The 108,469-nt window shown below is 41.3% G+C and overlaps 1 protein-coding gene and 1 long non-coding RNA gene across 5 annotated transcripts; one reads left to right on the top strand and one right to left on the bottom strand.

Annotated features, from left to right (window-relative positions):
* The first annotated feature begins 5,415 nt into the window (after window positions 1–5,415).
* On the top strand, window positions 5,416–107,670 carry grid2ipb (glutamate receptor, ionotropic, delta 2 (Grid2) interacting protein, b). 3 transcript variants are annotated; one of them, XR_006314797.1, is made up of 24 exons: window positions 5,416–5,681; window positions 9,560–10,146; window positions 14,690–14,844; window positions 51,775–52,032; window positions 60,443–60,528; window positions 61,077–61,146; window positions 61,747–61,841; window positions 64,205–64,388; window positions 65,538–65,692; window positions 66,535–66,645; window positions 75,651–75,751; window positions 76,841–76,955; window positions 79,718–80,040; window positions 81,002–81,433; window positions 83,846–83,933; window positions 84,632–84,709; window positions 89,426–89,622; window positions 91,797–91,952; window positions 95,717–95,803; window positions 96,237–96,366; window positions 98,077–98,195; window positions 100,035–100,199; window positions 104,345–104,480; window positions 105,561–107,670. XR_006314797.1 is itself a non-coding variant. In XM_043711733.1 (23 exons), exons 1-23 carry the CDS (start codon window positions 5,567–5,569, stop codon window positions 104,414–104,416), a joined length of 3,879 nt encoding a protein of 1,292 aa, XP_043567668.1. In that variant the 5' UTR covers window positions 5,416–5,566; the 3' UTR covers window positions 104,417–104,982. The 3 variants fall into 3 exon arrangements, 2 of the variants coding, with proteins under 2 accessions (XP_043567668.1, XP_043567669.1); XM_043711733.1 differs by lacking the exon at window positions 105,561–107,670 and having other exon boundaries at window positions 104,345–104,982; XM_043711734.1 differs by lacking the exons at window positions 5,416–5,681; window positions 9,560–10,146; window positions 14,690–14,844; window positions 105,561–107,670 and adding an exon at window positions 16,988–17,219 and having other exon boundaries at window positions 104,345–104,982.
* Window positions 38,496–51,762, bottom strand: LOC122560740. Of its 2 annotated transcripts, XR_006314798.1 has the most exons (4): window positions 51,614–51,762; window positions 45,167–45,225; window positions 39,723–39,859; window positions 38,496–39,492 (listed from the first exon to the last, which is right to left on the bottom strand). It is a non-coding gene; the product is annotated as an uncharacterized LOC122560740 (long non-coding RNA). The 2 variants fall into 2 exon arrangements; XR_006314799.1 differs by lacking the exon at window positions 39,723–39,859.
* Window positions 107,671–108,469: the final 799 nt, after the last annotated feature.

The following is a 108,469-nucleotide window of genomic DNA, read 5'->3' as shown; positions in this document are numbered from 1 at the left end:
CAAAATTATGAGGGGCATGGATAGGATAAATAGACATAGTCTTTTCCCTGAGGTCGGGGAGTCTAGAACTAGAGGGCATAGGTTTAGGGTGAGAGGGGAAAGATATAAAAGAGACCTAAGGGGCAACCTTTTCATGCAGAGGGTGGTACGTGTATGGAATGAGCTGCCAGAGGATGTGGTGAAGGCTGGTACAATTGCAACATTTAAGAGACATTTAGATGGGTATATGAATAGGAAGGGTTTGGGGGGAAAAGGGCTGGGTGCTGGCAGGTGGGACTAGATTTGTTTGGATATCTGGTCGGCATGGACAGGTTAGACCGAAGGGTCTGTTTCCATACTGTACATCTCTATGACAATGTATAATATTCAATGGACTCCCAGTTACAACAGTGAAAGCAAAAACCCTGGAATTCTTTAGATTACTTACAGTGTGGAAACAGGCCCTTCGGCCCAACAAGTCACACTGACCCTCCGAACAACAACCCACCCAGACCCATTCCCCTACATTTACCCCTTCACCTAACACTATGGGCAATTTGGCCTGGCCTATTCACCTAACCTGCACATTTTTGGACAGTGGGAGGAAACCCACGCAGACACGGGGAGAATGTGCAAACTCCACACAGACAGTTGCCTGAGGCGGGAAATGAACACGGGTCTCTGGCGCTGTGAGGCAGCAGTGCTAACCACTGAGCCACCGTGCCGCCCACTAACAAAAAGAATTCAAATATTCTTGCTCAAACAGATGCAGTAGTAGGGGGCCTTATACACTTAATGGTAAGGTCCTAGTGTGGGGCCTTGCTGGATCTTGACTCCCCCATCATAATTAACTTGTAATACCCACTGTAAATTTTACACTCTACGTCTCTATCTTTCACAGTCTGTATCTGTGTTGCTTTACATTTCTTTCTGCATATGTCTTTCTCTCATAGTGTAACTCTCAATTTTCCTGTGTGCATGTTATTTCAGTTCTATTCTCATATCTCTTTCTGTCTCTTTCTTCATATTTTTGTCTTCTTGTTCTCTCTCTGTCTGTATTTCAGTCCGTTTTATTTCATGTGGATAAGTATAATGTGACATGGAAGGATGAACAACAAGGATTATACACCAATCAGCAGAATAAAACAAATATAGAAATTGTTAAATATGGGAATATAGTTGATAAAGAAAAAGGCATATGGTATTCTAGGTTTCTAAACAGCTGTGACAATTGTTCCAGTATTCTCAGGAAATGAAATCTGCTGGAGGAGAGAAATTACAGAGGAAATTTAACAAAGGTATCTCATAACCTGAGAGGTTTGGTGAAAAGGGCAATCTATTTCCCTGGCTGAGGAGGCAGTGCTGATAAGGAATACATTTTAAAATTGTCACAAAGGGACTGTCATTAGAAATGGGAAAAATGTCTGTAGGAAGAGAGTATTAGATTGAATGGCTTTGCTGTAAACAGTGTTTTACTGGATAATTGGATAAAATTGGATAAATAACTGAAGCCATTGACTGAGACAGTGCTGTAGAGAAGCGAATACATCAATGGAATTTATTTTAGATCACTCTAGTTCAGTTCTGACAAGGATGTGATGTCCTCCTTTTGTGTTATAAATACCCATATTTCTTGGATACAGGTAGATACATTGTTTGAGAGGTACCCACTTGGAAATGGCAGGGAAAGTGGCGGGTAGGTCAAATAATCAGAGGAGTTGCTCCCTTCTCTCCACCTGGAGGATTAAGTTCTGGGTGGGATGGCTCCTCGTCAGTTTTCCTGACCTGCAGCTAATTAAGATACTTAAGTGGTCAATTAATGATCAGTTAAGGGTTTCATTCTGTACTAGTGCAATTAACTGTGGTCCATATAGATAAACAAAGTAACCACCTTCTCAACTGCTACAATGGGGTGGCCCGTCTTCTGGGTTGAGGAAAACCTAATATGCCTCAGTCTGTGATTGTGGTGGCGGGGAGGGGGCGGGGTGGAGATCGGATGGCTGCTGAATGCCATTCCCTGCCCTTACCTTCAAATCTAAATACCCCTCCGCGCACTTTCCTCCCACAAAGTGAGTTACCTTCTGCTGCATCTGGTCTTCACTGTTCAGTGATACAAAGTGGTGCTGGTCCTCACAGGGCCTGCCACCTCCCAAAGCATTAATTTAAAGAAAGAGAAGATCTCAGGTATTGTATCATATTCAAAAGCATCTCAGTGTATGCATTGTTCCTGAGAAGTATTTCCTGAACCCTTTCTGCTTAAGTATTGTTCTGCTCACTTTAGAGAATTTGACTCTTTGATCAGAAATGGAAGATGTCCCAGGTACACCCTGGCTACAAACATCAGGACAATTCCAAACCAGTTGATCATCAATTTATTGTCAATCAAAGTGATGAAATCTTGTTGACAGTTCTATCAAGTGACACCTTCTGAACAATAACCTGCTCACCAATACAGTCTGGGTTCTGTCAGTATCATTCAGCTCCAGACCGCATTATGTTCTTCGTCCAAACACAGACAAAATAAGTAAATTTCAGAGCAATGAGAGTGTGACTGCCTTTGACATCAGACAGCATTTGACTTGAGTCAGACATCAATTAACTCAGCTTCAGGATGCAACTTCAGAAGTTCTTCAGGTCAATGTCTTTGACTCAAACAACTTTAGCTGCCTCAATGATCCGATTATAAAGCTGGAATTAATGATGTTCATTGATTTAACTTGTTTGGATTGAAATAAAATGTTTAAGTTCGTGAAGGTACATGCAACAAGACCTGGACAACAATCATGCTTATTCTGACAAGTGCCAAGCCATGACCATCTCCATCCAAGAGAGAGTCTAATCACCACTGCTTGAGTTTCAACAACATGACAATTGCTGAACTTACTACTATCTGTTTCCTAGATGTGACCATTGACCAGAAAATTAACTGGACCAGCTACATGCAAAAAGTGAATACAAGAGGTTAGAGGCTGAGTGTTCTACAACAAGTAACTTGTCTCCTAACCCTCCAATGACATCCCATCACTGATAAGACATAAGTCCAGAATGACCTGGAATACCACCCAGCTGCTTGGAAGACTGCAGCTCCAACGCAGAAAAAGCTTGACTCCATCCACAAAAAAGAAGCAATCTGCTGGATTGGCAATCCATCTACCACATTACAGATTCATAGCCTCCACCACTGGCATTCATGGGCTGTACTGATTGTACAAGATGCACTGCATCACCTTCTCAAGGATTCTTTGACAGTACCTCTCAAAGTTCTGTGTCTGCCTGGAAGAACAAAGATGCATGGAAACACCACCTGTTACATGTTTCCCTTCAAGTTATGCACCATCCTGACTTGTAAATATATGCTGGTTTTGCAAGTGAAATGTATGTCCCAGAAAGAGACCTTGGAGTGCAGGTTCATAGTTCCTTGAAAGTAGAGTCGCAGGTAGATAGGATAGTGAAGAAGGCGTTTGGTATGCTTTCCTTAATTGGTCAGAGCATTGAGTATAGGAATTGGAAGGTCATATTGTGACTGTACAGGACATTGGTTAGGCCACTTGGAATATTATGTGCAATTCTGGTCTCCTTCCGGTTAAAAGGATGTTGTGAAACTTGAAAGCGTTCAGAAAAGATTTACAAGGGTATTGCCAGGGTTGGAGGATTTGAGCCACAGGGAGAGGCTGAACAGGCTGGGACTGTTTTCCCTGGAGCATCAGAGGCTGAGGGGTGACATTATAAAAGTTTATAAAATCATGAGGGGCATGGATAGGATAAATATACAAGGTCTTTTGCCTGGGTGGGGGAGTCCAGAACTAGAGGGCATAGGTTTAAGGTGAGGGGGGAAGATATAAAAGAGACCTTAAGGGGCAACTTTTCCACACAGAGGGTGGTGCATGTATAGAATGAGCTGGCAGAGGAAGTAGTGGAGGCTGGTACAATTACAGCATTTAAAAGGCATCCAGATGGGTATATAAATAGGAAGGGTTTAGAGGGATATGGACCAAAAGCTGGAAAATGGGACGATATTTATTTAGGATATCTGATTGGCATGGACGGGTTGGACTGAAGTGTCTGTCTCTGTGCTGTACATTAGATTAGATTACTTACAGTGTGGAAACAGGTCCTTCGGCCCAACAAGTCCACACCAACCTGCCGAAGCGCATCCCACCCATTCCCCTACATTTACCCAACACTACGGGCAATTTAGCATGGCCATTTCACCTGACCTGCACATCTTTGGACTGTGGGAGGAAACCGGAGCACCCGGAGGAAACCCACACGGGGAGAATGTGCAAACTCTACACAGTCAGTCGCCTGAGTCGGGAATTGAACCCTGGTCTCTGGCGCTATGAGGCAGCAGTGCTAACCACTGTGCCACCGTGCCGCCCACTCATCTCTATGACTCTAAATTAATAGAACCTCTTATTAGACTAAGATATGTTTTGGAAAAGATGTGCAGACATTCTTATATAATTTTTGAATGGCTGCTGACTTAATGTAGTAGTGAGAAAAGCAATTTTAATGTGTTTTTTTTCAGTACATCTTCAAATAAAAAGATTTAAATGGTATATCTGAGACAGAGATTACCCTAGTCACTCAGCTCAGCCGACTGTGCTTGTGAGATAAATTACAGATTTCAAGGATTACGTTTATGAAAGTTGATGGAGTAAAATTCTCTTTGATATTTAGACCATTTGAGAATAATGATGTTTGTGAACGATTGTAATGTTGACAGTTTAATGACATAACATATGTAAATATGCAGTTTTGTACAGAGTAGTATTTATTTACTAGTTCACTGTTTAGTAAATTTGACCATTGGTTGATAGCCTTCCCTTAACCTCTGTACTATGGTTGTAACACACTTTCACATCATTTTATCAACTCAAGGGTTTTATATATTTGATATTTGCACTTTAATATCTGAGAGAAAAATCAAGGAGGTCCCCTCAGTTGAAACAAAAAATTGAAGGCTCTGTTAGGAAATGTTGGATAATGACGTGTTTCCAAAGCTTACTTAGGATTTGGGGAGTATTGACAGCCTATTCTTGAGTTAGATCAATGTACAGAAAATGTCAACATTATTTTCATGTCAGTCACATTGTGATGATCCACTTCCCTAATTTTTCTGAGTCCATAATGTTCTTTTCCTATATAATCCATGTTAGAAGTCTCCTGACTCTAATTCCATTTACAGCTGAATATCCCCAGCTGCTCCTTTTAAAGCAGCAATTAAGAGCAGAATGATTGGTGATCCTGCACTTCACGTGTGTGTCTGTTTTCTGGACACTGTGCAGCTCCTCCTGCATCAGCTGCTGTTGGGATGAATTCAAAGGGAAACGTGTTCTCATTCTGCAAGAGGCAGGACTTCCTCTTGTATATCAGAGATACTGTAAAAGACAACGTATGCATCTGGTGCATAGGAGTCGACCGTACGGGAAGGACAGTGGTGACAGTAAGTCATGGCCGACAGGATTCTCTGCTTTGAAAAATGATGGTGTAAAGTTTTTGTTTTAAAAGCACTCAAGGAGAAGTTGAATCCAGGACTTCTGTTTGATCCTATGTCCAGTACAGCCATAGTTATAAATCTACAACTATGGCTAAACGAGAAAGTATTGTGAGCCGAATGAAGAGGTTGCTGAGAAGCCGAAAGTCCAGACATGGCTTGAGTCAGGGCCCAGGTGACTTACCTTCTTCGCCCAAAGATTTCTGTAAGTGTCTCGCTGCTGTGAGCTCTTTCACAAATGGCTTTTAATCTGTTGATTTACATCTCCATAGCAACCATGCCTAATGACAGTGGATCCTTCTGTGGTGCAAACCTTGTGGTTTCAACAAGTAATGTGAAGAATCAGCTGATTAAGGATTTGGGGGAGGTGTGTTTTGTGGGTTATGAAGCTAGGACGTAATATGTAATCTACAACAAATACGAGCAGCAGGCTTAAATTTTAAAAGTAGAGGAAATTCTCCAGTGTGTTAGGCTTCAGGGGATAGGATTTGGGTCTGTGACTTGCTAGATTAGAGTTCTTCATCTCTTCCAGGCTATTAAGAACATTTGCCAGTGGGTTACCTTTGCAGGATGTGGATCACAGATAGTGATAAATCAATGTTAAATCTGAAACTTTGTTTAGTATGATGAAAAGTGTTAGGTGTTGTCAAGGAAACCTGCCCACCAACTGTTAGATATTAAAGCTCAGACTTGTTTAGCTATTACACTGCTTGCCACCTATCTTTTGTAATGAACTTTCCAAGGCAGTTTATTAAGCTGAAACAGTACTGCATTGGTTTATTCAGAGACTAAACATGACTTCAAGTTACAACATTTCTGTCTTTTATTTTAAATTTACTGCCATGTTTGGGAATGAATTTAAATGCTTTTTATTGAAAACATGTGGGTTTTAAGCAACAACATTTTAAATTATCCATGGGGCTTTTCACATTGGTGGAAGATGAGAATAAGAATTATGAGCAAGTGTAAGATGGATTCCAGTTCACATCTATCTTTAAGAGAATGACAAATGAAAATAGGTCACATTTTGAATCCAAATGAGTAAGTGTAGGCAGCTTTTTTTTTTTGCTTTCATAAATATTGTGTAAAATTATGATACAAAATAAATTCTGAGCATGTAGTATCATTCTGAAGATGGTTTTGGTCCAGTTTTTCTCTTTTTGTACCATTCAATGACTTTAAATGTTTCTTAGGTCCTGTCCGTTTAACTGTGCTTATACTGTCTTTAGGTTATCTTATCTGCCAGAACTGGAACCCCAGAATTTCATCTAATGATTTCTTATTAAATGGCTTACACTCAGATTATGTAACATGGAAGAGTGAAATTTCAGGTACAAAAAGGAAAGGCACATTAATCAAAATATTGCCAAATAAACCTCTGGGAGGATTCTTCTTGCTCTTGATATATTTGGCTTTCCTTTTTTGGCAGTTAAAGCACAAAGGATAAAAATGCGAAGCATTATACCATCTTAAAATTCTAGATGTTATATATATTAACCCAGATATTGAGTGTGTGCCTTTACCATGAATGGACCTGACCCAATATTTATCAGAAAGGGCCCAAATTGAATTTTTGCAAAATAAGACTCACCCATTATTTTGAATAAGCTACAACCACAGGTCACTGGAAAGGTTCTACTGTAGCATACATTACTAAACACCAGAAAGTCCAGTGAGAATTAAGCTCTCAAAGGACCTTTGCTTGCTATAAAAATGAATTATGTATTGGACTGAAGGATATCTAATTGTCCACACAGCATACCAAATAAAAGTAGACACTGTACACATCATCTTTCATCTGCCATAAAGTTAAACTCATCCAGAATCCTGTATGTTTCCAAACTCACAGCAAATCCCTTTCACTTATCACCACTTAGTTGACTCGCCTACACTGAGGTGTTACTTAAAATGGGATTAGTTTTAAACTTTTCATTCTTGTTTTCAAATCCTTTGATGACCTTGGTCTGCCCTATTCCTGTAACCTTCTCCAACTCCATCATCCCCTAAAATACACATAGGCCACATTCCTCCAATATTGGTTCCTTTAATATTCATCCCCATCCCTTTAATATTCATCCCATTGTTCCATTGGCAACCATGCCTTCAGCAGTTTGCTCCTCTGAAAACCTCTCCAGCTCTACCCTTCTTTGAGACTTTATCTGTCCTTCTCCGTTAAAGCCTATGTCGTTGATCAAACTTTTGATCATCTGTTTTATCTCCCCTAATGAGACATGGTGTCAGGTTTTGCTTGATAATAAAGGCCCTTCACACGATTGGGATGTTTTACTGTGCACATGTTCCTATGTAAATATAAGTTGCAGTCATTGGAGGTGCCACACAGGAGAATGGCGCTATATGAAACTAAAAGTACAGGTGTCTACTTGCATGTAGAGAAAATCAACGATGTTGCCCAATTCCCTAGTACCTAGCTACAAACAAGTTTTTAAAAAGTACCACAATAAGGAACTACATGTAACCATCTGCAGCCTTGTGCTCATATTCCTGTAGGACTCATGAAGAATGGAAAGACATCTTTGGGGAGATTGATTCCAACTGAGAATGCCTATTTCAAGTACAGTATTGTGAACAATCATCATCTTTTTGAACATTCCCTTGCATTGTACCCAAGTTGCATTACATCTTTTTTGTTGAAGGTTAAAGAAAGTGATGGACCATATGATTGACTGCTGATGTAGCTACATAAGGTGTCCTTTTACTATTCGATACAGTCAATGGTGGTGGATACAAAATATAGCTCTGGTCTTGTTTATTCTCCTTATGTAAATTGGACACCATGGATTACTGAGCAATTAATTTATCATGGCAGCTTCCTGGATAATTGCTTCTGATTTGCATAACAGCATTTCTGTGGTCAGACACCATTCATGGTCTGTAAACCATCCTCTTTCATTTCTTCTCATCCTGACTTTGTTGATCCTGCAAAATTGGTGTAGGAAGTCAAGGGTTCAATCTTGCAACCTTGACCTCCTGAAAACAAAGTTCCAAAGGTGCCATGAAATTTACCTTTACTTTTCAAGATGAAGAAGGAAAATAGTCCCTTACTTGATTAAGTGAACATGCATATTGCATTTATCAGCAGAAGGTATTACCTCTTCCCAGCATGACTGATCCCACTATTCTCTTCCACCTCATATGTGCATCAAGGTTTCTCTTAAATGTGGTCATGCTATCTCCTTTAACCACTCTGTGTCCATAGATGCCAAGTTGTTGGGCTGTGGTCTGGTTTGTGCTATATGCAAATCAAATATGGGACTCTTGAGCTATAAATTCAATGAAATATAATTATTTGATTATAAACCAATTGGAAATGAAGTGTAAAAAAAGTTTAAAGTGGGGTTGTTAGGTTTTAGGTTGCATAAGGAAATGTGTGATTGGATTGTTTGTAATGGGATTGTTGAATTAAACCTTCAGAACCTGAAATGGAATTGTTCACCTAATATTGGATTAGAATTAAGCTGTTGGACTACAAACTAATCTGAAGTGGGATTGAATATTTTATCATTGAAATCCAATTATTTATGGAACAGTAGATCGATACAGCAGAGATGGAGGCCATTTGGCTTATTGCGTCTGTGTTAGGTCTTTGAGAGAGCTAACCAATTATTCCACTCCCCTGTTCTTTCTCTTTAATTCAGCAATGTATTTTCCAGTTCCTTTTTGAAAGTTATTATTGTCTTTGCTTCAACTATCCTCTCAAACATTGCAATTATGATTATTGTAACTCACCACATGTTGCCTCTGGTTCTTCTGCCAATCACCTTAAACCTTTGTCTTCTAATTACTGATACCTCACCCCTTGGGAAAAAGTGCCTCTTTTAGAAAAAGACTATTATTATTCATGAGATGTGGCTGTTGTTGGCTAAGAAAGTATTTATTGCCTTAGCATCCTTTGAGTTCCAAAAACACCTTCCTAGTTTGATATTATACCTCTCACGACATTTTCTATTTCCTGTTTCTTAAACAGTTTTTCATAACATTGCTTTCTATATTCTGGATTCCAGAATTTTTGCAATAGGCTTAATTCTTTTGGAATCTAAAATGCCCCCTTTTGTTTCACTCTAGTTCCTACGATGGCAAGCAACAATCAAGGATGGCCAGAAGAGTTTGGATTTCATATCAGCGGGAATGGTCCATGCTACATCCTTTCTGTGCAAGAGGGCAGTAGTGCCCATGTTGCAGGTCTGCAGCCAGGAGATCAGATTCTGGAAATTGAGGGACAGGATGTGTCATCCCTGAGCAGTGACACTATAATCAATTTAGCCAGACATTGTAAAACTGTTCCTCCAAGTGTTGGTGTGGTGTCTCGTATTGAGCAGATAGACCTCCTGCCTGCAGCAGATGGAAGATTTGGTTTTAACCTGAGTGGTGACAGTCCTCTGCAGATTGAGGATTGTCTCCCAGATTCGCCTGCAGCCGAACTTGGACTCAAGAGTGGTGACTATATTATGGAGGTTAACGGGATCCCAGTAAAAAACTATGAAGTTGCAGCTGCAATGATAAAGGCCAATCATGGGAAACCATTGAAACTGGGAGTCCTATGCTTGGGGAAGAGACAAAAACGGATCAGCAGCAGTATCCGCGAATATGTTCAAAATGCTGATGCGATACATCAGGAGAGGAAGTCTCAAGCTTTGGAATTTAATAAAAAGGTAGGAGACTACCAGCCAAGCAGAAAAGACATGTTTGTGGGAACAGGTGATTGCAAAGTTTCTGGAGCTTTGGGATCTGTGGATAATTAGGGCTCACCTACCCAGTGAAATAAAATGCTTTAGTTCAGTCTTGACAACATCAAAGAGGCTTTCCTTTCCTGCTTGTCCATGTTTAAATTGTAAACACCTTATGTAGACTTACATTTAAGCTTTTTGCTGCAGTTACAAACTTTGAAACAAACAGTTTTCCCTGGGTTCTGTTTTCCATGTGTGTAAAATAGCACTGGGGAAGGGTACAAAAGCTGTTCATGAGAGTAGGCTCTTAAATGTGTGGTATTTACAATATGATATTTAACAGAAAACAGTTCCTTTCATTGACAGCACTGTAATGAATCAACTACCTCTGAGTCATCTGAAGTCAGTTTGAGTCATTGAGATTTATTGATTTTGTGTCTGGCCCTTAAAACAGAAACTAGCTCCACACGTTTAATGGGATTTGGAGTTGTTCATCCTCCCAAGAAATAACTTGTCAGGCTCATTATTACTGTCTCATTGGCCAATTAAAATAAATACTTTTCCTCAAACAGTCCTTTCAAATATCGTTGACAAGGTAAAATGTGAGAAAAAGTTTCAGCAAGTGATGTTATAGAAATTCTTGAAGTCACCTATATAAATACCATGATTTGGAGATGCCAGTGTTGGACTGGGGTGTACAAAGTTAAAAATCACAAAACACCAGGTTATAGTCCAACAGGTTTAATTGGAAGCATTAGCTTTCAGAACGCTGCTCCTTCATCAGGTGGTTGATGAAGAAACAGCGCTCCAAAAGCCATTGCTTCCAATTAAACCTGTTGGACTATAACCTGGTGCTGTGTGATTTTTAACTGTATAAATACCAGATTTCTTAACTTTATTCGACTGATACTTACTCTTGAGGGACATAAACTCAAACAAAACAATACTGTTAGATTCAGAAATAAACTGGATTTTAAAGCTGGGCAGGTGGGTAGAAAGGTGAAATGGAGACTTGCCAACTCCTCCATAACTTACTTCCCAAGCACTGTTTTGAAGTAGTCATACCAGCCTCAAAACATTAACTTTGTTTCCCACTCCACTGATGCTGCCAGACTTACTGAGCTTGTCTGACATCCTCTGTTATTCCAAGTACAACTTTGGGTCAAAAACTTATGTATTCCAGAGGCTAAAAGCTGAATCTGATAGGTGACAGATTTGGTCCCCAGACCCTTTTCGCTTCTCCTGTCTCCACAAGAACTTTTTCCAGCACTGGTTCCTCTTCCTGAATGTCTTCCCACACAATGACACATTGCAGTTGAATCCCAATGACAGCATATAAAGGTGGTTTTTGTAGGTTTTGTATGAGTACATTGCTCCTCGCTCAATAGAACAAGTTAAATTCAAGGATAATCACTTCCTCACAGCTCCAATGTGGTCAAATCACCTGGGTGATTGAAAACAAAAGTGGAAACTGAAATCGAAACCCTTTGATTAAATTTGGAGACGTTTGAGCACTGGAGACACTTGTTTCATTATTCTGGGCGTTACAACTGCAGCAGAGTTGCTATTGTGTTGAATTTGTGGGGAATGAGCATCACTTGTTGCAGATTTGTTAGTCACAGCGCCAGAGACCAGTTCACACAAACCTGACAATATATGCTCCCAACAGTATTTTATTTCCACTTTTATTTGTACTCCTGCATCCCCTGCAATCTCTCATTTGTTTGTTGGCCAATATGACTTGTTCAGAAATGATAACCAGACATTAACCAGGACTGGGGAAATGACCACTTCCTCTGTATGCTAGGTCAGATGTTTGGAACTGACTAAAGTTTGCTGGGGCCTGGGGTCAATTCCGATATAATCCAGTATACTCTATATCTCTACATCCAGTGTAGCACTCTCTGATATTGCTACACCTCTCACTTTCAAACTCTGATATACTCTGTACCATCACCTCCCAAACTATTTTCAAATTCAATCCCATTTTAACACTTGAAAATTAATTCCACCCAGACTTAAAGAAACAAAAATGTGGCTCATTGGTTCGCACTGCTGCCTCATAGTGCCAGGGACCGAGGTTCGATTCCAGCCTTTGGGCGACTGTGTGGAGTTTGCATATTCTCCCCTTGACTCCATGGGTTTCCTCTGGGTACTTCAGTTTCCTCCTACAGTCCAACTGGCCATGCCAAATTGCCCAGGGATGTGTAGATTAGTTGCATTAGTCAGGCGTAAATATAGAGGATAATAGGGTAGGGGAATGGGTCTGGGGTGGGTTACTCTTTGGAGGGACAGTGGACTTGTTGGGCCGAAAGTCCTGTTTCCACACTGTAGAGACTCTATGATTCTTCGGAAACAGCAACAAATCACAGTAACATTCTGTATATAAAGTTTGAATATATAATGTATCATATAAATACACAAATCTGTGTATTTGAAGTGTTCTGTAATAACTATTGTACTTACCAGGTCTAATGAGACACAATCACAACCTGCAAGTCTTTTTTACACCAGTTATGTCGCTGTAGCTTTTGAAAGGCATTCATCTGACTGCAGACATAATCAGGAAAAATCTGCATTCTCCAGAAATCAGTAAATTGACCAGATGGGTATGTCATATCAGTAAAAGACATCAAATGGAAGTCTGATTGGAGCTTGATTTCAACTTTAAATGCAAAATGTCATCCTGTTTTGCACTTTGCCTTGCAATTAATTATTTCATTTTGAAGATTAATCAGCATACACTCAAAGAAGCCCTTGATATCTGCCTTATGTTAATATATCATAGGAATCTAAATGTGCCATTTGTTTCTACATCTGTTTTCATCCAACTCTGAACTTAACAACGTGTGCAGTTGAATTCAGTTTCAGTGATGACGATATATCCAAATAGATGGTGTTGTCATGAGATCCCCTCAATGCCCAGCCCTGGCTAACATCAATCTTGGTTTCCATGAGGTACACATGTTCAATGGAATGACCACTAACCTCCAACTCTTTGCACATTTCTGATATATAGATGAGATGTTTGTGATATTTGAATCAAGAGCCACATCAGTGCATTTCTTGCTCCATCTTATGCTAAAATTTACCATTGAAATGAAGCAATCTTCCCAGCTCCCTTTCTTTGATGAATTAGTTGATAAGTAGAACAATTAGTTCTTAACTACTATCTATTGAAAGGCTCTGTTCACTGGGCAATATGGGTGCGTCATATCAGTAAAACACATCACTGGGCAGTTTACATGTCAATATACTTACTACGGTCTCACATGGACAGGATCAATCTTATTTGAAAGCTAATGAATAGGATTCTAGCCACCTATTTTCTATGTAAGCTTGATGGGGGGGATAGGTCTTATATACCCCATCACACATGCTAATGGATACCTTGATCAAATCAGCATTCGCTGTAGAATTGTAACCCACGTATTGGAAACTGCTGACCCATACTCTTCACTGTAACAAACTAATGTGTCATAGATAATTAGAGGGTTACATAGGGTGGACAGTGAGACCCTTTTTCCTCTGGTGATGGCTAGCACAAGGGGACATAGCTTTAAATTGAGGAGTGATAGATATAAGACAGATGTCAGAGGTAATTTCTGAGTAGTAGTAGGGGCATGGAACGCCCTGCCTGCAACAGTAGTAGACTCGCCAAATTTAAGGGTATTTAAATGGTCTTTGGATAAACATATGGATAAAAATGGAATAGTGTAGGATAGATTGGCTTCCGATTGGTTTCATAGATCGATGCAACATTGAGGGCCGAAGGGCTGTAATGTATTGCGCTGTTATGTTCTATGTCTAACTGGAACATTCCATAATAAACCCCACTGTAATGCTCTGTGATCCATTCCATATTGCAACACTATGATGTATCTCACACCAACAAATTGCTTCAGACTCTAATATCCTTTACTTTTTATAACTTATTTTTGCATTAGAGTCATAGAGTCATAGAGATGTACAGCACGGAAACACACCCTTCGGCCCAACTCGTCCATGCTGACTAGATATCCCAAAGTACTTAATCAATTTTAAAAAACAAGATTGGTTAGGCATGGTTTTGGGTGGTTTTTTAATAGAGATAGTGCAGGTCTTGCCCACTGCTGCAGGTCAGCTAGAATCCTACTTTCTTTCATGAAGACCTGCTGAAGAAACAATCAGCACTTAACTGGGCAGTGCCAGGTTTCAAATCAAGGTCCTGAGATCAAACCCACAGCAAATAGCTTCCCTTTCAAGTAGGCATAGAAAAACTCCTTTGTTGCAATTGAAAATCAGAAGTGGGTCTTCCTGCCCACTTATTGTCACAACTTGCCCTAGGAGTGCTCGGAAAAGGTACACTTCTCTTTCTTTTTCACGTCTGGCAAAGAAGGAGAGTGTCAGTTTGGTGACAGGATGAATGTGAAATAAGATAGAATCTGATATCTTTGAAGCCACTTCCTTGCATCTAGATGTTTCTCACTCTCCTATGTTGCTCTTAGCTCTGCCAGCTTGCTAACTAAAATTTCTGTTTTGAATGCAGATTGAAGCTATGCTTGGGGAGCAGCCTGAAGTGAAAGAGAAGCTATACACCCTCCTAAAGCAGTATGCAGCTGAACGCAAGGTTGATTACTTGGCCTATGGACTCCCTATGATATTGTGTAGCGAAGAGCAGCAGCAGCTCATTGATGACATCAGGTAGGACCTACAGAGGGAACATCACAAAACAGAAGTCTACTCAAATCAAACTCGTTTCTTACTACATTATTATACTGCAACAGAGGTACACAAAACTCAAAGTTAACTCAGACCTCAAAACAAAAGCATCCTCTGTGCCTGCCCATCCATTGGTGTTTCCACTGAATCTCACAATGAGAGATGGAAAGCCAAATTGATCAATTCCCATAGCCAAGGTTACACTATACTTCTGCGCTGGACTAAACTTGCCCCACCAGGCCCACTTATCACATATCAACCCACTGGCTGACAAGCAGAGCGGAGAATAAAGATCAGTGAAAAGGAGGAGAAAATTGCAAAGAATTTTAAAAAGGCACAAGTTTCTGGCTAAGAACCATTGGAGGCTGGTCACTTCTTAGGTTGGTGAACTCCCACTCCACCCACCATCCTCAAACTGAAATTAACATGTGAACCCTCACACTTTATAATTACTTTGTCATCCCCTGTACTCCAATCAATGCAACACAATTGCCCTCTGGAATTCATGTACTCCTCCATTTCTTTCACTTCCCTCTACCTTTTTATTCCTCTATTTTTTTTCATTCTTTGTTCTCCTATCTCTGTGTATGTCTAGTTTGTTTTTCTGAAGCTCAATATTTTCATTATGTTTATTCATTTCTGAATTTATTCTTTCAGACTGTTTCTGACTGTTCTGTCTCTTTACATTGCTTCTGCTGTCCCTCTCTTTCCTCTGATTATTTTAGTTCTCAGTTGTCAATTTGTCTTTCCATATTTTCTTGCCTTCTGTCTATCTTTGTTTCTCTCTCTCTCTCTATTCTACAGTAAGTGACAAAAAACAAATCTTAGTTCTGACCTCATTGGATCTCAGGCTATTTGTCTTTCTCCACACTGTCCAACTTCATTTTCTGGGACACTGCAGATTTATATCCAACTTGTGAACTAGATTTTCTTTTCTATTTTTCATTGTGCTATCTTTGGAAAAAATCCTCAGGCTCATACTGTGGATCAGTGTCCGCTCCTCCCACTTGCTTGGCCAATATTCAGCTTTCTTCATCTCTCTATTTTATGAATCTTATTTAATTTCTTTTGGATTTCCTAACATTTCCTTACCTAATTTACGCAGAAATAGGTCATTGGAAGATTAGGAAGAGAAGGGTGTTAGTCAGTCAGTCATACTGAACAGAGTGAGCTACTTACATATTTAGAATATTACTAATGGTTGCAGATGTGTGCAGAGCATGAAACACTGTTATCTTGTGTGATGTGCTTCCTCAGGTAAGTGAAATTATTGAGTTCTAACCTTCCTCCTTCTCCCCACGTCAGATGCCGATATGCAACCTTTAGCTTTTGTTGCCAATCTGCGGTCCCCTACCAACTGAAGTTAATGCTTTGCTCAGCTGATTTCCATTCTGGTGAGCTCAAGGCTGCAACTGATTCAATACTTCTTAGTGAAGCTTGATGTTTACAACAGTTGAGCTTAATACATCCTCTGTAATATTCTTATACTGCTCCACAGACTATTCACTATTGGTTGATTAAACACTTGCTCTGTCGTTTGGTCAAGTTTCCAATGGCTGTTAATTGATCACTCCACTGCCATTACTGGCCAGTCCTGTACTATAATTAATACAGCCCTAATCCTGAGAGCAGAGCCACCATCTTCAGCAAATGTCCCGTTGATATTAGTTCCACAATGGCTTCCTTTAGAGAGGTCTGTTTGGGTTGGAAAGGAAGGAAAAGTTAATCAGTTAAGGAGTACCCTTTCAGAGAGTGAGTTTGATTAGTACATTAGTATTGCTATCTACCTTGGAGGTGGATGCACCTGGGAGTTTTCTCCCTCAATACAGGAAACCCTTGAACCATTCCATTTAATCTGAGCGGTCTCTCAGTTGAACTAATTATCAAAAGTTGTACACTTTGCCAGACAAATTGATAGAGGAATATGATATTCAGCGGGGACCTTCTGCTTTCTCAGTTTGATCTCTCAGATATACTGCCTGTACTTATAAGATCGAGCTAATTCAACTGCTAGACACATTCCAACACAGCTCGTTCTCTAACCAGCACTCTGTGAGCCAACGTGCTACTTACTGTTCCTGTGAAAACTGGGTCTGCGAGAGAGAGAGAGAGAGAGAAAATCACCAAGTGTGGCAGCAGAGCTAGTTTGTGTTCTGATGCTCAGTGAGAGGGAACTGGGCACTCTATCCAGCAGACCGGTGAGACGCAACTGACCTGTACTTTGAAGCTTCCTCCCCTCTGGCCGTGTGGTGGTGCATTGGGATGAAATGTTTGCCCGACTGCTGTGCAAGGTGTGTGCTGCATACTGAAGACTTTTGAGAAATGGGGAAAGACAGAAATTTGTCACGGCACTTTCGGTATGAATCTTAAGTTCTTATAGTATTAGAGCCTCAGCTGGGTTCTCCTTTAAAATATGGATGGATGTAGAAATAGATTGTCAAAAATTATAATGAAGCATAGATTAATTTTAATTAATTTTAATGTCTCTTGTGCAGTGAAAATAGATTTTATAAATGCTTAAAGATTATATTAGACGCTGCTTATAGGAAGGCCTAGAGAGGCTGCATTCCTTCATTTTAAAGATTTATATTAACAGAGCAGTCTGATGAAAAGTTATGGTTGAATAACTCCCTATTTTTGCTTTTCTAAATTCGGAGGCTTTTGTTGATTTTCAACATGCGGCTGTGGTTTTGAGCTGTACATTAGCAGCAAGACCTATGAGCATTGATTTATGTTAAAGAATGCATCATTGGAATATTATTTCTGATGCCTCTTTCTTGGAAATCCACAAACTTATCGCAAATATTAGTTTGTTAATTTAGTCACTGGTTATTCAAGCCCCTCTTATTCAGTTAGACAAATGGGAAGAGAGACTTGTTCATCATCTGGTGTGTATTTTAACTCTTATTTTACTGGGCTGCTGTACAGGAGCCCAATATATCACAATTAAACTTTGCCTGGCCTAACCAGTGTCCAATAGGATTTGGCCAGACGAGTACAGATGAGGTCACTATTCTTGCCACACATTGCAAAATATAGCAAAGGATAGGACGAAACCTGAGTCAAATCTTCCAAGGGAGAATTGCTGATATTTTAAATTATTTTGTTTGATGTGGGCATCGCTGGCTGGGCCAGCATTTATTGCTCATCCATAGTTGCCCTTGAGAAGGTGGTGGTGAGCTGCCTTCTTGAACTACTGCAATCTACCTGCTGTAGATTGACCCACAACGCCATTAGGGAGGGAATTCCAGGGTATTGACCCAGTGACAGTGAGGAACGGTGATATATTTCCAAGTCAGGATTTGGAAGGGTACTTGCAGATGGTATTCCCAAATATCTGCTGCCCTTGTCCTTCGAGATGGAAATGTTTGCCGCATTTGGAAAGTACTGTCTGAGGATCTTTGGTGATTTTCTGCAGTGCATCTTGTAGATAGTACACACTGCTGCTACTGAATGTTGGTGGTGGATGGAGTGGATGCTTGTGGATGTAATGCCAATCAAGCAGCAGGTTTATCCTGGATAGCTTCAAGGTTCCAGTGTTATTGGCAAATGGGGAGTATTCCACCACACTCCTGACTTGTGCCTTGAAGATGATGGACTGGCTTTGGGGGATCAGGAGGTAAGTTAATTGCTGCAGTAATCCTAGCCTCTGACCTGCTCTTGTAGCCACTATGTTTATGTGGCAAGTCCAGTTGAGTTTCTGGTCAATGGTAACCCCAAGATGTTGGTAGTGGGGGATTCAGTGAAGGTAACACCATTGAATGTTAATGGACCGTGGTTAAATTATCTCTTATTGGGGATGGTCATTGCCTGGCATTTGTGTGACATGAATGTTACTTGCCACTTGTCAGTCTAAGCCTGAATATTGTTCAGATCTTGTTGAACTTGAACATGAACTGCTTCAGTATCTGAAATGTTGTGACTGGTGCTGAGCATTGTGCAATCATTGGCAAATATCCCCACTTTTGACTTTATGATGGAGGGAAGGTCATTAATGGAACAAGTTGAAGATGGTTGGGCCTAGGATACTACCCTGAGGAACTCCTGGAGCTGAGATGACTGACCTCCAACAACCACGACTGTCTTCTTATGTGCCAGGTAAGACTCTAACCAGCAGTGGGTTTGTCCCCTGATACCCATTGATTCCAGTTTTGCTAGGGCTCCATGATGTCACACTTGGTCAAATGCAGCCTTGATGTCAAGGGCTGTCACTTTCACCTCATCTCTGGAATTCAGTTCTTTTGTCCATGTTTGGACCAAGCCTGCAATGAGGTCCAGAGCTGAGTTCCCCTGGCGGAACCCAAAAATGGGCATCACTGAGCAGATTAAAGCAGAGCAGGTGCTGCTTGACAGCACTGTTGATGACACCTTCCATCACTTTACTGATGATCGAGAGGAGACTGATGGGGCAGTAATTTGCCAGATACAATTTGTCCTGTCTTTTATTTACAGGACATACCTGGTTAATTAACCACATTGTCGGGTAGATGCCAGTGTTGTAACTGTACTGGAACACCTTGGCTTGGGGAGCAGAATGTTCTGGAGCACAAGTCTCCAGTAAAATTGCCAGAATGTTGTCAGGGCCTGTAGCCTTTGTATTCTCCAGTGCCTCCAATCATTTCTTGATGTTACATGGAGTGAATTGAACTGGCTGAAAACTGGTATCTGTAATACTGGGCACCACTGGAGGAGGCTGAGATGGATCATCCACTTGGCACTTCTGCCTGAAGATTGCTGTGAAAGCTTCAGCTTTATCTTTTGCAATGATATGCTGGGCTCATCCATCATTGAAGATGGAGATATTTGTGGAGCCTGTTCCTCCAGTCAGTTGTTTCCACCACCATTCAAGATCGGATGTGGCAGGACTATAGAGCTTAGGTCTGATCCATTGGTTGTGGGATTGCTTAACTCAGTCCATCACTTGCTGCTTGTGCTGTTTGGTATGCAAGTAGTCCTGTTTGGTAGCTTCACTAGGTTGACACCTCATTTTTAGATATGCCTGGTACTATTCCTGGCATTCCCCTCTTGCACTCTTCATTGAACCCAGGTTGATCTCTTAGCTTGATGGTAATGATTGAGTGGGGGATCATGAGGTTGCAGATTATGCTGATATACTATTCTGCTGCTGTTGATGGCCCACAGTGCCTCATGCATGTCCAATTGCTAAATTGAGGGACAGTAGTTTTCCCTGTGACAGTAGCTTTCACCTAGGAATATTTTTAGGTGCAGTACATAGCACTCAGTTGTAGTCTAGCAACTAAATTATTTCAACTGCCTTTTCAGTTCCTTCAATGGAGGCCTTATTTACCACATACCTTAAATGTAGCTTCGATTCATTAATGTTAACGATTTCTTGTTCTGTTGGATTTTCTGCTTCTGATGTGGCAATGGATTGTGCCAGTCAATCAATCATTTGTGCCCTACAAGGCGCACACAGTTTGTCATAATTATAATAAAATTATAGGCAAATGTCCCGGGGAAACTTCCTATTCTACCATATAATTTTGGTAAAAATTCTATATGCATGAGAACAGAGTTACCCACTGAAATCAATGGTAATGATCTCAGTAAATTTACCTCTCACCTTTTAGTGCTTTAAGGGTTAATCACATAACATGTTAATGACACAAGCAATGTGGATCATTATCAAGTGTGGAATGAGGGGCTTTATTTGGGTTAGTTCCAGTGGTGTAATTTATAGCTTTAGTTCTTATCCTTCTGGTTGATTGAAATGTTGGAAGTGATCAGCTAATTAAGGGCAGGTTATAATGTTAATGAACAGGGGATTTAAATGAAATTAACAGAGAAGCTTGTTGAAATGTGTCCAATTTAGTAATATTAGATTGCTCGTTTCTGTGAATTTAAGAAGATATGCCATTACAATGGGCAAAAATTTGGGAGCTTGGTGTGTTATGCTCACAATTCTCCACTTTTCCTTCCAGCTTAAAGAGTTTTTTGATTTAAATTCATGTTTGGTGTCCTAGCAGTGGAAGAGGATGCTTTACCTATGCTGTTGATTTTTGAAAAACATAAAGAAGGTCACATTTCAAGGAAAATAAGAATCTAAATGAATTGAAGGAACAAAAGGATCTGAAAATACAAATGTGCAAATCACAAAGTTGCAATGCATCTACTTTACCTCTGCTGTACTTGCCTGGAATGGTTCGTGACTATAATGCAATAGTCTTACTGTGCATCTAATCTTTGCCATCCTGTCATGCCCTTATTTGATAGGAAGAGTAGAGGAAGCTTTACTGAGCTTTTCACAGAATTATATGAATTTAAATAAAGTACACAGCATAGAAACAGGCTATTTAGCCAAATCATTCCTTCTTCTCAATGCTTGTACTCCATTCAGGTGTCCTCTCATCCTTCCTCAGCTGATTCTATGACGCTGACCCTTTATCATCATCTTCCTTAGATACTTACCTATTCTCCTGTTAAATACTTTCACAATCCCAGCTGATGTTCTTACTGGGTAAGTCAGATACCAAGTTGAACCTGACTTGATTGGTCAGGCTTTGGTTTTAACAAAGTAGTCTTTCACTAAAACATAAGCATGCAATGCTGCAGATTTTGTTTTAAAAATAAAATAAGTTTATTAAGCAAAGTAAATTAAGATAAGCTAGAATAAACCAAACTATTTATTTATAACACAAGTTCAAAGTTTTTTTTTAACAGACAGTGCAAGTATAATTCCATTAATTCAAAAATGCTCCTTTACAAGTTCCAAAAAATCCCCAACATTTCTTTGTATGAATCCAAAAGTGTTTGTTGTACAAAACTCTTACTGGAGGTAGAAAATGTTTTCCTTGTATCAGAAGATTTAAGCTGCGGAAAGCAATGATTTTAAATCCTAGAGTGGAAATGCTGTTAGGTTATGAAAACTCCAGAAAGAAGCGAAGTTTAAATTACTCAGCTTCAAGTAACACCTTCAGGGGTTTATCTCAGAGCTCTCAAGGATAGTGGAATTGAGGGTTATGGAGATAAGGCAGGAACAGGATACCGATTGAGGATGAATCAGCCATGATCATAATGAATGGTGGTGCAGGCTCGAAGGGCAGAATGGCCTACTCCTGCACCTATTGTCTATTGTCTATTATCCCAACATTTCTGGTTTGGGACTATCACTACCTCATTGCTCTCTTTCCCCCTTTATATTCGCCCCTTATCAAGAACACTGGTCCATATAGCCATCTTCATCCAAGGGTGTCGGGTAAACTGACATAGAAACCTCTTCCTCTGAGATATGGACTTTTTCCTCTAAGCTTAAAGAAAACTCACTTTAGACATTTCTAATAGAAATTAGAGCACAATAGTCTACCTTGCTAGGTTGTTAAAAATCCTAAAGTAAACATGAACCAATTGGGCTGATAAAGTAGCTCTCTTAAACCATTTTTTAAAAAAAATCACCATAACTACAGAAATACACGTTAATTATTAACTTTAGATACACAGAAAAAGAAACAAATGCTACTAACGCAAAAGCCAAAAGCCAATTTTAGTAAATAAATTGCATAGCTTGTGACATTTGCATGTGTATATTTAATATCACAATACATCTAACACTTCTTTGGCACTGAGTTAAATCTTCTCAGCACTCCTTAAATAAGTTTCTCCCAAATTTGATCTAATATAAATACTGTCTAGTTTTTACACCTTTCCTAGAATCAATACATCTCTGTTTTCAAGTTTGATGAAAATCAAGATTTTGACTTCAGCAAAACATCTGCTGTTGTGTCCTATCCCTTGAGAAATAAATACCAGTCCATTTTTTCTTTTATTGATGATTTTATTAATCTGCATTGCAACTTAGTGATTTGTATGTTAGTATTTTTATATCCCTTTGTTCCATTTAGATTTTTATTTTGTTGTGGTTCTGTTCGCCAAGCTGGGAATTTGTATTGCAGTCGTTTCGTCCCCTGTCTAGGTAACATCCTCAGTGCTTGGGAGCCTCCTGTGAAGCGCTTCTGTGATCTTTTCTCCGGCATTTATAGTGGTTTGAATCTGCCGCTTCCGGTTGTCAGTTCCAGCTGTCCGTTGCAATGGCCGGTATATTGGGTCCAGGTCGATGTGCTTATTGATTGGATGAGTGCCACGCCTCTAGGAATTCCCTGGCTGTCCTCTGTTTGGCTTGTCCTATAATAGTAGTGTTGTTCCAGTTAAACTCATGTTGCTTGTCATCTGCATGTGTGGCTGCTAAGGATAGCTGGTCATGTCGTTTCGTGGCTAGTTGGTGTTCATGGATGCAGATCGTTAGCTGTCTTCCTGTTTGTCCTATGTAGTGTTTTGTGCAGTCCTTGCATGGGATTTTGTATACTATGTTGGTTTTGCTCATGCTGGGTATCGGGTCCTTGGTCCTGGTGAGTTGTTGTCTGAGCGTGGCTGTTGGTTTGTGTGCTGTTATGAGTCCTAGTGGTCGTAGTAGTCTGGCTGTCAGTTCAGAAATGTTCTTGGGAAAGACAACGGAATGAGGACATGCCACAACCCAAAGGACTAGCCACTTTACCATGCATCAAGAACATTTCTGAACTGACAGCCAGACTACTATGACCACTAGGACTCATAACAGCACACAAACCAACAGCCACGGACAGACAACAACTCACCAGGACAAAGCATGGCACTCATCCACAGATTCAATCAATAAGCACATCGACCTGGACCCAATATACCGGCCATTGCAACGGACAGCTGGAACTGACAATCGGAAGCGGCAGATTCAAACCACTATAAATGCCGGAGAAAAGATCACAGAAGCGCTTCACAGGAGGCTCCCAAGTACTGAGGATGTCACCTAGACAGGGGATGAAACGTCTGCAACACAAATTCCCAGCTCGGCGAACAGAACTACAACGAGCATCCGAGCTACAAATCTTCTCACAAACTTTGAAGATTCTTATTTTCCTTGATATGTGACCTCTATGTTTATCAAAAATTTACCTACTGAAATATGTTTGCTAATTATCTGCCAATTCAGCCAGTTTATTAATGTCTTCTAATTAATTGCAGCTCCGTCAATGTTGATTATTCAACAATATTCACAAACCTAGATAAAAGTGAGTTGCATTTAATCAGCTACCCATGGGTTTGTGAAAGGTAAGTGGGCCTGTAAATCAAGACACACTGCTATTGACAATGTGTGTGCTGCCCACTCACCTGTCCGTGCCTCAATTCTAATAGGTATCCACTCACTGAAGACCTTAATTAGGAAATTAATTTCTATTCCTTAGTTTTTCTCTCTGTCCTTTCACCGCTTTCCCTAACCAGCATATTCTCTACAATTCTTGCCAGTGCCTACCAGCTTGACCTTCGCAAGATCTTGAACTTACCTGGATTTGGGGAACTTGTAGTTCCCCTTTTTCCTGGGTTTCCTGAAATCCTGTATTACTGGCCACCAATTCTGGAGTAGCATGGAGCTACTAGCCTCTGACTGGCCAGCAGTTTTGAGGCACTTTTTCTTCTGGAAATGGATGGAAGTCCCACTTCATTCTAATAAAAAAAACCCATTGCCCATAAGATTAATTCAGGATGAATTGGCCAAACATAGAGTGGGTGTTCACCCTGACATTTACTGAGGTTTGGTCAGCCGACCCCAATATATACTTCAGTCCTAATCCCAAAGACTACATTATTAATAAAAATTCAGAACACAATGATACTGGTACTGATCCTTGTGTGTCCCCACCTTTCACCCTTTTAAGACTCTGAATAGCTATCTTTATTCTTGCTTAATCTTATAGCCAACCAACTATTCATTCTGCTGCTTCCCTCTTGACTCCATATGTTCTGACATGATTCTTTAGTACATTGTGTAGTACCTTTAAAGAAAGTCTTTTGAAAACTGGATTAATTGTATCTTGTGCCTTCATTTGCCTACATTTTTCTGTTAGCTTTTCAATGAATTCAGTGAGGTTGGTCAAACAAGACTTATCAATTTGAAATCCATCCTGACTATTGATTAGTATCTTTGCGGTTTCTAAAGTTGCTCTATTATTTTCTCATTTATTGGGTATTCCATTATTTTTTCAATCTCTGATGTCTAGGGAGTTATCAACCAATTAGCTTTATATTGTACTTATATAATGATAAACTACCCTCTCGTACTCAGGAACGATGCCCTTTTCTGACAAACTCGTAAATCTGTGTAATAATATCTCAGCAATCTCTCCTTTAGATTTCTAAGATGCACCATTATCTGAGCCAAGAGTTTTATCATCTCTTGAGATTGATTATTTAAAATGTATCCTCTTCTGATTAAACATAATATAACTGCATTTAAAGTTATATTTAGGATGGCATATCCACCTGAACTGTCTTTCTGGCAAAACAGTAAAGCAAAATAATTACTGTGTCTAAAATTTCTACCATTTCACTACTGCTGCCTGTGATTTTATCCTAGTGCCCTTTTTAAATTTATGCACATATAGAATTTTTTCCTGTTTTATATTCCTTCTTAATATTAATTTCATCATTCTTCTGTCATTCTAATTTGTTTTGATTTCTACTCTTTCTGCATTCTCCCTGGTCATGCTCACTTCAGCGGTCCATATATTTAGTCTACGCTTGGGTTACTGTCGCCTAGATGCTCTGCTGCTTTTACTTCTTTTACCTGCTCTGGTTTATTCCTCTTAGTAGATTGAGTGAGTAGTAAATCCCCTCTTGTTGAGCTTTTCACATTTTGAGTTAGAAATTAATTCTACACACATGGCAAAAGCTCCATTCCCTTAATACCTATACATAGTTCTTCTGGCCAATTAATTTTGGGGTAATTGAAATCCTCCATGATTTTTTAAACTCATTTTTCTAATTAGTTTTCCTGGTTCTTTCTTCACCTTCCTTTTGTCATGAGGTATCTTTAGAATATCCCTTCATTATCTTTTGTAACTATACGCATAGATTCTTTTTCTGTCTTTCTGATGGGTGTGTCACTTTTATCTCCAATAAATATAGTTTGTTCACTTTCCCATTTTTAACTTTTTTTTTACTTTTCTAATTGTTATACCCTATGATGTTTAATTTGCAGATGGACATCTCTTCAGCCAGAGCTCAGGTGTCCCTATGGTATTTGGTTCCTTGCAATGTACTTATTCAACCCTTATGTATCTGTTTCATTCTGGACACTGTACGTTGCTGTATAGGCAGTTTAATTTATTTTAATAGCTTTTAATAATCACTTTATTTTTAACTATTGACATACTAGCCTGTTTGATAACCTTATATATTCCTTGACCATTTATTCCTCCCCCAGTTTAATCTATCCTATGTCTTTCTTTCCATTTTTATTTACATTTTGGCTTATTTCAGCTCTTGCATCTGTGTTACCAGTTTAAGGTCTTTGCTACTTCCCTATTTAAGAACTTGGAACAAGAGTGAGCTATTTGGCCCATCAAGCCTGCTCTGCCATTTAATCTATTCATAGTGATCAGTCACTTCAATGCCTTTTACCCACACTATATGTATAACCCTTTAGGCCACCAATAAACAAAAAATTGTCAATCTCTCCTTTAATGTTACTCAAATACTTCTACAGCCTCTGGGCTAGAGAATTCCAAAGATTCACCATCCTCTGAGTAAAAGCATTCCTTATCTTGGTCCTGAATGACATCACATTATTTTTATATTGTGCCTTCTGGTTCTAGATTCAGCAACCAGGGAGACATTTTACCTGCATCCACTATGGCTATCCATTTGAGTATATTATTGGTTTCATTGTGATCACCTCTTTTTCTTCAAATTTGTTTGCTCAGTCTTGCTTCTTCGAAAGGTACCACAATCCTGGGATCACATCTGGTAAACCTCCATTGCTCATTGTCTACAGCAATAATAGCTTTCCTGATATAAGGAAACCAGTACTCTAGTGCTCTAGGTGTAGTCTAACCAAACTCCTATGTAATTGAAGCAAGATTTCACTACTCATGTCCTCAAATTCTCTTGCAACAAAGGCTAACAGTCCATTAACCTTCCTAATTGCACTTACACCTGCATTTTAGTTTAATTGACCTATTGACAAGGACTCCCAATACCATTTGCATTTCTACACTTTCCTCTCTCCATTTAAGAAATATTATGCACAACCATTTCTCCTTCCAAAGTGGATAACTTCATATCTTTCTACATTATATTCCAGTTACCATGTTCTTGCCCCCTCATCAAATGTGTCCAAATCCTCGTGAAAAACTTTCATATCTTCTTCACAATACATAGTCCTACTTAGCTCTGTATCTTCTCTAAATTGGAAGAATTACATTCGGGCCCACTGATTAATATTGTGAATAGCTTGGGCCCAAGTACTGATCCTTGTGGAACCCCACTAGTCATGTCTGCCAATGTGAGAATGATCTATTTATTCACACTTTGTTTTCTGTCAGTTACTCAATCGTTAATCATGCCAGTATATTATCTCTATTCTTTAATTTTGTTAGTCAACCTCTTGTGCCAAAGTTTATCAAAAGCCTTCTAAAAATCTAAATATGCTACATATATTCCATATCAATTTTATTAGTAACATCCTCAAAAAACTCCATGTTTGTGAAACATAATTTTCCATCTCCAAATCTATTATGATTATGCCTAATCAGTTTGTTTTCGTCCAAGTGTCCTTTTATCAGATCCTTGATGTTAAATTCTAGCATTTTCCTTACTTCTGATGTAAGGCTGATTGTGTCTGTAGTTCCTTGTTTTTTTTTTCTCTCTTGCTCTTTTCTTAAATCATGGGAAAAATTCCAATCTGCAGAAATCATTCCAGATTCTGTGGAAGTTTGGAAGATGACTACCAATGATTGAGTATAGCCATTTCCTTCAATATTCTAGGATGTAGAATATCATGCCCCAGGGACTAAACAACTTTCAACTCCATAACTTTATCCAAACAAAGCTTCTTATCATTACTCAAATCGTTCAACTCCCTATTCTCCCTAGTTATTTAGATCACTAGTTCTGGGAATTTTTTGTATTTCCTTCGGTGAAAACTGACGCAAAGTAATAATTGAGCTTCTTTGTCATTTCTCCATTCATCATCACAAATTCTTCTGACTCTAATTTTAATGTGCCAACATTTATCTTTTCTATATATTTCCTTTTTATGCAGCTGTAGAAACTTTTACTGCCCATTTTTATGTAATTTTATGGGTTGTATTTGTATTCAATTTTTTCATCATCAGTTTCTTGGTCCTCCTTTGCTACATTCTCAAATACTCCCAATCCTGAGATTTGTTACTATTTCTGACCACTTTAAAAGCCTTCCTTTTAATCTTATACAATCCTCAACTTACTTTGTCATCCATTGTTGACTGGTTCTTTTTGAGTTATTGCAGCTTGAAGGAACCTATTTACTGTAAACTAAGTAATAGTTCTTTTAAAGGCTGTACATTGCCTATGTGCATTTTTGTTGTTTCATATCTGTTCCCAATCCAACTCAGCCAATCTGTGTGTTAGGCTTTCATAATTTTGCTTATTCAGATTTAATGCCATTGCTTCAGATTGAACGACTTTACTTGCAGACATAATGTGGCATTCGATTATGTTGTGGTCATTCATCCTTAAAGGGTCTTTGACAACAAATGATTAAAAAAGCCCTTTTTCATTACATAAAATTGAATCGTTAGTTGGCGCCTCAATGTGCCACTTTAGTAAACCATTCCTGAGACACTCAGAAGCATATCGTCAATAGGTTTGGAGTCAGCAATTTGGTTCATTGAGCCTTCTCTGCCATTCAGTATGATCATGGCTAATCATACACCTCGGTAACCTGTTCCCACTTTCTCCCCATACCCTTTGACCCCTTTCGTCCTAAGGGGTATATCATAGAATCCGTACAGTGTGGGAGCAGGCCATTTGGTCCCTTGAGCCCACACCAACCCTCCAAAGAGTACCCCAACCAGGCCCACCCCCCCACCGCACTAATACCCTGCTTTCCTCATGGCTAATCCACCTAACCTGTTCATCTTTGGATTATGGGAGGAAACCAAAACACTTGGAGCAAACCCATGTGGAAATGTGGAGAATGTGCAAACTCCACACAGACAGTCACCTGAGGCTGGAATCGAAGCCAGGTCTCTGGTGCTGTGAGGCAGCAGTGCTAACCACTGAGCCACTGTGCCACCATGTATCCATTACTTTTGCGAAAATATTCAATGTTTTGGCCTCAAGCACTTTCTGTGGCTGAGAATTCCATGGGTTCACCGTTCTCCAGGTGAAGACATTTCTCTTTACCTCAATCCTAAAAGTGCCACACTGTATCCTTAGACTGTAACCCTGGGTCTGCACTCTCCAATCATCAGGAATGCCCTCCTGCATTATCCCTGTATAGCAGTGTTAGAATTTTGTAGCTATTGCTGAGATACCTCACATTCTTCTAAACTCCAGTGAATATAGTTCTAACTAATCCAGTCTCTATTTGTATGTCAATCTCTGGAATCAGTCTGGTAAACCTTTGTTGCACTCTCTCCATAAACAGAATATCCTTCTTCATGTAAAGAGACCAAAACTGCACACTGGTGTGGTCTCACTAAGGCCATTGGCTTCCACAGCTATAGTGCTCAATTTGTTTACCCAGATTGAAGCCGCTCATGATCACTGCGTTGCACATGCTTCAAGCTTTTCTCATCTCCTGATGTATACACGACTGGACCACCATTGCTATTTGGTGACCCATAAATAACTTCTCCCAATGTTTGCTGCCTCTTGCTGTTTCTTAGTTCCATTCAAATAAATTCCACACATTGTTCTTCTAAATTGAGGTTCCGTCTTTACTAATAAACTGATCCCATCTTGTTTTAGTAGTGCAACTCCACATCCTTTATCTTCTTGTCTGTCCTTCCTAATTGGTGAATATTCAGTTCCCAGTCCTGGTCACCATGCAGCCATGTTTCTGTAACGTCAGTTCAATCATAACCATTTACCTCTATTTATGCTTTTACATCACCTGTCTTGTTAGGAATGCTGCGGGTACTTGTGTAGCGTGGTCTTAACTTTATCTTGTTGATATTATTCTGCATGTGAGGTATACTCTGCTTAGCTTTATTTCTCTTCTAGTCTCTCTCTTAGTTTTTCTACTTTCAGTTACCAGCTTAGCTCCCTTCCATGATATCCTTCACCCTGGTACAAGGAGGCAGCACACCAACCTGTGGAAATTCCTGTCTTACCCCCTAACTATGGAATCTCTGATTACTAGTGACCTTGCATTCTTCTCTTTCCCATCACTGAGACATCCTTTGCACATGGACCTGTCTGTGGCTGCATTTTGCTGAGAAACCATCACCTTCAATAGTCTCTAAAATTGACAAGCATGAAAGACTCAGGGGTCCTGCACTTATCTGCCTTGTCTTTTTTAGACTGGTTGGTGATTATCCATTCCCTTTCTGTCTCTACACTTTTAACCTGCACTTCTAACCACCTGCCTGTATGTATTATCCACATAGTCCTCTGCCTCATGGATAGATGATAGCGATTCTAGCCACAGTTCAAGTTCCTAAACTCAGATCTCAAACTGGTGCAGCTGGTGATATTTCTGGCAGATGGGACACAAGGTATGTCCATGACTGTACATGTACCGCAAGCCCATCCGTAACTCTGAAAGGTGTTTTCAGCTTCTGCTATACTTGTTAGAAAAACTTATGTGCAATTTCTTTGCTGAAAGAACGTTTGACGAGGACTCATCTACTGAGGTGGTATGGGCTGAGGTTAGAAACAGGAGAGGAGAGGTCACACTGCTGGGAGTTGTTTATAGGCCTCCACAATGTTTCAGGGATGTGGAGGAGAGGATTGGCAAATTGATTCTGGGCAGGAGTAAAAGAAACAGGGTGGTCAAAATGGGGGACTTTAACTTTCCCAACATTGACTGGAAATGCTATAACTCGAGTATGTTGGATGGATCAGTTTTTGTCCAATGTGTGCAGGAGGGTTTCCTGACACAGTATGTCCAGGGGCCAACAAGAGGGGAGGCCACACTGGATCTGGTACTTGGTAATGAACCAGGCCTGGTGTTTGATTTAGTGATAGGCGAGTACATTGGAGAGAGTGACCATAATTCAGCTACGTTTAGTTGAGCGATGGAAAGGAATAGGTACATGCTACAGGGTAAGAGTTATAGATGGGGGAAGGGCAATTATAATGCGATTCGGTAAGACTTAGGAGGCATAGAATGGGGCAGCAAAATGCAGGGGATGGGGACAATCGAAATGTGGAGCTGGTTTAAGGAACAGATATTGAGTATCCTTGACAGGTACGTCGCTGTCGGGCAGGGAGGAAGTGATAAGGTAAGGGAACCGTGGTTTACTAAAGAAATTGTATCTCTTGTTAAGTGGAAGAGGGAAGCTTATGTGACGTTGAGGCGAGATGGTTCAGATAAGGTGATGGAGAGTTAGAGTAGCTCGGAAGGATTTAAAGAGAAAGTTAAGAAGAGCAAGAGGGGACACGAGCAGTCTTTATCAGGTAGAATAAAGGAGAACCCTAAAGGATTGTGAGGAGTAAAAGGATGATTAGGGTAGGAAAAGGGCCTGTCAAAGACATACATGGAAAGTTGTGTGTAGACCCTGTGGAGATTGGAGAGGTGTTAAATGAATATTTCTCATCTGTTTTTACTCAGGAAAAGGAGAATATTTTAGGGGAGAAGACTGAGATACGGGCTATTAGACTTGAAAGGATTGAGGTTAATAAGGAGGAGGTGTTATCAATTCTAGAAGGTGTGAAAATAGATAAGTCCCCTGGGCCAGATGGGATTTTTCCGAGAATTCTCTGGGAAGCTAGGGAGGAGATGGCCGAGCCTAAGGCTTTGATCTTTGAGTCGTCATTGTCTACAGGGTTAGTACCAGAGGACTAGAGGATTGCAAATGTTGTACCCTTGTTCAAGAAGGGCAGTAAAGATGACCCAGGTAATTATAGACCAGTGAGCCTTACATCTGTTGCAGGAAAAGTTTTGGAAAGGATTATAAGGATAGTATTTATAATCATCTAGCAAGCAACAATTTGATTGGAAATAGTCAACATGGATTCATCAAGGGCAGGTCGTGTCTCACAAACCTCAGAGTTTTTTGAGAAGGTGACCAAGCATATGGGTGAGAGTAGGGCAGTTGACGTGGTGTACATGGACTTCAGTAAAATCTTTGATAAGATTCTACATGGTAGGCTATTGGAGAAAATGAAGAGGCATGGGATTGAAGGTGATTTAACAGTTTGGATTAGAAACTGGCTTTCTGTAAAAAGCCAACAAGTCGTGGTTGATGAAAAGTATTCAGCCTGGATTCCAGTTACCACAAGGGTCGGTTTTGGGACCATTGCTGTTTGTCATTTTTGTAAACCACTTGGATGCAGGCATAGGTGGATGGGTTAGTAAGTTTGCAGATGATAGTAAAGTCAGTGGAGTGGTGGACAATGTGGAAGACTGTTGCAGGTTGCAGGGAGACTTGGATAAACTGCAGAATTGGGCTGAGAGGTGGCAAATGGAGTTTCAATGTAAAGATTCTTTGTCATGTGGATGTGCAGAGGGATCCATGTACATAGATCCCTGAAAGTTGCCACCCAGGTTGATAGTGCTGTTAAGAAGGCATACAGTGTGTTAGGTTTTCTTGGTAGAGGGATTGAGTTCCGGGGCTGTGATGTCATGCTGCAACTGTACAAAACTCTAGTGTGGATTCACTTAGAGTAGAGTGTGCAGTTCTGGCCACCCCATTACAGGACGGATGTGGAAGCATTGGAAAAGGTACAGAGGAGATTTACCAAGAGACTGCCTGGTTTGGAGCAAGCTCTTAGGACAAAAGACTGATGGACTTTGGTATATTCTCATTGGAGAGAAGAAGGCTAAGAGGGGATTTAATAGAGACATACAAGATGATCAGAGGATTAGATAGGGTGGACAGTGAGAGTCTTTTTCCTAGGATGATGACATCTGCTTGTATGAGGGGGCATAGCTGCAAATTGAGGGGTGATAGATTTAAGACAGATGTCAGAAGCAGGTTCTTTACTCAGAGTGGTAAGGGCATGGAATGCCCTGTCTGCCAATGTAGTTAACTCAGCCACATTAGGGGCATTTAAACAGTCCTTGAATAAGCATATGGATGATGATGGGATAGTGTAGGGTGCTGGGCTTAGATAAGTTCACAGGTCGGCGCAACATCGAGGGCCGAAGGGCCTGTTCTGTGCTGTATTGTTCTATGTTCTATATTCTATTTAACTTGGCTTGCATTAACTTTATTTTACCTTTTAGTTTTATTTAATTATTTTCATTTTGGCTTGATTTGATTTTATCTACCTTTGCAAGTGTTCCTTCCTGAAATCCAAGTAACTGATGCTTCTTGTGCTCTGATATTTCATTGTTCTGAAGAAAGGTCACTGGGACCCGAAACATTAACTCTGATTTCTCTCCACTGATGCTGTGAGACCTGCTGAGCTTTTCCAGTAATTGTTTTTGTTCCTTCATTGTTATATTTACTGACTAATGTGGAAGCAGAGTGTTGCTGGGTCTGGTCCTTCAGAATTAAATAGATAAAGTGGAGTGTGTCACAAGTGGGGAGCATTTGGCAATTTGTAATTAAAGTTCAGATTAGTTATGGAGAAGCAAAAGGGGCAACCATGAATAAAATTACTTAAAACTAGAGGAGAGCTAATTTTAATAAGTTTCAGAGGCATCTGACTGGATAAGTTAGAGTCAAGGACTGACAGGCAGAAATATAGAAGAGAAATGGGTGGCCTTTAAAAAGGAAGTGGTCTGGTTGCAGTCTATTTATGTTAAAGTTCCGTGAATACCTGAGGACCTGGAGGTTAAGATGATACCGATTAAGGTAGCCTCTGATAATGCCACCTTAATAATACAAAGTGAATCAGGGTGGAAATCATAAGTTAGAGGAGAAATGGACAAGAAGCTAACAAGACAATGCAACCATACAAGAATACATTAGCAGCTAATGTAAATGAGAACCCAAAATAGAGGAGAAGAATTATCAGAGTTTTGATGGAGCTGATAAGGAGCTAACATGGAGAAATATGTGGAGGCAGAAGATGTAACTGAGATGCTATATTTTGTTATCAATGTACATCAGGGAATGTATAAAAACTACAGGAACTGGGTTTGCTAGGAGATTAAAAACAGGAAAAGCAATTGGGAACTTTGCTGCATTCTAGGTTGCTAAAGGAAGCAAGGATAGAAATCACAGAGATACTGTAACCACAATTTCCAAACCCTGTTTGGTTATAGGATGGTGCCATAAAACTTTGGATGTGAACACAGAAAGCATGGTTAGATGACACCAAAATAGCTGGTGTCCCAGATAGTGAAGAAGATAATCACAGAGTACAACGGGACCTTGATCAGATGGGCCCATAGACAGAGGAGTGGCAGATGGAGTTTAATTTAGTGTTGCATGTTTGTAAGGTAAATCAGGGCAGGACTTATACAGTTAATGGTAGAGCCCTAGGGAATGTTCCCAAACAAAAAGCCCTAGGTATGTAGGTGTATATTTGTTTGAAAGTGGAACTGCAAGTAGACAGGATGGTGAAGAAGATATTTGGCACACTTGCCTTAATTGCTCATAACATTGAGTATCGGAGTTGGGATATATGTTGTGGCTGTACGGGACATTGGTGAAGCCACTTTTAGAATACTTCACACAATTCTGGTCACCCTTCTATAGGAAGGATGTTGTTAGACTTGAAAGGGTGCAGAAATGATTTACAAGGATGTTGCCAGGAATGGAAGGTTTGAACTATAGGGAGAGGCTGAATAGGCTGAGGCTGTTTTCACTAGAGGGTTGCAGACTGATGGGTGACCTTATAGAGATTTATAAAATCATGAGGGGTTTGGATAGGGTGAACAGCCAAGGTCTTTTGCCTTGGGTTGGTGGGGAGGGGGATTCCAAAACTAGAGGGCATAGGTTTAAGGTAAGGGGGGAAGATTTAAAAGGGACGTAGTGGTGACTTTTTCACACAGGCTGGTACATTTATGGAATGAGCTACCAGAGGAAGTGGTGGATGCTAGTACAATTACAACATTTAAAAGGCACCCTGAATATGAATAGAAAGGGTTTAGAGGGATATGGACCAAATGCTGGAAAATGGGACTACATCAGATTGGGATGTCTGGTCGGCATGGATGAGTTGGACTAAAGGTTCTGTTACCATGCTGTTTGACTCTACGACTTTAAAAGGAATTCTGAAAGCCCTTTCCTTTCCTCCTTCTTTTCTATCTTCCTTTGTGTGTATGTGAAGTGACAATTATCCCCCGATCTGATTGCTTGAAAACAATATTTCTATTTTAACCGTAAGGAGTTTGCTGGGAGTCATTTTAAAATGGATTTCACAAATATACAGTTTTAGGGGAAACACATTCCTGCAATTTCAAAAGAAACATAGAAATTTTTTTAAAAACTCAGCTTATGAATGGACAGGAAGAGCAATAAAATAATTAAATTTCCCTCTCATCCTGTTCGTGACACTCCTACAAATATATTTAGGATAAAGAAAGCCGGGTGAGATCGTGCAACCTTTGAAGATGCCAATGAGAAGCTGGTGTTGAACAATTTGAAAATGATGCAGTTCAATAGTGTGATTTGTATATTTTAAAACCCCTAATGGGCCTAATGCTTTTCCTGGGTATCATTTTGCCCTTAATATAATTACAAAATGCCTTTTCATTTTTCTTTTATTTTACCCACCACTGATTTTTTATGCCTCTCTTCACTTTCCTAACTTCTGTTTCTCAGCAACCCTTTGTACTTTCTTTATACTTCTAGGGCTTTCAGTATTTTAGCCCTCAATGTCTACCTTAAGCTTTTGTGAAGAAGAGTTACACTCGAAACATTGACTTCTCCATCTCCGGATTCCACCTGGCTTGCTGTGTTCTTCCAACCTCCTGCCTGTCTACCTTGGATTCCAGCATCTGTAGTTTTTTTTGTTTCTTTCCTTTTTTCCTGCCATCCAACTGTCTCTGTTCATCAACACCCAGCTTTCTCTGAATTTGTTGTCCCATCCTTTACTGGAACATGTTGGCCCTGCACTTCCACTATTTTGTTTTTGAAAGACTCCCACTGTTCTTGAGATTTTCCTACAAGTAGCTACTTCCAGTCCAGTCAAGTTACATCCTGCATTGTCATGCTAAAACTCACCTTCAAATTCAAAATCTGTGCTCTGGCCCATCTTTGTCCTTTTTATGACTACTACAAATTTGTAATGAATTATGATCACTATCACTGAAATGGCCTTCGATACAAAACTTCTATCATTTGACTGGTTCATTTCCTAAAATTAGGTCTAGTACCATTCTCCCTCTTGTAATATTTTCTATGTGCTGGCTTAAAAACTCTCCTGCATATACTTTTAAAATTCCACCCTGTCTAAGCCTTTTACACTTTGTCTCTCCCAGTTAAATTGAAATCCTCGACCATTAGTACTCTATTAATTTTACACTTCTGTGATTTGCCTAAATATCTGACCTTCTATCTCTATCTGACTGTTTGGGGTCTAATATACATTCACAACAATGTGATTTCCCTTTTTGATTTTAAGTTCTACGCATGAGGCCTCAATTGAGGAGCCATTCCTTCTTATTGTAATAGTTGATTCCTTGATGATTATTGCAATACCACCTCCTGTTTAACACCCCTCCTTTGGCTTGCTAGAAGATCCTACACCCTGGAATACTAAGCTGCCAGTCCTGTCCCTCCCTCAGCCATGTCTTCATGATAACATCACGATAACATAACATTATAATCCCCATGTGCTAATCAGCATTCTCAATTCATTTACTTTACTCTCAAGACTCCTTGATTGACATACATGCCATCAAGCCTTGCTATGCATTCTCATGCCTTGACTTTGTCTTCCAGACTGACTTACGTTTTCTTCTATATCTCTTTGTGCATCACCCTCTATTGTATCTCCACTCTGTCTCCCATCCCCCTGTCGTTACTTTAAACACCCATCAACAATGCTAGCAAACAGATACATGCACATGTCCAGGAATTTAAAGAGCTCCCTCTGGCATCAATTTTCCAGCCCTGCACTCAGCTGCTACTTACTGCCTATTTTGTTTTCACTCACTAGCATATGGCACTGAGTATTCCAGAAATAAGAACCCTCAAGTCCTACTTTTCATTCTGCTACTTAGCTCCCTAAATTCCTATTGCCCAACCTCCTTTCTATCGTTCATCCCTCTTTGTCATCGATACCAGTGTGAACCACGATCTCTGACTGCTTGCACTTCCTCTGCTGAATGCCCTCCAGAAGTTTACTTACATCCTTGGCTCTGGCCCCAGGGAGACAATAGACTATCCTAGAGTTACACGAAATGCAGTACCCCTCACTAGTGAGTCTCTTACCGCTATTGCTCTTCCTCACTTTCTGCCTCCCTCTTATGTAGTTGGGTTCTGGCTGCACTCCCCAGTGCAACCATCATTCTTACCATTTTCCAACACAAAACTGTTCATGAGTGAGATGCAATCTGGAGCTTTTCTGGCTATCTGCTTTCTTCCCTTTTTCTGACTGGTCATCACTCATTCTGTTCCTCAATGCATTTCTTGAAGCTAAAATAATACTACTATCCATGTAACTCCTAGCTTTACGTTACCCGGATGTTGTTTTAGCTTCTACTCAAGCTCGCCAAACTAGTAGCACTTCCTGTGTTTATTGCCACCCAGGTAACCAGGAGCATTTAAAACTTTCTGTACCCTCAGGGTGTGCAACACACACAGGACCTTATTGAGAAGCTGTGAATAATCTTGAGGAATCATTGGTTCCAGCTGAGAAACAGGAAGTTGAATAGCCAGATTAAATATAATTACACTGAAATTGATGAATCTTTTGGAAAGGTCTCACGCTGAGACTGATAACATCACTAATCTTAAAAGAGCATTGAACAGATATTTGAAGACAGTTTCAATATGTAGTGAATACAGGTCACTTTCTGAACTCTGGTATTGGCCATTTTATATTTCTATCCTGAGTATAGAGGGATGGCTTCCTGCCAGTAGCTGCTATTTCAATTAATGTGGGTGTTCCCTTAATCTACTGTTATCTGTGCTCTAGGAATAATACAGACAGCCACCCTCCAGAGTCCCTGTTACAGTCATTAAATATGAAAAAGCAATATTGAAAAGCATCCTCCCTTTAATAGTAGCACAGTTTGCTCTTGCATGAACCTTATCTTACTTGCTCAATTTAATAAGGAAATAATGCACTCAGGTACTCAACTCCCTTTTTCAAGGGCAGTGCATTTCCTGGCCCAAGCAGGAGAGGAAAGGCTTGTGGTGTAGTGTGTTTGATCCTCCATGCTTTTCTATATAACCTTCAATTTGTTCCATAAAGGATAATTATGCAGCTCTTTATAATTGGCACAGTATCAACTGCCTTGCTTTGTGTTTGTTCCACATTTTCAGGTCTCTTTGGGAAAATAAATTCTAAATTCTGTTTTCACCTTGTCAATTTGAGTTGCTGATTTCTAAATTAATGATTCTTCATAGCATCATAAAGATCTTTATTTCAATGCAAACAAGTAGAGTTCTGTGAATCCTCTTGCTTTATAATCACACAAGGAAATACTTTACTCACTGAACCTTTCTGACAGAGACTAGTTTCTCTTTCCTGATGCCTTCTTGAACATATATTCCAGATATTGCTCCCAATATTTGATGGGAATTATTTTGGGCAAAGAGTGAAAACAGGGCATAAATGTCTTGGCCAATCAGGATTGACTTCTGAAAGCACCCTTTTTCCCTGCGCTATGAATTGTTTGAAATTTGGCATTCTTGTTTTTGTCCTGATGAGTGCAAAATGAAAAGTTGTGTTAATCTGTCTGTCCTTTTTAGTAACTATTGGTGAAGTCTTCACTAAATGTTTAAGTGAGTCTCTGACATTTTCCTGAAGTTTGCTTCCGACCTCCAGCAGCAATGAGCATGACTAATGACTATCACTTTGACTTTGATTTAAATCACTATGTCTAAGTTCAAACAAATGGTTGCTGTTAGGCAAGGGTGTTAATTGCAACAGTGTGCAGCCGGTTTAATAAGCATGAGAAGTGACAGCTTTTTAATAAGCCTCTGAGCAATCATTTCTAGTATAAACTTCAACTCTTTCAACAAAATGGCATCTTGCTAAGCCAGTTTTTCAGCTTGAGACCCCACCTCGGTCACCTCAGGGTCCTTAGTGTCTGTGTTGTAAAGTTCTCTATGGTTTTGATTAATCTGAGATAGGACCGAGGATGTAGTTGTATCTGAATACGTCATTAGCCTAATTTATATTAGTATCTCACAGGTTTTTTGTCATTGAGTAAATCACTCTATAATTCATAATCATGTCCAGTTTTGTTCACCAAGTCTGGCCTATCAATGTACCAAGCATCTTGCTGTGCATGTCCATCACCATTGTCTTGAGCATTTTGGCTTGAAACTCTGATCTGAGCCTCTGCAGTAGATGTCATCTGTGGCCTTGCCCATTGATATGTCAGCATGCAAAGTATCCTTTCCTCTTGGTCCAGCTGCCCCTACTCACAACTGTTGACTTGTCACATGCTGCTCCTTTAAGACAGGGTCAGTATGTCACCTGGTGGCTACAATTATCATGGCAAGTGATAGTGTTTTTCACCAAAGGTGTAGCTGCCATCCTTTATGATGAGACTGCAGCAATCAGCAAGGAGGTATGTTTCTGGAAGCATAAAAGCAGAGGAGTAGGGTTAGAGGAAGGAAAGGAGGAGGGGAGCACATGAAAACAAGAGATTCACTGCCATAACTATCTGTAGCTGTCTTTTCATGGGTGAGGATACATTTCAGTTTGGGAAGGGGCATATGACAGGCTGTGCATGCCATCATGTTCAACTGATTGGACCGAAGGGTCTGTTTCCATGCTGTTTGACTTTGACTCTATCTAGAACATACTTGATGTCAGGTGTAGCTATCTGTCACAGCTGGCCTTATGATGCAGAGCACTGTCTCCTCCAGGGGGCGAAGGCGATCAGATATGCCTGCAGCTACCACTTCTGTTTGGTGCCTTGTGTTTATGTTACCATCCTGCCCTGTAAAAGAGATAAAAATGTCGGCAAGTATTGCAGAATGTTTAGAAGATGAGCTTGCCATGGCTGAATAGTTGAAAGAATGTGGAGATACATAAGAGTTAGGCATGAGGCTGGTAGTATTAATGCGTAATAAGATGAATGAGGTATCTCAAAGTTAAACATATGTCCTGATTGCGAGAAATTTTGAATGGGGATTTAATGCATTTAATAAATGAAAGGATGGGGTAGGAGAAATCATGTGAAGATGGATTCACTACTCTTGACCAGCTATGTGAGGTCACTGAACTTCTTGTAGTACCCCAGGCAGGAACTCTGGGCCAGACAACAGGAATTGATCACTTGCAGAAACATGGTGTCTTCCCTGTCCAGTATTGAACTAATGTCAGCCACACCACATCAGAAAACTCAGAATTCCTTTCTTTTGCTCTGTTTTTGCACTCTTCCTTCTCTCTGTCCCTTTTGAGAAAATAGACAGCTTCTGTGTAATGAGTATCGCTCACTTAGAAAGGATGCAAAGTACCTTTTAATGGGTGCAGGGTAGCCTCGTGTCATGCTGGATCATGTTGAGTATGTAGCATGCCCCACAGTGTTGCACAGGATATATGTGCACTGTGTTAATTATCCAGTTGTCAGTATTATAGTGGTTAGTATCCCCGCCTGTCAGGTGGGAAACCCTGGTTTAAAAAATGATTTCCTAGTGGTCTAGTGCTTAGGATTTGGCGCTTTCACCACCGCGGCCTGCGTTCGATTCCAAGTCAGGGAACAGTCACTTTCTCAACAATTGGCATGGTGGCTCAGTGGTTAGCACTGCTGCCTCAAAGCACCAGGGTCCCAGGTTTGATTCCAGCCTTGGGCAACTGTCTGTGTGGAGTTTGCACATTCTCCCCATGTCTTTACGTGGGTTTCCTCTGGGTGCTCCGGTTTCCTCCCACAGTCCAAAGATGTGCAGGCCAGGTGAATTGGCCATGCTAAATTGCCCATAGCGTTAGGTGCGTTGGTCAGAGGGGCGTGGGTTGCTCTTCGGAGGGTCAGTGTGGACTTGTTGGGCCAAAGGGCCTGTTTCAACACTGTAGGGAATCTAATCTTAATACTGCAGCCCTCAAAAGGGCTGGGTGCAGCACAATCACACATTATGATCCCTGTGCCTGGAAAAGAGCCTAAATGAATTTCCGTCCCCTTGTGTTTAATCTCTTTGCATGTAGCTTTAAATTTGTGAAGGATCTTTTTACAGGGCTTCTCACAGTTTAGCATCAGAGTGTTGGCTGCACTCTTTGAGTAGAAGTGACTCCATGGTGTCAGACAATAACTCTCTGCACTGGGAGCCTTTGATAACTGGCAGTTACTAGGATTATGAATGGAAATGAGGCCTTATTTACATGCACCCACCAATTATCTACAAGTTCCAAGAAGAAATGGAATTGGATTTTAATAGAATAGGCAATTGTGAAAGCAGCAAATAATGGAAATAAGTGAATATAAACTTCAAATAAAACAAAGAACTGTAAATGTTGAAGATCTGAAACAAAAACAGAAATTGCTGGAGAAACCCAGCAGGTCAGGCCGTACCGTGGACAGAAAGCAGAGTTAACGCTTCAAGTCCAGTGAGGCTCCTTCTGAACTGGTACAATCTTACCTGTTCTTCTGTATCTTCATTTGATTTTAAAAAGGTTTAGTATTGACTCATCTCAGCAAGTATTTGCTTTCTTTCTCTCTGATACAATTAACAATCATGAGGGGCATGGATAGTTTGAATAGCCAAGGTTTTTTCCTGGGGTGGGAAATGTAAAACTAGATGGCATAGGTTTAAGTGGGAAGGGAAAGATTTACAAAAGGACTGAAGAGTAACTTTTTCGCACAGAGGGTGGTGCGTGTAAGGAATGAGCTGCCAGAAGTGGGAGAGCTGGGTACAATTACATTTAAAAGGCCTCTAGATGGGTATATGAATAGGAATGGCTTAGAGAGATATGGGCCAAATGCTGACAAATGGGACTAGGTCAGATTGGAATGTCTGGTCAGCACAGATGAGATGGACTAAAGTATCTGTTTCCTTGCTGTATAACTCTATGACTCTGAATAAATAAGTGTGTTAAAGACCTGGATCTAATTAAGTCAAAGAAGTTCATACTGAAGAAAAAAAGATTCTGCAGGATGGGTGCAAGCACTGTGGAGGATAGTGACAAGTCTTTATAGAATATTGGCCTCTATCCTTTTAAGTTGAAACTTTATTGCTGGAACAGCACAGCAGGTCACTGCCTGACCTGCTGTGCTGTTCCAGCAATAAAGTTTCAACTTTGATCTCCAGCATCTGCAGACCTCACTTTCTCCTCTATCCTTTTAAGTCAGACATGAGTGATGCATTGGTCATCTTATCGTGGACAGGATCTAGTTAAGCTCAATTTGTCACCCTGATATATATTTAGGAGGAGAGAGTATATCCTTTTGACAGTTTTCCCAACTCCCTTTCTCCTACATAGTTACAACTGAGTGACATATTTCACATGGACAGAAAAACTGTTAATTCCAATAGATTGGAGATTCTTTCAATTCCACATCAATGTTAAAAAGAAATCATGTACTTTGAGGGATGTGTGAAAAATGAAACATTTTCATTAATATAGTACCTTTTATGACCGTGAGATGTCACAGATGCTTTACAGTAATTTTGAAACCCTGTTGCTGTTGTAACGTAGGAAACGCCAATCTGTGCACAGCTTGGTCACACGAAGAGGTGATTAGCTTTTTAGTGAAATTGGTTGAGGGATAAATATTGGCTATGACACAGGGAGAACTCCACTGCTCTTTCAAATAGTGCTATTGGATTTTACATCCAGCTGAGAGAGCAGATGGGACCTTGGGTCTATCATATCCAAAGGATGGAATTAAGTAAATATTTAATATTGGTGTTTATGAACGATGGTGAATGTAGGTGTCCCACTGAAATCAATCACACAAATGTTACAGATAACTGTGGGAGTGTAATGACCCAGATTTTCCAATGGCTTGACAGTCTTTATTCCAGTCTAGGTGGGAGTTGTGCTTGGGGGCTCTGTAGAATCCCAATCTTACATATCAAAGGAATTGCCTGTGAGTTTAGTGATACCTCTGGGCAATTCCTTTATGCCTGGAACTCTCCGAAAGTCTCCAATGAAGTGAGAGAATTTGAAGAATTTTGATGAAATTAAGTGAAACAGTTAACTATTGATGGAATTTAGAAGGTTAAAGATAATATAATTGAAGTTTTTAAGGTATTAAAGGGATCTAATAGAGATAAACTATTTCTGTTGGTTAAGGAAACTGAAGCTAGAGGAAAATGCTTTAAAATTACAGAAATATTTTTCAGTACTGAAGTTAATTCTACAAATAAAAAGTGACAGAAACATAGAAAATAGGAACAGGAGTAGGCCATTTGGCTTTTTGATCCTGCTCTGCCATACACTATGGTCATGACTAACTGTCCAATTCAGTTCTCAATTCCTGCTTTCTCCCCATACCCTTTCATCGCTTTAGCCCTAAGAACTATAAGCCCTAATATCTAACTCCTCCTTGAACCATCTCAATGTTTTGACCTCCATAGCAGAGAATTCCACAGGCTCACTACTCCTTGTGAAAATATTTCTCCACACCTCAGTCCTAAATGCACTACCTTGTATCCTTAATCATTGACTCCTGGTTCTGGACTTCTTGGTCATTGGGAATATTTTTCCTATGTTTACCCTGTCAAGAGGTTTGGAACTCTCCAAAAAGTAGCATTCATGCTAGGTTAATGTTTTGAATTTTATATCTGAAATTCATAGATTTATTAATTAAAGACATTGGGGGATTTTGGAACAGAAACAAATATATTGAATTAAGTTGTAGACCATCCATAAGTTTGTTGAATGGCAGAATGGGCTCATGGGAAAAATGTTCTGCTGCTGTTCTATGTTCCTGAAAGTGCGTGTTTCCTAGGTACTTTCAGACTGAAAGCATTTTTTGAGCTGCTTTTGAAAGACTAATGATTTCTCAAAGCATTCAAGAGAGGACCCTACCTGGTAGCTGACAACCGAACCTCAGTCACCTCAATTGGTGATAAACATTCCAGCTAACTGGTTGGAATGCCACTGAAGAAGAGGGTGAATTAGAACTTAGTGGCTTTATGTCAACTAAGTACTCTTGAACGTTGTTGTCTTGCTAAGCTCTTCACACTTAGTCGAGGATTAATAAGTAACCACATCTGCTACATGTCTGCAAAGTATCATGTTGGCCTTGTAATAGTATTTTAATGCTTGTTCCTTTGTTTTCTTGTCACCCAAGATGAAGCTAATACCAAGGTGAAGCTGGAAGTAGCCCCACCACAAACACTTGACAAATATGCCTTGTTTGCAAAGGTTTTCTAACAAATAAATTTTGAGGCAGAATGTAAAGGCTGTCTTTACCTCCGTCACAGGTCTAGTGATTTGTAGACTGCACCCATATGACAATCAACACACCATCGATACAGCCAAGCATTTTATCACTCTTTGGAATGTGCTGCTGGTATGTGATCACTGTAAGAGGATACAAAATGGTGTCCTAAGTATTTGGGAAGCTAGTATGAAGCATTCATCCTTCAGCAATCTCAGGAGCTGCAGCTCTTCCCTCCATCCATAGTCTCATTGGATGGCTCTTGGAGAGGTCGGGGAGGGGCACCGGAAGGTACCTTTTAGAGCAAAAGGTAAATAGCTAAATCTCTCTCTCTCTCCCCATTTCCTACTCAAGACTTCCAAGGCTCATCATTATCATAAGGGTGTCTACTCAAGGTTGAGGACAGAGGCACTGCAGAAGTATAACTGATGACATCTCACCACAAAGGTCACAGTACAGCGAACCTTTGACTTGCTTAAAGTGGAAGTCAGTTGCCTTGAGCAAATGAGGTAGTGAGGTTAGGGGACCCTTTAATATTGCCTGGCGAACGTGCTTGGTGTTTTGCTGCACCCTGTACAATGCAGCCGTGCAGAGAACACTGAAAATGGTATCAGAGAGTGTTGGGGAATGCCTGCCTGGTATTCTCAGAAGGAAAGAATCATCCTGAATAGTTCTTACTATCTGCAGCCAATGATGTACATGCTCAGGATTCTCGCAATGACCTCATCCAGCTTCAGCTGTAAACTATGCTTGCAGTATTGCAATTGTCCCCGTGCCAATTCCTATCGAACCGTGCCAACAGCCAATAGCCTCCCTGTCCTGCCCCACACAGTGAAATAGCTTCATAATAGATGGATGTAGACTTGTTACATTCAGAGCTTTAAATTCACAACAATACTTCTCAGGCCAGTTAACAGCATTTACCTGCCCACGGTCAATGTGGTGTGATACAAAACAGAAATTGCTGGAGGAAGTTGGCAGATCTGTGAAGAGAAAGCAGAGTTAACACTCAAGTACAGTGATCCTTCTTCAGAACATTTTCAATGTGGCGTGATGTTTTCCCTGGCTGGATCTAGAACTAGGGCACATGAGGAGCAGGCTATTCAGGACTGAGCGGAGGAAAATTTTCTTCTCAGAAATGAGAATGAACAGTTCAGTCACATTAATGCATACCTTCATTACAGTAAACATTGTTCATGTGACTGTAACAGCATAATAATCACTCAGGTTTCTCTCTCTGTGTAACTAAAACTGTTTTAATGTCTGTTTTTTCTTGCTCCTAGGTGCCTCTATTCCTGTGCTTTCAGTAAATGCAATTTGCTCATTCTCCTGCTCTGACAAATGGGATGCATATGCCAATACCCTTTCAGTACTGGAGCCTGTGAAGTTCCCTTCCATGATTGTCCTATCTGCATCCATAGAGGAGCAGACTTGGTCTTGGGCAGAACACATCATGTGCCACTCTGCCAGGGTTCAGTGGAGAGGGGCTGTTGCTGGTGCTGAGGGCAGGGGCTGTGAAGTGGAGCTTGTTCGTTGCACAGCCATCGTCCCTTTCTCCCTCTTCCCACTTCGGGCTAACCAAGAGTGGCAAAGCATTAAAGTATCTTTGATCAAGGCTTTGAAAAGTGGCAGCCAAAATGTGCAAGCCATTATTGTGGCTTCAGCATCTGTGCCCAGCTGCCTTTAAATGCAGACCCTTCACAGTTGTCCCTTTCTCCAGTACTGCTTCCTGCTCATGTGTAATATGGTCGACACTGTGTTCAACCATGTCTAGCTGTGAATCTGAATCAAATGATTTGTGTCCTTCGATGCTGTGGAATGTGAGCATGCGACCCTTGATGATGCTTCTCCTCCTCTAGGGACTTCTCCCTCCCTGGCAGAATACCACATTCTGCTCTAAGACAAAGTATGGCCCTCTGTGGGTGCAGGTAGGACAACCATTGGAGGGAACTCCACAGCACTAGTACTGAAAGGATATTGCCATCTCCATCCTATACATGACTCCAGCACTCGCAGGAGATGAAAATTGCAATTTATTTTTAGTTTATTCATGAGATGTGGGTGTTGCTGGCCAGGCCAGCATTTATTGCCTATCCCTAATTGCCCAAAGGGTTGTTAAGAGTCACTCACATTGCTGTGGGTCTAAAGTCACATGTAGGCCAGACCAGGTAAAGATGGCAGATTTCCTTTCCTAAAAGACATTAGTAAACCAGTTAAGTTTTTTGAAGAATTAACAATAGTTTCACGGTCATCATTAAGCTCTTAATTCCAGATTTTTGTTGAATTCAAATTCTATTTCATGGAACTCGAACCTGGGTACTCAGACCATTATTTCAGATTAATAGTCCAGTGATAATACCATGAGGCTATTGCCCCCTCCAATCTTGCCTACATCTCGGGAATAGGGCTCCAAGTCACCAAGATCATAACCATTAATATTGATGACATTGGACTGCATTCAATGAGTGTACACAATGCTTCCTCTCCGAGACTGGCAGCTCCAGCAGTTCAGGCAGTGCCAGAGCTCAGTCCTGGGTGCTGCTGTGGCTTCAAGAGTGAGCATGAAGGAGAGTGGTTGCTGTCTCAGAAAGAAAAGCCCATAGACTTTTGGCCAGGAGCACTTGGAGACTTGCAGGGGTGGAGGACTGGGTTTTGCAGGGAATGTGGCAAAGAAAAAAGGGGAGGTAATGTTTTTGTGGTGGCAGTGGGGTGTGCCCTCACTGTACACAGGGCAAGCTCCAAATGTTGTCCCCTGCTTTCCTTCCCACATTTCTCATCTAAGTAACCAAACAATGGCCTCCAACTCAGCATCACAGTCAATGGGCTAGCTATCAAATCTAATCGAGTTTTAATTATTTATTTAAATATCCCAAATAGGTTGCTGTTTCAGTACCCACCCATTTGGCAAATTATAGAGGACCACTTGGAGTGGTCCAGAGGATGGCTTGTCATCTGATGTATTTTACATGGCCTGGCTGCTGAGGGTACATGCACTAGGAGCTGTAAAACCCAATCCATTGATTCATGATAAGTGGCAGTGTCATATCTAATGTAAGGCTTCAGGGCTTACTCTAACCCTCCATCAGCAATGACCTGAACTGTCAACCCACTGGTATCCACAACCTGCTCTCCCATTCTAGTCTAGTTGACAATATTTTCAGAACCATTTCCAAGCTCTCTTCCTCTCCCAATAGCTGTATGCTCTCACCCTGCAATGAGGGAAGGCATTCAGGGATTACGTGATGACACTGCACAGCAGGAAGAAATTTAGACAGTTGTTTGTGAGGAGAAAAAAAATGAGAGGGCACCAGGTTATGGGTAATTGTAAACTAATGTCTGTTGAGATGGAGATTTCAGAAGAGTTCATTAGAGAATGTTATATCAATTGGAAGATTGTTGAGGAAGTGTGAGAATGATACTGGCTAACTCTTATTGGACATCAGGAAATTATTAGACCATTCGGGCACTGGATGCAGTCCTCTGCATCATAGTCCAACTGTTTACAACCTAAACAGCCTCACAACAAGCCTGTTTACTGAGTCTGGTTGTCTAGCTGACCAACTCTTGGAACTGTCCAAAAAGGCAACTTTGACCTTTTCCCTGCATCAACTCAAGGACTGTGGTGTTATCTTTTGAATCCTTTTCCATGGGGAAACTGAACCAAAATAGCTAAATTTAATAAACAACCCCCAAATGAAGTAATCATCACTTTTTTTCTAACTTTACTACTAGTTGAATTAGAATCAATGCAAATTAAACCTGAATTAACAAATTATAATCAGTAGTAACTATAAATCATACATGGACTAGCAGATGTAAACAAGATTTTCTCATAAGATTACAAGCAATTGTATCACTCCCTGTACGTATGTGGCACTACATGTTATTTCTTAGTCTTTCCAACTAAATCTTAACATGTCAGATCTTTCACTTTTCCCACTCAATGAATTTGGTGCTCAAGTCTCCTGCCAACAGTTGTTGCACTCCAGAGTTCCCCAAAGATGGTCAGCATCACACAAATGGCATACACCTATAGAACCTCCTTAGCTAGGTTCATGATGGTCTTGATGGAAATAGATTCTCCAATGACTCCTTTATCTGACCCCTTTAATAAATCTCATCAATCATCTGGTCAGTTCTTACTAAACTGAAGCATGTTAGTTGAATTGCCTAATTCACAATCCCTGCTGAAACCCTGCCTTCAACTTCCTGTATCTTTTAATGGTACGACACACAGCTCCCTGTAAATAAGCCTCCTCCATTCTCCTTCTCCTGTAGCTTCATTGTCTCTGGTCACACAGTGTCCATACCTTAAGTTTATTTTGGTTGATTCTGCTTCTAGGTCAATGGTTGTCACATCATAAGGATCAGCAATTCTTGTTATCTTAATTACAATTGATCCTTTTGCAATTGACGCACACTGTTAAGTCCCTTTCAAACATTCTTAAAAACTACTGATTTTCTAGATATTTTAATGAAATTAAAAGATTTCTTTATTTATTGGTTTTGGGTCAATGTTTATCCATTTTTCCTGACATTGTCTTCCTTTTTCCTGCTTTTCGCTGATTAAATCACATCATACACTGCTACCAATTCCTTTTAAGTAGCAGACCTTTGTTGCTTCATTAAATGCACTAGCTTCTCTTCCCTCACAATTTTTTCATCCAGAGGTGGGTTGTTAATTAATTTGTTCTGGAAAAGAGTAATCACAAGTCCTGTTCCAAATAAAATTGCGCCTGTTATTCCTCCAGGGACTAAGGTGGTCAGATTTTGCCTGTTGTTCACGTAAACAAGGCTCAGTGACCTGCTTTATGAATTGATGGGTCAACATTAAAATGATTGTTACAATGGTGGCATAAATGACATAAATTGTCACTATTGTGGTTACTTTCATTGTAATTGGAGTGACTGTACATTTTGGATCTAGTGTAACCAGCTTCCAGAAAGTTACAAATCTCACTGATGGCTACTCTGCTGATGTGTAGACTAGTGGAGGTAGCGACTGCAGCCCTGAAATAGCTTTGATGACGTGGGATGAAACAGTTCCTGGATTCCCTCCAGTCACATGAGCTGCAAGTTCTACCGCCTTCCTTCTCTTTGGCAGAAATGCTGTTCCCAACTTCTGTCAGGACCCAGAACAATCATGGGCAGAGCCCAGTGGTAAGATCATGGTGAAGCAGCAGAAGTGCTGCAATTATGAGGAAAAGCTGAGGGATTTGAGGCTATTGTCACTAGAGAGAAAAAAGTTCAGAGGTGACTTAATAGAGGCATACTAGATGATCAGATAATTAGATGGGGTGGACAGTGAGAGCCTTTTCTCTCGAATGGCGATGGCTAGCACGAGGGGACATAGCTTTAAATTGAGGGGTGATAGATATAGGACAGATGTCAGAGGTAGGTTTTTTACTCAGAGTAGTAAGGGCGTGGAACGCCCTGCCTGCGACTGTAGTGGACTTGCCAACATTAAGGGCATTTAAATGGTCATTGGATAAACATATGGATGATAATGGAATAGTGTAGGTTAGCTGGGCTTTAGATTGGTTTCACAGGACAGCGCAGCATTGAGTGCCAAAGGCCCTGTACTGCTCTGTTATGTTCTATGTTCTATTGTCTAATTGGCTGAATAGCATGAAACAGCAACGTAGAAGTTCGTTAATCACCTTTCAAAGACAATTAGATGGCCAACAAGGGCTAATCTTGCCAGCCATTCTCACAGGATTTAAGAAAAAACACAGCTTTAGTTACTTGATTCAAGTTCAGCATTATTAAGTTAGAAACAGTAACATGCAATAATCACAGATCAGACACTTGCATTGCAATCAGCATGGAAGCTCTTTGATGATCACTTCATGCAGGTGCTCAGAGAATATGCTGCAAACAGCCACTGGGGCATTTGTCAGAAGGCTAATTTCAATAATTTGCCATGCAGTCACTGGGCTTGAACGAGGACATTTAAAAATCGTAGAATTTCCACTCCCACAAAATCAATTTAACAAGTGCAACTGAGTTTTCTCGTCCAGTTTCACTGCATGTCCTTCCTTTTTGTGGGGTCTTAATCACTAAGGGTCACATCAGGACCAGACCATCTGTTGCATTTAGCTTTGGGCTTCTCAGCTGGTGAAATGCTGTGTAAAAACGTCTATTCATCTCTATCAGCAGAAGCTAAGTGCATCATTATGTTGTGTGCGTAGATTGCCCTGCAGTCAGTTTTGCTTAGAAGCTGCTCTCTTATTCCTTAAAACCATCACGGGGTGAAATCATCTTCAGGTGGTGGCAGACTTTAGGCAGGAAGGGTCTTTGATTAGGGGTTGTCATGCATTCAAACTAATCTCTTTTTACCTCCACCAGAATGAAGCTCTGTGTTGGAAGGTCCATTGTTCATCTTCCTACCCACCAAGAGAAGACCTTAAATGGTCAATTAAAGACCACTTGAGAGCATCAGACCACTTGAGAGGTCTCAGGATTATCCCACCTTTAGGTGTTCCTGTTGTCATAAGATATCACCAATAGCTGCTCTCCTGCAGGTTTGTCACCTTGTGGATGGGTGCCCTGGATCAAAGATGCTCAGTGCCTGTCTGAGGGACTGGACACTGGAAGACAGGTGACTCAAGGTATCGCCTGGGACCCACTCTTGCCTTTTCTTCTGAAGCACTTGGCCCCTGTTCCCTGTCAATCGGAATCTGAGAACCCCACTCTTCCATTTCATTTATCTTCGATCAGGGCCTTGTATGATCTGGGGTTGCTGGAGGTATCAATCTACCTACAGTCCCAGTCTCCTCTGCAGTGTTGGCAGAGCACAAGAGCTGTTGACCTCTGTCTTCATTCTCGGGAAAGGCTGACTGCTGGTCTGACCACAACTTGATTGGCATATGAATTTGTGGGCTTTCTCTCAAAGAGGCCAAATGTGTCTCTCACTGACCGACCAGCTGGCTCATAAGACCACTGGTGCCTCAACAAAGTTCCACCTATCCTTTCAGACAATGCTTGGAACAGCTTAAAGAGGCAGGCTGGCTTGAGAGCTGTGATTCCAGTAAATTTGTACAATGTGTAGATGCTCACACGAAAACATATTTGACTAGCACAGAGAGCATTTGTGCCCTTGGCATTGTAAGTTTCAAACCTCAGCTGCCTCTACTGTAGAAAATACTCAGCCAGGGCAGCTAAAGCAATCTCAATCTAGCCTTTTTACTCTGAATCTATTAAACTGCCAATCTGAGTGCTAAACCAGTATTAATACACCGCCAGTGCAGGTGCCTTGTGTGTTAGAATAGCTGCCTGTGTAAGTGAGTAAATAAAATGTCAACTTTGCAAGATTGTCAGCTTAAACTGAAAGCCTGGCACTACCCACGGTTTCAGAAAATAGATACTCACGTGGGCAAGGTAAATGACTGCAGATGAAGCAATGTTAACCGGAGGAGGTGATTAGCTCAATCCTCCCTGACTGTTTGTTCACACCTGCTCAGAGTCAGTCAGCTGTGCCTTGTGTTGAAGGCTTGATGTGTCCTTTCTCTCTTCTCTATCATGTTTGTCAGGATTTTTATTCCAAAGAAGCACCGGCAGCGGTTCGATGAGGTGGTCTCACAGAGTCTTATCAGCAAGATTCGCAGCAGCAAGAACAGGATTGACAGCAGCAGCCGGCTACGTAGAAGCAGGAGCGAAGACCACCAAGAACGCCTGCTTGTCTCCACCCGTGCCAGCTCAACTCCTCGGAATCCGGAGGAACCAGGGCAGAGCATCCGAAAGACAGGCTCTATCTTAGGAGGAAGCGTGAGGGCAGGAACCTCCCGCAGGTAAGGAGACAGATTGCCTCTTTCAAACTTGCAGTCAGTCACATATTGTAATATGGACGCTCAGAGCTCTGTACTGACACTACAACTATGACTGTCATGAAAAACAACCCTTGTAATCACACATTAGTTAGATTTCATTAACTTGTTAAGGTAGTAACAGCTGTATCCTTACTTTGCTTTATCTGAACTTAAAAGTCTTTATAGGATGAGGCTCTATTATGCCCCTTGAAGACTGCTAGTGTCTTTACGTCTCTCAGATGTACGAATAACATATTTTGTTTGAGTTGGTACATGTTTGTGCAGTATGTTTTGAGCTATTATCCAATGTTTCCATTGATGGGCTCTCAACTTCAATTTTCTATCTTGACTTATCCTTGTTTTGAATTGTTTTTGTATCATGTTTACATTTGTACATCATCATGTCATTAACATAGCCTTATCATGCATTGACGTGCCATGCTTGCATCTGTGAACTTTAGAGTCTTTTTTTTCTTTTTTTGTTGTGCTTTATCTATATTGGTTCCCTGTTGTTGTATTATGCTTATGATGGGAAACTGTGGTAGTGACTGGATTGGTGCTCTCTCACGTTGCGAGTGTGTCTTGAGCTCCCTTGTGAATGGGTTGGTGCTCTTTCTATGAATTACTTCCAATGTATTTACATCCTTCTTTAAACAAATGAACAACACCTGCAAAATATTCCAGATGTGATCTCATCAGTGCCCTGTATAAGTGAAGCATAACATCCTTATGTTTGTATTCAATTCTCCTTATGATAAATAATAACATTTTATTAGCTTTCCAAATTACTTACTTTATCTACATGTTAATATTTGTGATTCATGCAGTAGGAGCACTAGGATTTCTCTTCATTTAGATAATATGCTTCACTTTTATTCCTCCTGCCAAAATGGACATTTTAACATTTCCACACGTTACATTGCAATTGCCAGATCTTTACCCAGTCTACCTATATCTTTTTGGAACCTCCCTATGTCCTTTTCACAACTTGCTTTCCGGCATGTCCTGCAACAAAGTTAGTGACCATACCTTCCACCCTTTCATCCAAGTCATTGATACAACTTGTAAACATTTAAGGGCCCTGCACCAATTCCTTTGGTACACCACTCATTGCATCTTGCAAACCTGAACAAAGACTCATTTACACCTCCTGTCTCCTTCCTGTGTGCCAGCAGCAAATGCATGGGAACACTCAGCGGCAAGTTTTCCTTCAAATCATACACCAACTTGACTTAGAGGTAGGTTGCTGTTTCTTCAGTGTTCCCAGGTAAAAATCCTGGAGCTCCCTACTTAATAGTAATATATGTGGTATAGGGTCGTAGGTTCGGAAGGTGCTGTCAAAGGATCCTTGGTGAATTGCAGCAGTGCATCTTGTAGATAGTGGATCTTAAGTCCGTAGATCTTTGAAGGTAACAGAAAAGATAGTTATGTTGATTAAGAAAGTATATGGGATACTTAGCCTTATTATTCAAGGCATTGAATACAAGAACAGGGAGGTTATAATGAGCTGTATGTAATGCTAGTGAGGCCACAGCTATTGTGTGTAGTTTTGGTTGCCACACTAAAGGAAGGATATGATTGTAGCAGTGAGAGTACAGAGGAAATTCAGCAGGATGTTGTCTGGGTTGAGCATTTTAGGTATAAAGAGAGATTAGGAAGGTTGTGCTTGTTTTCCTTAGAACAGAGAAGGCTGAAGCGGGTACCTGATTGAGGTGTACAGAGAACGTGTGAAGAAATTGAAACTTTTTCCCTTTATAGAGGGGACAGTAACTGGGGGCACAGATTTAAGGCAAGGAGCAGGAGGTTTAGAGAAATAAAAATCACCCAGAAAGTTGTAGGTTTTTTGACTGACTACCTAAGAGTGTGCTAGAGGTGGAAACCCTTAAGACATTTAAGAACTATTTAGATGAGTATTTGAAACTCCATAGCATTAAATGCTACCGGCAAATTGCTGTAAAATGGGATTTTTGATGACTGACACCAATATGATGGGCTGAAGAGCCTTTTTCTGTGTTGCAATAACTCTCGTACTCCATGACTCTCACCCTGCTGCCACTGTGAATTAATAATGAAGGGTGCCCATGGTGAATATGGTAGTTGAGGGTCCTATGTACTAGATAATGTTGAACCTCTTGATGATCATCATAACTGTCATCATTCAGGCAAATGCAGAGTATTCCATCACACCCCTGCCTTGTCATGGTGGACAGGCATCGGGGTGACAGCAGATGAGTTACTTCCCACAGAATACTTTGTGTCTGACTTGTTTTTGTGGCCACAATGTTCATGCAGTGAGTCCAGTTCAGTTTCTGGTCAACTGTGCACTCAGGGTGAAGGATTCTTCTTGAAAATGGTCATTGCTTGGTACTAATCTGGCATGAATGTTACTTGTAACTTATTAACCCAAACCTGGACATTGTCCAAGACTTGCTGCATATGAACATAGACTACTTCAGGGTTTGAGGAGTTGTGAATGGAGCTGAATTTTGAACAATCATCAGAACATCCCCATTTTGGACCTTATGACCCAAAGATAATTGATGAAGAACCTGAATATAGCTGGGTTGAGGACAGCAGTCTGTGGAACTTGAAGCAATTTGCTGGACCTCGAGATGGTTGATCTCCTTTGTGTTAGTATGACTGCAAACGAGAACCTTTACCTCCCAACACCCAGAGATTTCAAGTTCACTAAGGCCCTTTGATGCCATACTCTGCCAAATGCTACCTTGGTGTCAAAAACAGTCACTCTCATCTCATCTCTGGAGTTCATCTCTTTTAGCCATGGTTGAACCAAAGATGCAATGGGGTCAGGAGCTGAGTTGCTCTAGTGGAACCCAAACTGAATATCAACGAAGAGGTTATTACTGACCAAGTGCTGCTTGGTAGTATTAGTAATGATACTTTCCAACAATTTGCTGATGATTGAAAGTAGAATGACAAAACAGTAAATGGCTGGAATAGACTGAACCCTGTTTTCCTATGTGCAGGTCATACCTAGACCAGTTGTCCACATTACTAGGAAGATTCTAGTATTGTTTCTTTAATGGAACACCTTGTCTAGGGTTACTGTTTATTCTGGAACGTGAATCTTTAGTACTGCTGCTGAAAAATGTCAGGGTTCCTAATGGTATCCAGTTCCTAATGGTATCTTACTTCATATCAGCCGGAATAGATGGAATTGGCTGAAGATTGGTATCTGTGGTAGTGGGGACCTCAGGAGGAGGGGGAGATCAATCTTCCAATCGGTACTTCCGGCTGATGCTAGACGAAAATGCTTCAGCCTTGTCTTTTGCACTGATGTGCCAGGCCCTCCCATCACTGAGGGTGAGGATATTTGCGAATCCTTCTCTTCCTGTTACTAGTTTAGTTGTCCACCACCATTTACAGCTGGATGTGGCAAGTCTGCAGGGCTTAGGTCTGATCCCTTGATTATGGAATTGCTTAGCCCTGTCTGTCACATGATGCATTCGCTATTTGATATGCAAGTATTCCTGCTTGGAGCTTCACCAGGTTGACACCTCACTTTCACCTAAACCTGGTGCTGCTCCTGGCATACCCTTTATACTCTTCATTGAGCCTGGTTCATCCCCTGGCTTTATAAGAATGAGTAAAGTGGAAAATATACTTGGCCAAGAGGTTACAGAGTATTTTTGAATAACCTGCTGCTGTTGGCCCAGAGCGCCTCTTGGCTGCTAAGCTTTGAATTGCTAGGTCTGTTTGAAATTTACCCATTTAGCACAGTAATAGTGCCACACAATGTTTTGTCCCCAAAATGCCTGTGTGGTCGTCACTCCTACTGATAATATCATGGGCAGATACTTCTCTAATTGGTACGTCGGTGAGGACAATGCAGTCAAGTCGTTTTCTCCCCCTCCTGTTTGTTCCAACACCACGTGCAGCAGCTCCAGTTTAGCAGCTATGTCCCCTAGGTCTCCACAGCTTCGTCCATGGTTGTGCTACCAAACCACTTGTAGTGATGGACTTTGAAGTCCCCCACACACAACACCTTCTGTGCTCAGAGCTTCTGCTAATTAGTGTTTCACATGGTGGAAGCTGAGGGAAGCACTGGGGGTAGGGGAGTGATTCTAGCAGAGCAGCACCCATATTAGTCCTGATGTTCTAATATTTCACGGAGTCCAGAATCGATGTTAAGCATTTGTAGGACAACTTCTTCCATCTGCATACCACTGTCAACACCTCTGGTGGACTTAGCTAAGGATGGTGATAATGGTGTCTGGGACGTTGTCTGTAAGGTACAATTTCCTGAGTATGACTATGTCAGGCTTATGGGACGACTCTCCCAATTTTAATACATGTTAGTAAATCAAATTTTGCAAGATTGAGAGGGCTGTGTTTGCTGGTGTTGTTTCTAATGCCTGATTCTGCATAGTCCATCTACATGTGTTCCTTTTCTTTGATATCATAGCAATTTGATGCACTTTTGAGATCATATAAGAGTCACTCAAATTGTAGGTTTGGTATCACATGCAGACTTGACCAGGGAAAGAAGCTTCTGGAAAGGTCATTTGATGTATGAACTTGTTCTGTACAACAATGGTTTTATAATTACCATTAGATTTCCTTTATTATTCCAAACTTATTAATTCAATTTGAATTTCACCATCTGCCATGATTCTCTGGATAACTAGTCCAATGACATATACCTCCCAATTGTACCAATGTGTGTGAGATAAAAAGTTAGTTCCAACACAGTCTCTTATCTGTCTTCATCTCTTGTGTCAGTGTTCGGCCTCTCTTGTCAACTGTGTAGGACCACTCTTTTTCAGTTTGATTTCTCCCTCTCCTAAAATCATACAATGATGCAGCACAGAAGAAGGCCATTTGGCCCATCATAACTCTAATTTCTCCCACTGCTGCACTGACTGCCAAGGTCCATGCTTGGCAGTGTCTGGAGAAATTGAAAGTGAAATATTGGCACAGTGTCAGCACGCTGACTGGCATGCGTGGATCCTTGTGGCTCCACAGTTTGGAGGGAACATGAATAGTACTTACACCAGTTCTTTGGTGGAGTTATCCAATTACTCCCTCTGCTGTCTTCTCATAAACTTGTTTATTTTCCCCCTTCAGGTTTATATCCAATTCCTTTGAACATTACTATCGCATCTGCTTGCATCAATCTTTCCACATTAACCATTGTTTGGGGAAATAGTTTCCCCGTGTAACTTTTTTGCTTTTATTTTAAACCAATCATTATAAACTTGTCTTCTGGTCCCTGAACTCTTTGCCACTACAAACAGCTTCTCCTCATTTATTCTGTCAAAACCATTCATAATTTGCTCTCTTGTAGGTGCATTGTCCATCTCATTCTTACTTTTCACTGTGTATTTCCTCTTCACTTCACATGCCAAATCTAATTTTTAAAGAAGAGGCAGATTTTCAAATTTGCCTCCTCAGTCATGTCCTTAAATGTGGTTGTTCATTCAGCTACTTCACGCAAGTGACTTGGAGAGAACTGGACGCAAACAAAATGATAATCAGTGACTGCCTTTAGAAGGCAATGTGACCAAAGGAATACAAAGGCATTTCATTATTGTCTCTCTGTTCTGAATGGATGCTTGTTGTATGACAACTCAGCTGTGGAGACAAAACTGTGATAACTAACCCCACATATTGAGGGTGTAGGTGGGGAGTTATTTCTGAAACTGAAGCTGGGGTGGCAAAGTAAACAGGCCAGAGCTGTTTCATTGATTATTTCATCAATGCAATGCTGGTGTGTTATTTACAGTAAGGTTCTGAAATAAAACTCCACAGAGGCCAGTATCCCATCACCAAGTCTCACATTACTTACACATGGAGCATCCTTGACACTGATCCTGTTTCCTCGGAGCCAGCTCTCAGTGAACAGAATGTTTGACATTCCTGTTTTTAAATGCCAGTCAGAGATCCCTGATTGGACCAGGCTAACAGACCCAATCAGGGATCCCTGATCAGCCGATATAAACAGGAATGTTCGCAGTTATGTCAGAGCCTGGGTGTCTCTGGAGAAGAAGCACGCAGTGTCCACCAACACCCTCGAGATTTTTCAGGGAAAGGTGGGCACTGCAAGAATGGAGTGTATTATTTCCCCCTCCAACTCTATTTTGATTTAATCCCTGCCCTCTCCGTCACTGTTTGATCACGCAGCATTGCCCTCTGAAAAGGCCACTGCTTGTCACTGGCCACTCGGGTGTTTCCTCTTTTCCTGGTGATGGAATATAAATAAAGATTTACACACTTGTTGTTTTTTCTCTGTGTCCGACACCTGCACACATGAAAAAGAAAAAAATTTTAAAATTAAAAAAGGAGTCTTAGACATTCTGTTCATTCTGAGAGCTGGCTCTGAGGGAGCTGGATCAGTGAGTGAAGGACTCTCTATTTTTCTGTGTTAAAGAGGAGACTGAGAAAAAAAAGAAAAAAAAGGAGTGTCTGAGGTTCTGCTCACCCTGAGAGCTGGTTCTGAGGGGGCTGGATCAGTGTCAATGACTCTCCCCGTGTAAATGAAGGGTGACTTGGTGATGGGATACTGACCTCTATGGGGTTATTTCAGGGACTATTTCATCATTGGCAGAAAATCCCTCACAGACGAGGGTGAATAGAAAGAAAAAAAACCAGGAATGTCAAACACCCTGTTCATCAAGAGGTGCCTCTGAGTAAACTGGATCAGTGTCAAGGACTCACCACATGGGGCTATTAGCCTGGTCCAGTCAGGGAGCTCATATTCTATGTGTCCACCAGGCTGATCTTATTACAATTACGACAGATTAGATCTTCATGGAGTGAAGGAAGAAAATGGAAGAACACTGTTTGAAAAGCACCTAATAATTCACATCCTCTGTGGCTGAGGAGGGGTGTAGTTCCTGCCCAGCCTTCACTTTAAGCCAGAAGATGGGAAAGAAAAAGAAAACTCTACCCATAAAACCAGCCAGAAATCCATATTGAGGCTGCTCTGTCAGATTTTAATCTACTTTTTGGAGCAGATGCCAAGGACACTGCCTGCAGCTAGCGGGACCATGCAGTAAATACTAATCAAAGCCAAAGTTGGTTTCTGACTATATTTTAATATATGCCTGATCCAAGTAATGATTATCAGAGCAAAAATCTGAACCTTCTGCTTATACTTCATACCATGTCCACCTTCCAATTCCAACAGACAGCAGAAATGCTGGCTTTAATTGCTCTGGCTAAGAATGTATCTAATAGCACATATCACCTTGGATAAAATGTACCTATAGTCATTCCCCAGTATTTCTGAAGCCATGGTAAAATGCATAAAATCCCAATTAGGTGACCAGAATGACCAATTTGCCTGACTACTATTCAGGACAAAAGCAATTCATGCCATGTTTTATCATTAATTGGAAATAGCTCATTTTAAAATATTTAACTTAAACAACAGCAGAGGAGAGAAAGGATTCTAAATCTGCTCCAATACAACTTAAAACTATTTCCCTTCAATAACCCCAATGCATTTTCACTCCACCACAATTAAGGCATATAAAAAACAAATGGTTTAATGCAGATGCAACAGTTGGAAAAAGAAAATGGACAAGTAAACAAAATTTTGAAGATTGATTACCCAAGTCACAAGATACAAGTTATTTTGCTTACAATCCTTTTGATTTTAACAACAATGCCGTGCTGTTGTCTATAGGGTAATGGTCATTCATTGATTTGATAATTGATCAGTTGTTCCTAGGCCTTTTCCTATTTTAGAATGTTTTATTTTAAGATTTTTTGATCTTTCTTTCTCTCACATGGAAAGAAAGGGGGTGATGGATGCTTTCTGTTTACAGGCTCTGGATGTTTCTCAAGTCTGCTACCCTGGACTTTTGGCTTTTTATTACTGTGCAGATCAACCAACTGGAGAGCTGTTGTCAGACAGGATTTCCTCAAAAGTCTCTTGGTGCCAGTCTGTCTTGAATTCTCCCTCTCACTGTTTCAAGAAGAAACATTGTATCACAAAGCTCAAAACATACAGCACTTGGTATTTTTCAAGTTATAAATCTCGCTTGGTTTTCCACTTATTGGTAGTCCAACTTCCGTTTCAGTTTATAGTCCCAAAAATGAAAATATGTGGTCTGTTACACTGGACAATGGCACATTGCATGCTGGGTAATTTGATGAAAATATAGTTGTCCATTCATAACATAGCTACGAAGGAGCATACACTGTAGGAGCATCCCTGTTTAAATTAAGTCCAGAACATCGAGACACAGACTGGCAAAAATCACAGCTCCAAGCTCAACTATGTCCAGAAACTAATGTGCATTCTTAGCATCCTCAATCACTTCTGGGACATTTTCAGAACAAGAATTTTCCCAAAGAAATGTTCCTCTTGTATTAAGCTGTTTATCTTTTAAATAAATTGTAATTATTAATTTCTTTTCAATAGAACGATCCGTGTATACAAAGGCCACAAAAGTTTTGGCTTTACCCTGCGAGGCCATGGCCCTGTATGGCTTGAGTCCATTATCCCTGGTGAGTTTAAATTGGCGTCAGTGAAGCGATGGCTTGTCAGTGCATACAGTCACCAAGGAATTTGTGAGTGAGCTGTTGTAGAGAATCGGCTGCAGATTTTATATTTCTGCATTGACTGATTCTTCCTTCACTGTGATCAACTTGGCAAAGTTTATCATGAATGAGGTGGGTGCTGCTAGCTGCCTTATCCTTGCTCTGCTTTGATAATAAGATCAGCTTCAGAAAATGCACAATCTTGCACTTGGGGTGGCCAGGAGGGATCCTGAGAGGCACAGTAAGCACTGTGGCATTGTGTATATGGGGATGGAGTGCTGTAGTGGTCATGGCTGAAGAACTGCTTGAATCCATTGTCCAGAGCCAGGCTCCTGCCCAATCGGAATGCTGTTTCAATAATATATCTCTCAGGCACAGGTAAACTAGGGTGGAGAGACCGGGAATAGCAAAGAGAAAGTTTGAAAAGTATACTTGTCTAAAGTTTCCAGCAATAGTGATAGTTAACACAAGTTTGCTGGATCTCCCTGTGTTGCTCATTCATGTGTCCCTTTCAGGAAGTCCTGCTGAAAAATCCGGATTGAAGGCAGGTGATCGAATTTTGTTTCTCAATGGGCTGGACATGAGGTGAGTTCAGAACATTTACTGCATGTTTTGTACTTATTAACACACACTAATACCTTACCATTGGGCTGCGGCATGGGATGCATAGAGGAAAAATATTTCACATTGCCAGATTCAACATTCCCAGGACAGGTATGATCCAGAGTACATATAGAGTAAACATTCCTCTACATTGCTACATGAACCATTTCCTGGTCAAGTATAGTGTGAAGTGTGTAGGATAAAGCTCCCTCCATATTCTCCTTTCAAATGCTCCCAGGTCAGGAATGATACCTGTCATTCTTTGACAGGAAAAGTCTCTCCTTTGTCTCAATGATGTGCTTTAAGTTCAACTATAGAACAGCATCTCCTACTGCGTCAGTGCAGTGTTTCCATCCCAGAGCTTCTCAGTCTGAGATTGACAGATACAGGCAAGAGGGAGCTGTATCTCTCTGGAATGGTGTAGACACTACCAAGTGAAAGGAGTTCATCAAATCCATCTTGGCTGGATCCAGTTGTAGGCCTGAGTGCAATGTCCACTAGTTTTCAGCTGCTCTGAACGTACACAGTTTGTTTCAGTTGTGTGCAGTGATATGATCACTGATTTGTTTGCATGTGTTTTAGAAACTGCTCCCATGAGAAGGTGGTGGCAATGTTACAGGGCAGTGGAGCAATGCCCACGCTTGTGGTGGAAGATGGACCTTTTAATTACCCCCTTGGTAAGTGAAATTATTGTTGGACAGCGTAATGAGTGTAAAGCTATTGCAATAACATGTGTCATTGGATTCTCTTGGTCTTTGGCAGGAGCCCCATATAAACTGCGTAAATTGGCTTTGTTCTGAAACAACAGGGATGATCTGGAGAAACGACTTGGCAAATTCCCATTATTGTGTTTGGTTATACATTCGAAACAAAATTGCTTCCATAGCATTGGCTCCAAGAGTAATATGGATCTAAATTTGGAGCCCTAAATATTAATTCTGTGGGGAAAGGTTAATGGCTGGTTACTGTTTCTTCAAGAACATAAGTGTTCTCCTACTATCCAGCTCTTTGCCTGCACACTCATCATCCCCAACCTTATTAAAGATTATTTCCTTCATTTTATGGCACCGAAACAAAACCAACTGGGATCTTTAGTAGTGGGTCATGTGTTTTGGGATTCTATCCACTGTTATGAGTATTTTAGTTCCTAATTCGTACATTTTAAAATATAGCTTTAAATTGTAGGAATTAAAATTTTAATTGTAGATAAATGGATGCATCTGATCAAGAAACTCATAAATGATCCTGAAGTGAATGCAATTCAAACACGCTTAGAGTTAATTACAGCTCAACAAAAACCTATGTCTGTCTTCCATGTCAGAGTTAGAAGTGAAACCACAGAACACTAAATGACCCATTTCTGAATCTATTGGTAGAGCCGACGTATCTATTGTTATCACCATAAAAGTACCTAAAAGGTAACAATTTGGGGAAAGAGAAGCATAAACTTGCATTAGAAATAGAAATTATGCATATGGGTAACATAATAAAAGAGCTGTTTTGAAGGTAAAATAATTTATTTAGATTTCTAATTAAGAATATGCTATAATCTGCCACATTATCATAGAGATGGGATTTGGGGATTAGAATAGCTTCCTCTTTTTGATTGGTCTGAATGGTTCACAGAAAAGGCATTTGCAGTTTTGGTCAGGTGTAGACTGCAAATCTCTGAGTTGAGAGAACCAAAACGTAACAAAAAGCCTAGGTTTGAGCTAAGGCATCTACTGTTGTGTGGCCTTTAAGGTAATTTGGAAGGATGCTTAACCAATATCTAATAGAAGGGTCACTTTGAAATTTCATACATCTCCGAGAATGGCTGGAGCACTGAAGAGAAGCCAACCTGACTTCTGGAAGGCTAAGGCTTACTTCTTAAGTTGGTCCTTAAAGAAAAATGAATGGACCTTCGAGTCTAAATTATTTTTTCAATAGTGAGACTCTTGAGCGTAAGAAACAAGTGGATCTAAGTTTATAAAGTATTGTATGAAAGTGTCCCTATTTCTGGGCCGGGGGCCTGTATTCAAGTCCCACCTGCTCCAGAGATGTGTAATAACTGATTAGAAAATATCTTCTAACTATAGCATTAAGTTAGAGGTACTAGTTTTGTTTAGTTTCTATTTGGATACTGTAAAGTTTGTTCAAAAAGCTGAAATCTTGTCAGTTAGTTACAGGGAGTGTAGATTTCTCCTTAAATATTGGTAGCTACTAATACGTTTGACATAATTTAAAGATGGTTGGCAACAAAATTTTACTTGATGCTTGAATGTCCTCTTTCTAAGTATCAATATACCAAGACAAAGATATGCAGTGTAATTATTATACTATGTGCTGCCTGATAGCACATTCTGCTGGACAATATTTGTCTATATCCACATTTTTACAAATGCTGATCACTATATTGCTTTAACAGCCCGTTAGGTTAGACAAGTGAATTTGGTTCTTTTTTCCGGGCAGACTTTTCTCCTATTTAACCACTGTGGGGCGCCGAGGTGGGTAAAGGAAGGGCAAGTATTTTTCAATATGTTTGTGTTTAGCACTTAGGTGGATATATGAATTCTGCTTCCCCCAGTTGTAAGGTTGTAAATGATTCTACAAATCCCAGTTGCACGTACACATGGACAGTTCCAAAAGATGGCAGAGTGTAGCTCTTGTCTCCTATATAGCCTATTATTGATTTACTTCCAGATTATCTACATGGGTTGCTCCAAGCAATCTCAGTGACCCAGGTCAACCAGAATATAGTCCGTAGCTACAAACTACAGACATGGGATGAAGAATAACGGTATGGGATTAAGCACAACTATTCTTTCAAAGAGCCAACGCAGGCTGGGTACATTGGTTTCCTCTGTGCTGCGATGCTTCTATGATTCTATGTTTATATGAAAGATGGATCAAATATTATGCACTATATCTGTACCTGACTGTCCCTCCATGTATTTGTGCATGTGTGGTTGGGCAAAAGTTCCTAGTTGCATAGATATGTGTGTTTCTGACAGTGTATTAAAACTTATCTCTCTTTCATTCATTGTGTCACAATACTCAGAGCCGGACCCTGCAGAATCGTCCACATACTCCTCATCACTGACATCTCTACAGTGGGTGTCTGAAATCTTGCCACCCAGTATAAAGGTTCAAGGAAGAACCTTCACCCAGCAACTGGAGCACCTCCTGACACCCAATGAGCGGTACAGTGTCTGTAAGGCACTTGAGGGCTTCTTCCAGCACAGGTACGTGTCTCTTCTTCTGTTAGATAAGAGGTTTGGCCTGCTTGAAGCTCACTGTATGGACTTATCCAAGAAGAATGGTGATTTCATCTCACGTAACAATCTATAGTTGATTGCAGCATGAGAATCTTGGATATAGAGATAAACTCACATAGACTGGAGTTTGTAAGGGATCATCTGAGACACTATGGGCCTGTTCAGATATCAGGAGCAGGAATTTTGACCCTTGTGAAAATTGACTATTGTGAGGCACCTGGTGGGTAGAGGAAGAGCTTTAATATGTTTGTATTCAGCAATTAAGTATATGTATGAATTCTGTTTCTCCCAGTTCTATGGTTGTACATTATTCTACAAGTCTCATTTGTATGGATACAAGTTTGCACCATGTGCTGAAATTTTGGCTTGTTGGAACCATCCCTAGTGGATTGGTTAACTGGGGGTGGAGTTGGAAGTACTGTTACCCACACAGTGTGGTCTGTGATTTCCAATGTCAGGGTCATGATCCAGAATCATACTCAGTGCATACATTGAGGAGACATTGCACAGAGATCATCTCAAACACTGTCAGGTCTATGCCAATGTTGTGCAGGTGCCCCATTCATACAGTTTCTTCGGGAGTTCCACCACCTTTCACCAAAGTTATGACAAGAAGTCAGGAAAATCAGAACCCAGATTTTTTTTTTCCTCTTGTGTCGCTCTTGGTTAGATTAGATTAGATTACTTACAATGTGGAAACAGGCCCTTCGGCCCAACAAGTCCACACCGACCTGCCGAAGCGCACCCACCCAGACCCATTCCCCTACATTTACCCCTTCACCTAAAACTACGGGCAATTTTTTAGCATGGCCAATTCACCTAACCTGCACATTTTTGGACTGTGGGAGGAAACTGGAGCACCCGGAGGAAACCCACGCAGACACGGGGAGAATGTGCAAACTCCACAGTCAGTCGCCTGAGACGGGAATTGAACCCGGGTCTCTGGCGCTGTGAGGCAGCAGTGCTAACCACTGTGCCACCGTGCCGCCCACTTGTAGAGGAAAATGTTAACATTTTCTGACCTTCTGCTGAAAGTTCCAAAGGCAGAGCTGTTTTTCTGTGCTTTACAAGGGGTTGGCCAAGCTTTGGACTGAAGCTGTGTTTCTGTTCCCACAGGAACATTGATACTTTGATTGTTGACATCTACCCTGTATTGGATACGCCAGCAAAGCAGGTAATTTGGCAGTTCATCTACCAGCTACTGACATATGAGGAGCAGGAACACTGTCATCAGAAGATTGCCAGATTCCTGGGATACAAGGCAGCTGCAGGTGAGATGTGTTGATCAGAAAAGGGAGGTTTGTGAAGCTGTCCAAGGAGTGTGATCTGTGGAATCCGAGAGAGGAATAATTGAGCGTGACTTTCATTGGAATAGAAAGAGATAGGAGTCTTTTGTGTTACTGGCTGCACTGAATAAAGTACCTGTCAAAAATATCAACTCACACAGGAGCTCCATCAGAACTTTCTGGCAGTTCTCCCATTGGCATTTTACAGCCTTCCAGCATAAGCACCTGCACCATAGCGCAGTATTTTGCAAAGGCCAAGTACTATAATTAAACACCTGAATTGACTCTGTGTCATGGTTCTTCATTCCTGTTCACACCGAACTGATGATTTCTCACTCTCACTGACCCGTCCCTGTGATTTCTCACTCACACTGACCCGTCCCTGTGATTTCTCACTCACACTGATCCGTCCCTGTGATTTCTCACTCACACTGACCCGTCCCTGTGATTTCTCATCCACTGATCCCTGATCTCACTCATGCAGTTCAATCCTGATTTCACACTCACACTGACTGACCCCTGGGTTTTTCATTCACCCTAACCAGTCTGTGATTTGTCTCTCATGCTAATTGATCACTGGGAATTACTGTGACCTCTCACGCTTGAGGGATCACTGTGACCTCTCACACTGGCTGATGGATTCTGGTGATTTTTCTCTCGTGCTGACCACTCTTGGTACTTAGATTGCACTGTGTATAGAAATTATGATATTTAATTTCAAATTCTGCGTGGAATTATGGTGTGTTTTTGACTTTTACAATCATAATGTTTAGAGTACGTTTGTTATGTTAATCACAGCACATGGCCATTTTTGACCCTCTCTGCAGAGTCCGGAGAAGGTGAGCTAATATCTGAAGGGCCTCGTCGTAACTCTGTCAGAACCTCATCGGTTTATCATGGCAGTGTGCGTGTTCGTGCTTCCAAAGAATCCACAGCAGGTAGCAGTATTTAATGTGCATGTTTTAGTGAAAAGCTTGGTGATCTAGTTCATGTAATGACTTAGTCAAAGGTATCTGTTTCTGTTTTCTGTCCAATGAGCTATGCTGGAAAGGATCTGTACAGACAATAGATAAGGACAGAAACAGACCTGTCTATCATTTCTCCTGTCACCAGGCAGCATCCGAGGAGCAGGAAAATCAACGTTTCGGGCAAAAGCTCTTCATCAGGAATGAGGCTGGGAGCCTCAGGGGTGGACAGATAGTTGAGAGGGCGATGGGGCTGGAGGGAAAGTAACTGAGAGTGCGATAGGTGGATGGAGGTGGGAGTAATGGTGAAAGGTCGGAGGGGAGGTGGAGCGGATAGGTGGGAAGGAAGATGGGCAGGTAGGACAGTTCATGAGGGCACTGCTGAGCTGGAAGGTTGGAACTGGTATAAGGTGAGGGGAGGGGAAATGAGGAAACTGATGCAATCCACATTGATGCCACGGGGTTGGAGGCTCCTGAGGCAGAAGATGAGGTGTTCATCTTCCAGGCGTCAGGTAGTTAGGGAGTGGTGATGGAGTAGCCCCAGGACCTGCATGTCCTCGGCGGAGTGGGAAGGGGAGTTGAAATGTTCGACCACTGGGTGGTGGGGTTGGTTGGTGCAGGTGTCCCGGAGATGTTCTCTGAAGCGCTCTGCGAGTAGGCCTCCTGTCTCCCCAATGTAGAGGAGACTGCATCGGGAACAACGGATATAGTAAATGACATGTGTGGAAGCGGGATGTGGAAAGCTCCTTTGGGGCCTTGAATGGAGGTGAGGGGAGAGGTGTGGGTGCAGGTTTGCAATTCCTGCAGTTGCAGGGGAAGGTGCTGGGAAGGGAGGGTGAGTTGTTGGGGGGCGTGGATCTGACCAGGTAGTCGTGGAGGGAACAATCTTTATGGAAAGTGGAAAGGAGTGGGGAGGGAAATGTATCTCTGGTGGTGGTGTCCATTTGTAGGTGCAGAAATGGCGGAGGATGATGTGATGTATATGGAGGTTGGTGGGATGGACCGGGGGGTTCTGTCCTTGTTGCGGTTGGAGGGGTAGGATTCAAGGGCAAGGTGCAGGACGTGGATGAGATGCACTGGAGGGCATTATTGATCATGTGGGAGGGAAAATTGTGGTCGTTAAAGAAGTGTGTTCTGGTAGTGGAACTGGTCCTCTTGGGACAGATGCGGTGGAGGTGGAGGAATTGGGAATAAGAGAGAGCATTTTTACAAGTGGTAGGGTGGAAGGAGGTGTAATCTAGGTAGCTGTGGGAGTCGGTGAGTTTGCACAAAATGTCAGTGTTGAGTGGGTCACCATTGATGGAGATGGAGAGGTCCAGGAAGGGGAGGGAGGTGCCTGAGATAATCCAGATGAATTTAAGGTCGGGATGGAATGTGTTGGTGAAGTTAATGAATTGTTCAACCTCCTTGTGGGAGCACGAGGTGGCACCCATGCAGTCCTCAATGTAGCAGAGGAAAAGGTGGGGAGTGGCGCTGGTGTAACTGCGGAAGATGGACTGTTCTATGTAGCCAACAAAGAGACAGGCATAGCTGGGGCCATGTGGGTGCCCATGCCTATCCCCTTCTGGGGTCTGGAGGAAGTTGAAGGATTCAAAGGGAGAGATTTGAAGGCCGAATATTTCAAATCCCCCTCCCTCTCCATTGAGGACATGCAGGTGCTGGGCCTCCTCCATCGCCATTCCCTAACCACCCGACGCCTGGAGGCAGAAAGCCTCATCTTCCACCTCGGGAGCCTCCAACTTCATGGCAACAATGTGGATTTCACTAGTTTCCTCATTTCCCCTCCCCCCAACTTATCCCAGTTTCACTATCTGTCCACCCCCGAGGCTCCCAGCCCCATTACTGATGAAGGGCTTTTGCCTGAAATGTCGATTTTTCCTGCTCCTCAGATGCTACCTGACCTGCTGTGCTTTTCTAACACCACACTCCCAACCCTAATTTGCAGTATTTCTCCTGTGTCTATATTTTCCAAATGGCACTGCAGTCACACACTAAACATTTTGCTGAGGTACAGAGTCAGTGCACAAGAATTATATCTCAACACAAATCAGCACAATCATGAAATGGAGAAAGCTGTTTTGCTAAAATTTGATTAAACTAATTATACACATCGCAGTCAGTGGCTGTGGCAGAATGCATGTCCACAGCTGCACCATGGGTATGTTTAATGCATTTCATTCTCACTAGTTACTCTCTCCTACTACTTTTTAGTCTTAGTTTTCTTGATTGGCTCCTATTGTTTTCTATTATAATATCATCTTCAAGTTTAATCAGATTAATCATTGCTGGTTATCAAGACCTGTTTAGCTCACTGTGTGAAGGATAATTCCATTTCATATCTTATGTTCATTTCATATGAACATAATTGTTCTTTTCACACGCCACACTGTAATCTGCTGACTGGCTGCTTCAAATCATCAATCTGGCCAGATGGCATCAATAGAGTAGACAGGTGAACATTAAAAAGGCAGACCTTGAAATTTCTGATGGCTTGTGTTCAGCAAATATAAGACCATAAGATGCAGGAGCAGAATTAAGCCATTTGGCCAATTGGGTTCCCTCTGCCATTTGATCATGGCTGATATGTTTCTAAATCCCATTCTCCTGCCTTCTCCCCATAACCCTTGATCCCCTTCCTAATCAAGAATCTATCTATCTCATCTTAAATACACTCAATGACCTGTCCTCTGTGAAAATGAGCTGAACTGTTAATCCAGAGACCCAAGTAATGTTCTGGGGACTTGGATACGAATCCTGCTACAGCAGATGGTGGAATTTGAATTCAATAAAAATCTGGAATTCAGAGTCTAATGATGACCATCTAGTTCACTATTATCCTTTAGGGAAGGAATCTGCCAACCTTACCTTGTCTGGCCTACATGTGATTCCAGACCCATAGCAATGTGGTTGACTCTTAGAGAGGGGCAAATAAGAATGAACGAATAAGAAGAAACACTCTCTTACTGAAAAAAATCCACCTCATATCAGCTCTAAAGGGTTGTCCCTTCATGCTAAGGCTGGGTCCTCACTCTCCTACTAGCAGAAACATCTTCTCCACGTCAACTCTATTCAGGTGTCTCAGTATTCTGTAAGTTTCAATGAGATCCCCCTTCATCCTTCTAAGCTCCCTCAAGTACAGACTCAGAGTTCTCAACTGCTCCCCATATAACAAACCCTTCATCCCCAGGATCATACTTATAAACCCTCTCTAGACCCCCTCCAATACCAGCACATCCTTCCTTACATACAAAGCCCACATTGCTCACAATATTTCAAATATAGTCTGACCAGAGCCTTATACAGCTTCGACAGTACATCTCTGCTTTTGTATTCTGGCTCTCTTGCAATGAATGCAAAAATTACAAAGCGTTCCTAACTGCCAGCTGAACCTGCATGTTGACCTTAAGAACATCCTGATTTAAGACTCCTAAGTCCCTTTGTGCTTCATATTGCCAAAGCCTTTCCCTGTTTAGAAAATAGTCTATGCATCCTACCAAAGTGCACAACCTCACACCTTCCCACATTGTATTCCACCTGCCACTTCTTTATGCTCTGTAGGCCCAGGAGATTCAGATTTATTCCAGTCAGGAGTCTCGCAGAATTTTCCTTCAGTTTCATGTTGTGCTGGAATGTCAGTGTTTACAGCCACATCAGGTTTGTAAAGTACACCTTCAGGGGTGACAGGGTGAGACCAATACTTTACCAGACATGGGCATCAGTTGAAGGAATAAGATAGCATCTTCTCTCTGCTCTCTTTCGCGTTACCTACCCATTAGCTTCAACCATTTATGAGTTTCCAAATGGTGCAGAAAAGAGGATGAAGGTAACCGTTGCTGATGGCTATATTGTTCATCAACTCTGACAAGGCCCTATTGATATTAATGCAAAATGCTGAAATTTTTACTTTTGTATAAAGATTTTCATAACCTCAGGGTGTCCCATGTCTGATTGATGTTTCTGTTGTAATGTAGGAAGGCTGTGTTTATTACCATAGGGGGGTAATTAGATTTCATAGAAGCAATTTAGATTTCATGCTAAAGTGCTTCTGCAGGAGATACACTCATGGAGAGACAGCATCCATGTGGGGGGGGGGGGGGTGCTCTTACTGGAAATCTAGTCACAGATCCTTTAAGGTCACTTCCAGTGGCAACACAGGATTTGTGCAAAGACTTAATATTTAAAATGTATCTCATGTAGCAGCCTGGTACCCCTGAAAAGGGCTAGGAAGAGGAGCACACAGAAAGAGGTCTTGGTACTTCACTCACTCTCCCACCTGTGAGTGAGTGATGAGCAGGGTATTGAGGGGGACAGTAAGGGACACAGCTAACAGTAAGGCTGGTGAGCAATGGGGTGGGCCAGCTGGACAGTCAGAGAGGTGCAACGATGAGGAGGGAAGTCAGGGGCAAACAGCCACGAGGGGAGTGGCCAATGGGACTGCCAGTGATGAGGGGCCAGGTCAATGTGGTGGCCAGTGATGAGAGAAGTGGTCAATGAGGTGGTCAGCCATGAGGGGAGTGGCCAATATTGAGAGTGATGACCAAGGGAGTGGCCAGTGAGCAGCCAGTGATGAGGGGAGCAGCCAGTGATCAGCCAGTGATGAGGGGAGAGGCCAGTGATGAGGGGAGTGAGCAGTCGTGAATAGGAGTATGACCAGTGGCTAGAGTAGTGGCCAGTGGGGTGCTCCGTAATGATGGGAGTGACCAGTAATTTAGGAGCAGGCAGTAGGGCAGCAAGGGAGAGCCAACAGTTAGGGCATACTTCTTTCAGTTCTGGCTCCAGTGCAGTGTGGCTGTACAATGATAACATTAGTGTCACAGATTTCATGCTAAAGTGCTTCTGCAGGAGATACACTCATGGAGAGACAGCATCCAATCTGTACATAGCAAGGTCTGCAAACAGCAATGTGATAATGATCAGATCATCTGGTTTAGTAATGATAGTTCAGGGAGAAATATGCTTTGAAATACAGTCAAGAAATCTTTCATGTCTGTCTGAGATTAGAAAGCGCTTCGGTTTAACCTCTTTTTGGGAAGATTATAACTTAATGCAATGTTAATGAAGGAAGCCTAATTTCTCAGTCTTTACACATTTTTTTTCTCTCCACAACTAACTCTGATGTGTGCTTCTTCAGTGCTACACTGAAAGCATTGTCCTGGATTATTGTGCTCAAATCTCTGGAATGGGATTCTGGCAAAAATGCTATATGCTGAACCACAACAAGCACCCTATTGAGTCATAGAATTGTACAGCATAGAAACAGACATCAAAGTACTACTACTTAAAGAGTCATACAGTCTTCCCCTGATCCCTGCACCAGTGTCATCATTGCAAAATGTTCCACTTTATACTCAAGAAAAGTAGCTTGCCTGTGCTGCCATTATACAGGGAAAGAGGAAAGCCTTTCTGCCCATTCCCTCAAGTACAGGATGTCACACATGGAAAACATGTTGAATCACTGAAGGAAGAGCAACAGACAGCAGCATTGAATTTATAAGATGGCTATGCTTGTAAGGGAATCTTTATAGTAAACAATGAGGTATAAAGGAAGCAGCTGGAAATCTAAAAGATCAACAGAAGTGATGAAATATGAACAGCAACGCTGTCTCCATCTGTTAAGGCAAAAGGTGCATTTGCTTAGAAGCATCCAACTGATAATGTTAATCTAGCTGTCTCTTGCCAAGTAGCTGTCCTTCCAAAGCAGGATGGTTATTTAACAAAGGCACAGTGTTGCCACTGCCTCTGTGAGTCAACCTCACTTTGCATTCTCCAGTTACAGACAGTGATTAAAGTGGCTGCTGGAACTTAACCCAAGACCTTTTGTTCCATGGCTGCCATTCCTCAGAGGATCAATGTTGGATAAACGAGAACCTGAGTCCAACACACATTCCTCCATCTCTCAGCCATTTAGACAAGAAAATGAATAAACAACATTCCACAACCAAGACTTAATCTTATTTGAAACCTTGTCTTTTCATTTTCACTTTGTCACTCACCAAACACTCCAAAACATTTTGCTCTTGTGTTACATTTTTTTCAATAGTCATCACAAACATTCTTCCCATCCTTTGTCTTAATTAAACTTATGACTATGGCCCACAGAAATTAGATTAAAAATAGGACCCGAAAATGCTTGAAATACATGTAACATCCTCAAGAACAACGAGGAAGAAAACAAGTTAATGTTTTGCATTAGAGACTTTCTGAACAGACGTCTCAATCCTCATTCAAATCCTGCGATTTCAAGTATACCATCACATTGAACATACCATTTACAATGACTGGCTACACTTTCCTCAGGCATAGTTGCTCACTTGGACTATCTGCTTCTTGGTGTTACTTTCAGTTTGGAGTTTTATCACACTGTCTCTGAATCTGAATTCATTGTCTGAGATTGTTTCTTGATTTGCAGTTGGGTTTGTTTTGCTATGCAATATACACAAGGTGACAAAAGGAGACCAAGCAAATATGTTTCATCTCCTTTTGTAACCTTTTGTCAGTTTCTTTTGGACTCACCTTCTGTCTCTTTTCCTCCCAGGTGCAAATAGACTGAGAATCAATGAGTCATACACCACAAGAAGCTGTTCAGCCCAATATGTCTGTGCTGCTTCAATGAAAAAGCTATCCCATTTATCTTAATCAATATGTACCTAACACCATGTTGAATTAGCTTTGGGAAGCAGTGACATAGTAGTAATGTCACGAGACAAGTAAAAGCCTCAAGTTCATGTTCTGAGGGTTTGAATCCCACCATCATGGATGGTTAAATTTAAATTCAGCAGAACAGAAATGCTGCAATTAGAAAAAGTTAAAAACCATCTGGTTCACAATTTCCTTTAGGGAAAGAAATCTGCAGTCAATAACTGGTCTGATATACATTTGACTCCAGAACCATAGCAACATGACTGATCTTTAATTAGGGATGGATACTAAACGCTGGTCTATCCAATGACACCTGTATCCTGTAAATGAATTTCAAATAAAAGCTGCACAAAATCTATCCAACTGCAGCCAATTCAGGAAACCTTGATCAAAACATCCTCTCAGGCTGTCAGGCAAATGGAAGGCAAACTGCACTCCATTAATTATTCTTAGCTTCCCTTGGCATAATCTCCAATAGGTTAACAAAACATGTCTAACACTTTCTTGAAGGGTTGCAAGGAGTGAGTTCACTCAGTCATTCCCAAGTTGCTGTTTCATGATTTCTCTCTGTAAATAAACCTTTGTCAAAACCATCTTCGTTCTCTGTTTTCTCAATTTAATTGATGGCCAATGTTTTGTACAACCTATCACATTCGTTTCCACAATTAGTTAAGCTGTTAATAATTTTGATTGTACTCCTTTTAAGTCTGTGCCTTTCCAGCAAATGCAGTAATGAAGCATGCTGTTTATTTCAGTACCCATAGACCAGGTATCATTTTGTTACACATAGATGAAGTCTCACCAGTGAGGCTTTATTTAGTGCTACTTTTGATCATAATAAACAAATTAGGTCATGTAACCCAAGGCCCTTTCCATTTAGGTCTTATCGTCATGTAACTGCCTGTTTTTGATTTGGTACTCGGAGAGTGGAGTTTCCAGGAATTAAATGCCATCTGCAGATCACTGCAGTGAATAATGCTTGAGAGAGGGCAAAAACAGGGGCTTTAACAGCGTATATTTGAATAGTTGTATTTGTTAGTTCAAAAAGTGTTGACATGTTTGACTGCTGTTTGTCAGGGATCATTAGAAAAAAAGCAGTCAATTTGTTTGCACATGGCTGTTGTGAGGTAAGGTCTTGTTAAGGTGGACCAACACCAGGAATGGATAGAGTGGTTGGAGGTAGGGGGTTATGCTTTGATATCTCCAAGATATGTCCAGCCAGAGTGACAATCCCATCAAAGTTTGGAGTTGGGCTTTTTACTTCCCCTGTACTTGAGGTTTACTTCATTGCATTGAGTCTAGATTGCTGTTTTGTAGGTTAAATTTGTTTTCTGTAAGTTAGATTTTAGCTATGTTGTTCGCAACAAGGTGTGTGTGTGTGTGTGTAAATGAACATACATATAGATTTGTTATTGCTAAGGTTGTCACTACATCTTTGTGATTCAGTATAGTACTCTCCTTTTGAAAATGGTTACTGTCCATGATTGAGGTTGGGTTTAGAGTTGAATTGCAGAATTCCAGCGTATTTGATAAAAGGCAGATTGTCTGATGGAAATGAGGAAATTGGATCCTGTCAGCGTCTTTCAGATTTGGTAATTAAAGTGATTTGTGTTAAGAGAAGAATGTAACGCTGCTCATTTTAAGGAGAAAAAATACCTTGATGCTCAGCCAGAAAAGCAATTTATGGAGGAATTCAAGAGATCTTGTGAATCATCAGTTCTTGTTATCTGACAGGACAGATCTAGGTCTCTAGAGACATTTGAAGAAATACTGAGAGCTTTATTCAAGATTTAGATGTTATTCTCAGAGGCTTACTTAGAATTGTGACTACAAAACTAGGCTTGTACCTTGCCCCACAGCCTATTCTCTGTCTTGATTAGTACAATGGAATATTCATATCCAGCTGATGGCTAACAGGGCAAAGATCTAATGCTGTCTTTGAAGATGATCCCTCTGACAGTGCAGCAATCGCTCAGTACCATACTGGACTCACAGCCTAGATCTGATGTGAGCCCTTGGCCTATGACCTTCTGATTCAGAGGCAACATTGTGTCCACTGAATCAAGCCAATGTTTGGTTACTCAGGTTTATCCAGCCAACGTGAAGCTGTTTGCAGCAGCATTTATTCAACTCTGATTCTCTCTTGCTCGACCAAAGTAGCTTATGGCATTGTGTACTTGATCTATCGTCATTTCTGTAACACTGTACTACTTTGAGAAATTACTGACTTATTTCAGACCCATCAATATATTAAGTGTTCTAATATACCCCACATCTCTCACAGTAACAATGTCAAAATACCAGAATATGATGATTGCAAATCTACACGTTATTTGCAGGAGGTCCTGGGGATGCTGTAGATACGTATATCCGCCTTACTCCTGGAGAGCGACAATCAGGAGACGGTACATCTCTCCCTGAGACACCCAACCTGAGAAAGGTGAGTACTACATTTCAATGTATTTCCAGTCACTCCCCCTGTGACATAACTTGAGTGATTAATTTTCACATGTACGTTGGCATTGAGGTGCAAGAGCTGTGCCTCACCACCAGTTCTTGCAATTCCTCCATTGATGCTAAGTCATTAGACTGCTTACCCAACAACCACTTACCAGGCAAATAATATCCTCTAATTAAATATAGCGAAGGATAAAGTCAATATTTTTGGTCCCTGATTCAAACCCCTAGCTACAGACTTGCTTCCTTCCTGGCAACAACCTGAGCTTAAAAATATCCTTTCACAGTCTTGGTGGTATTAAATTGGACCCATAGCAAGTTTCTGACCATATATTTGAGCCATTATTATATTTGTCTATTTTCATTTCCAAAACCTATCCATTTTTGCCTATGCTATAGGTTATTTTGCTGTTAATTAAACCTTTGTTTGTGCCTTTAATATCTCTGGACTTGATTATTCCAATGTATTGCTTGCTGGTCTCCCATACTCTATGCTGTGTAATCTTGAGGTAATTCAAACTCCTGCTGCCCTTGTCTTAACTCACACCAAGTCCCTTTATTATATCAACATAGTGCTTGCTGAATGGCTCATGATCAAGCAACATATTCATTTCCAAACTGTAATGTTTGTCTTCCAACCTCTCCGTGGCCTTGACCTCCCCCCGTCCCCCCTTCCTCTATCTTTGTAATCTCCTCCATCCCTGCAGACTTCCAAAATATTTGTGGTCATTTAATCCCAGTCTCTTGTGCATCTCCGGTTTTAATCACTCCAGCATTTGTGGCTGCGCCTTCATTAGCTAGTTCCTTTGCTTTGGAATTCCCTCCTTACTACCTCGTGTCCATACATCAATCACCCGCCTCCATTAAAGCACTCTTTAAAACCTAGCCTTTAGACCAAACATTTGACCATATAGTCTGATATCTGCTTATGTGGCATGATTTCATTTTATAATGTTCCTGTGAAGCAACTTGGCAGGTTTTATTATATTAATGGCACTGTAACTATAAGACTTTATTGTTATTGTTGTCTTCTCTCTCTATGATGCTGACTGGAGTGGGACTTTGTTCTCAGATATCTCCTGTCTATGCTGAAATAGAAACCCGTGGAGGGTCTGGCTATGCAGGAAAAATGATGAAACCGTCACTGCCCAGAACATCTCCGGTACCTGAACAACTGAGCCATTCAGGTAGAGTGATGCAACCTCTAGCTTATGACTTCTTTCATCCATACCATCCAGCAATGAAGTGGCTTTCAATCAGGACCTGACCCAACTGCTGTTACATGGCTCTATCTATAATGGAGACGATAATCCATGACAGTAGCTCCATAAGCACGTGTGTCTTTAACTTCTGCCTCACCTGATCATAGAGCTGGTGTAGGCATAATGTGCTAAATGGCTTCTGCACCCTAAAAATTATGTGATTCTATGATTTTCCAGTTTTGACTTTTCTTAATGAATAAAGTGTGACACGACAAAAGTTTTTTTGAGGAATGCCCTCGAGATCTACTTTTGATTTTTGGGGGCTACTTTATTACTCTTGCTAACTCCTTTATAAGCAGGTGATAGAGTCAGATAGTACCACTGTCTTCTGCATTTCTATTGGACTCACATAGCAACAGAATTAGAAGAATTTATCATTTGCCTCATTTATTATCAATGCAGTTAAACTTTAATGTTGCAACTTTGAAGAGCATTTATCTCTCAGATATGACAATACTAGTATCCCCCGCTTTTCAAATGTTCACTTTATGCCACTTCACTTTTACAAAAGACCTACATTAGTACCTGTTTTCGCAAATCTCAAGAGGATTTTTCACTTTTATGAAAAACAGCAAACTTTTCCCATATAAATCATGTTCCTTCGCTTTACGCCATTTTCCGCGTACGAAAGGTTTCCTGGGAACGCTCATCCTTCGGATAGCAGGGGATACCTGTATTTAAATTGGAACAAGATAACAGGCAGAAATTAGCAAGAACATTTTTCCAAAGAACTGATACATATTTCTACACACAAAAAGCCATTTCCTTAAAAAACATTTCCACAGAATGGTGAGGTCATAGCTTTCCATTGTATATTCACAAAACTGGAATATGATAAGTAGGCCACACTACCCTTTGTACTGCATCTCAGATCTCAATCTCAGGTTTACATTTAATCATTGACACAGTGTTCTTTACAACAGCATCCATGAAAACGTTCCTTGAATGTATACTGTACAGCCTTAAGTTAGAGATAACACATTCGTTTGCAAGTAATTCATTACTTCGCACTTTCTGGCGAAAGTGATTTCGCACTTTCTGGTTCCTCTTTAGCTACATAGTCCTTCATCGACTGCTTTGAACTGTTTTTTCTTTGCAGCCTCTCTATCTCTTTCCCTTCCTTACAGCCTGCCTCTCTCTTCCAACCCCCTAATAATAGCTTCTGTCTCTTCATCATTCACAGTGCACCCTCCCTGTCTGTCCCACTGCCCTAAAGCCTCTTTCTCTCTGTACTATTATCTTTCTAGCATCTGTTTACAAGAAGCTTCACTCTCTTTTCTCAGCTTTTCTCTGGCCTCTTTGTCAATTCCCAGTCCCCTTGCAGCTTCCCCATCTCCTTGCAGCCATAGCCACCCCCCATTTCCCTCCCCCCAGACTTTGCAGTTCTCCAGCTCCATTTAGAACCTTGTAGCCCCATATCTCTTTCTGGGCCTTCCTCTCCCAGTTTCCTACAATCCCCAATCTCTCCCCAGAATACTTGCAGCCTCCATGTCCGCTCAAACATCCCACACCCTTGCAGAGGGCGATTAGGTAGTCCTCCATTCCCTCTCCCAGCATCAACATTGTTCCCGGCCGTGCCTCCTGCCACCTTTTCTTGGTCTTGGCAAAACAATGGCAGCCCCCTGGTCCTTGGACTTCCAGAACACATTGCTGTGATTGAAGGAGCAGCTCTTCACTCTTTTCTTCTGTTTAGCTTGAAGGGGTGACTATTCTCTGATTAGTCACTCCTCTGGTGGATTTTCCCAGATGATTTAGGGACTTTTGGAGATGCATCCACTTGTCACCTGGTATATTTTGAGTACCCGTATGCCACACACTGGATCTGTGTTTTCCTTCAATATGTCACATGTGGCCAGAAATGATCAGTGGTTACCTGGCTGACTCTACTCTCTGTAGTGACTCCTATCTTTAAGGCATGAAGGCCTGGTTTATTTGTAAAACATTGTTGGTGGAAACACTGCAGAAGAAAACAGCAGACATTAGAGGAGATTTAGCAGAATGAGCATTGAAGGCATTGCTGCAGGATCACATCGGAAGACCTTGTATTCATAGAATCCCTATCAGTTAGAAGCACATCATTTGGCCCATCGAGTCCACACTGACAAGCATCCCACCCAGACCCACCATATGCCTGTAACACTGCATTTTCCATGTCCAAACCACCTAACCTACATATCTTTGGATTGTAGGAGAAAACCAGACCACTTAGGGGGAACCCACACTGACATGGGGAGAACATGCAAATTCCGCATTGACAGTCGCCCAAGGCTGGGATGAACCCTGGTCCCCAGCACTATAGGGAGGCAATAGTGCTGACCACTGAGCCACTGAGCCGCCCTACAGTACCTTCACCACCACAGGTTATTTGAAAACACCTTACGGCTGATTAAGTAAGTTTTGAGCTGTAGTTTGTTATAATGTGGCGAAATGGGACAGCTCCCTCCTAGCCTGTGGAACTGAGTCAATTGCAGCTTCCCACCATTAGTTGTTATATTGGTCTTTTCATAAACAGTCCAATACAGTAGAAAGAAAATAGACCCATTGACTCTGCAATAGTCTTGACTACTGAGGTTTGCCTTGCACAAAGTGGTGTTTTCATCAAAGAGGGGTCTCCATATTTCTGCTCAATGTCTGTTCATTTGAAGAAAGCACATTCTCGAAGTGATGTGTTTTTGTTAATATTGCAGGCAGTAAAAAGTTGGGGATGTCTCTGTCATGGCAGACAGAGCCTCATCCCATGCACTCTTGTCGTTGTCAAGCTCCTAATGATCCCTCCCCGACTAATTCGGACCCACACCCCTATGTCAGCCTAGACGGCAGCCCTAGCCCCTCACCCCAGAACGTGGAAGTCATGAACAGTCCCCCACACCGTCGCAAGAAGCTCTTCACATTCTCCCGCCCTCCTCGCAGCCGTGATACAGACCGATTTCTGGATGCCCTGAGTGAGCAGCTAGGACAGAAGGTGACCATCATGGACGAGTTCATGAACCCAGAGAACGATTACGAAGAAGTAAGTTTTTCAAACCTAATAGAGTTGCTGACTATTAGCAAGCAGTTAGATCGGCGGTGACAGCATGTTCACATTGAAAATCGAACTAGGGATCTTCCTGGGTGTTAAATACTTAAAAGGTCAGTGGGTCACTGGGGGATGAAGTCATTGAAGAAGGGTCTCCGAGAGGGAAGCGTGTTGGGAATGGGGGAGAAGTTATTGGGATGAAGAGGCTCATTGAGGGGATAATGAGGGAGGAATGTGGGGTGATGGTTTGTAGTGGTCACATCATGGCCGCTAGACCTTCTCCTGTCCAATTTTGTACATTTGTAAGATTTTAAATTTATTTCAAATAGATAACTTTTATATATTCAGACCTGAATTGTTGACAGGATTCTGAAGAAGACAGTTATTTCAGAAATGTGCCTCTAAGATGGAATTTAATTGTAAATTGGAATGGTTTATACATAGAATAATAGCTAACCAGGAATAATGGAAAGGTTCAAACCGAAGTGAATGGTCTCTATATAACCTGAAAAGTCCTTCTGAGAAGGGTATTTATATATACATGGGTAGGAGACATGACGATGGAGTTTTATGGGAAGGATTTGTGAGATGGGCAGCACAGTGGCCCATTGGTTAGCACTGCTGCCACACAGTGCCAGGGAACTAGGTTCAATTCCAACCTTGGGCAACTGTCTGTGTGGTGTTTGCACATTCACCATGTGTCTGTGTGAGTTTTCTCCCACAGTCCAAAGATTTACAGGTTAGGTGGATTGGCCATGCTAAATTGCCCACAGCATCCAGGGATGTGCAAGCAAGGTGGATTAGCCATGGAATATGCAGAGTTACAAGGATAGGGTAGTGGGTGGGTCTGGACAGTCTCTCTTTGAAGGGTTGGTATGGACCTGATGGAGTGTAGGGATTCTATGAGACTTTTACTGTTTCACTTTTGGCTGAACTTGCTCTTTTCTTTCCCAAGATGACCTTTCCAGAGGAGCAGGGAATCTATAGCATAAATGACCCGAGCAGCCCCAGTGAATATGCCAGTAGCAGTGATGATGGAAGCTCCTTAACGTATTCATCATGTTCGGATCCTATCCCACCTCCTCCTCAAAGTCCCCCCCCTCCACCACCCATACAGTTCAATGACCCAAAACCTGCCGCCTTAATCTCTGAGTTGAAAAGGGTCATCCCACCTCCACCTCCACTACCTCCACCCCCCTCTTACTCCTCTAGCCACCATCAGTCTATTCCTCTCCCACCACCTCCTCCTCCTCCTCCATTACCACCCTCGACTGGTCCCCCTCCATTGCACCGTGGCTTTCACCGTAGAAGTGAATCCAGTCACATGAGTGTGAAGAGGCTGCGATGGGAACAAGTGGAGAATTCTGAAGGCACCATTTGGGGTCAGGTATGTGAAGTTGTTACTTTACAGTCCAGGCTGCTTTCCTCTGCTGGCCTTCCAAGTTTGACCCGTCAAGCACTCCTAAGACAGGAAGAGGATGAACTCTGACTGCGATGTGAGTGTAGTGGAGACAAACTGGGAAAATATTCCTGACTTCAGGAAGGGTAAGGGATAGATTGGGAAATATCTGGAGAAGGGAGGTCTTTACAATCGATTCATTAGTTACATATGCGTTCAGTAGCTTGAGCAGTCAGTGGTTCCAGCTGTTATACTCAGCCCAATGTGGAGCCTGTGTACTCAGCGGGCCCACGACTTATTTCAAGTCATTGACAATGCAGGTGTTCAACCTGCAAGCTTAAAGATACAAATGCTCCATCCATATCATCAGTGCCTCCAACACTCAGGCCATAAATGCTGCAACAAAATTTGATGGTCACTGACACCTTGGCCTGGATTTCTTGCCTGTGTTGGAACAGAGACGAAAGGACTATAAATCTGGTGAACAGGACCCAGTTCTGGAATTCCTGTCTCATTATCACTGAAAGCCAGATCGCTCTCTGGACTCTTTACTGGCTCCACTGTAGGTGGGCATTTCACATCCTCTACTACCTTGATGCAGTCAAGCTGGCTTTGGGAGGAAATATTGTTCACTGTTCCACAAAGGCGCGTGAACCATCGGGGGAGCCCTAATCTGGAGTTGGGAACCAAAACAGGCACTCGGCATTCCCTTTGGAAAAATAATCTCCCCCACACTAGTTAAATGACTAGTTAAACAATATGTGTGTCACTGGGGAGAATGGGTGTACTGCGGGATGAAGGTTATTGAAGAGTGAGTGACAGGGAGAGCGAAGACACTTGGGTGTGTTTTCAGAGGGCAGAAAGCAGAAGCGTTCATTGGAAAAAAGATCATGAGGGCAATAGAGTTGAAAGAAAAACTGTTGTAATACTTGATCATTGTTTTCAAGTAATAAACTGTCAGTGAAATACATCCAGTGGACCCTTTTCCAACTTCATACAAACTGTGTATGTTTGTGTGTGTGTGAGAGAGAGAGAGAGATAGGAGAATGGGGACACCAGGTATGAGGGGGAGGAGGACTTATGGATTAGAGAGTTTGGCAACTATGTGTACACGTGAATCAATTTCCGAGTAAACATCTAACTGTTGACATCACCACTTGCACACCTCCCATCATGCCCTGAGGCCTGTCTCTAGGCCCAGCAGACTTGTCTCCAGCCCAAGCCTATCTCCCTGCGATGTAAGTAGGGTGATAGGACTCGGATAGAGACAGAGAAAATTCCTGATTCCCAGTATTCATCTCGTCCATGAAAATCTGGCCTTCTGTTTTCATGAGGGAGTTGGGGTCCTTTCTTGAAGAGGGAAGGGATCACATCTTACTGAGGTAAATGGCTAGTCAATAACATTTGGTCCATGTTTGATCATTCAGGAGGAGACTCTCTGCTTATAATGAGATGAGGGATCTTTGTAATGAGTTAAAGGACTTTGATCTTTTCCTGCCTGTCAATGTTGCTGTGTTGGAAAAAAAAGTTGTTTTAAACTGGATACTGCAGCAATACAAGAAAAAAAGATAGTTGTTGAGACATTGAATACAGAACCAGCACTGAGTATAAAACAAATCAAAATCAGATTCCATTTTATTTTGCAGTTATCTGTTCTTAGTCACAGTGGTATTAGTAGGACTTTTCTTTCAATATGTTGGAATATTTTGGAGGGTTTTTGCTCCTGCTCACTAATCAGTGACCTGGTTGAAGATATGCATGTCCAGATCAACCCCAGACTATGGTATGTCTTGTAGTCAAATAGCCACTAGGTAGCAACGTGAAAAGTGGTTGATTGGCTGAGAGACAACCGGTGCTTTTTGAATCTTATGCCAATGAGATTCAGGAAAAGGAATGAGTGAGCACATTATGCCCAGACGTTGAGCTAAGTGTGTGGTTTATTTTCAGAATTTTCTGTCACTGTCTTTTTGCTTGCCCCATTGCCCATATGGTAGGTTTCCAATTGTTAACCGAGATGTGAAACAGGCTCAGTCATTCTGAGTCTAGATTAGAGTGGTGCTGGAAAAGCACATCAGTTCAGGCAGCATCCAAGGAGCAGTAAAATTGACATTTCGGGCAAAAGCCCTTCATCAGGTATTCCTGATGAAGGGCTTTTGCCCGAAACGTCAATTTTCGGGCTGGCTGAACTGCTGTGCTTTTCCAGCACCACTCTAATCTAGACTCTGGTTTCCAACATCTGCAGTCATTTGTTTTTACCTTTACTCAGTCATACTGAGCATTTCCCTTGTACTAAAACCCAGTAGAGCTTGGTCATCATGTAAGAGCATGGATTCAGTGCTGCATTGTGTTTATTTGAAGCCATCATCTGATAATCAGTTCTTTCCACTTCATTTTCCTCAGTTTGGAGAGGACTCGGATTATGACAAGCTGAGCGATATGGTCAAGTATCTAGATCTGGAGCTGCATTTTGGGACCCAGAGACCAAACAGTAAGTTACAGCCAGGCTTTGCACAGCACCTAACAGAACACGACACACCATCTGAGTGCACTTGTCAGTCTACACAGTGTGAACCAGACTCTATGTCAGTTAGTGATTACACATATTATGTGCCAAACAGTGATTATGTACCATGTGTGGATAATCTCCATTAAATTGCAGCACTTTCTCGAAGTATTTTTGTCACTTTTTATGTTGGTGAAGCCAGTGGTGGATTAATGCACTACATTCTGGATTAGCGGTGCTGGAAGAGCACAGCAGTTCAGGCAGCCCTCTCCTCCCTGACCTATCACCTTCATCCCCTCCCCCACTCACCCATTGTACTCTATGCTACTTTCTTCCCACCCCCACCCTCCTCTAGCTTATCTCTCCATGCTTCAGGCTCGCTGCCTTTATTCCTGATGAAGGGCTTTTGCCCGAAACATCAAAGATTTCGCTGCTCCTTGGACGCTGCTCCTTGGATGCTGCCTGAACTGCTGTGCTCTTCCAGCACCACTAATCCAGATTAATGCACTACAGTCCAGTTATTCCCCTTCAGAGATAAGGTCCATATGGTGTGATCATTAAATGGGTCTACGTGGACTCTTTGTCACATGGCCCAGGCATGGACTGTTGCCAACTGGTGATCGGATGCTCATAGAAGCCTGGTTTGAATATTCCTCTTTACACTCTCATTTTCTTTTTTACAGAAGCAAGTTTTGCACCTGAAACCTTTAAGAAGAAGGATGTGGTGGAAATACTATCTCGTAAGAAGGCCTACAATATATGTAAGTTGCCTGCCTCTTTCGACCTTGTGCTATGGGAACAGAATGCCTCTTTCAATGATAAACTCAACTGGAATTGCTCATTGACAAGTACTTAAGTTAATATTTGAATGGCAACTTGAGAGTACAGAGCTTGAATATTACTGAAAAGAGACATCCAGTCATAACATTGTGTTGCATTCATTAGGATAGATATAAGAAAGCCAAATTCAAAGGAAGCAATAAATTATATGCATGAGGCAAGAGTGCTGATTGGTTGACAACATGACTCTGTTAGCCAAGTGTCGCCATGAAGAATGCACCAGGAATTGCTATTGAATTTAATACTTCATCCTCTGCTGAACAATCCAGAGTCTGCTAAGAATTATTCTTACAGCCAATTTAGAATTATCAGCTGAGCTAACAATGTAGCTCACTTTATTCCTACTTTATGCTGCATGTATTTATACTCAGCACCTATCCTTTGCAAGCATAAATAACATGTCCAGTTATTGCTCCATTTTTGAACTAAAGAAAAACATAGGATCGATGTTTCCCTGGCAATTCTCCATGACAATACCTCAACCAATCAGATTTGACTCCTTTTTGTCTTTTTGTCAATATACCTGTTGGGATTGCTGTAGACTCACAGGCTACAAATCAATTCCATGGGCAACCTTGTGAATAGGGCCCTATTCTCACTTCCCCTAACCATGTGAGTTTGATGCTGAAATGGTGCATATAAAAATCTATCCTGCATCATGATGGATACCAGCATGATCAAATTATCACTTGCTATATATCATGAAAATTCAAGAAAGAGCCAATGTCTATCACTTTTGGTTCTGAGTAGTGCCCAATCTACCTCGGGTTGCCCTGGAAAGGGAAAATGTCTCAAATATTTGAGCAGCAGACGAACTAGCTGTTGCACTCTGCTCTATGCAGTAAATCTATCAGCAATTTTTTTCCACTAACTGGATGCTGTTATCAAGTCAAAAATACATTTTGCCTGCCTCACAAATGAGTAAGGTGATATTTGAATCTCAGTGCTGATGTGATGTCACGTATCCCAGTGACTGGTGAACTGTATCAATTAACATGTCCCCTTGACTATTCACAGTGGACAGTGCACCAATCATGCTCAACCAGCCCATATTTGCAAGCCTCACCAAGAGTCTATCCTCCAATAGACGTGACTCTACAATTGGAAACCATTTGTTGAATAATCCAGACTGTGCTAGGAGTTACACCAGAACCAATTTAAGATTATCAGTCAATCTCAGTGAGATGCTTTGTTTGTGCTAGAAGCTCTGTACATAAATAATCAGGGTGTTGTTTTATGCAGGTAAAGGAACTTGTACATTGCAACATTTCACAAAGCAAGGGTCATGGAAACAGCCAACTGACAGGTGCATCCCTATGGCAATGCACTGATGATTCAGAGTCTACCTGCTTGGTCTTAGAATTAAGATTGACAATTAACTATTACTTTTGCATCTCCATGTCAATAATAGTCCAACCAATCAGCACCTGTTTCTCATGCAGTCTAAAATGGTGTTTCTTTCTCAGATCTGTTTCTGGCATCCTAGCTCTGACAAGTGCAAAGTGAAAAGCTTCAACTTCTTGTCTGTTAACAATGTTTAAGAACTTTTGTTCCAGGGGCCTATATTGAGAAGGATTGAGCAAGAGAAGGAGTGGTATGTTGTGTAATGATGGTGGAGAAAGGAAGTAAATAAGGACATAGAAAACAGGAGCAGGATTAGGACATTCAGCCCTTCAGGTGCATTCTACCATTTAATGAGGTCATGGCTAATTCTACTTCAGCATTGTTTCCCCGCAGTAGACCATAACCTTTGATATTTATAATATTCTTTTCTCATGTTATGTAAATTAATGTTTCCTTTCAAATTTTGTGTTCTTGCAACTGTTTTGATGAATGCAAAATGAAAAGCTTTGACTGTATGTCTCTTTTCAGCAGTGTCCAAGTTCTATGCTATCAATTGATTATTCATAAGCTAAGTATTTTTTCATGAGCATTTCTAGTTGAATATATAATTGAAACAGGCATCCTGTATCCAGATACTAGAAATCTTTCAATCTCAATCTTGGGTATGCTCAATTACTGATCCTCCACAGTCCTCTGGGCAGCACAGTGATTAGCACTGATGTCTCACAGCACCAAGGACCAGATTCAATTCCAGCCTTGAGTGACTCTCTGTGTGGTGTAAGCATGTTCTCCCCATGTCTGTATGGGTTTCCTCAGGGTTGTCTGGTTTCCTTTCAAAGATGTACATGTTAGATGGATTGGCAATGCTACATTTCCACATTGTGTTCAGGGATGCGAAGGTCAGACAGATTAGCCATGGTAAATGCGGGATTATGAGGATAGAGCAGATCTGGTTGGGATGTTCTTCAGAAGGTTGGTGCTGTCTTGATGGGTCAAACAGCCTGTATCTACACTATAGGAATTCCAAAGATTCAGCATCCTAAGTTGTCTGCGTGTTATTCAGAGACACTGCCTAATGGCTCTGGATACCTCTGAGCAGGGTTAACATAATTTCTACATATACCCTTTAGAACCCTGACAGAATTTTGTTTGTTTGAATGGGATCATCTCCTGTTCTTTAAAACGTCAAAGAACAAAGATCCAGTCTATTTAATTTTTCTTCACAGGGCACTTCCTCTTTCCCAGGAATTAGTTTAAGAATTCGAAATTATTGCACTCCATCTATGGCAAGTATATTTTGCCTTGGGTAAGGAAACAAAAACTGCACAACTCCAGGTGTGGTTTTGTCAAGACTCAAAATAATTGCAGTAAGACATTTTTTTCCAGTACTCAAATTCCTTTGTAATAGAAACTTAAAATAGCATTTCCTTTCTTAATTGCTTGCTGTACCTGCATGTTAACTTTCAGTGATTCCTAAACAAAAGCATCCAAGACCCTTTTGAAAGTAAACACTTCAGTTTAGAAATGCTTGGTAATTTTGTTTTTCCTCTAACAAAGCATATCACCTGACATTCCTCTAAATTATTTTCCATCTGCTAAGTGCTTGCCCACTCACTCACTTAGCATTTCCAAGTTCCCTTGAAGTATATTTGCATCCATGTTCCCTCTAATTTTCCCTGCTGCTGTGTGGACCTCCGAGGTCAGCGAGTGTCAGTTTAGAGGGCACATTGAGTTGCTCCTCTTCATAACCCGCACTTCCACCTAGTTTTGCATAATCTGTAAATTTTCGGATATCATGTTTAATTTCCACATCTAACTTGTTGATGTGATTTGTGAATAGTTGGGACCCAAGTACTGAACCTTGACATAGTTCACTAGTCACAGAGAATCAACTTGAAAGTAACTCGTACATTCCTACTTTGTTTCCTGACCCATTGACCTGTTCTCAATTCATGTCAGTACATTTCCCCTGTTCCGTTTTTCAAATTTTGTTTATGGATCTCTTGCATGGAATTCTATGGAAAGCCTTCTGAAAATCTAAATATATCGCACTCCCTGGTTTGTCCTTTCCTATTCTGTTAGTTATATCCTCAAAAAACTCTAACAGGCTTGTCAAACGTGAATTCCCTTTCATAAACTCGTGTGAACTCTTTCCAATCCGATCGTATTTTCTCAGTTATCGTATTACCACATCTTTTATTGTAGATTCTAGCAATTTCCCTATCGCAAATGTTCCACTAACAGATCATTGTTCACAGTGTGTTCTTGCTCTCATTTTTTAAATAGTAGTGTTACATTTGCCAAAATGCTAGTACCGTTACAGAATCTAACAAATTTTGAAAGAAAACACTCTAGGCAAAAAGATAATTGGGTCGGGGAGTTAAATTATTAAGTCCCATTAATTTCTCTATTACATTTTTATTGACATTAGTATCTTGTAGTTCCTAATTCACACTAATGCCTAGATCTTCCATTATTTCTGGGAGGATTTTAGTATTTTCCTCCCTCCGTGCAGACAGAAAATGTTGTCCAGTTTCTTTATCATTTCCTTTTTGCCCATTTAAATTCTTCTGACACTGCTTGTAATGGATCTGCATTTCTTTTGCTAATCTTTTTCCTTTTTATATACCTATAAAACAGAATTGTTGAACCTTTACACATGGGTGAGGGGGTCACATGTCATTTTACCTTTGACTCGGAGGGCCAGTGAGCACATTTCAGAAAGTTGATCTTTACACAACAGTAAATTAGAAAAAAAAATCCAAAGCCATAAATTGATAAGGGATCAGAGGATATGGGGAGAAACTGATAACAGGATACTGGGATGGATGATTAGATATGATAATATTGAATAGCCTACTCCTATTTTCTATATTTCTGTTAAATTGTCTCAAATAGTATCTTTCACACTGATGACACACTGTTGTCTGTATAACAATAATCTCTAGTCAACAGTGTGTCCTCTATCTGAGGCCTGGTGTATAGATCGGCACAAAATGCCTTGGCAGGAAATGGGAGGCAAACCTGCCAAGTTTAGCTGGGCAACCTTCTGAGGGCATGAGGTTCCTTGCAGCTTGACTTTAATCTCTCAACCACCACGAGATTGCAGTAGACTCAGAATAATGGGTGTAGTTGGCTCAGTAATGACCCTAATCGATATCCCATCAGAAGCGGCTGGCAGTTCCGGGTCAGTCCCTTTTGCTTGTCTGACTCACTTGGCAGTGGCAATATGTCTTCTCCACCTCTCACTTCCTTGGGATAACAGATTCTCGTGCTGGTTTTATCTCTGTTAGCTATTCTCATTGCCCACCTGAAACTCTCTGCACCAGAGCTCCGGCGGATCCTTGTGACAATGGAGAATGATCGTCTGGAACCTTCTCATATTAAACAATTGCTACTGTATGCTCCTGATGAGGAAGAGTTGAAGAATTTCAGGCGGCACATGGCTGATCCCAGTAAGCTGAGTGAGCCGGACCAATTCGCCCTGGAGGTGGGTCCCTTTTAAACTGTCACAGCTCTTGTTCTATGTCAAAGGCACTTAAACCAACTTTCATCAACCTCTCTTACACTTTGGAGTTAATGAGGCAAATATAGAGAGACTGTACTCTAAATGGGTTTCACTAGTGCCCTGTATAACCGAGGCGTAATTTCTCCACTTTTGTATTCAGTTACCCTCATGATAAAGGATAACACTCGGATTTTCGGAATTACTTGCTGTACCTGCATACTAACTATTTTTTGTGATTCATGCACTAGAACACCCAGATCCTTTTGCGTCTCAAAGCTCTACAGATTCTCACTATTAAGATAATATGTTCCCTTCATTATTCTTCCTGTCAAAACAGATGATTTCACATAACATTATTTATTTATTTATTTAGCTAGCTGTCTATGTTTATTTATTTTTAGTTATTCATTCATTGGACATCTGTTTCATTGACTGGGCCAGCATTTATTGGCCATCCCTAGTTGTCCTTGAGAAGGTGGTGATGAGCTCTCTTGTTGAACTGCTGTTGTCCATTTGGTGTAGGTGCGCCCACAATGCTGTTCGGGAGGGAGTGCCAGGATTTTGACCTATTGATACTGACAGAACAGCAGTATATTTATAAGTCAGAATGGTCAGTGGTTTGGGCAGGAACTTGCACGCGGTAATGTTCCCATGTATCTGCTACCCCTATCTTTCTCAATGGCTGTGGTTATGGGCTTGGAAGGTGCTCTCTAAGGAGAATGTTTGCAGTGCATCCTGTAGATGGTGCTACTGAGCATTGTTGATGGAGAGCATGAATGTGAATATAATATCAACTAAGCAGCTACTTTGTCCTCGGTGGTGTCAGAACCTTTGAGTGCACACATCCCGGTAAGTGGGGATTATTTTCTCACTTTTTCCTAACTTGTGCCTTGTAAGTGGTGGACAGGTTTTATGGAGTTAGGAGGTAAGATGCTCACTGTAGGATTCCTAGTCTCTGATCAGCTCTTGTAGCCATGGTATTTATGTGTCTCGTTCAGTTCAGTTTTTGGTCAATGGTAGCCAGCTCCCAATATTGATAGTGATGGATTCAACAATGGCAATGCCACCGAATGTCAAGACTGATGGCTAGATTCTGTGTTGTTGGAAGGGGTCACTGCCTGGCATTTGTACGCTACAGCTATTAGTTGCCATTTGTCAGCCTAAACCTAGATATTTTCCGTGTCTTGATGAATTTGCTCAGATTGTTATCCACAGTCTCATATCTGCAGCCTTCTTCAGTTCTCTTAACAACTTACTTTCTTACTTCTTCGTATATCATTAGCAAACTTTGTAACCATATCTTTTAACCCTTCATCTAAATGATTTGTACAAATTGGAAACTGTTGAGATCCCAGCACTGATCCCTGTGGTACATTATTCAATGCAGTTTACCAATCTGAAAAAGGTCCATTTATGCCTGCCTCTACTTTCTGCTAACCAGCCAATCTTCTATCCATACCATAATACACTGTGAGCATTTTATTTTCTGTAATAGCCACTGATGTGGCACTTTATCAACTGCATTCTGTAAATCTCAGTACAATGTATCCACCAGCTCCCCTTTACCCAAAGTACAAAGACGAATGGATTAGTCACGCGTGATTTTCCTTTCACAAAACCACATTGCTCATGCCATAAATACTTTAATAAAAGCTTCCAGCATTTTTTAACTGGCCTGTTGTTTTCTGTCTCTCTCCCTTTTTGAATATAAGGAGTTACATTCAGTTTCTTCCAAACTAATAGCTCCATCCCCAAATCAAGCAAGCTTTGAGAAATAAAATCCGATACATTCATTAAATTGCTAGTCACTCCTATAAGAGCCTAGAATGAAATCCATCAGTCTGCCTTATTGCCGCCTCATGTAATAATTAGGTATATTTATATAGCACCTTTTGGAGTAAAAACTTAAGGCATTTCATACAGGATCTAAAGGGTAAAAGGTAGGTTCTGAGAAGATTCGTATTAGAGGAGTGAGAGGTAGTGAGGCAACAACTACTGGCCTACTGTGTTTGTTCTTACTAAAACACAGATAACATGAATTAGTAGCTTCGCAAAAAGAAGAAACATAACCCTATGTGATATATTTTGCACAAAGCTTCTTTCTTCGGCAGAGATTCATGAAAAACTATTCCTTCTATATCCCTGCCCATGTGTAGATGCTGTCAGTAAAGGAATATAAAATCAGACTGAAGAGCTTGCATTTCAAGGTCACATTGCAAGAGAAGACAGAGGAGATAAAGTCTGGACTGCAGTGTATCTACAAGGCCTCAGTCGAACTGAAAAGTGGCAAGAAACTGGCAAAGATTCTTGAGGTAACAGTATAGGGTTTCTAGTGGATTTAATAAGCTGCTGTTCACATTTCACCAAATCAGTCTGTGAGACAAGGTAATAGCAACTGGGGTTGAAAGTAAGATCACATTGCTGCAGAATACTGAGAGGCTTATTTTGCATACTGTGCAGTTAGTAAGCCTTCAAACAGAAGCTTGTTCATTCTTGTCTCATTCCGAGATTTGAGTCTGTAATCCTGGCAGACACTGTAGTGCAGTGCCAAAGGGATGCTGCACCATTGGAGGTACACTAACTTTCAGATGTGATATCAAATGGAGATCCTATCTGCCCTCTGAGGTGATATGAAAGATCCCATGATACTCGAGTAGATGAATACCCTGATCTCATGTAAACATACAGCCAAACACATCATGGATTAGGGGCAGGAGGCCACTCAGCCACTTGAGCCTGCTCCAAAATTCAGTAAGGTCATGAGTAATCTGATCAGTCCATATATCCCAAATAACCTTTCACTCCCTTGATTACCAAGAATCTTTCCATCTCTACTTTAAAATATTCAAAGTTTCTGCTTCTATTACCTTTTAAGGAAGAGGGTTCCAAGGTCTTATGATCCTCTGTGAGAAAACATTTCCCTTCATCCTTCTATGTCTAAACGGGCAACTCCTTATTTTTAAACAGTGACCCCTAATTCAAGACTCTCACCCACATGGAATCATTCTTTCCACATCCACCCATCAAAATCCATGAGGATCTTGTATGTTTCAATCAATTGACATCTTAATCTTCTAAACTCCAGCAGATACAAGTCTAGATTGCTGAATCACTGTTCTTAAGACAACCCACACATTCCAGGTATTACTGTAATATGAACTGTATCCAATGCATTTATATCTTTCCTTAAATAAGGAGACCAATACTGTACTTTATATGTGATCTTACCAGTGCCCTGTATCAGTGAAGCATAACCTGCCATGGCCAATATATTCCTCAACCAACACTATCAAAATAGATTCATTTGTCATTTGTTTGCGGGACCTTAGAATGTGCAAATTGGTTGCCTTGTTTGTCATTATCACAACATTGACTCTCTCATTGGTCGTGAAATATTTGGCATGTCACGAGGATGCTAAAGGTGAGTTATTTTTCTTTATTTCTCTAAATTTGTGTGCAATTCTGAATGTCTGTCTTTATGGGCCAGATGTAATGTTTTCCTGTGGGTGAGAAATGTGGAACAGGATGGATGTGGTTTATCCACTCGCACCCTCTCAGCATAGCAACTCAAGTGGCCATCAGGCAGAAAGGAAACCCATCAGTGATGGGTAGGGGAACCCAGCATGAAACTGGGAGTCAAGAGTGGGACATCAAGTGGGAGAGAGCTTGGGCTATAAGTCAGAAATCAGCCACAGCTAACAATTTAAAGGAATGCTGGCAGTAGATTGGTGGCAGCTTCTAGCGAAATCCACAAGTAATGATCCACATTGTTTGAAAGAAATATAGGAAGTGGGCACCTTCCATCCCTGACACTGACTCAATGGATCAGCCGAAAAGGAAAGCTTCTTTTTTCCCTTTCTGGTGACTATTGTGGCAGAGAAGAATCATTCAGAACCTTTCCCAGAGAAGAAGTAACACCTGAGCACACACTTCTTGTCCCGTTCCCTGTGAGGATAAGAAATGTTCAGAAAAAAGAGTTCTATTCTATCCTTTCAATTTGCTTATCTTTCACAGACACTGAAGGTCAACTTGGCGCTTTGCAGCAGTATCAGGTGTAAGTCTGCTAGGAGAAAGTGAGGACTGCAGATGCTGGAGATCAGAGCTGAAAAATGTGTTGCTGGAAAAGCGCAGCAGGTCAGGCAGCATCCAAGGAGCAGGAGAATCAACGTTTTGGGCATAAGCCCTTCTACAGGAATCATTCTTGAAAAAGGGCTTATGCCCGAAATGTCGATTCTCCTGCTCCTTGGATGCTGCCTGACCTGCTGCGCTTTTCCAGCAACACATTTTTCAGTTCAGGTGTAAGTCCTCCTTGCAGTTGTCTGATGAAGTGGAAGGGCTGAGACTACAGCCCGTACAGTTTGTCAGTGACTTCCTATGAGTGCTCCTTCAGTCTGAGAATGATCGGTGAGTGTTCCTCACCAGACTAAAAAAGCCCCTGAATGGAGATCAGAGCAGAAGTGGTTTGCAGTGCTGTGAGAGACAGAATGACTTTTTACATTTAACAAGGGTGAATGTTAGAAATGTTTGTAGGCAGTGAGGAGTGAAGGTGTGAGGATGGAATAGATGACAAGTGAGGGATTGTCCCAGTGTCTGTTCCATATATAGAAGGGATGGAAGCAGACATAATACACTGCATGACACCAGGGTTTCTCCAGGATGTCTAAAATCAATGACCTGTTACTTTGCAAGAATCATTAAGAAGTGTCCACAGTTACAGATTGGGCACACCGGCGCCGGCATGATTTCTCCACAGAAGAAACATGACAATGTTCCTTTTCCTTTGCAGGAAAAGAGGGCTCACAAAGCCTGTGAGAGGTCATACACTGTGGTAGAACACCGAACCTGACAGTTTTAACTCCACGGGAGGATGTTTTGGAGTTGGCCAGCAACAATAATGCAGGGTCATTGTTTGTAGAGAGACTGGAGAATGGCCTAAGGGCTTTGAGATTCTTAGGAGCTGGAATTTATAGTATTCTGCAAAGGTGCATTGAAGACCCTGATGCATAAAAGTTCAAGGCCACTCTCATCTTAAGAGTGATGGGCTTAGAGTGTCTACCAACACAATTCAAATTGATCTCTGCAGCCAGTAATTCACAAACAGAGGTCACTATCCTCCTGGGGAGATGCAGTCTGTGAAAACATTGATGATCTCAGAGTTCAAAGTAATCCATCCTTTTGCCTGTAGACTCTCTGTGCAGGGCAATTGTCTCCCAGAATGGACTGCTTGCTTTTGTTGTCTGTCGAGTGCTGGCCCTTGTTTGGATTGTTGAGTCTACCTCTTCTTAGGCAGTTGGCTCCCTCTGTCTCCTTACTCATATTTCCTCCTCACTGTAAAAGGTTTCCTTACGGAGTGCAAAATCTTCCAGGGGACAGGGAACTCTGGATTCCCAGGTAGAATCCTCACCTCTCTGTTTCCTGGCTTGCTTCCCTCTCACTGTCTCCTTATTTGTAATGTTAGCTTTTAAAAACTGAAAAAATAAAGTCAAACAGGTAGATGCTGCCACCATCAGCAGCAAATTCTGCAGTTGCATGAGGTAATTGCTCCTGTGTTGCTTCCTCTTACCTAACATAAATCACTCCCAATGTTTTGCCCATGCAATTACTGAGAATTGGAGTGAATGAATTCGTTAATGAGTTCAAAACATTGGATAGGTTTCTGGTTTTGGTATCAACTTGTTTTCAACAAAGACAAAGTCCAGCAGAATGATTTCATAATGCTGGCCCATTATTATCATGCAGTGTTTTACCTAAGGGTGGGAGGTGGTCCATCCAATGTGCATCCTTACAATATGGCCTGTGTTATTGTGTGAGTGTCTTTTTCTCTTCATCGTCTCTTTATGGATCGTTGTCTCTTTCTGTATGGATCTATATATATTTGTTGGTCCCTTTGTTTCATCAATAAGGTGCCATGCTGCAGTTGAAACCTCATGTGATTGGAGATAATTTGGGGTTTACTTCAGTGGGAGAGCCCCTGTATAGACAGGAAATCCAGAGCAGAACCTGTCAGCTGATACATCATTGTTACCAGCACTCTTATTTCTCCTCAATAATTGTTTCTTTATCTTTCTTCTGACAGTTTGTTCTTGCAATGGGAAACTATCTCAACAATGGACAGCCTAAGAGCCCCAAAACCACAGGATTTAAAATTAATTTTCTGACAGAGGTGAGCAATTGACAGTAAGGGCAGCTGGAATCAAATATAACTAAGTAATGTTAAAGGGGTTGCTTTCATTGTTGCTTGCCTGTATGAGAGGGAAGGTGAGTTATTAAGTAAATTGGCAACCCTGGGGTGGCATGGGGAGAAGTTGTGATTAATGATGGCAGCATTTCTACAACAGGAAACGGGAGTGGCTAATTGTGTAGGTACTCCTAGGCAAAGGGTAATTAGCAATATCTTTGCCTACTGGGAATGGAAATGGAATGAATAATTACCAATGTTGACACTTCTTGGAAAAGGTAAGGTCATGGTAATTGTTCCGGTGTTCCTTAGGAAACACTTGCACTCTAAATGTTAACCGTGTTGGGACATTTTCCAATTTGAGTTGGGGAAGTATCCCCTTGCTGCATTTCTCATTTGACATGTATCTTTCTCCCAGCTTGACACCACAAAGACTGTAGATGGGAAATCTACCTTTTTGCACATTCTTGCCAAATCACTGAGCCAACACTTTCCTGAGCTGCTGGACTTTGCCAAGGAGATTCCAACTGTGGCCCTTGCTGCAAAAGGTCAGTTTAAAACATTAAGCAGTGACTGCCTGAAAGAGAATGGAGTGTTTGTGCTTAAGTTATACAACAAAAAGTTATTGATATGGAGAAGTATTGCCCTTTGCTAAAAGCCCATGAGATGGAACTTTGAGACTGTCCACTATTGGCAATGTTGTCTGGATGTTTGACCATTGTTTGGCTGCTCCCATCTAGCTGAGAGGTAAGTATGCCATTACACTGCTGACTTGAGGCTTGTAGAATGCTGAGAAGATCTGGGAGTTCAACAGTTGAGGCTCTTATCATGAAACAGCCAAGCTCAAACTAAAAGGTTGATATAGTTAGTCCAGTTAACCTTCAGGTGAGGGGCAATCCCTAGAGTATTGAAGGTTGGGGTGTTAGGCTGTTGGCAGTGATAATGAGGTGACATGGTGGCTCAGTGCCTTACAATGCCAGGGACCCGGGTTTGATTCCACCCTTGGAGTTTGCACATTCTCTCTATGTCTGTGGGTTTCCTCCAGGTGCTCTGGTTTCCTCCGACAGTCGAAAGATGTGCAGGTTATGTGGATTGGTCATGCTAAATTGCCTTGTAGTGTTTAGGGATGTGCAGGCTAGGTGGATTAGTCATGAGAAATGCAGGGTTATAGGAATGGGGTATGGGGGATGTGGGTGGGATGCTTTTCGAAGGACCGGTGTGGACTCGAAGGGCCATATGCCCTGCTTTCACACTGTAAGGAGCCTATGAATCTATGGGGAGGTGACAGCCTGGTGGTATTATCACTGGACTTTTAATCCAGAGCCCCAGGTAAAGCCCGAGAGACCTGAGTTCAAATCCCCCCATGGCAGGTGGTGAAATTTGAATTAAATAAAAAAAGTCTGGATTTAAGATCTTATAACAATCACAAATCCACTGTTGATGGTCCTAAAACCCCATCTGGTTCACACTCGTCCGTTAGGGAAGGAAACTACTATCTTTACCCAGTCTGGCCTACATGTGACCCCAGACCCACAGCAATGTGGTTGACTCTTAACTGCCTTCTGGGCAATAAGGGATGAGCAATAAAAGCTGGCATTGACTGATGATGCCCTCATGAATAAAAAAAAGACTTCAATGCTTATGCTGATCTGGAAAAACTAAATTTGAGACGGTTTTCGCCTGTGATTGGAAAACAGAATGAAATGGAAGACTGTTAGCTGGAAATCTATACCTGTAGAGTGTGATTGTTATGAATGTGTGTTTTCTTATTTTTGTTAAAATAAATTTTCTTGACATTTCTACCTTATCAGTAAGTTTAATAACAAGATTCTCCTCTTTTCAAAGGCAGGAGTGAGACTGTGAAGGTATCTTCCAGTCATTTAAAAACAATTACAAAACACAGTTTGCTGTTCACTTCCTCGCTACATTATTACAAAACTTATCTTGATCTCAAGGTAAGGGGTGGCAGTATCCTGCCTCTCAACCAAGAGACCTGGGTTCAAGTCCCACCTACTCCTGTGCAATCACATCTCTGAACACGTTGATTTGGTTTAAGGGTTCTTGTGATACAGTGGTAGTGTCTCTACCTCGGAGTCCAGAGGCCTGGGTTCAAGTCCCATCTATTCCAGAGGGATGTGATGACACAGCTGAAAAGGTTGATTAGAAAGTAAAGTGTGACTTGCCCACAATTAAAGATTTGCAACCATTCTGGGTAGATAAATGATGCAGAAGATTGTGGAATTCTTCCTCTTTTCCAGTTAATCAGAGAACGATAACTTCTGAAATTAATGACATCCACACAATCAGGAAGGACATACAGACAGTCTGTGAGAACATGGCAGTCACCGATGAGGACCGATTTGCTGCAGTCATGACTGTATCCTTTCTGACAGAAAACTCTGAGCCTCTCACTCTTGGTTCATACCATCTTTGTTTATATAGAACATTACAATGCAGTACAGGCCCTTCAGTCCTCGATGTTGCACCAACCTGTGAAACCAATTTGAGCCCATCTAACCTACACTATTCCATTCTCGTCCATATGCCTATATTGTGCGTCCCTTTGTGTGATGTCTTGAGCTGGTTTTTATTGCCTGAGATAGGAGTTGGAGAGCTATTGCTCAGGGCATGTTTTCCTTCTTGCCCCTTGCTTTTCATATTTTTTGCCACTGTTAGAAGAATTGTCCAGCCATTAGTGTGTTGGAGATTTGATGGACCTGCTGATATTCTCTTATCTAACAATTTAATAGATTAGAATAAATAGTTACCTTGGTACTACTTTCCTGTCCAGCATTTTCGGGTCAGATACAGCATGGTTTTAGTCTAGAGTAATGCTTCATCTCCACTACCACATCAACCACTCTCAGGTGTAATACAGGCAATGGGCCTTAAAACATTCCTTTAATTCTTTAAGTACATGTTGTTATTTACATTTTAAATGAAAGGGTGTAAAATTCGGTGTTCCTGAAATTTGCAAATTTACTTAATATTTAAGTAAAATATTAAGTGAATTATTGTTAATCAGAGGAATTAATATTAGAACTAGAGTTAAATTCATGAAGACAGTATGGTGGCTCGATGGTTAGCACTGCTGCCTCACAGCGCCAGGGACCCAAGTTCAATTCCAGCCTCGGGTAACTGTCTGTGTGGAGTTTGCACATTCTCCCTGTGAGTGTGCAGGTTTCCTCCCACAATCCAAAAATATGCAGGTTGGGTGAATTGGCCATGCTGAATTGCCCATAGTGTAGGTTATTAGTTAGGGATAAATATAGGGTAGGGGAATGGGTCTGGATGGATTACTCTTCGGAGGGTTGGTATGGACTTGTTGGACTGAAGGTCCTGTTTCCACACTGTGGGACTTCTAATTCTTTAAAGAAAAGGCATTTTTTTGCCCAGAAAAGCCCATGTAAATGTCTTTGTCAGATATATGCAGCCCTATGTTCCCAACTGAAATAGTTGTAAAAAACAAAATAAGAAAAGCTTCAGTGAAGAGTGCAGACTTCTTGCTTATTTTAAAGAAAAGTTCATGTCTTCAACAATTGTACTTGTGCACCATAACAGAGAATTCCTTTTTGTGAGTCTAAATCGCAGGTGTTCCTCTACAGGTTTGGGTAAAACAGCCAAGAAATTTTAAAAAGATTATAAATGAAGTTTACTTCAGTACCTGAAGAGACAACTATTTAAAACAATGATGATCTTCAATTCCAGGGTGAAGAGCACAATAGTGTCAACGTTAGCAGCACAGTCAGGGGCCTTCTGATAATGCGATGACATAAGTTGCAATGATATGAGAAGCACAATAATACAAAATGCGACCAGGAAGTGAGGGATGTAAAAATGGTGAATGACACTTTTAAATGAAGGAGGTGGACATTAAAATAAAACAAACAATTTTAAAGTGATAAACTTTAAATGGGAGACTTAAATGAGAGTTTGTTGTAATGTAATTTGTACAAGTAGCTCAGAGGGGAATTGCTAAAATCCAGAGTCAGAAGAAATGTCTAGGGAACAGGAGCTTGTCACATGAGACAAAGCGTTTCCAGTGCTAGACACTAAATAGTTCAAATTTTTGAGAGAAAGCCAATTGATAACATGTTTCCTGTAATGAATGAGAATTGGACCCTGTCTATATCACACGCACTACAAGATCTAAAAAATTCCCTAAGTTCTCAAGACTGAGAGTGCACTGCTGTTACTATCTTAACTGGTGTATCAGGCATTTCTTGGAGATGCCCAGCCTGTTATTGCTTCCCTCGACTCCCTGCAGAATCGAGCCATTGAGGAATTCCACAAAGTCTCAACGTTTTTTGGGGAAGATTCTAAGATGACCACAACTGAAGCTTTTTTTGGGATATTTGCAGAATTTATCACAAAGTTTGAGGTAAGGTTTAGTCTGCATCAAATTTGTGCTGTTATTGGCCACCAATCACACTGGACAATTCCAAAATGTTCTGGCTCAGTAAAATCCTATAGCTTTCAATTCTTTGAGTTGCCTCTAACGAGTAACATTAGTCTCTCAGCTTGCCTTTGATTTTAAGAAAATTTATTATATGATGACTGCGTGATGTGTGCAGGGAAAGATATGAAAGATACCTAATATATAAAAGACATGTCGAGCAGATATGTGACATGCACAATTTAAGATGAACAGAAACTAACTGAGATTGGAGGGTAAGATGTCAGTTCAGGAAGCATTAGAGTATCTGGACTGGAGTTGATGAAGACAAGGGCAGCACGGTGGCACAGGAGTTAGCACTGCTGCCTCACAGCGCCAAAGATTCGAGTTCAATTCCTGCCTCAGGCAACTGTGTGGAGTTTGCACATTCTCCCAGTGTCTGAATGGGTTTCCTCTGGGTGCTCCGGTTTCCTCCAACAGTCCAAAATTGTGCAGGTTAGGTGAATTGGAAATTGCCAGTAATGTTAGGTGTAGGGGAATGGGTCTGGGTGGGTTGTACTTCGACGGGTCGGTGTGGGCTTGTTGGGCCGAAGGGCCTGTTTCAACACTGTAAGTAATTTAATCATATCTAAGGACTTCAAAGTAGATGAGGGATAAGGAATGGAGGAGAGCACTTGAGAGGGTGATGTTATTGATGTGGGAGTAGGTGGAGGTTCTAATGAAGTGGAATGGATCTGAAGCAAAAATTGGGATTGAAAAGAATTCCACGATCTGAGCAGTTTCCATCAGTTGGAGACACAATTCAAATTGATGACAAGGACATGACGGTTGTGATGGAGGTTGAAGACTTAAACTTTCCCACTTGAGAAAGGTAAGGATTATGTGAATGCTAATAACACTCAGAAGAGGTAATGGAGCAGAGTGTCATTGTCAGGCATGTACGTTGAGCCCATGCCTGTGGATGATGTGAAGCTGCAGTATGAAAATGAGGGAGACAATGGGGCTAAGGGTGGACCTTTGGAGTGTCTGGAGGCAATGTACTTTGCAACGCCCACAGGTGGCAGCATAGCAGTAATGTCTCTGCACTAGTAATACACCACCACTTCATAATTTCTGGTGACTGAATCACATCGTGGCAGGTGAATGCTATACAATTTGTAATCAAAGGCTAGCCTATTAGTACAACAAACGTTAATTGCTGTAAAACCCATCTGGTTGAATAATGTTGTTTAAGGATTTGGACACCAAAGGAAAACGTGAATTATATGAGAAGAGTTATCTTATCATGTATATGATATTGTGCCAAGTATATTTGTGTCAGATGAATATGCTAGAAATGGGAGTTAATATATAATTAACCATGCAACATACACAGAGGGAAATATGACAGTTACCTTAAGTAACAAAAGACAGATAGTCCAGGGAACAAAAATTTGGAATGAAATAAGTTTACAGCATAACTGGGATAATTGTATCATCATATTTGAATGTAGAAGGAAGATGGGGTGGATTTGGAAATGTGTGTAACATTTAGAGTAATAGAGTCATAGAGATGCATAGCATGGAAATAGACCCTTCGGTCCAACCCGTCCATGCCGACCAGATATCCCAATACAATCTAGTCCCACCCGCCAGCACCCAGCCCATATCCCTCCAAACCCTTCCTATTCATAAACCCATCCAAATGCCTCTTAAATGTTGCAATTGTACCAGCCTCCACCATTTCCTCTGGCAGCTCATTCCATACACATACCATCCTCTGCGTGAAAAAGTTGCCCCTTAGATCTCTTTTATATCTTTCCCCTCTCACCCTAAACCTATGTCCTCTAGTTCTGGACTCCCCGACCCCAGGGAAAAGACTTTGTCTATTTACCCTATTCATGCCCTTCATAATTTTATAAACTCTATAAGGTCACCCCTCAGCCTCCGGCGCTCCAGGGAAAATAGCCCCAGCCTGTTCAGCCTCTCCCTGTAACTCAGATCCTCCAACCCTGGCAACATTCTTGTAAATCTTTTCAGAACCCTTTCAAGTTTCACAACATCTTTCCAATAGGAAGGAGACCAGAATTGCACACAATATTCCAACCGTGGCCTAGCCAATTTCTCAAAGAAAGCTGTTGAAAACAAAGAAAAAAATTGTTCAAAATGAATAATGTAGTAAAATGAATAGGGTATAATTATGACTGAAATTTAGTGGTGAGAAGGGTAATAAAGTTGATCAACTGTTCAAGGTGAATAGATTAGATAGTGAACAGGAACAGTCGAAAGGGAATGGTATTTGATGATCACAGGGTGAATCAAGAAGGTAAAAGTACAACTTGTTTATGGAGGTAAATGCTTTACAAACGTCAGTTGCTTCTTCACTGATGGCATAGTTAGGTAAGTTCAACAACAATACATCTTGGGACTCCTGGGGTGTTCAGGTCCAGTCTGTTGATCTTGATGCCCCCTCCGCTCCCCTGCTCTTCCCCACTCCCCCACCCCCGCCCTCCCCCCAACTTGGCTTTCGCTGTTCTGAAAAGTTATGATAGGATGGAGTTGGACTAACATTTGAAGAATTCCACCAAAATCCTTTTTTTTTCTATATCTAGAAGTGCTCTTGCATAAATGCACACACTGTCTTTCCTCATCACTGTTGAACTTTTTCATCTCCTAACCACCAACAGTAAATCACCTGTGTTCTCCAATTGATTGATTAATGTGCGAAGCCCATTAAGGGCAATCCAGATTATCAGAGGTGAGGAAGAGGTAGGGGTAAGGGGAGGGGGTTAAATCAAAATGGAGTTGGAACATCTGTTTCAAGTATACAGACTCCCACAAAATCCTTGATTGCACATTGTTCCAGTCTACTTCCCAAAAGAACTCTATTTTTTTCTCCCAGTATAGCAGGTCTGTTGGTGGGAGATTCCAGTAGGGCTTTTGATGTGGTTCCAGGCAGGGCTATTGGTGAGGGTTCCCAGCAGGCTTTTGGATGAGATCCACAGGCTAATGGGGGCTTCCCAGCAGGACTGTTGGAGGGAGTCCCATCAGACAGTTGCTGGGGGCTCCCATCAACGTTAGTAGAGGTCTTGTGGAGGCTTCTGCAGGGCTAATGGTGGGTTGGGTGGGTGGGGGGGGGGGTGGGTGGGGGGGGGGGGGGGGGGGGGGGTGCCTAGAGGGCTGCTGTTGGAGGTTCCCAGCAGGGCTATTGGTTGAGATTCTTGTGGGGCTTCCCAGCAGGGCTGTTGATGGGGTTTCCCAGCAGGGCTATTGGCAGGGGTCCCTAGTAGGACTATTTTTGGAGGATCCCAGCAGAGCTGCTGGTAGAGCTTGCCAGCATTATGAGTTCCCTAGCAGTTTTTCAAAGCAAATCAACATTTCTTTCCATTTAGATCTTACCTGATTTTTAAGATGAGTTTCTGTATGTTTATGTAGCCTCAGTGTCCAATGCCATGGATTATACTCTGGCACTAGAGTACCAAAGAATTGTCAATGGTGAATGATGACAACATATTTCAATAGCTGTAACACTCAGCCATATAGCCTGCAGCCACTACTGAAATTCAACAGGAATCCCAGGAGGAGCAAGCCTTGAAGCTGATAAATTACTTTTAATAACTAAAGACAGGAGACAGTGAGCATTCTGCTGAAAAGCTTAAGGACAATGACGCATTGTGGGGCCTTGTCTACAAATATATTTCTATCTGCCAAGCCTGTAGCCCAGAGTGTGATGAACCTAAGATGACGCAGGTCACCACAGCTGTTGAGGGTAGAATGCTGCAACTGCTTTCCTATGACAATGTCAGCTTGACAAAACACAAAAGACATTTGGATAGTTAGATGAATAGAAAAGGTTTGGAGGGATATAGGCCAGGAGCAGGCAGGTGGTACTAGTTTAGTTTGGGATTATGTTCAGCCTGGTCTGGTTGGACCAAAGGGTCTGTTTCAGTGCTGTTTGACTCTATGACAAACCTGTGGAGTGGGGAGCTGTGTGATTACAGCAGTTGCTATATTATTTACATCTGGTACAGAGGAATTATTGGTCAGTGTGGAATTCCTGATATCAATCAAATCAAACCTTTTAGATTAGATGACGTGAAGTGAGCCATAATCTTTTGCTAACTCATGTATTGATATTTTGTGAATTACAGAAAGCATACAGCGATATACAGGCCTCTGTGAACCTGCAGAACCTGAAGGTGGTTTCCCCACTTGCCTGGTGACATAAATGACGCTTCTCCATTTACAGCAGTTTTGCCAAAAAGTGCAGTGTTGTTGGACTGTCACGTGAGTAAGATGATAGATAGCCCCAACATTGGGTGTTCTCTGTGTAATGACAGCGATGGAAAGAGAAATGGCTAATTGGAAGGGGCAGTTCTGAGATCAACTTGGCAGCAACTTAACCGCATTGACAGAATCAGCATCTGTCTTCTGCCTGTCCCATAGCTCCCCCTAACCACCCCACCTTCACTCTCATTTTATTTCAGTTACAATGGACACCAACAATAGGCAGATTATATAGTCAACTGTTGGAAGCTTGGACATGAGACCAAATCTTCAATGTGAGGCTTTCTGTATCAGTCGTCTTCACCATGGTCAGACTGAGAGGCAGTGGAACCTCCTCTGGTCTCCTTATATTTTTATGCCCCTGGTCACCATCAATTGAGTTCATCCCAGTAGTGTTTGATCGCCCATGAATTACTCAATTTAAGAAGAATGGGGTGGGGGGATCTCATAGAACCATACAAAATCCTGGTGGGACTAGACAGGTTAGATACAGGAAGAATGTTCCTGATGTTGGGGAAGTCCAGAATTAGGGGTCACAGTCTAAGAATAAGGGATAAGCCATTCAGAACTGAGATGAGGAAGAATTTTTTCACTGTGTTGTGAACCTGTGGAATTCTCTACCACCGAAAGCTGTTGGGGCTAGTTTGTTAGAAATATTCAAGAGTGAGCTGGACATGGCCCTTGTAGCCAAAGGGATCAAGGGATATGGAGAGAAAATAGGAATGGGATACTGAGATTGCACAATCAGCCATGATTGTACTGAATGGTGGTGCAGGCTCGAAGGGCCAAATGGCCTACTCCTGCACCTATTTTCTACGTTTAAGGCCGAAATCCAACTGATAGGCTGATGGGTAAGGGCACTTAGCAATGTGAGCAAAACATGTGCCCTCTACCCTGTTTGAGTTAGTTGATATGATGTTAGCAGCAGGTTGGTGATTACACTCGGTATCAGCACCATTGGGGTTGGGAAGGAAACAATCAATCAGGATTCCCAATCTCTCGCCTGAAATGGAGATGCTTCCAATACAATACTTCCTTTGAACACCCTGCTAACATTCACTGTCTTCATTCACACACCAGAGTAATACCCGACTGAAGGAATTATGGGAGGCTATCTGAAACCATCCGCCAGTTCAGAGTTAATGGCTTCAGAAGAGGAAAACTGAAATCCCTAAGAATTTTGAGAGTCTCTCAGTAACCAACATCCAGAAAGTTGGACTTTGGGCCCATTGTTACTGACACCCCAGAAACAGGAGAAGTTATTTTCCATCACCAAGGACTCTGAAAATTCCATCCGTGTTCATACTTTTAAAAGTAAATGTGCTTCCCTCCTACCCAACCCCTGCCCCCTTTATTGCTGATGCTGGAGAGATTATTTAACTTTTCTTTGTTAAATTTTCATCATGGGCATTCACCATTTCTGAAGCCGTGGTTCCAACCCTTCCCCAACCTTGTCTGAAATGGAAAGGGTCCTATTCTGAGAGTTTGCTTGAAGATTTGCTCTTTTACTGTTTTGTACAAGTGTTTTGGCCCAAGTCTTTGGTTATCATGTTTCCTGCTTATTTAGACAATCCTTGCTGGATTTTACAACCTGTGCTTTCTACCTAAAACCCTGTAAAAGTGCCAGCTGGTCTGTGTGATATATGCTTTGTGATTTAGAGGGAACGATTATTCGGTCTGAAGCCACTATTTATTCAAATAATGTCATTTTTATAAAATGTAAAACTGTCATCCCATCTGGCTGGGTCATTGTGCTGAATAAATCTGAATCCAGCCCTTTTAGCTTGTGCTGCCTTTGATGCTGGGTCAGGTGGTCCATCGACAGGATATATTTCAGTAGAGCTCAGTTATGGGTCTTAAAGCTCATTACTGTTTTTATTGTGTGAGCATGATTTCTGGGGTCCAAATTAAGAAACCTTCACAGAAATAATACACCAGTTGGTTTGAATTCAGAGTTAGCTATGATCTAGACAATGCCTCATGGTGTTCACCTGGCAAGAAGATTTCCAACACTTGTGGTAAGTATTGTCTCCCTTACATTGCACCGTTCAGTTTCATTACATCTGCATCCTCACGTTAAAGGGATATCCTCCCAGATGGCAGCAGAATAATTCACAACTTGCAGTCATGACCCTTCTGTGCAAGAATGTTGCATAGATTTCAGGTGAATCTAAAGGAAGCTTCCCAAACAGAGGGACCTTCAGCCTGGCATATTCATTGGTTAACTTTAAAGAAAAACCTTTTTGCTATTTGTTTGCTTCTGAATTTGCTGATTATTCCAGGGCTACAGTTTTGTGAGTACGAGCTGTTATTCTAATACTTTGGCCACTGTTTATGTGAATCCACACATTGATCTTCAGCAGCATTTCCGCCTGATACTTGCACACTTGAACTTGCAAACACGATCTGCCAGGCAGCGAGCAGGTTCAAGCAGCCTGCCTGGTTTTCCAATCTTGTGGTGCAGGCTTGCTGAGCCATTGCCTCGCATTCTCTATCCAGCAGTAATCCGCTGGAACCAGAAGCTGGGTCGTCTGCACATCAAATGGTGCATTCACTTTAGAGACCCCTCTGGAGAGAGGTTTCATGCATCCAAACGTCTTTATTGTGTTTTATTAATGTATCAAAGAACAAACAGGTATGACCTCGCCAGGTTTGTTCAGTCTGAGGAACATAAACCTAGCTTAAATGTGATGGACTTGAACCCTACACTGTTCAAATCATGAGGTAGCCTCTGAACTAATTGCTTTATTAAATTGCTCTTAGGACCATTTGGAGCTTTTTTTTCACCCTTTTCTCTCTTTCTCTTTTTCTCTCTCTCTCTCTCTCTCCACTGGGGACACACATAGGCAGACATTTTGTCTGATTGAGAAGGGAAACAGGCCTTAATTAAATCTAAAAAATCACACAACACCAGGTTATAGTCCAACAGGTTTATTTGGAAGCACTAGCTTTCAAGGTCCTGCCTCTTCATCAAGACAGCCATCTGCTGAAGAGGCAGCGCCTCACAAGCTTGTTCTTCCAAATAAATCTGTTGGACTATAACCTGGTGTTGTGTGATTTTTAACTTTGCCCACCCCAGTCCAACACCGGCACATCCAAATCTTAATTAAATCTGACCTCATTCCCTTTTCCAATTGTCTCTGTAGTGACATGAAGATTTTGATACTTTGAGTCGTTGCATCAAATAACTTAGGCCCATCTGCTACATAGAAGGTAAATTACCCACCTGAAAAATAAATATAATCCAACTCAGTGAATGTGAAAACAAAAATGTATGAAAGTAATGAAATGTCTTTGAGTTTCACAGAGCAGAAATGAGTGGCACTTAAATCTGAGATATCCAGCGCGTGATTCTCTGGCACCTAACCAAGTGTCAGATAGTGTGTTTGTATTGTGAATATTATTTATTAATAATATTTTATTTATAAAACTGCTGCAGCTGGAGATTAGGTTCATGCTTCCTAATATGCAGAATTAATCTTATTTTTCATTTTGTATTGTACACATCAGTAATTAAAGCTGGCAATAAAAATGTTAGTTAATCAGAATTTGGATGCTTTTGTCTGTTTCTGGAATTGACATTGAATTTCAACCACACCTTCATCCCCTTTTGATGTAGTAAATTGTGCCACTGTGCTTCTTGAGAAACGGAATGAGTTTGGATAATGCACAGAGGGCCCAGAGTGTAGATGATCTCCAGCAGTGCTGTCCTAACACCCTATATGCACTATTAGAGAGACAAAGTGAAGTCCTGGAGCAAATGAGCTTGAATAAGACTAGGAATGTTTGTAAATGAGTATCATAATATTAAAATTAACAAAAGGGTGAGTGCAAGAATTATAGAAACACTGGGGGAAATGGCAAAGAGGCAGAAAAGCCCTCCTGATATTCAACTATCTGCTAAATTATCACAGCGGAAAAAATGAAAATTTGCATTTTGGAAATGAACAAAGCATCTGTCTGGTAATGGGGTTCAAAGGAATTGGTTA

The sequence above is a fragment of the Chiloscyllium plagiosum genome, chromosome 21 (assembly GCF_004010195.1).
Source record: "Chiloscyllium plagiosum isolate BGI_BamShark_2017 chromosome 21, ASM401019v2, whole genome shotgun sequence".
In the NCBI taxonomy this organism is placed as follows: domain Eukaryota; kingdom Metazoa; phylum Chordata; class Chondrichthyes; order Orectolobiformes; family Hemiscylliidae; genus Chiloscyllium; species Chiloscyllium plagiosum.
The sequence above is the reverse complement of the archived record's forward strand: the minus strand, read 5'-3'. Positions and strand labels throughout refer to the sequence as shown.

Bases quoted from the DNA above. Each gene is read 5' to 3' on its own strand.
- grid2ipb (XM_043711733.1), top strand. From the start codon at position 5,567: ATGGCTAAACGAGAAAGTATTGTGAGCCGAATGAAGAGGTTGCTGAGA. The intron at 98,196-100,034 runs GTATCCTTTCTG...CTGGTGTATCAG, and splicing joins GATTTGCTGCAGTCATGACT to GCATTTCTTGGAGATGCCCA. The intron at 100,200-104,344 runs GTAAGGTTTAGT...TGTGAATTACAG, and splicing joins AATTTATCACAAAGTTTGAG to AAAGCATACAGCGATATACA.